The sequence below is a fragment of the Pelmatolapia mariae genome, linkage group LG8, assembly GCF_036321145.2.
Source record: "Pelmatolapia mariae isolate MD_Pm_ZW linkage group LG8, Pm_UMD_F_2, whole genome shotgun sequence".
NCBI classification, from domain to species: Eukaryota; Metazoa; Chordata; class Actinopteri; order Cichliformes; family Cichlidae; genus Pelmatolapia; species Pelmatolapia mariae.
This window is the reverse complement of record NC_086234.1, coordinates 22,067,797-22,211,975: the sequence shown is the minus strand read 5'-3', so window position 1 is coordinate 22,211,975 and position 144,179 is coordinate 22,067,797. Positions and strand designations below refer to the sequence as shown.

At 40.9% G+C, this 144,179-nt stretch overlaps 3 protein-coding genes across 12 annotated transcripts; 1 reads left to right on the top strand and 2 right to left on the bottom strand.

Annotated features, from left to right (window-relative positions):
• Positions 1 to 47,579: 47,579 nt before the first annotated feature.
• On the bottom strand, positions 47,580 to 68,929 carry frmpd2 (FERM and PDZ domain containing 2). 8 transcript variants are annotated; one of them, XM_063481549.1, is made up of 28 exons: positions 68,786 to 68,929; positions 65,232 to 65,356; positions 64,449 to 64,612; positions 64,111 to 64,176; positions 63,833 to 64,012; positions 63,643 to 63,718; positions 62,190 to 62,277; positions 61,747 to 61,903; positions 60,458 to 60,529; positions 59,985 to 60,159; positions 59,761 to 59,896; positions 59,529 to 59,667; positions 59,086 to 59,238; positions 58,776 to 58,961; positions 58,125 to 58,284; positions 57,799 to 57,991; positions 56,933 to 57,021; positions 56,644 to 56,724; positions 56,342 to 56,449; positions 55,945 to 56,061; positions 52,540 to 52,748; positions 52,277 to 52,375; positions 51,551 to 51,644; positions 50,026 to 50,111; positions 49,154 to 49,349; positions 48,483 to 48,697; positions 47,867 to 47,933; positions 47,580 to 47,786 (listed from the first exon to the last, which is right to left on the bottom strand). In XM_063481549.1, exons 1-28 carry the CDS (start codon positions 68,794 to 68,796, stop codon positions 47,749 to 47,751), a joined length of 3,480 nt encoding a protein of 1,159 aa, XP_063337619.1. In that variant the 5' UTR covers positions 68,797 to 68,929; the 3' UTR covers positions 47,580 to 47,748. The 8 variants fall into 8 exon arrangements, 7 of the variants coding, with proteins under 7 accessions (XP_063337619.1, XP_063337615.1, XP_063337620.1 ...); XM_063481545.1 differs by having other exon boundaries at positions 47,580 to 47,728; XM_063481550.1 differs by having other exon boundaries at positions 52,540 to 52,727.
• Positions 68,930 to 70,561: 1,632 nt separating this feature from the next.
• mapk8b (mitogen-activated protein kinase 8b) lies at positions 70,562 to 103,047 on the top strand. 3 transcript variants are annotated; one of them, XM_063481542.1, is made up of 12 exons: positions 70,562 to 70,845; positions 82,095 to 82,275; positions 84,764 to 84,893; positions 85,505 to 85,563; positions 86,755 to 86,893; positions 88,560 to 88,725; positions 90,857 to 90,928; positions 92,699 to 92,881; positions 94,951 to 95,075; positions 96,292 to 96,355; positions 97,766 to 97,843; positions 98,319 to 103,047. In XM_063481542.1, the coding sequence occupies exons 2-12, from the start codon at positions 82,154 to 82,156 to the stop codon at positions 98,513 to 98,515; spliced, it is 1,335 nt and encodes a 444-aa protein (XP_063337612.1). In that variant the 5' UTR covers positions 70,562 to 70,845; positions 82,095 to 82,153; the 3' UTR covers positions 98,516 to 103,047. The 3 variants fall into 3 exon arrangements, with proteins under 3 accessions (XP_063337612.1, XP_063337613.1, XP_063337614.1); XM_063481543.1 differs by lacking the exon at positions 90,857 to 90,928 and adding an exon at positions 89,997 to 90,068; XM_063481544.1 differs by having other exon boundaries at positions 98,314 to 98,443.
• A 5,026-nt stretch (positions 103,048 to 108,073) lies between these two features.
• si:dkey-191m6.4 (rho GTPase-activating protein 22) lies at positions 108,074 to 143,321 on the bottom strand. Its single transcript, XM_063482134.1, has 10 exons — positions 143,236 to 143,321; positions 132,391 to 132,590; positions 127,101 to 127,188; positions 115,963 to 116,091; positions 113,177 to 113,384; positions 112,944 to 113,076; positions 112,793 to 112,866; positions 112,583 to 112,704; positions 111,443 to 112,454; positions 108,074 to 108,986 (listed from the first exon to the last, which is right to left on the bottom strand). The coding sequence occupies exons 1-10, from the start codon at positions 143,276 to 143,278 to the stop codon at positions 108,764 to 108,766; spliced, it is 2,232 nt and encodes a 743-aa protein (XP_063338204.1). The 5' UTR covers positions 143,279 to 143,321; the 3' UTR covers positions 108,074 to 108,763.
• Between the last annotated feature and the right edge of the window lie 858 nt (positions 143,322 to 144,179).

Below are 144,179 nucleotides of genomic sequence, written 5' to 3'. Positions count from 1 at the left end.
AGATAAAGTACATAAATAAAAAAATGAACCAAATATAAAATAGGGACACTAACTAGATGGAAAAGCTATGTTAAATAAGTGAGTTTTTAAACGGGATTTAAAAGATAAAATGAAGTCTGACACACAGATAGCGATGGGAAGGTTGTTCCACAGATTAGGTGCAACCAGGGCAAAAGCACGGTCACCCCTAGATTTAAGTCTAGAGCCAAGAGTAATTGGGCTGAAGACCTGAGGGCTCGCCCAGGGACATATAGACTAAGGAGATCGACAAGATAGTGAGGGGCTAAATTATTTATAACTTTAAAGGTGAGCAACAATATTTTAAATTCAATGCAATATTTTATGGGTAACCAATGCAAATCAATAAGAACAGGGGTGATAGAGGCATGCTTTCTAGTGCCAGTCAGGAGGCGAGCCGCAGCATTTTGGACGAGCTGGAGTCTATGAAGGAGAGCGGAGTGAAGACCAAAGTAGAGAGAATTACAGTAATCCAATCTAGAAGTCACAAAAGCATGAATGAGCTGTTCAAGATCTTTATGAGGGACATAGTGCTTAGCCTTAGCAATAAGGCGCAGTTGGTAAAAGCTAGATTTGATTACTGAGGACACTTGTTTGTTAAATTTGAAAGAGCTATCCAGCAGGACACCTAGGTCACTAACTGAGTCAGAGAAAGAAGAGGCAAAGGAACCAAAGGTATCAGCTAATAGGCCCCAAGGGATATGGTTGCCAAACAGCACAATTTCCGTTTTCTTTTGATTCAGGATAAGGGAATTGCCTGAAAGCCATTCTCTGACTTCTCTCATGCACTCGAGGAAGCAGTGCAACGAAAGAGCAATGTCGTCATCATCTAATTGAAAATGTATTTGTATATCATCGGCATAGAGGTGAGAGATGTTATATTTTTCAAAGATTAAGCCTAGGGGGAGCATATATAATGAGAATAACATTGGGCCAAGCACAGAGCCTTGGGGCACACCACAGCTCTGTACACACAACAGTATTACTGCTGTATAATCTATATACTATATACTATATAATTTTATAATCTAAAATTATGGCTTTTGATACCTTATGTAAGACTTACGATCTCGAGAAACAAGACTTCTTCCGATACTTGCAATTTTGTCACTATATTGGTAAAAGAATAAACAGCTGTGTCCTTGGAGACTTCTCGATTGTTAACATCTTCATTGACGCTTATGACTCCGGGAGTAACAAAGCCCTGATAAGTAAACTGTACAAATGTACGATTAAGCTTAAAAAGGACTCAACAATTTACATAAAACAGAAATGGGAAAGAGAAATGAGCACTGAGATTACAGAAGATGGGTGGACAAGGATTTGGGAAACGCAGTTCACCACAACTAATTCCAACACGTGGCGGGACTTTTGTTGGAAGAACATTATACGTTTTTTCTTAACACCTAAACAAAAGTCTAAATTCAGTGCTACACCTGCACTGTGCTTGAGAAACTGTGGGGAAGTCATGGCAGATCATGGACACATATTCTGGTCCTGCCATACGAACCTTCTGGTTGGAAGTTTCAAAAATAATTCCAAAAGCACTGGGATTTAATGTGAGCAATGTATCTGGGATGTTTTGCAGAAGATTGAGTTACAGATGATGTTTATCTCCTGAGAATTCTTTTGGCATCTGCGAAAAAGGCTATAACAAAACGCTGGCTTTGTAAAGATCCTCCCACTATAAGTCTTTTTATTTCTATAGTGGAAAACATCAGATTGATGGAATGTATGACTTTCACCCTGCGACTTCAGCGGGACTTGGGAAGGAGACGTTGGAGAAAATGGCTGGGCTTTAAAAACTGTGGCAGCATTCTTTAATACATAGAACTTACAATACTATAGTTTTTATGTATGCATGTATGTGCAGATGTATATACGTGCATATATTTGTCTTCCCATGACCTCATATTTTTTATTGTTTCCCTTTTTGCTGTATAAAAATTTTTCTAAATAAAAGCTATTAAAAAAGAGGACTTTGGAAACCAATAGCTGCCTCCACTTTTTATACTGACTAAAATTTCATGATATCGCCTATTGATTTATGTATATCTTAATTTAGCTGTTAATCATTTTCAGTTCAGATTTATGTTATTACTGTTACACAAACTTAAATTACAGAACTAAATGTGGCCACGCGAGGTCATGCATGACACATTTTTAACATCGAACCCTAAAACTCACTGGATTTAAAATTGGGCAATTTAGTTTAACTCAACCCAGCTTACAGTTTACCAGTTTGATTCTAACCAGTATTGGTTATTTGACCTTACGTTTAAAGGACACTGGGGTAAAATGAGTGTTGGGCTGACGGATTCCTGGACGATCGAGGTAAAAGCAGGGGAGGCACACAGTCCTGCAGGCTTTGGCATCTCTAGTACTCTGGGAAGAAACCATAAAGAATTTACATATTTTTTTTAACAACCAGAAATAAAAAGTGACATGTAATAACAGTTGTAAAGAGTCAAAATTATCTTGGCACTCTATACAAGGATATCCTTTATACTCTGTACAGTCACCCTGGGTATAGCTCTTAATATAATCTCCAGGTCAATGACTTTTCAGTATTTGGAAGATGGAAAGTGGTATTGGCCATTTTAAAACTTTAATTTCCTAATGACTTCTCAACATCATCATCAACTCAATCAAGACGGACTATGTTATAAACTGACCTAATTACATTATCACTGTCGTCATACTGTTGGGTAATGTCGATGTGTTACCCAACAATTTTAATAGAATACAATGACTTGGTATTAAGATTTAAACCTCAACCATCAGTTTGATCAATCAGATGGAAAATCTGGTTATAAGTCAGCTGACCTATATAGTGTTAGCGCTATACTGACCTAAACTTAATACAAGTGTGTATGTAGGTTCTTCTTATATAGATTAGCAGGGTGTAAACATGCTTTAAAAGCTGGACATTTTAACATGGGATTCTATGGGGACTTGAGCTTCAGGTGGCACCTAGCAGAACTTCAGTTTTTGTCACTTCATCACTGGCTTCATTCTTCAGCTACAAAGGTTGCCCCTAGGTTCAACCCTTACAGCTCCCTTACCTAAACCATAAAGTGTTTCCAGTCATGCAGTATTTGAAGCTGATTGTTTCCTCCTGTGTGAGAAAGGAAAAAATCCCAAACCGATTCTCCCAGAATTTATGGCTGTTTAACAATTTTGAGCGTAGACACTAACAACAAGCCAGTAGATTGGCTGGCATGAAGGACTGGCACGCCAGTTCAGTGAATAAGTAGCCTAATTTAATCCATAAGTGACTGAAGGAAGGACAACAAGATCAAACTTACTTCTCAGTTACTTCCGCTTATCATATGCCAGCCTCTTTAGACATGATGTAGATGAATATGTATGGTTTGAGAATGAAAGCTAAACGGTAACAGCTCCATGAGAGGTCGCTATCCAAACATACTCTGTGTGAAAGATGCAAAGCATGGCAGAGAGACAACAATGGTTCAGAAACGTGAGACAGAGTAGCATGAAAGAAAGCAAATATCTCGCTCCGAGATCCGCTCTACTTTCTTTAAGCTTCGAGGCATAAAATGAGAAAATTCCACCCATTGCCGACGATAAAGACAATGTTATTGCAAGACTCGCGGTGTTGCGTTACATGATGTTTGTCTCCCTGGAAACGAGCCCGTTGGAGAGGCGGATGGGTTAGCAGTAGAGCTGAGATCAAAAACAGGTGAAGACTCTCTGCTGGTCATACTATCTCTGCACCTTCTGCCATATAAATTGGGAGCAATTGCGTTCAATATGGTCAAATATGACAATTTTCCTGTCAAAAGCAGATGTGTTCAGTCTGCGTTCTGGGTGAAAAAGCATAAGGAGCAGCATTTACGTCATCACCAAACACTACACTGAAAATCCGATAAAGTTCATATCTGGAGGCTAAGCAGATGTACGGTGACAGAATTCTGACTTTGTGTGACTGAGCTCGGCGACTGAGAGCTTTACCTGACTGCCATTGATCTCCATTTAAAAGCCAGGTCTGGACTTGATTGGGAGGTGAGCGGAGAGGCGGCCAATTTGTCATCATTTGGGTGACAACTTGTCTGACTGACACACTCCCTCGTTGACCTCTCTGTGCTTTGAACTGATAACAAAACTGCACGTGTGCGAGGAAAGGGCGGAAAATGAGGAAAAATGACAACAAGAAGGGAACAGGAGACGTTAAAGAGAAAAGCAGGGCTTCTGGGTTAAATTGTACAATTTCAAACTTTTCCAGACCTTCGTATCATGATTTCCTTGAAAGTATTGATATTCACCGAGGTCTGTGTCGACTTCCATCGCATGCTTTCCCCCCCACAAAGACAGATATGAAAATATGAGATCATTTGCATTTGACACCACATTCAATCACATTTTGGTAAAAATGTTTCACTTTCTAGTTTAATTTTATTTTTTGTCTATTAATTTCCAGACTTGATGCTGTTCCAATTTTTTTTAAATTTAGCTCTAATTGAGGAAACACTTAATAAGCTAATGGCTTTAACATTATGCCACATTGGGGCTATGTTTAGACTGTATACAAAAGATGGAAAGAAATCATGACATCACCCTCTGGTTTATGGATATTTAGAGCCAGAAGTGACCATATTTGAATGAGGTGAAGTGCTAAGTTATCAGCTAAGGCCAGCAAGCTCTCTCCAAATTTCACACACTGAAACTGAGGCAGTTTTTCAGCCCAGGAAGCTGCTGCTCAGCGCTACACACAGCTGCGCAGACACACATGTACATGCTGTAACTGGGTGCTGCCACTTGAGGGCAGTATCAGAAATATGTGGGACAATGTGTAGCCTGCTATGTCTGTGCAGTCAGAGAAGACAGATGTTACAAGATATACAAAGGAGTTCTTTACAGTAGATTAAAGCCAAGTGCTAAAAACAATTAAAACTGTCCACTGCAGTCACTGCCGGTCCTTTAACACCAGGAATGTTTCCTATCTGTTGTTTATACTCTTTATGGTGATCTCCACTGTTTTCATTCCTTATCCCGTCCAAGCCAACTTCGCAACCAGTCCACAGTGATCCTAAGCATAGCATACAAACAGGCTGATGTTGGCTCACATGTGGAATATACACACTCAAGTCTCTCTGATCTTTGTGTTGGTTGTATTCCATAATGGGGTTTTTTTCTGTGTAGGTGGAAAAGTCTACAAATTGATGCCAACTCAGACCATAAATCACCCTTAAGGCAGATAGAAGAGGACTGCGAAAACAGTATTGCAAACGCTGGAGTCCCAAGTTAACCAACAAAACAACTTAAACAGAGTTCAGCAATGAAAACTTCAAGTTTGTATGAGTTTGTACTAATAACACTGTACATTTTAGTATATGAATATTATGAACAACTGATATCTTAAAGGCTGGACACTCATAAATATCTACCAGTTAGTTTTTTAATTACATTTTCCAACAAACACTGATGCGTTCTCATAAAATTGAGTCATACATTCCAAAAATCTCATCATCTTGGATACAGTGGCTGAGGTGAACATCACCGTTCTGCATAATCACATTTCTTTACCAAACAATTGAAAACATGATGGAAAGAGAGAACACAATGGATAAAATACCATCCTCTTCATCTTTAGCCTCATCTCCTGAAATGACGTCAGGGCTCTAGCACATGGAAATGTTCACAAATGCGTATTTATTCCAGATATTGTGGCACGTGCTTACTGCCAGCAGATTAGACATGTCCATCTCCGAACAGCTGACAACAAATCGGCTAAACAACAACAACAGCTGGTTATAAGATAACCAACAGTCAGCTGTGGCTGTTAGGAGATACAGGCTAAATTTCACGTTTTTGATCTCTCTCTGCAGTGGCGACCATAGCACTGTGGACTTGAATTGGGAGGATGATAATAAATGATAAAAACAGTGTGAAATCAGTTGCCCAGTCAGTCTAAGAACAAAGCCAGTCTGCTTTGTTGGCTTACCATCCTCATCCTCGACCTGTGCCCGTGCTGACGAAGCAGCCCGTCAGTTGCGGTTGGTTCTCCATCAATTTTTGTGTTAAAGGTGGGAGGAAAACACTTTACGCTTTACGCTCTTCAGCTACTGGTCTCTCACCTTTCGAAGTATCTCTAGGTTTGCCTTGCCTAGATCCAGTCACCCAGCTTCTTTCATTTGCTAGTTTCAAGACTTCTTTCAATACAGCACTCTTTTAATACACCATTAAGTTGATTTTACAAATTAAGAGTCCAATTCAGAGTAAAATTTGGTATCCTTTGTGTAACAAATCATATGGACAGTGGCCTGTTTCTCAGTTAGATCAAAATATTCAAGATTCAAAGTGTTTATTGTCATGTGTCACAAGAGAAAAAAGTTGTTCAGTGTTCAGTTGTATTTGGAGTTACCGTAAAGATCTGGATGTTCAGTTTTTTTCCCCTATTAATATTACCACAGTTAATAATAGCTTGCTACCCAAGCTAGCTGGCTAATTTGCTGATCATTTTCAAGCTCTCATCCAATATGTAATTCAGTTCAGTTCAATTCAATTTTATTTATACAGCGCCAAATCACAACAACAGTCACCTTGAGGTGCTTTATATTCTAAGGCAGACCCCATAATAATACATACAGAGAAAAACCCAACAATGAGCAAGCACTTTGGCAACAGTGGGAAGGAAAAACTCCCTTTTAACAGGAAGAAACGTCCGGCAGAACCAGGCACAGGGAGGGGCGGCCATCTGTCGCGACCGGCTGGAGTGAGAGAAGGGAGAAAAAATCAAAGACTGGGTCTCATCTCATCAAGACATGCAATGGGTAAAACTTAGCGATAGCAGCCCCGAAACTGAGGGGTGAAGTCCCGTTTGTGTAAAACTTATTGACACAATCTGTCTTTTAGGCAACTTAACGATGGGGATGCCAGTGACAATAGAAATTAATGTAAATCAGAGATCTTATGATTGCCTAATTCTTCACAGGAACTCTGTGTAAAAGCTTTTTAAATACAGTGATGAAACAATTATTAACATAGAACAAGCCACAAGAGCACTGCTGAGAAAGTCCGTGTGAATGTATATGTTTCGTGTGCCTTTGTTCATATTGGTAATTAAACTGTTTATGCATTAACATTTGCGGTTTGTGCTTTTGTTTGCTTTTTATTTTTGCCCATTTACTTCTTATATCAAACACTGTGCTCAGTCACTGTTTAGTTTATTGCCTGTGATTAAATAAACACATGCCCGTGCCCTATTACTCACACAAACAGTTCAGGACCATCAACGTCTAAATTAGAAGAAGATGACGGCCTGGTTTTCGTAACGCCACGAAAAAACAACAGTTAATAAATAAACCAAAATCTGAAGTTGATTACGAAAGTAATGAGTTTTCTGTTTCAGAAGCAGCTTTTGTATTTTTGAATTTTTTTTACAAGCAGTTGGTAGCTGTGCAAATAACCCGACACGGGGAGCCAGCCAGGTACTTAGATGAGGTTGCAGGCATTGTGAAAGCAGAATAATTACATGGGATAAATGTTTTTTTGGCTAACAGCATGGAATGGAAGATTAGCTCCCCAGGGAGAGAATTAAAAAGATCCAACCTCTAATACTGCTGGCTTGAGGACGATCGCTGAGGCAGACAAGATGCAAGAAAAGAGCCTTTTTCTGCATTTCAACCTTTTTTCTGTCTTAGATTTGGATGGATATATAATTTAAAGAGAACGGTAAACAAGAATCGTGTGTGCACCAGCAGCTTTAAGAGTTTCCCACCTCTTTAAATTGCTTCACGGGTCTTTAGCGGTTGTTGCAGGCCAGCAAGAACAACTGATGAAAAGAAGGCAAAGTTCAGCTACAGCCAGTTGTGAGTGACTAAAGCAGCAGTCAACAACTGTTACTATCAAAAGAGCCGTTTTTGAGCAATTTTGTATAAAAAGAAAAAAATCTGTTTGGAGATGCAAACCATCTGAGTCTTACAATTAAAGTCAAATGACCTATTTAGTGTAAATTTGCCTGTGAACATTTCTAATGGTGTAAAGAATTAAAATCTGGGACTTCAGAATAGCCATTTATGTGTATACGCCCGTGTTTGCCTCTGCTACTGATAATCAGCAAAATTAAGAGGATAAGGGACCAAGCGATAGGCGTAGGCTATGAAATTTGTATAATTTTTTTAATTCTCAATGGCGTAGATTCAGCAGTGCGCTGGAACCATTCCTCACGGAGTTCGGTCCATGTTGATATGATAGCATCACACAATCGATGCAGATTTGGTCCGTTTCACATCCACGATGCAAATCTCTCGTTCCACCACATCACAAACGCTCTATTGGATTGAGATCTGGTGACTGTGGAGGTCATTTGAGCACAGTGAACTCACTGTGATGTTCAAGAAACCAGTTTGAGGTGTTATGAGCTTTGTGACATGGCACACTATCCTGCTCTACGCAGCCATCAGAAAAAGGGTACACTTTGGTCACAAAGAGAGATTCAAGAATGTGCTGCTACACCACCAGCAGCCTGAACCTTTGATACATGGCAGGATGGATCCATGCTTTTGTTACGGGCCCCAGGAATGGTGCCACAATAACAAAGAAGAAATCCCTGCAAATACAGGTAAAGTTCAGGAGCAATGAAGACACAGTGCACTTGGTTTGCCTCTCAGATTGCATCTCTTATTCAAGTTTCAATAAACATGAACAACATTAACAATATCCATGTGTGCATGACTCTTTCAGTCCCAGTGACCATATCTGTCCATTTTCCAAAGTCACAAGTAGAAAAATAAATGGATTCACACTCTACACTTTCCACTATTTTACATGTGCTTCATGTGATCGCTTAGTGAAAGCAAAACAAAAGTACACACATGCTCTCGCTTAAGCAATTGAAAGCCACTGTAATCTACAGTGAATTTACAGCAATATTCAACTGTATTTAAAGCAAACCACACTCTTATCTGGTTGAAATTAAAGTGGACAACTGTACCGGTTCTGAATACTGAAATTGAGCAAAATAAACACACATCATTTACAGCACACTGAAGATGAAACTCACTTTTGCATAACATGGGCAACTTCCTTCTATTTCACATGTCATTAACACTCACAGCTTTATACTTTTCAAACCTCAATAACACTTTAACAATAAAACATCTTCGTATCATAAACTTTATATAAAATAGTAAAGTATGCGGGAGTACCGACCTTCATAATGAAAAGAAAAGAAATCTATATGAATGACCTTCCTACACGACAATGCTCTGGGCGCTACGACCCACAATACCAAAACATTACTGTGACGTTTCTGCTAGCGGCCTGCGCAGCCTGACCCTGCTGTCTCACACTGATGGGGGTCAAACGCGCGGCTGTGCCCATAAGTGTTACAGGTACTGTCTTACTTCTTTACAACTTAGCATGGAGATGAAACACTGCTATGTAACAGACAGTGGTAGTATTTTTTACCAAGTACTAACCTGCAAATACAGGTAAAGTTCAGGAGCAATGAAGACACAGTGCACTCGGTTTGCCTCTCAGATTGCATCTGAATAGTGGGCAGAAGTCCATCCCCCTAAAGCAACTGGGGTGCACCTGCCTTGAAATAATAGTTCCACCTGAGGTGTTGCTCCAGCCAGTTTTCTGTCCTTCTGTACAGTCCATGTGACAAAATAATATACTGCATAAATTGGTCATGTTACCAAAGTCATTTTGAATATTCATAGTCACAGAAGTCACAAAACTATTCGAATGCTGCAGCAGAAATTGAGAGTCATCAGTACAGGGGCAGTTTTTCTAAGCTTTTGTTGTCCAATTGTGGTCCCAGTTTCCCACTCTGCTGTAGCCCAGCTACTTCAAGGTTGTACACTTTCAAGTGATTATTGTTGTCTTCCCTTCAGTCTGAAGCAGTCTGGCCATTCTCCTCTGAGCTCTGGCTTAGAGAACTCACCAGATATTCTCTCTTTATCTGAAACTTTGTTTTCAATTGTTTGTTTGCTTTTTTGGACCATTCTCTGTACACCTTTGAGATGATTGTGTAATAATATTCCAGCAGAAGTTTCTGTAGGTATGTAAGTGAAAACAGTTAGTGGCTGCAAATACATTCAATACAGATCTTTATTTTTAATATTTAGTCTTGATATCATATTATGCTTCTATGTTGTTGTTATCAGCTTGACGATTTGTCAGTCGCTTGATTTACTTGGTATTATTCTGTAGCACTAATAATTTTATTGGTATCAGCTACGTTAAAAACAAAGTGTCGTAAAGAAGCAGAAACATTCTGGAGACTACGGTAAATGTCCTTTTTTAAAAGGTTTTGTTTTTTGAGAATTTTAGTGCCACAAATCATTTTTAAAAAGTATTAAATATATATAAAAAATATTGGCCAAAAAGAATGAGGTTTGTGTTTTCAGCTTTGAAATGTGTGAAGACTGGCATGTACAGCAGTGTTGGGGAGTAACGGAATACAAGTACCGGCATTACGTATTTAAAATACAAAATATGAGTAACTGTATTCCGTTACAGTTACCGTTTAAAAAGGTGGTATTCAGAATACAGTTACTTTGCTGAAATAAAGGGATTACACGGCGGTCTTTTCCTGTTTCATATATTAGATTGTGCCCTCTCTATTTGTTACAGGCATAGCCCTAGCAAATGTAGCCTCATGGGCAGTGTAGTCCAGTTGTAAGTACGCTATTAAGACTCGACTGTACACTGTGTTCGTGTTTTCCTCCGAAACAATAAGTTGCGTTGGAGCAGCCTTTCAATGCCTCTCTCTGTCTCTCACTAGCAAAGTTGACCCAGACAACAAAGTAAAGCTAGTTTTCGGCTACGAGCCCGACACGGAACCCGACGTATTAGCCAGAGGTCCCTTTACTACGGAGCCGCGGACCTGTTTTATATACGCAAGGAATAGTTTTCTATACAAGATCGCTGCAAAAAGTGCAGCTTTACCTAATGTCCACCCTACTGTTACTCATTTTATATTAAGATTTAAAAATCTAGTTGGTATTGGTATGACGAGTAACCTTCAGTAATAGTAATAAATCACACAGCAATATAACACTGAGCAGTTCCACTGGGTTTTAATAACAACTCACACAATGTGATATAATCTTTATCAAAGTGAAAATAATACAGACAAGCTGTCACAGTTCATCCTACTTGACTCGATTTGGCAATGAGATTCCTGTCCGGTTACGTGTCTGACTGGATCTAAGAAGTTCCTTGAAAAACATGTGCAAACACGCCTGTCATTCACAGGTTTCTCTAGCATCCCTCTTAATGACCAAAAGGTGCCCTGACCTTCTGTGGATATGTGTATGCGTGACACTTCACTGCCAGCCTCCTGCTTGGCACCTTTAGGGGTTCTTCTTTCATCACTGGTCACGTCCAGCCTCCTTCACCTCCACCTATTCTGTCTTCTTCTCTTCTTCTGCCTCTGCTGCTAGTCCAGCCTCTGCACTCCTCACTGTGCTCTTCTACATTCTCTGCTTGACAAAGCTGAACAATTTCATAGTTAATATTGATCTCAGCTTTGATTTTACATAAAAAGCTGAACGTTTGTTCCACATACTACCAAAAACGTGGTATTATAGGATACACGAGTAAACGCATGTTCAGCAGCATGAAGCAGAAACCACCGCTTTTCTGCACAGTTCAGTGTGCTAGCATGTTGAACAGTGGTTCTTTGTTAGAAGACAGAAACATTCTCCCTGTGTGATCACCACAGGCCTCACACACACACACACACACACACACATACAAACTAATGGAGCTTATGCCTCAGAATAGTTGCCCTCCTATGAAAGTTTAATAAGTAGGGAGAGGGGCCAGTCAAAATTCACACACACACACACACACGCACACACAAACTTAATGAGGGGTGTCTCACACGTAGTGGTTCAACTGACGCCAGCAATGGTGGGAGAAAGGAAGGTGTCTGAGTGTGTGTAAGTGCGTGTGCGTGAGTGTGTGTGTGTGAGTGTATATACATTGCGGTGGGGGTATTTGAAGGTGTGAAACAAACACTTAACTAAGCTTCTCCACTCGCGCTCTCCCAGGACTTACACAAACACCTTAGGCTGCCTGTCATATTTCTGTACACTGACTATATGAAGCAATTCCTGACTACATCACACCCCAACCACAGTTTTTAGTAGTATGCTCAGCTTGTGCTCAACTAAGCATAAGCTTAGAATAACCTGCAGTAGATGCACTACTGCACATTTCATTCACTCTTTTCATTTCATGATGGGGCAGCGTAGAATAAGACTACTGGAGCATTTATTTTTATTCCAGCCCATTCATTCTCTTTCCTTCTTAGCAGACTATGCCTTCCTAACTTTGACAATTACTGAAGCTGGTCTCAAGTATTGCAACTGTATGATAAGAAGAAAAAGGAATATCAGAAAAATGACAATTTCCTACACAGTCCTCCAAACAGACTCCATCTAAAACGCACTCATCAAAGGTTAAACCCTTGAAACATGAAATAATTGTCAGAAAATGCACATTTTTGTTGAAAATAGAGTTTATTGAACTGTTTATTGAACCTTCTGACAATTGTTTTTTTTAATTAATTATGTTTTATTTAGCATATATCAGCTTGAATTTTATCATATTTACTATATCTGGTATTTTTTTTGCATTTTATTGCTAAAAATTGTATTGTGCAATTGATTCTTTTTTTCACAGTGATGATGTACAAGTCTCAAAGCTCACAAAAACTGAAACTATCAAATATGACACACTAGGTATTAAGGGGTTAAGCAGAGTAGCTGAAGCCACTGATATGCAACGATAGGACTTGTCCCTACAATGCTGTGCTGCTCCAGTTTTTTATTACGACACAAGCCAAATTGAAAGTTTGATATGATGAAGTGTAAAATGAAAATACAGAATTCACTGTCTGGGAACCAGAGACAGCTGACTGAAATTTAATGGCATTTTTGAGTCTAGATCAAAGCGGCGGTCTGACCACAGCGCAGGCCAATACTGCTATATGAATCCAAGCTACAGTTATGTGAAAGAGAAAGTTTTCACATGTCTATACTGAAACTAAGCTCATGCTCACGTCTAGAAATTTGGAGTAAGTAGGAGCCAGGTGCTGCTCATCAGATGCACTTCATTAACTGAGCATCAGCAAGTGTGAGCTCCTATATAAAAGCAGAGGTTTTGGTAGTTTGCAGGTCTGGAGCTCTCAACTTCGTGTTAGCACAAAGCCACAATCAGTACTGGACAACACAGCAAACTGTGCAATGCTCAGAGAAAACGCACAAAACCTCAAAGCGAGACTGCACTGGTGGAGGGGTAATGATATGGGTTTGTTTCACAGCTACGGGGCCTTGGCACCTTTCAGTCACTGAGTCAACCATGAACTCTTCTGTATGTCGAAGTATTAAAATGTGAAGACATCTGTCCAAGATCAAAAGCATTAACTGTGTGCACTGGGACCAGAGATGGGCAGATCCGATTACTTTTTTAAAGAAACGAGTAAAGTAAGGGATTACTATTGCAAAAAAGTAATTATATTACTGCTACCTTCCCGTAAGCACACTGCGTTACTGCGTTACTAAACCGTCGTGGTTCTGTTTGTGAGAGTGTCTCATGACTTTGACGTATGAGCATGCGACATGCGTGGCAGCAACAGACGTGTGTAGATCAACAATGGATAATATGGAGTGCGGGAGAGAGTACGACCATGCAGCGTTTAAAGCTTGGAAGTAAGCTTGACAATACTTTGAGTTTTATTCCGTAAAAAGTGACAAAAACATTAGCATCCGCTGTACACTCTGCGTGGAAAGAAAACTTCTTTCTAAAGCGAAAAATTAAACTTCAAATCTGAGCAAACACCTAGCACGCTGCCACGGGAATGTGAAATTCACAGAGAAACCCCTGGATCCCCCCACTGACATGACCGCTGCAGCACCGGGCAAACCTCCACCGGCTCCACTCCTGCTAAAGGGGTGACAACAGACTTAAGAGTGACAGGACTCAGTGTCGCTAAATCTTTGATTTTATTTATTTTTTGCTGTGTTTTACTTTCATCTATTTGAAACAGTGAGTGTAAACACAAAAAATTATTTTATTTTATATGCTGGAATATGCAGGAAATGGGTTTAAATGTTAAACAAATTTCTTCAAGTCAGAGACTGTTGCATATAATTTAATTTTTGCTTAATGCAATGTGCATAAAATTAAAAGATTAAAAGTAATAAAACAAGTTTTTAAAAGAGACTTTTTCATTTGATTCAATTTTACATGATGGATTATGCAGAAAAAATAGAATTTGGCTGAAAGGGCTGAAATTACTTTTGAAAAAAGGTAATCAGTAAAGTAACGGGATTACTTTCTTGGAGAAGTAATAAGTAATTAGTACCTAATTACTTTTTTCAAGTAACTTGACCAACAATGACTGGGACAAAGATCTCAAGCAAAAAGAAACGAATGAAGGTCAAAGTTTAGACCTCAACACGACTGAAATGGTGTGGTTGGACAGTAAGAGAGTTGCATCTACTGAATCATTGGGTGAACTTTTTCACATGGCACTATCAGTATTGTTAGATCTCACAGAACAATAACAGATTTTGAAAATGTTCAATAATCAAAAATATTTCAGATGCTATATAATGTCTTGGGACTACCACAATGGTTTTTGGGACATGAAAATAAATTCTTTATAAAAGTGTTGATTTTTATCATTTCTTTATTGTTTACCTCTTTCAGTCGCCCTCTGATGAGTGTTTGCCTGTTTGATATACAATGCGGTGACTCATGACGTTATAATTTCAAATGCATAACATCAGCGCACAATTATGTATTCACTGGTTTTCAAGCAAGCAAACAAATTTGGAGTGAAACCTGTCGACATCTAGGAGCTTGTAGCCCGGAGCTTCTGGCGCAGTTGCATTTTATGGGAACTGAAATGATAATAATTAGTCGGCAGAAGAGTTTCTGATCTTCCAGAGAAAATGAGATAAAAGCTTTTGGAGCTTCTGTAGGAAAGCAAATACAAAAAGAAAGCGCTACCAAGTTCAGGTTTGTATATTTTGAAACCCTAAATGCATTTCACTGCTCCTGCTTCTTCTCCTGTCAGAGTTACTTGTTGAGTATTTGCCTCTCCCTCAGGCCTGAGCTGTTGCTGCAGCTTTCAGGATGTGTTTGTTGTTTCTTGAACTTGCCCAGCCAATTAAGGTTAATGTGACAGACATGATTTAAGTACATGAAAGCATCTGTGGCTTCCTGGTAAAATACCTCACTGGAGAGGTACTCCAAAGGCGCGTCTGTGTGTGTGTGTGTGTGTGTGTTAAGCAAGACACACAGGAGCTAAAACAAGCCCCAAGGTCATAAATTATCAACGATCTCGGGAGAAAACCCTCTCTTTGATATAAAGACATGGCACCCAGGATTTGTGGAATGCACTGTCAAAAACTGCCTGATACATCCAGACATGTTTACTCGGTTCATGTCTTTCCACAAACCAATCAGCGGGCAATAATGTTTAGGCCCTGGGTAAACTGGGTATAGTGTTTCTGTTCATTTAGCTGTTGATCAAATGCAGATCTTGAATTTTATCATTAAAAAAAAGACCGTTTTCCATTTTCAGCATTTGTTTTAAATTTATGGTAAACACAGTCGTGGCATATTGAGTAAATCGTAAAACATGACAAAATAATATTAAAAAGATGGAAGAATACAAAGAGCTAACAAATCTGTCCAAGTTACAGTGGCTAGCTGCAACGGGCCATACTGGGGCCTAAATGAGCTTTGCAGTGAATGTCCAGTGGCCCATTTTCTCATAATGAGCATGGTTAAAAAAAGAAGAAGAAGAAGAAGAATTTTTTTAAAGCTACATAAACTGATTTATAGCTGTAAAGTTGCAGGTTTGTGAGCAAGGTTTGCATCCTGTATGGACCTTTTGAGTTTCCAGTTATTTTGCACTACATAGGTTTGGACACTTTCGCTAACTGATTGGGAAAAGGCTGTTTGGGTTAAAATACATCCCTTTAACTCTAGATGACATAGCACCAGGTTATATCACTGCCAAAGGCCACTGAGACACACCAGTGGGTTTGGCATAACAGTTCCATTTAGACGTCAGGAATGAGCATGGCTTTGGTTCTTCATCATCAGACTCTGGTCCATTCATTTACAAGATAGTCTGTGTAACTTCTTGGTGTCTGTGCTGCCATGCTCCTAGTGTGATCTCATCTCTGGCATTCGTTAAAATCACACATGCAGACCCACCACATGTCCAGAGCAATGGTGGTCTGCCGTCTGATGATCTGCAGCACCCGGTGGGAAAGTGAATCCTACACGGTGTGCAGGAGATTCGGGACTAGTCCAAGTTCTCACCTATTAAAACGAAACAAATCACCCCCTCAAAGAGAGGGCAAAATCCCCGCTAATAGCTGCAAAGGCCTGTCGTGGACCTGCACATTCAGTCACTCACACATACACACACAGAAAATAGAGACAGTGATGAATTGTACTGGGAAAATCCCTGCTGTACGGATCCTTCAAAGGCTAAAACCTGCAAAGCTCTTCAAGCAATAGCCTCACAGCACTCAAAGTGAGCTTGCTTTCCCCCAGTAAAGGGAATTAGGCTGAATGAAAAGCACTGGAAAGTCATTCAGACACTTTATTAAGATCTCAAGTCATAAAGCCACTGGAAAGCCATCGGATCCATGGCCATTTGGACTCCGTCTCCTATGGACAGCAATCAAAACGCTTGATGCATAGCGTACATCTGGGATAGTGCTTGAGTACCGTGTCTCCTATACTGGGGTCCAGTTAAGAAAACAATTGCAGAGGTGAGTTGCAACCAGTGTTCTCTGTAAGCCAGTGGAGTTCAGTTCACCTAAACAATCCAGCAGCTGAAACCTGGAAACTTTACCACAACACTCAATTGGAAATGTTGGGCACATAAAATTTCAGTTAAAATCAGGCCAAAGAACTCTTGGACACTCAAGGAGTCACTAGATACAGTCATAAAGCATCAACATATTATATCATGCTGATTGAGCCAGCATGGAAAGGCTGAGTTTAAAAAAATACTATAGATAATTTTAGTGGACCTAATGTTTTGTTTTTCTTTTCTGTTAATCTGAACAATATATATCTAACATCATGGCAGTCATATACTACATGCTAGGTGAAGTGAATAACACGGATTATCTCTTCATCATGGTACCTGTTAGTTGGTGGGATGTATTAGGGAAAAGGCGATATTTTGTCCTCCAAGTTGACATGTTAGAAGCAGGAAAAACGAGTAAGCATAAGGATTTGAGAGTTTGAAATTGCATTGATTAGATGTCTGGGTCACAGCACCAGAATTGTGAGATGTTTCTGGTCTGCAGTGGCCAGTGTCTATCAAAAGCCATACAAGGAAGGAACAGTGGTGAACCAGCACCAGGGTCATGAGCGACCAAGGTTCATCGATGTACGTGGCGGGTAATGGCCGGTCCGTGCGGTACTCCCATGCCTCGACGGGTCAGGGCTGTTTTGGCAGGAAAAGGTAACCAACACAATATTAGACAGGTGGTTATAATGGTTTTTCTTAACAGCATATAGTTCTTGTTTATTACACTTTTTAATCCACTTCCCATACATTTGCAGCACAATAATCATTCTATAACCCCCCTCTTAATTCATCCTGACCAAACTGGTTTCATAAAAGGTAGGCACTCATCAACAAATACACGTAGATTACTTAATTTGATAGACTACTCATACAGTAAAAACCTTGAAACTACAATATTTTCTTTAGATGCAGAAAAAGCGTTTGACAGAGTTAACTGGAAATTTCTATTTGCAACTTTACACAAATTTGGTTTTGGATCTTCTTTCATCAGCTGGTTAAAAATATTATATAATTCCCCAACAGCTTGTGTCAGAACAAATGACCAGACATCCTCCAGCTTCTGTCTCCTGAGGGGCACCAGGCAGGGATGCCCACTCTCCCCTTCACTGTTTGCAATTTTTATTGAACCACTAGCAGCAGCAATTAGACAGAATTCAGTAATTAAGGGCATAAAATGCAAGAACGTGGAACATAAAATCAGCCTTTATGCGGATGATGTGCTACTCTTTCTCCAAAATTCACAAACCAATATCTCTGGGGTGATTGAATTGATAAACTCTTTTGCAAGAATATCAGATTACTCAATTAACTGGTCAAAATCTACAGTCCTTCCGATTAATTGCTCCTTCCATAATTCCTCTTCTACTCCACTGCAATCGGGAAATATAAAATATTTAGGTATTAATGTTTCTCCCAAGCTTGCAGATCTAACTAAATTAAACTATATCCCACTTTTAAAGAAAGTAGAAGGCGATCTGGCTAGGTGGAAATGTCTACCCATATCACTCATGGGAAGGGTTGCCGCTATAAAAATGATGGTCTTACCAAAAATAAATTATTTATTCTCAATGATCCCAACTAAACCGCCACAAGATTGGTTCAGATCTCTAGATTCATATATGTCCAAATTCCTTTGGAAAAATAAGCCCCCACGTGTAAGCTTAAAAACACTACAAAAGACCAAGGATAAAGGAGGATTAGAACTACCTAACTTTCAGCACTACTTCTTAGCCAACAGGCTCCAATTTATCTCAGGATGGCTAAAACATACCCTCTTAGATGAACCTTGGCTAGATGTAGAACAAGCACTTTGCAATAATCTAGAGATTTCAGATCTACCATTTATCAGCTCAAACATTCAACGACATGAATGCTTCAAAAGCGTCAACATTAGCTCCTCTCTGACAACATGGTGGGAGTTTCTGAAGTTGACAGAGTCTTCATTAATCCCATGCAAACGTACACCTATCTGGAACAACCCTGACATATTACAAAACAATAATATGATAAACTTTTCAGATTGGAGTGGTAAAGGAATCAAATATTTAGAACATATACTAGAAGGAACAGAATTTATTTCATTTGACAGACTAGTTACACAATATGGGATCAACAAGAAAAGATTTTTAGAATATCAACAAATTAAATCCATAGTAAAAAAGAAATTTAAACCGGGTCAAGTTGAACTACAAACACCACCAAGTGTGGTTCAATTTCTTACTCTTAAAACCCCCAAATTACTATCCAAAATATACAGAATGCTTTCTAAAATAGATGAATCAATATCACTTCCTATTGCAAAATGGGAAGCGGATTTATCAGTTAACTTAGACCAAAACTTTTGGTCTCAGATTTGCTTAAAAACCTTTCATCTAATTAGAAATCCCAGTCTTCAATTAATTCAATACAAAATACTACATAGAGTGCACTATACAGGTCATCGGATGTTCAAGATGGGCTTTACGTCTACCAACAACTGCTCACACTGCCAAACCAATTCACCGGACAATTATATCCACGCTCTTTGGTTCTGTCCACCAGTTCAGAAGTTTTGGCGTGAGATATGTGAAGACTTATCGAAGTGTCTGAAATGTAACATTCCAACTTCCCCTTTAGTGTGTTTGTTGGGCAGCTTAGATAATGTCACTTCAGAAAAGAATATAGCCCACATGGTTTTCACTGCCCTATGCATAGCCAAGAAAACAGTCCTCATGAACTGGAAAAATAAAAATAATCTTAATTCTAACCAGTATAGAAATTATCTATTAGATTACATTAGTCTTGATACAGCCTCTGCCACCACATCAGATCAATTGCTCTGGGCTCCTTTGATCAGCTCCATCACCTAGTGGGGGTGGGGGGTCATAGTTTGGTCCCACCTTCACTGTTGTGATTAGTGTGGGGGTAGGGACAGGCTTAGGGCGTCGGGGGGTTCCCCAGGAGCATCTTCCTTGGGGGGCTCAACCCGGGGTAGCGGTCATGGCCAATTAGGGGCTCTGTTGGCTCTTAGGGGACGGTTTCCTCGTGGCTGCGTGCAGCGGGGCTAGGGGAGGGTCTGTGCTGACGGACGTGGGTTACTGACCTGGTAGCCTGGCTGCCCCTGGGTGGGTCCGGGACAGGCGTGAGGTTCTGGGGGCGCTCCGTCTCTGGGCTGGGGCCCTGGCCGGGCCTCGGGGGCTCGGGTCCTGGTTGGTGTGTTGCTGGGGTTGTGGGCGGGTGGGTATATGGGGGCCCAGTCCTGGCGCAGGGCGCCGCCGGTGCATCGAGCCACCTGGGGGACTCTTCAACTGGTGGGGGAGGTTGTCACATCTTGCAGGAGCTTTCCTCTCCTCAGGAATTCTCTCTGCAGGATGGGGAGATATAGGAGAGGTGGAGGAAGATCTCAGCCTGGGCGTCTATTGTCTTGTGTAGTCTGGAAGATGAGTGGATGATGGGGTGGGTGCAGTTTTCTCTGTAGTGGGGTCGGGTGGGCTGTCCCGGGCTCTGTGGGGCCGGGCGGCGCTGCTGCACTGGGCCCTGGTCCGGATGGGCCTGGGCCCCCTTTCCCTGGCGGGTTGCAGAGCATGGGGGTGCCTACTGGGGTCAGCGGGGGAGCTGGCCCCAGGGAGGGGTCACTTGCCCCTCCCTTTCTTCCCTCCCCATCTCCAGCTGCCTCCCTCTTCCCGCTCCACCACAATCACCCACACATGCAGGGCCTTGGGGTAGGGGTGTGTCACCAGGGTGCAGAGGAGGCATCCCCCCCCTCTGTCCCCTTCTGGCTGCCTCTGCCTCAATTTTATCTCACAACTTAGACATTCACATTACTCACACTCTCATAACACATACATATAGGATCTTGGGGGTGGGCTCACAACACGGACTCCAAATTACCATCAGGGTGTACACCGCACCCCTGGCGTAGTTGCCCACCTCTCAATTTTAAATACACGTAGACATTGAGGGCTATCAGGAGGGGCTATGCGCTTACCTGCTGCTCTCTGGCAGGTAGCTCCATGCCCTCCTGGGTTTTAATTGCACCTTAGAACACATATACATCAACACTACATATGAGCGGGTGGAGGGAGGTTTGGAGTCTTCTCACACCCCCGGTCTCTGCGGCCTGCTGGAGCGGGGGGGCTAGGAGGAGGAGTTGGCCGTCCGACTGGGGTCTGGTGTGTGGGGCCTCCCTGCTGCTGCGGAGTCGGGGCAGTCTGCTTCTCCCCACTGCAGGGAAAAGGGTAACACCACCTGGGTCTGGGTGCAGTTTCCCCCTCCAGGGGCAAGGGTACCTAGACCCGGTTCTTAGAGTACGCTTGGGGAGTGTGATTGTGTGTACAGCGTCTCTTTATGTCTGTCTTCACGTTGGTTGAGTGTGGAGTAATTGCCTATGAGAGCATGAGGGTGGGAATGGATGTTTGTATTTGAGTGTGCCTGTATGTCTGTGTCTATATGTCAGGTTGGGTATCAGACGCCACCTCTCTGGGGACATCTCAGGCCCTCCAAGGTTTGGAGGCCCATCTCCCCCCACCACTTCCCCTGCCGGTGGCAGACGCCCTCAGACATCGATGCGTTGGTGGTTCTTTGTGTCCGGGGGTGGGCGTCCGGGTACACACCGGCTCACTCCTTGGTGGCTGCTTATCCGGGCCTGGAACCTGGGGCTCGCTCGGGCCACTTCGGGGGTGGGGTGCCCTCGGCCTCTCGGCCTGGGGCTCGGTCACTCAGGCACAGCTGGCTGCCGGCGGAGCTCACGGGCACGTCACTGCAACCCCCCCTGGCTTCTGCTCCGCGGCTGCTGGGTGACCCCTCATCTGGGACTCTCCTCAGCTCTTTCTGGGACAGTGGCGCGGCTGCCCCTCTGTTGGTCTTCCTTGGTCTCTTGTGTTCTGGGGGCCTCTGGATGTCTGGAGTTTTGATCTCCTCCATACCTGCTTCATGCCCTGGAGGATGGGACTGTGGCCCCCCACACCCTCTAGCAGATCATTACATTAAGGAACCTTTTAAATACAAGCGCGCTCATGCTCACAGGTGTACACACAGGTGATCACACACACAAACTACACCCTTTTTGGCTCCTACCTCAAAGCACACTGTGCGCTGTCGATCCTACGTGCTGCACAATAATGTTTAATATTAAGTATTTAGTGTTATATTCCCATATATCATTGTGATGTTGTTTATTCTATTACTCTCGTTTTCTTCTGCTTGTTTTCTTTTTTCTTTCTCAACAGGTGATCCAGGTGATCGATATATGTATTTTTTGTCTGCTTATTTTGTTGGTTTTTGTTTTTTGCCCTTTATCCCTGTCCCTCTTCTCCGCTGTTTTTTTTTTTTTTTTTTGTTTTGTTTTGCTTTTTTCCCCCCTCTTTCTTTCTCCCTTTTCTTTTCCCCTGTCCCGTATCTAGCAAGTAAAAAAAAATAAAATAAAATAAAATAAAATAAAATAAACAATAAAAGGTAAATCAAATGGACCATTACGGCAAGGCTGGGATGGTCCATTTGGTAAAGTAAATCCGTTGGGCATCTTTCTTCGCCTTTAGACAACAATTCTGATGGCAAAAGAACCAAACGGGACAGGTTTAAAAAAAAAAAAAAAAAAAAAAAAAAAAAAAAAAAAAACAATAATCATTCTATCTCATAATTGACATTGGAAAAAATGTATCTGGAGTATGACTAGTGGTACAGTTAACAACATGCACAGACATCAAAGAGTTACAACTGATCAAACTGTGTTAAAACTGTGGAAATTGGTGATGACTATTGATAGCAACTCAACTAATCAAGTGTTTCTGGTAGCACAGGGTGGCCCAACACCTTACTAAGACAAATGCAAACCCCCAATGATCCACAATTTTTGTGAACAAACACACATCTATGCTGCTCAATTAACTTTAAAATAAGAAAAAATTCTGAATTGCTTAAATTTAAAGCCCTATTCTATACTTCCTGTACAAAGCTACACTTCTGTAAGCCATCACATCCTTCTATCCAAAGTCTTCTGACGTTCGGGTTGATTACTGTAAAACAATATCTAATGCAGCCTGCATTTACAAAACGACTCATCTTCAAAGACTCATGCAGAGCTGTGATGGGAAAAGTCACTTCAGATCCAAACAAAGATTACAATAAAATGCAATTGTGATGTGAGCCTTCACATATGTTCAGACCTTCAATATCATGATGTTTCTTTCCATTAATTTCAATTTCAACTTTGTGCATCTGGCACTGAGTCATAGGAAACATACAAATCAACAGACAGCAGAGCAATAAGTGGAGATACAGTTACAGCGTCTTGTGCTTACACAGGAAGTCTGTGCTGCGTCGGCTCCACTGGCTGGCTGAAAACCTTTCATATCCTTGAGTGACGCATTTTATCTATCAGAGGAGACAGGATGCCTTTGCAGTTATGTAGTGGCAATCTGAGAGGGTGGGTAAAGAAATAAAAATATCCTGGTGAACATCAGGCGTCAGACCAAGTCTCTCTCTTTGTTTACTTAAATAAGATGAAGAGGAAGGAAGACAAGAGGAAATAAAAGAAGAGACCAGAGCAGATAGTATTGATATTATGCTAGAAGTATAAAAACGCAAGGCAGATGATATAATACAAATGATGGAGGTGGAAAGATCGATCGAAATATCGATAAATATCAATTAAAAAGTTGGTATTGGTATCGGCTCGATACTAGAATGATAGGATTGATATTTTAAGTACTCTACTCTAAATTCAGTCTGTAGTCAGCTAAATTATGTTGATTACGTTTGTCTTGTCTTCCTCCCCTCACCCCCAACTAGTCCCAGCAGATGGCTGCCCCTCCCTGAGCCTCGTTCTGCTGGAAATTTCTTCCTGTTAAAAAAGGGGTTTTTCCTTCCCGCTGTCGCCAAGTACTTGCTAAAAGGTGGCCGTCGGATTGTTGAGTTTCTCTGTATCATTGTAGTCTTTAACTTACAATATAAAGCACCTTGAGGCACTGTTGTGGTTTGGTGCTGTATAAAAAATAAAATTGAATTGAATTAAATTATTTTTCATGGAAATAACATGCTGTATGAAAACTGTCTGAAACTCTTTGTGTTGATTGTCACATCTATTTTAATTATAGGCTATGGCACATTTAAGCAACAGACGTTGACCCATAGTGTTGCCTTTATAGGATAAAAGCATCAGTATCAGCTGACCTGCAATCAGCTGAGACTGAAGAAGTCACTTGGATGAGTGACGAAACATTTCTCCCACTGAAAACGCTACGTCCAGATGAACAGAGTCAACTTTTGGACACTTTCGGTTCAATTTTAAGGAAGTTGCAGGAGTGGCATGGTGGGAGGCAACTTGTCTCCAAACAATTGCAGTCTGACTCAGACTGGCTGTTGATGGTTTAAAGACAAGTTGCAGTTGAATTTTTAAACCCAGACAGATGAGTGCAACTGATGTGCAACGTGTCACTTCACAATATGCAACCAGTTCTGCAAGCTTGCTTAAGGCCTGCATAATTTTGCAGTTAAATTGACATTCTGCGGCAACTACATCAATATTTGTCGTAGAATATCTGTTGCAAATCTACACGTTTTTAACTAGACTCTAAATGCAAGTTTATGTGAATTGTTGGTATGTTGATACCAACAGTTTCCACAACACAGGTGTAGTTTTCATCGTACCACAGTTTATCCATGTATTATCACAAACAGTTGCCAACTTTACCCCATTCAGTCTCAAACTTATGGCAGACTGACTCTGTCTGATTGCCATTTTGACTTTGATGGCAGCTGACCACGAGTCGTCACACATGCTTGCAGTCGTTTTGGCTGTGGTCTTGAACTGCAGTTTCTTTAGTGAGGCTGTAGCACTAACGAAGATTTACAAAACAGATGAAAACCCTTATTTATCTTAAGAAAAATAGTGCAGTTTCAAGAATACATTTCAAAAGTACAAAAATCTATTACAAGGCTATTTTACTTCTTTGAGAATTAAAATAATTTGACAAGATGTAGAAATCTTTTCAATTTTTCATACATTCCCGCTCTTGTGGAGTAATGCTGGCACACACATAAAAGGAATCGAGGAAAGGAATTTCTCTGGATATTTTTGCAATTTTTAAAGTCCTCCAGTGGAGCTCATTACACTCCTTGGCAGGTCAGTTCTACCTACTGGCTGCATGTTTGTCACAATTGCCAAAACAATCTGTTGCCATTTACATTATCAGTGAAAACAAATGCATTACAAATTCACAATTTTTAGCCAATACAACAAAATAAGATTTGGACATTTGGAGTTCTAAGAAATATAAAATATAAAAGTTCACACACGTGAGTCACACATAAGCAGGAGGGGGGTTGGTTCTGGTAATTTGTGCTTTACTAATCCATTTGGTTGTAATGTTAAGTGATCGGTCATATCACAGCAATTAAAAACTTAGCAATTTCACACAGAAGAAAACATGATTACAGGAACTGTGGTGGGTAAAATTCTCCAGGACTTACCACACATACCTGCGGTTAGCTTCCTAAATTGTTGACTTCATGTTCGACAATGCAAATCTCATTAAATGTGCTGAGGTGCACAAAGACAAATGGGCTGAAGTTAACAAGGCAGAGAGCATCTGGTAAAAGGAAATCTTGGATCTTAACAAGGCCAAGCCACACAGACAGAGCAACGTGGTGTAAAAAGACGTTATATGGAGATAGGAAGAGGATAGCTTTATGGGACAGCTGTTTAACCCAAGAGCAGAAGGAAGTGTTAAAGGATGCTACCGAGGCGTGCTGGCATCAACAGTCCTTCATGACTTTATCCTGCATCCTAAAGAGTTTGTGGAATAGTTTGCCAGGATAATTTCATCAAGACTTTCCAGGATTTCTGGATAAAGACGGCACGTGTTTCTACCTGCCTGCGTGACTTTGTTGAAGAGGGAAGACTCTAATTTTAAGTGAAATTACTGTAATTGAGAGTATTGTTGTTTAAAACATTTGAATGAAAATGATACTGATCTTCATGACAGCGTCAACATGGCTTGAAATGAATGATTCACGTCTGCCTACAAATTCAGATGGCTGGTTTCTCTCGGTAAATCTAACTTGAGGTAACCTCAAATATTTTGGCTGTTAATTTTACTGTCGCTGATTAGCATAACCCAGCATGCAATTTAGCACGCAGGAGCAAATCATTCCAGCTTAACAATTTCCAGACACATTCGACATCTTATCGCACTTGTACACGCATAAAAGTGACTCTTCGGGATCTTTGGATCCCATAGCATTCCTCATTTCTTCGTGGGCACTGTAGCTGTTGTCTCCGTCTTTCCTGACTCATGGGGGCCGGCTGGCTGCCATGAAAGGAGGGAGGGTGCTGTCCTTCTCGTTAGCATTGGGACCATTTAAAGCTGATTATATGGAGCTGGCTGTGCCATAAAGCTTCCCTTCATGAGAGATCACCCAGGCAAACCGCACGTCCGACTGTCAATATGATGGCCGTTGCCAGGTTGGCCAAACGCAGATTGCTGGAATGCGGGGGTGTTTAATCAGAAGACAAATGCCATATTTTGTGCAGTTTGTTTTTAGGGCCCAGCAGGCGGGTGGTTATGTCTCCTTAAATTTGTGCTGTTATATAAACCTGCATTAAGCACATTTTTCTCTCATGCTTCTGTACTTACTTCATATTAATATACCTGTGTGTGTGTGTGTGTGTGCGCGCGTGTTTGTGAGAGATAATTTGTGGCTGATTTTCTAGAAGTGAGAGAAAGTTAATGCACACGTGCATAAGTGCACTGTGTGTATACATGCGGAAAAGCATAGTATGTCTAAGTTTGTGCAAGAGAGATATAAAAAAAGAAAGTACTTTGGGCACGTTAACATTTAATTATATGTGCATGTGTGTGCGTGCATGCTGTGCCAATGGCCCAGTGTGGCCACCCATGATGATGGTGGGGCCTCAGAGTAACACAGCTTGAAGCAACAGTGAAACAAAACACACTTGAACCCCGATGACTTTCTCTGTAAGTAGCCATTTAATGGTGCTGCCCTGAAAATACAAACAGCACAGTAGCAACCATTGTGTGAGACTGCCTTCATGCATCTAGCCTGTTTTGACACTTCTGTCCTCCATTCAGCAGAATGCATAAAGAAGGGCCATAGAAGAAATGTTCTCTGTGGGAAAACTGACCACAATTTAACTGCTGATCTAGAGTCAGATGTGCTCCTTGGAATTCTGTTTGTTATGCTAGCTAGCCAGCAGGGTTCAGTGTTTATGGCACTTGGATAAGTGCAGCATAGAAATGTACATTTAAAACAGTATTTATAATGGTTTAGAGCACGTCACTTCAGGGCTTTGATGGAAATGATAATGCCTATCCACACTTAATTTTCAATTTTAGTGATTTACACTGCTATTCAAATATAGATTGAATTCCTAAATACTGGGCACGCGTTTCACTTGCTATGGTTTTATGGACCCTAATATTCCAGTTATAACCAACATAAAGGGATCTTAATGGTTTGTGGACTACCATTCTTAAGCCAAGAGTTTAGCATGTTGACCATTGCCTTGGATATTTGAAACCAAAGTAACTAGTAGGATAAGAGGACGCAAACTCGCACAAGATAGATTGGTAGCAAGGTTCAGCCATTGCTCATTAATAAAAATCTACCGAAAACTAGGAAGGATTTTTTTAGCTGAGCTGAACACCAAACAACAGGAGGGACCTGACTGAGAACTTGTGAGAGCATTAGTTATTTTTCACATGGTCGCCTCAGCCTAAAGCATTGCCAGCTTTACTGTCTGTTCAGCACTAAATGGGACCAGAAATTAAATCAGCATCATACTTGATCATAGATGACACATCAGAGTTGAAATTTGCAATCAAGACTGTAAACTGTTCAGTGTGGAGTACATTTTTTTAGTCTTTAAAACAATCCAGCTTCTTATCATAAGCAGAGAATTCATTCCCCGACATGCACTTTGCAACTTGGAAAAATTGGCGGGCTTTTGATCACAAGGTGATTGCACAGGTTGCTTTGTGGGAGGCAACCTGTCTCCAAACAATCAGGGTCAGACTGAGTGCAGTCACTCCCGGACAGATCGGTAACGGTTTGAAAATAGTCTGATTTCTAAACACAAACAGATTGCTAAACATGTTGCAATCGATGGCTGGTTGTGTCATTGCAATGCAGCAACTATGCCTAAATTTCTGTTTCAGGTCTATGAGGTACTGGCTGAACTCTGAATGTGTGTAGTTATTTTTGTGAATTTCTGTTTAATGTGAATTCATTTTTATGATTTGTGTATACACAGCAACAAATTTGCTACAGGTGGCAACAGTTTTGTGATTTTAACCAATTTTTCTCAGTGAATTGCAGGATTATCACAAACAGATTGGATGTAATTGCCAGCTTGACCCCATTCAGTTGCACACTGATGGCAGGCTGATTTTGGATTATTGCCATTTAATCGCAGTCTTGACGCACCAAACTCCCTTTGAAGACAGCAACCGAGCCCATTTTTCAGAGGCAATGGGATAGCAAGTTTATTGCACATAATTGGAATCATTTTTGATTATGCCGTGGTCTCCACCACCATAATGATCTTCTGTTGAGAGTGTCCTTTTTAATGGAAAAGTTTGCCATGTGTAGATTTTGTCCTTTTGTGCATGTTAACACTGGACTCAAAATCACATTGTGTGTAAATGTCTAATCCAAAATCTTTGATCAAAAATGAAAAATGAATGATGCAACTGGAGCCAAATTTGCAATCTGTAGCTTTCCAACTACAGAAATGACGACTGAACATCATTACAGAAAAGCCTCGGAAAAGCTACAATTACTTTTACTTTATTGTTTTAAATCCCTGTGCCTGGCACAGCTGTCATTTTCTTCACTCCCAGTGAACCAGACCTTGGCATTATGCATTTTCTGAAATGCATTTGCACTGGATAATAAAGTCGAGCATTTATCGCTCACGCTCATGTTTCATACTTCGTAAATCTCTGCGTAAAATGCATTAGAAACCTGCGGTTACGTTTAGTTTTAAGACATCAATAATAGTAACTCCATGTCCTGAAGAGAACTTAAAAAAGAAATCATGTTTTCGATTTGTGTAGGATTACTTTTAACAAAAGACATCTGTCTTTAACCAAAAATGTGGAGTACCATTTGGGCATACATGTTTTATAAAACAAACAATAAATAAGGTAGATTTACACTGGATTAAAAACGTACATGACCTGTCCAAACACTAAATAAGAGCCGGGCTTTTGGCAGAGAGGCATTTCGTAGGAGACTGTACATTTTGTTCCAGGCCTTATGAAGGATGCAGGATAAATAAATGCATGAAGGTTTTCATGGCAGTTTTTCCTTAAACACATTTAAAAGCCTGCGGGTGGTGGTGCCAGGTAGCCTGGGCTGGCTTCTGGAGATTAGGAAGACTTGTTATGTCTACCATTCTGACTTTTTCATACCGCGTAGCTGCATTTTGTTCTGTAATTGATTGCTGGTTACTTTGATTTGGGACAGACCTTTGATGACGGCATGAAGAAATAAACCTGAATTTGAAGTAGAATTTCAACTGCTACCTCTATTACAGCCAGAGACTTAGAGAAAATATGCATTAAAATCAGTTCCATGGTGAACATATAAACAGTATTTAGCATGATTAGATGCACCAACTCTAGAATGGATGTGGATAACTCAAGGCTTTACTGTAGAGGATTTTCTGTGTTGTCCAAACCTTGAACTCTACGACGTGATAAGACCGTATTCTGGCAAGAGACAACTTTTACTTGAAAATCTTTGTTGGAAACGATCCGGGTCAGTCATTCTTGGTCTCCTGGGGCTCCACAGTACTCTTACCAACCACTACTTTGTTTCTTAAGTGGGAAAATAAATAACCAAAATTTGTGTCTTCCATGTCGATAAGCTCAAACCATTTAACAGGAATGCTGTTTTCCGCTTCTCGCTGGACCTCAGCGACCTCTGAATATTCTCAATGTGCATGAATCAAAAACCACGGGAGTTCAGCCAGACACATACAACGATCAGAAATATGTAGAGGGAGACACACCCCAAATCACTTGGAATGTCCTGCATTTGTGGGTGCAGTGTTTTGAAGAATGATAAATGAATGCAATCTATAAATCTAATACTCTTTCTGTATTTTTTTTGATCAGCGCGGCATGATATAACAATATTTTTTCCACCTTCAAAAGAATCCATGTGCTCCTTTGCACTGTAGCTCATTGTGAAAACAAATGTAAGAGTGTCAGAATCTAACAGAATAACCATAAAGTGCACGAGCTGTGTTTTCATATCAGTAAATCATGAGATTACACTCTGCTTCCTGCCAGTCATTTGATGCCCACAGGAAGAAACCGAAGTGCTACAGGGAACGCTCCGTCAAAAATGTGCAACTTTATAGACCCTGGCACGTCAAGGATCCAACGGGGCCATATTTGTATTTTAACATAAACCTGCAAATGTTATCAAGTTATTGCAGAAAAAAGCAGCTTTGGTTCAGATGCTGTGCAGACCTACTTCCTTGTTATATAATTGGATGCAAGCAGTTAACAGCAATCCCCATGTAAATGCTTACACAGCATGGCTTGATTTCTATTTCAAAATTGGGTCTGATATCAGCAGGGCGTCAACCCTCTTAGTGCTTTGGTTTTATTCCCCACAGTAACTGTATTTGCATTGTTTCGTGTACTTTGTGTGGTAGAGCTATACTGTGCTATGCACATTACAAAACTGCTGTGAGATTGCACTTAATAGAAGGCTGCTGCTTTGGAATAATATCTTTTTCTTCACTGAGCTGCAGAGTGCCAGTCTTAGTAGCTGCTGTAACCCTGAAATATACTTTTTGAGGGGCACAGGTTCGTTACAGCATTGCTTAATTATGGGAAGCATTTGATAGCTTTTTGTGATGTGTGATTTGGAGACAATGGCACTAGTAAAAGACAGGAGGCCAAGCTGGAAATTAGAAATGAGTGCATCAGACAGGTGTTCTGGAGATAAAGTTAAAGAGGCAAAGTTGAGATGGTTTGGGCATGTGCAGAGAAGACAGAGTGGATACACTGGGCAACGGATGCTGAGTATGGACCTGAGGAGGAAAAGAGAAAAACCACAGAGGAAGTTCATGGAGGACATGCAAAGGGTTGGTGTTACGGAGAGGGATGCTCTCCCCTAAAGGCAGCAGCCCAAATAAAAAGAAGAAGAACAGCAATTTAATCCAAGTCTTTAAAAGGACGTATGAGAAATATGTGAGTGAATGAATGAAACTATGGATGTGCCAGTAAAGTCCAGTAAATGGGCTGTAAAAGGCCCAAGATGTTATCCTTTAGCAACGAAAAATAAATGGCTTTGGTCATGTCTGTTCAACATTCGTCTTCCTCTTGCTGCTGGACTTTTACCCAGCCGGGAAACCACATGCATAGTCTATATGATCTAGTCCATATCTAAAGACAATACAGGATGGGCTTCCGTCTGGAGTGCCACTGGGGTTTTTGTATTGGCAGTCTGAAGAGATCATGTTTTGTATCCCACTTAGTGGTTTTGGGAGAGGAAAGACACTTGCGGAAATTAAAGAACTATTTTTTTTGTGGAAACAAAGATCATCTGTCTCTCGTCTTTTTCTCTTTTGACAGGAAAAAGAATGTCTGAGGGTGGTGATTAATGAAACCATGGCGAGGGTACAGTAAGTCAGGAAACATGCTCACACGCAGTCAAACAGAGCCCAGGCACCTGGAAGAGGCATGGATATAATATCCATCACAGTGAGAAAGGATGACACATTTTATGTAGTGAAACGTTAGCCTCCACCAGCGGGCTCAGCTGTGTGTCCTGGGGCATATGTCTTTGGCACGCACACACACACACACACACACACACACACATATGCTGGAGCTGAAGGAGCTTCAACTGTCATCAGAAGTTAAGGATGGAATCTTAGTTAGAGAGAATAATGGTGTCATTATTACAGTGAGGTCATCGCAGATGGAGCAACCAGTGTCACATCTACACACATTCATAAACACAGAAGCAGACAATAACCCACTACACACCCATTCACACGGAAAGACATAATAATAATGTATACTTTATTGATCCCCGTGGGGAAATTCCTCTCTGCATTTAACCCATTCACTCAGTGAAGCAGTGGGCAGCCACTGGGCGCCCGGGGAGCAGTGTGTAGGGACGGTACCTTGCTCAGGGGTACCTCAGGGTAGCCATTCAGTGGATTCGAACCCCCAACCTTCTGATCATGGGGCCACCATATGCATCCTTACACATATAGACCTGTCCACAGTCCACACACATGGGCCGCAATGGAAATATCACTTTTTACTGCGCCTCACAGGTTTGTGAAGCATCATGAAATGTTCAGGAAACAGAGCAGCAGCAACTGAGCGTGCTCCCAACCGCCAACCGCTAGGGTCTGGAAAAGCTGTGGTCGCTGTGGCTATCCATTGAGGTTTGGTTGAGAAACAGCAACTCAAGATCAGTGACGTAACCCCCCAGGTTTGTCCAGATGAAGTCCAATAGGTGTTTATTTTCACCAGCTGTTGTGTTTCAAGTGTGTCTGATTCTGAACAGAATGCTAGAGGTTGTCCTAAAAGGGAAAACTCAGAGAAGCCCGTTAACCTCACTCAAGAATGGAGCTTTTTAACACATGTATAATGTAGAAAATCCTTTCTAAGGCTCTGGGACTCTAACCAATCGAGAAAATGTGGAACAGTATGGGTGGCTGTAGGAGGTAGAGCAGGTCATCTACTGATTGGAAGGTTAGTGGTTCGATCCTGCCTCGCTTTCTGATGCATCATCAAAGTATGGAGTTATTGAGCACTTAAAATCATAGAAGAAAGTGATTGTGTGAATGGGTGAATATGGCATGTTGTATTAAGCACTTTGAGTACTCCCGGGGAGTAGGAAAGTGCTATATAAGAATCAGTCAATTTATCATAACAGTGGTGAACCTTCCCAGGAGTGGCCAGCCTACCAAACTACTTCAAGAGCCCATCAACGACTCATTCGGGAGGTCACAAAAGATCCCAGAACAACATCTAAGGAACAGCAGGCCTCGTTTGCCTCAGTTAAGGTCAGAGTTCATGATTCAACAATAACAAAATGGCATCCATGGAAGAGATCCAAGGAGAAAACCACTGCTGACAAAAAACAACATCATCTCATTTGTCAAAAAACATCTTGATGATCCGCAAGACATCTGGAAAAATATCCCGTGGAGTGACAAGACCAAAGGTGAACCTTTAGAAAGTTTGAGTCCCGTTAAAACTGGCATAAAACTAACAGAACTAACAGAGGATTTAATAAAAAAGATCATTGTAATAACAGTCAAACATGGTGGTGGTAGTGTGACGGTCTATGGCTGTGGTCAGGATGTGGACGACTTCCTGTAATTGATGGTCTCTAACAGAAATGCCTGAAAGAAATGTTTATGCCCTGAAGTTCATGCTCACTTGGGTTATGCAGCAGGACAATTAGAAACAAACCAACAAGTCCACATCTGAATGTTTCAACAAAAAACTAAATTTGGAGCGGTCTAGTAAAAGTCTGGATTCGAATGAGATTTAGATGTATTGGCATGACCTTAAACAGGCTTTTCACTCTTGAAACCCCCCCATGTGGCTGAATTACAACAATTCTGCAAAGAAGAGTGGGCCAAAATTCCTCCACAGCAATGTGAAAGACTCATGGCCAATTATCATAAACGCATGATTGTAGTTCGTGCTGCCAACGGTGGCACAACCAGTTATTAGGTTTAGGGGGCAATGACAATCACTCACAGCCAGGTAGGTTTGCAAAACATTTAACCTTAATAAATGAAAGCATCATTTAAAAACTGCATTTTGTATTTATCTTTGTCTAATATTCAATTTTGTTTGATGATCTGAAACATGTAATTGTGACAAATATGCAGTAAGTTAATAAATCAGGAAGGTAGCAAATACTTTTTCACTACACTGTACATGGATATTGTGATGATTTTTTTTTTAATGTATGTTGGCCAGCATGTAGATGCTGTTTTATGTCACTGAAAACTGAGATTTTGAAAAATTGCAGGGTGAAGATTTTCAGAAACTCTATTTCTGGAAAAACACAGATTCTCTATTGCAATGTCAAAGGTGTGCACTTGGTCTCCTTTTTGACATCAGATAGTGCTATGTTAGTCTCATTGGCCAACACTTCTCTATTTTGTTTTGCTCTTAACAGTACCTGAGATTGTTTTTTGGGTTTTAAAGTGGCTGGAGATATTTTTCAAAATAATACCAGAAAATGGCGTTATTTTAGCTACCGATTTTAGTTCGTTTATTCAGCTAGAGTTTATTACATATCATTAACATTACTTTGGCTAACATATATGCCACATGTACATACTTTTAATTCAGTATGTTTATTTTTATGTGAGCTGAAGACATATCGACTTACCATTAGTGAACCAGAGTAATTGATTCCACTCTGGTTCCATCCTTGGATCCCAATTAGGACGAGAGCACAGATTTCACATAGAGTCACGCGTATGCAATTACACATGCACATCCATGCATTCACATGCGCACTAAACAGACAGGAATGCACACACTAATAACACACATACTTTACCAATCTGATGGTCTGTCTGCTCCGCTAATAGCCAAGCAGACAAAGACAGTTAGACTGATAGTTCCTGCAATTCTCTGTAATGATGGACAGAGTTGAACTTATAGAACATATAAAAAATGAGAAAACTAAAGTAACAACAACAACCACAAAAACATACATACTTACAGTCATATTAGGATCAACTTCAGGTAGCGCTAAAGTTACATTCATATCAGTCTTGAGTCCTCAAGACTTCCAGAGACGCTACTGAGCACAAACTGGAGCACAAGATAATGTCAGGCTGTATTACTGACAGTAGCTGAAGCTCTGCACTGCCATCTTCTGGATTTGCATATATTGTAATAAATGGCAATGAGTTCACGGGACACATTTGGTTGAGAAACATGAAAAACAGCAAGGGCTGGAGAATCAAATGGAGAAATAACAGATCATTTATTATTCAAATATCAGTGGAAACTTTAGAATTCTTCTCTCCTGCAAAAGCAACAATCACAGGCTTTATATATATTTTTTGTATATTTCAATATATTGTCCTACCATACAGTAACAAATAAAGCATTAATAATATTTTTTGATTGTTTTATTTTGGTCATTTCATGTCTGTTGATTTTGATCATCCTCTAATTCATACTTTTTACATACATTTTAATATTGCCACCCTTTCTGCAAAATTATATGAAAAATAATAAAGACTTAAATTTGTGGTTTTGAAAGGCACCATATGTTTTTATACATAAGAGGAGAAAATACATATAAGGAAACTCATTAAAATTAGTCCCAAAGAAGTACATTTCTGTATTTGAATGTGTAAAATGAATCTTGGTTTTGTTGCATTAATGACCCCCATATGTAGAGTCTTTATTGTGTAATCGAAGCTAGCTTTGCTGATCCAGCTGAAGGATTTTATGCAAACAGACCCTTTCATCCAGGTTTCTTTCTATGGTTGAATTTATTGGGTCTGAGGTCAAAAATCATAAATGATTCAGAACCAGCAGAAAAAGACTCTTTGTATCCGTAAATTCCCAAAAGGAAAAGCAACAGAACTGCCCATAGGAGCACAAATAAGAGGCGGAGATAGCTTGACCCCGCAGGTCAAAAGAATGCCTTTGCATTATGCAAAGTCGCTCTTTTTTCTGCGCTTGCATGCGTGCATCCATCCTTCAATTCAAACCCCAGTCCACCTTGTAACAATCTGTGCATGCTGTGCATCAAATCATCCGTTCCGGGGAGTGATTGAAACAAGATGGACATCACACGGGGAGCACGATTTGTAAAATACATAGCAACAAATTATTTACAGGGATCTTTGCCACCCAAAAAACATTTACGGGGAGAGGAGTCCGAGGTTCTGCTGGGACGAATAAGACTTTTATGAGATGTGATGGACAGATACAAGGCTGAGATTTACAGCTTTGCTCATCCACGGGGATACATTAAGGAAGAGATGGAAGGGAGAAAGGAGGGAGAGAAAACGGCAAAGGGACGTGAAACGGGAAATAAACTGGAGGAACTAGAAGGGTGAAAAAAAGGGTAAAAGAGTTCTGTGGGAATTCCTTTCATTCACTGCCATTATCTTAATGTCAAATAAAAGAACAGCTAGGGCAGTGAGGTGTGGTCACACTACATTCCTCTGCAGTGTTTTATTTCCAAACCCCGAGCATGTGGCTAATTTGCCCTCCAATGTTCGACAACTCTATTCCATCTTGTGCTGAAACCCTCACTAAGTACACATTTCCAGTTGTTGACCCGTGTCCTTACTTTATATTACAGATTTGAATAACACCGTGATCACAGCCCATCTGTTTAAAGAGGTAGTGAGAAGCTAATTGGGCTATCAGTTTGCTATAAAAGCATATGCTGTGCTGAATAGAAGCAAGAGAATCAACCACAGAACCACAATTTTAAGTCAAAAAGTAGCAGCAGAAGATAAAGTTGCTGCTTTGTTATCCTTAATATGGAGTTTGCCATAATATAGTAGCACAGTGACCAAAAGCTCCTATCCCAGTATAACTCATATCATATCCCAATAACATAACAATAATATATTTAACAACATGGTACATTTTCTGTCAGTTCAGTCATTTAATAGATTATATAAAGACCACATGGAAAAAGCATACTGAAGAATACTGTATATCAAATTTGAAGCACTCTTCACAAACAAATGGTTAGATGTCCTAATGTAAACTATTGTGATCTAAAATACAAATGTAAAGATTGTAATTTTAAGTTTAAACGGTAGCAAAAATTCTAACGTTGACTTTTTTTTTTATTCGTAAACTCTCTCCAGACTCTTTCATGTGGTTCTTGTGTAGGTGGTAAAAGGTTTGTGGTGTCTGAGCCTGTTGCTGGTGTGTGGCATGATTTGCAAGCGCAGTTTTCTTGTCTGTGTCAAGCTTTCTGTAGCCCAAACCGCATCCATCCTGCAGGGGTGCCCACTCATTAAGGAATGAGCCTCTTGCTTGGCTAGTCCCACTCCTGGTTGAAGCCACCTGGTTTTACCTTATTTTCACTCACTATGCCAGTATTCACTTTTCTGCCTGCATCCGTGTGAGACTGGAAGTTATCACCCAAAAATATTGCTGTCAGCAGTTTATTTTACAACTCTGAAACAAAGGCATAATAATAAATGTTACAGAGACCCAGCACTGACACTTGTCAACTCCATGTCTAGAATCGTGAATTGCATACAGTAAAAAACACTAACAAAGTTTTGAAATTACCCAAAAGCACCAGAATGAAAATGATGGCATAGGATGACTGGAACATCAGAAGAAACAGAACAACCCAAGCTATCATTTAAGTTCGCCACCTGGCAAATTGTTCATCTGTAAACCCTGTTGTGTCTTCACCAACTCCTTATGAAAGTGTGTTCCTTTTTAGCAGTTAAATACTTACCAAGATTTGCTAAAAAGGAAAAAGGATTTATTTTCTCCTCTTTGTTTAAAAAAATGCTGTTTGCTTCCACTGTAAATTCAGTTGCTGATGAGGGTTGTAACAACAACAGTAATGTTGCAGTCCACAACATAAAAATATTATTAAAACATATCAGAACCACTGCAGGTAAAAAAATAAAAAATAAATAAAATGTTGCAAAAAAGTGATAAATTTGCACAAAAATACAAAATTAATAAGAACAAAATTGTTTTTTGTCTCAAAATCACATCCTTTCACTTTGCAAGTGTTGGATAAACCTCCAGTTGCTGTTATTGAAGACATGGATGATGCAACCAGCAATGCCCTCGCATGCGTGCATTGCCTTGTAGAGGTAACGTACGAATCAGGGAGCTGTATTCTATTCTCAAAGTATGCATACTTCTGATTACATTACCAATGCCTGACTGCAAAGTCTGCTATAATGTGATGAGATAATTTGATGAGATAATTGACTGGTACCACCTAAAGTGGTGCTTTTGTTTTATGTCTAATAAATTTGTGTTTTTCTGAAATTTAGAAAGTTTAATCTGAGAAAATGTGCTGTTTTTTCTAATAAATTAGCAAAACCGAAAATTCTGTTTTGTTACCCTGAATTACCCTCTGTTACTCCACCCGGTCCCAGCAGATGGCTGATCCCTGAGTCTGGTTCTGTTGGAAGTTTCTTCCTGTTAAAAAGGAGTTTTTCCTTCCCACTGTCGCCAAGTACTTGCTTAAAGGTGGCCGTCTGATTGTTGGGTTTCTCTGTATCATTGTAGTCTTTAACTTACAGTATAAAGCACCTTGAAGCGACTGCTGTTGTGGTTTCGTGCTGTATAAAATGTAAAATTGAATTGAGTTAAATTATTTTTTATGGAAATGACATGCCGTATGAAAAATGTCTGAACCTCTTTGTGTTGACTGTCACATCTATTTTATTTATAGCCTATGGCACATTTTCCTTCCCACTGCCAAAGCGCTTACTCATAGGGGGTCATATGATTTGGGGGGGCTTTCTCTCTGTGTATTATTGTATGGTCCAACTTACAATATAAAGCACCTTGAGGTAACTGTTGTTGTGATTCAATGCTGTATAAATAAAATAAAATTACCTGAATTTTCTGCATACCTCTTGTAAGAAAAATGTAAGAGGTTCAGTATGCCAACCACTTGCTGTATAGATACAATGCAGCTCTTTTTCCATTTGATGGTAGAGATTTCTGGCTGTATGACTGTTTTATATGTGGAAAGAAAAAGCTCCATATAGAAGCTCTTACATTTTAATGTTGAGAGCAGTTTAAGAAAAAACTAGAACAGAGCCTCCTGTATATCACTTGTGTTTACCCTTACAGACAAAGAAAACATGCACACATTTGCCTTAACAGAGCCAAAAACCGTAATGCTTTTTAGCAGTTTAAATCATTTAGGAGTTATAAATCACAGGCAGAAACCTCAAATTTATGATGTGGTCACCACTAGAACTAGAATCAAAACATTTCCAATCTTTGGCTACTGCCCATTGAGATTATATTTGCTTTCTGTCTAAGATCTTTTTTTTTTCTTTAAGTAAAACCTCAAGCTGTGAGTGCTAATGGGCCCCAAAGGAGCGGTCTGACAGAGGACAAAGGGCCTTTGGGGGAGACGGGAGGGCTGATTGAGGCCTGGACAGAGAGCGTATTGGGCTTGTAAAACTTGTCTGGGGCTGATGCAGTCTCGCTTTGTTTCACTGGGGCTGATGTTAACTGCCCCAGCGAGGTGGAGGGTCCAAGCTTAGTCTGTTTCTCCTGGACACGAAGGTAGCCGGGGGCTTAAAGAGAAAAAGAGACAGCTCTAGAAGACACGGCTCTCACAGCAGATGGGCTGGCTTTACAGTACGAGTGAGAGTTGTACTTTATGGATTTGACCCTATACATCCATGTGGTGATGCCACCCGGATGACAGAGTTATTGCTGGCGTCACAATAGCCCTCATTTACTGACAGTGCACATGCACCAATTACACTAATGTAATCAGTTATTTATTGACAGTCTCGTACCTGAATACGCTTTTACGTTAAGAACGTATTTAGAAGTGTCTTAAGCCATATGTTCAAATGAATTATGAAGGCCTGGCTGTCTTAGAAAATTTAAAAACATCTTTAAAATTACTACTACTACTACTAATAGTAGAAGTATTGCTTTTTGGTCAGGATTGATAGTTTTCTAAAGTACCATATGCCACAACATTCTCAGAATTACAGATAAATAAAAATAAATCAATTACACAGAAAGAATATGAACTGCTGCATTGAAAAGTGTAGGCTTTAAACTTTTAATTTAAATATATTTCAGTATTATTATTGTATCTTATCTTAAAGTTACAGTGTGTAAAATCTCACAGTTTTTGAAAGTAGTTCCAGTGAGCAGCAACGCCCAGAGGTTGAGTATGCAACATCGTCAACCCCTACTGATCGCTTTCAATTGCAAGGCAGTTGCACAGGTTGCTTGAGGAGAGGCAGTCTTACTCCAAACAGTCACAGACTGAGTGCAGTATTTTTCATACAGATCAGCAAAGGTTTTGATAATAATTACCCTCTAATTTATTAACGCCTCCTGTCTTCCTTCTCCTACCCCAACTTGTCATGGCAGATGGCCCCGCCCCTCACTGAGCCTGGTTCTGCCGGAGGTTTCTTCCTGTTAAAAGGGAGTTTTTCCTTCCCACCATCGCCATAGTGCTTGCTCATAGAAGGTCATATGATTATTGGGTTTTTCTCTGTATGTATTGTTGTAGGGTCTACCTTACAATATAAAGCGCCTTGAGGTGACTGTTATTGTGATTTGGTGCTGTTTAAATAAAACTGAATTTAACTGAATGCAGACGGATTGCTAACAAACTGCAATCAATCTGAGTCAGTCTGCACCAATAAGTAAAACTTACTGGTTATATTCTTATGTAAAAACAAGGCTGCTATCATTCTGTTGTTTAATTGCTCTCCTGCAGCAATTATATTACTATTCTTAGAGGAGTTTATGAATTTGTTTCAAATCTGTGAGGTTGGCTTGACTCCCAATGTAAGTCACTAATGTAAATCTCTGTTTGATGTGAATTTCTTTGTATGTAAATGGAAACAGCTTTGCAACAGACAGCAACAGATTTGAAGTTTAAGCTGGTTTATAACAATTCATCACCATATTATCACAAAGTGCATGTAATTGGCAGTATGACCTCATTCTACTTTAATGCCAGATGTCTGGTCACTCGAGTTAGCTGACAGCTAGCCAGCTAGTTAGTGTAACCTATCTTTCCATATTAATACTTTATTATGGAAAGTATTTTTTACACCAGTACTGTTTATTGGTGAATTTAAAGCAGTGGTCATGAGGGAAAAATTATAAAGAATGAAAATGGTTCTCATGTTTATTTCCACTGTAAAGCTCGTTTTTTGATTTTTTAACATGGGAGTCTACTGGATAGACTACAATCCATCCCCATTTTCAGCACATCCATACAATTTTTCTCATTGAAGTGACAAATGTTTTTATTGTTATCAGCTATTAACAGCTGAATCTACGAAAGGTTAGCTTCATGCATTTGGCTGAAAAAACAAGTGTGGCAGATACATTTCAGACAGTTAGTCACTCCTGGAGTAAGGAGCCAGAGTCAAATGCTGACCTTATTTTGGAAAATATACACTTTTACTGCCTATGCTACTGCTGCCAGTATTAGTAATTTAAAACGGCTGCTTAGACAAGCAAGATGCCAGACAGATTCATTGTTCATCACAATTCATTTCCTTTTTCATATCATATTTGAAGGTAATTATTTTAAATTCAATTTCTAGATTTAATTTTAAAGTGAGCATAAATTTAAAAGAACAGAAATTAAACAAAATTTCACAGTTTCACCATTTGACATTTTTCCTTTGTACTATTTTATTTGATTGACCTCTTGCACAGCCCTCTCAACTTTTGGAATACAGTTTGTATCTAAATTTTGTAAATTGGTACGTTAACTTACATTCTTATATTATTCCCCCTTTATTAATGTAAAACTGGGGCAGATTCCTCTATTTTTTGGCACTACTGTACTCCTTCTTCTTACGTAAGTCTCATTAAAGCTTCTGGAAAAATGAGTTAATTTGTCACACAATACCTTATCCTTCTGGTCTTATCATCACTGTAAAGGGATTCGGGCAAATTAAAGTCCCATCACTCCTCTGTCCACGTCTGTTACGAGTACCATTCCTCCACCGCTGTAAGTTCATAACCAGAACGTTTGGCCTTGAAGCATGAAGAACACAAGGTCCTGCAAGAGAGACTGAGCCTCTTTCCTTTTGGCCACTTCATCCTTTGCACAGATGGTTTTCTTCTGGGAAAAGGTGTTGAGTGAGAGCTGAAAAGGCTGGTTTATGGCATTAAAAGAGCCCAAGAATACTGAAGACCGTTCATGCTGTTCTTCCAAGAACCACTGGGGCCAACAGTGCAATGAGCAACGCAACAGGAATGAATGTGAGGATAATTGGGTTTTATTTTTCTGTCTTGAGAACTCAGATTCACCATCTTTACATTTACGAATACGAATAATGAAGAAAATTTGGCAGCTCTGCAGTGTGGCACATGGTAAGTGAATTAGAATGAAACAACTGAACTTGGCAGTTAGCAATGCTCATTCACCACAACTTCTAAAGATGTACCTCTTGTTTTTCACCTTTACTTACTTTGCTTTTAAAATTTGAAAAACTTGCTAACTTTCTTTGTAACTTCTCAGACTGCTAGCTAGCTAGCACCAAACATTAGCACCAAGAGAAATACATGATAATCAGCAAATGTGTGCAATATCAAATTTGCAAATGATGAGTTTTAAATGCTTTCAGAGAATGGCCTTAGGGTGAGCTATGTACTTGTCAAATGTCTTGCGAGCTGGACGTCCTCTTTAGCCACAATACTTTTAATTGGGCGTGCTGTTGATGTAGTGTGTAGCTCCCAGATGTAAATGGGTGTAACCAAGTGTGAAATTGGTGTTGCTGAGAAGGAACACATGCACGAGACACATTACCTTTCCCAGGATAGGTGGATCCCGTCAGTGTGTGGACAACTCCCACTGGGTGGAACTAAGAGAACATGAGAGCTGTAAATCGCATCTAATGAAGTAATTGCTGAACCCTTTGACACCAATCAGAGAGCTTATCATCGTCCAGCAGATGTATAAACGGTCATTTTTGTGGTAGGGGGACATAAACAAGTGACAAACCAACCTTCTAACTGCCATTTGATAATGTTTAAATACAGTATCTCTTTCTTCTTAGCTTTGAGACATGAGCTATTGGATTCCTGTCATCAAAATGAATAAATCTTTCATGATCCTTTCCGCCTCATGGACTGCGACAACCGCAGCTCTGGCTCCAGCTTGGGTCTCGTCGGTCCTCTCGTTAGGCTGTTTTGCTTTCTTAAAGAGATGTATGATGAGGATTTCCGTTGAAAGAGCAGCTGAATTTCTCCCTTGAGTTCCAGACAGGTTCGGGGCGACCTCCCACACCGACCGGTGTTGACACATTACGAACTAGCCGAGTAATTCTCCCATTTCCTTTGATTCTTACGCTTTCCCTCAAAATGTATCTGTGTGTGCACATATGAATACGCACCCACTTAGTCCTTCACCCTCTATTCATCTATTTGACATATTGAACTGTTTTTTTTCTTCTCTTTTGACTGCTTCCTTTTTACTGACATCCCCTCCATTACCGTTTCAGTCTTCTCTGCCATTTTGACTCCCCCAGAAATGTGGATTTCTTTGGCAAACACCTCCATTAGGATGTGCAATTACCGATGTTTTCATTTTTAAATATTGTCCCATTTTGGTCAGGATATAATTATAATTAGGATTTCCTTTTCCACTCGCCAGTAATAAGTCAAATTTGATGATTTCCCTTTTATATTTCAAGCAGGGCTGGAGGGCTTTTTCCAAGCACAGAGTTTGTGTCGCTGGATGCTTGGCACCGCAGCCATGGTGATGGATTTGAAACCCTTCTCAAAAACAACACAGCTTACCTTTAATCGCGGCGGCCCACTTTACACATTAGCACAATCAATTTAATTGGGGAAATAGCTGAGCGAGAGGTGACATCAAAGACGCAGGCAAGCAGCCAAACTCATGCAATCACTCGGCATCCATTGCTGCCTCTGGATGAGGCTGTGTGTCACGGTACCTACAGTGGAAAATGTGAACCCCGCACAATGTCCTTTAATAGACAAGAGAGGTCTTTGAGGCATGCCGGCCTGCGTTACGGTGCCTATTTGTCTTGGTGGAGTTTTTATCAGGTTATTTTCAGGGCTATAGAACTCAAAGATGTGTTAGTCTCTCCACGAGAGACACTAACTGATGAGAGTGAAAGTGTGCACTCTTTGAAGGTTAAAGTGTGGACCAGCTTTGTTTTCCAGGAAGCAGAGCTTAACCTTAAAGCAATAATACTTTTTGGAGCCTCAAGTGCCACATTATAAAACTGACTCTTAGCAAGCATGCGTGGTGTCATTCATTTATTGCCAAGTTTCTGGCCATACACAAACATGAACACAAACACACACAGTTTAGGTCCATTATTCATGCTCTGTTTTACTCCCCACCAGGTTTGGGGAAATATCTACTAAATGTTCTACTGCCTTCAGTGGCTAATAATGTCCTTAGCTGCTGAACCTTGCCACAGAGAAGTGTGCAGAAACCATAAGATGTAAAAATATAAATGATTTTTTAAGGAATATTATTTAGTTAGTTATTTAACCCATCTTTATTCAAAAGTAAAATAATTTTTTAATGCTATAGTTCGTGCTAAGTAAAATTCATGATATGATCAGGTCTGCAGCATAAAACTGTATATAAAAGATGGAAGTCACTACTATTGGTTTTGCATTGTCATTTTGAATTAAACCACCGGTAGTGTGTCAGAAATGTCACTGTTGTTTTTGGACTTTTGTTTCAAAGTCTCCAGTTTAGCGTTTTGGTTCTTTCCATCAGCCTGGGGGGTTTGTCAGCTGACTAGCTAGTTTGGTTAGCAAAGCAGCATCCTTAACCTGCTGTTAAATGGGATGCTAACCTTTACCAGCAGGAAAAAAAGAGCTAAGCAGCCAAAACCAAAATGTACTCCAATTACAAACTGAATTGATCGTTTAATTCACCCCCAAGCAGTCACGGCAGATGGCTGCCCCTCCTGAGCCTGGTCCTGGCAGTGGGTTCTTCCTGTTAAAATAGTTTTTCCTTCCCACTCTCACCAAGTGCTTGCTTACAGGGGGTCTTCTGATTATTACAGTGATTATAGCAATCATAGTTATCACAACAAGCTTTAATACCATTTACACATTTGTCTTGTATGAAAAATTGACCATTCATACGATGTCACATGAATGTGGATATTACCTATATGACCAAAATTGGTTTAAGATGTTGGCTTTGTTTTTGTTTTCCACCTTTGGAGGTTGTCACTTGGTCATTCAGCTGTCGCTTTTTATTATGGGCATTCTAAGAAACTATTACTGAAGAAAATCTAACAAAAGGGGGTTACTTTATTAACTTGGAACACCTGCTTCCAGAAACAGCAACTCTGGTAATGCTTTTACTCCTAAAACGGGGAAAGTCACTCATTAATGGTTGTTACCTTTTGTTTTTCAAATCCAACAAAGTGCGACTTAAAGAAATGTCCCCTTCTGTGTAGTCATGCACAAAATCCAAATGTATGGAAAACGTATGTGGAGGATTTTTTTTATTATTAGTACACCACAAGACAAGGGTTAGAAAACATCTGAAAGGCCGCACAAATCCATCTCCAGCCCGTCTTTCACTGATCCGTCATCACCACGAGCAGTGACCTTAGCAGAGGCTGCAGAGGTCAACACCACGCTGTCCATCTCCGTTATTCAGTTCATGAATAAACAGAGGCCAGTGTATGGGTGTACACGTCTGCTAGGGTGATTATACGCACGCAGAAACATACGCATGCATGCTCATACATCCTCGTGCCGATTCCACTGGCATAATTAGAAACATTTGGGATCATTTGCAAAGAGAACACAAGCTCTGATGGGATCCAGATGCACTACTGGGTTTCACTGAAAATACAGGAACCCTTATTTATGAGGGGCCTTTGCTGGCTCTTCACTCAGGGAAGTGTGTGTGTTTGTGTGTGCTGCCCAGTTTGTTCATATACTAAATGGGTGTTTGGGAGCAGATCATCCGTATTCAGGTCATACTCAGTTTAATGGCTTTTGTTTTTGTGAAAAAATGAAGGTTTGCATTTCTCAAAATTTCACTCAAATTAAAAAAAGAAGCAGTTAGTGGATCACAGAAATGCCTGATGACGGTTACGTCCCTCTGAATGAAAATATCCTGTTACTTCAAGAGGTTTGCTCCAGTCATCTTCTTGTTTTGATGTCACCAAAATGTTTGCTGTGGAGAAAAATAAAACAAACCATAACCATTATGAACTAAGTCATAACACAAGACTCGGTACTAGTGATCTCTGGTGCAAGGCAAAGACAGTGTTGTTACATGTAGCACAATGCTTCCACCTTGTGGATAAGATATGAACAAACACTTTAGGATCAGTGGGAGTTGATAGATCTCACAGTGGGTTATAGGCAGGAGAATTATGATGACGCGTGATAGCCAGCAGCAAGCTTCTGGTACAGTTCTGGAGGGTTTTGGTCGATCTTCTTATTTAAATTGGTTGGTTTTCTGGCACCAACCAAGCTTTTAAGCATAGTCTAAAACTTTTAATAGGGTTGAGTGTGGGGCATTTTAAAGGTCAATGTTAGTCTGCCTTATCCATTCCAAAACTGATGTGTGTTTGGGATCATTGTCCTGGTGGAAAACCCAATTGTGTGCAGTTTTCAACCATCCAGCTGTTGATTGGAGGAGGGAGAGATTGAAGAATGTGGAAGTAGTCCCCCACCTTCATTATCCCATCCACTTTTTTATGTGCCAGTACCATTGCACCAAAACAGCCATGGAACATGATGATCGAACCACCATGCTTGACAGCTGGCGCACTGTTCTTATGTTTGAAGACCTCATTCTATATTCCTTAAACATACCTGTTGTCATTTTGACCAAATAACTTAATCTTTGTCTCATCTGACGATAAAAAATTTTCCCCATTTATCTGGGTAGCTGCAAATTTCAGTTAAGCTTGAAGGTGCAGGGGATTCTTTCTTGCTTGGCAAGAAATGTAAAACTTGCTTCACTGTGAACATTGACACTGGTGTTCCAGCATTTTCCAGTTCATGGCAGATGTTAAGTTTCTCTTAATTTTCTGTCATCTAGGGATTTGGATCTTCTTCCAGACAAAGTGGAAATAAATCCGAATAATGTGTGGTTGTGTACAGTTGTTTGAACCGATGATCTTAGAATCTGAACTTGTTTAAAAATGGTTGAGAGAGACCGTCCCAACCTGTGCAAAGCTACAGTTCTTCCTTTTATTCACTGGGATGCCTGGAGTTTCCCATTGTTCTGAGTATTGGTTAATCCAATAAATGCTGGCAAAGAGAAACTACCAATAACAAGAAGTTAATAGATCTTGCTGAGTGAAATTATATGAGACATTATAGAACCTCCACCGCTGCTTATTAAAATACTTCAGTGGGTATATTTATACATTTGAGCGTGTTTGCACACTTTTAATCCTCTGTCGATGAGGAAAAATCCTAAATAAATTCAAACTTGTACTCTGATTCTTGTTTGTTTCTTTTTAATGACATTAAAGATGTATGCTTTTTAATCATTCCATTTTAAAAGAATTTTACAGAAATTATGTGCACAGTCTGGGTGTAACAATCTACATCAATAACATTATTATTTCTCATTATCCAGACACTCACCTATACATCAGATATTCTGTCCAGAAATAGCCGTACTGTGTGTCCAGCCTCTCTGCTCTTCTATCCCGTCTTTATTTCTTTGAAAAACAAAGATAAACTTTCATTATTAGTTAGAAGCACAGCCTCTTAATCTAATAAAAGTTACATTCCTTCATGTCATGGCATGTTATGTAAGATGTTAGTGTTAGCAACATTATGCCAAATTACAATGTTTTGCATTAGGGTTAGTTATGTAAGAGCAGTGTTTATCCCTGTGGACTATCAAACACCATTAAACAGATTTTCCAGTGTCTTTCTGACAGTGATAAAAAGTGACAGTGTAATCACATATGACAAAACTCCCACAGGCTTTTTATCACAGTGTTGCTGTCAAGTCACATCAGCTGACGCTGTGGAACATTCCTGACCTTTCTACAGTGTTGGAGTCCATTTATGAGATCAGCTTAATGTTCCTGTCAGCTGATCAAAACAGCTTTATCGGCCGTTCTCCCTTCAGTCTCCGTCGCCACTCCCTGCTTTGTTCTAAAGCACACGGTTGCTTCAGACGATGCCAGCGCTGTGTAACAATGAGGTCAATCATGAGCCAGCGAACTGATCAATTGTAGGAAGAATCCCTGGTAAATAGGCAGACAAGTGGGTGAAGTCGGTGCATGTAGAAACGTGCATGTGCGTGTGTGTCAGAGTGCGTATTTACCTGGTGGAGGACGACAGAGGGTCAGCTGGACTTCAGGTGGAGAGGCTTTGAAAAGCTTTAGCACCTTCTGCAGGATGAATAGTTGATAACAAACGAAAATGCATGCAGATATTTTTGAGATTTTAATCATCGTATATACTGCATAGAAACCAAGTTCAGTAGCATTCATATAGCTATATAAAATCCATCGTATCGTAAGACTATATCTGATTTGAATGGAAGAAAATCAAAGCCCACTAACAAAACTAGCAAACACAGATGATTAAACTTAAATGGACGGTTCACACCAAATTAACAAATCTTCCCTCTTGCCTGCAGTGCTGTTTATCCTACAGATTGTTTTGGTGTGAGCTGTCCACTTTTGTAGATATAAGCTGTAAAAATGTCAGCCTGCTCTTGAATATAACAGAACTACATTGTACTTGCCTTGTGCTGCTCAAAGCACCAAAAAAGTACATTTGAAAAACTCAGCAGTGATGTCTCTTTCCAGTAATCATGACCCAGTTACTCAAAAAGATTCTCAAGTAAATCTCAATGAACATCTACCACAAAAACTACAGCCCCGAGGATGAATTTGCATTTGCACTGCCTACTTTAATTTAGCATCTCCACATACTGGATAGGACAGCTCCTTGAGCGACTGGCCATTGATGGCCAGCAGGACATCTCCCTCCTGGATTCTGCCGCTCTGCTGAGCAGGCTGACCCGGGAAAAGCTGCTTTATTCGGACGAGGCTCCCAAAATCTCGGGTGGGCGGGTCCAGCTCACACATCAAGAAGCTGAAGCCCAGCCCATTCTCATTCTTGATCAGAGTCACTTCCTTGGTGTTGTCTTTGAGGTCGAGGATAGGGGCGGTAATGGGATAATGATAAGGTGAAGCATTGGAAGGGCAAAGGAGAAGAAGAAGGAAGATAGAAGAGTGTGTAGTAAATACCTTCATTCAATAACGTCTCTGCTAATTCACGTTGCTTAAATGCTTACGAATATGTTACACCAACTCCTAAAAGTTCACTTATTCACCTATTCCTTTTTCCTTTTTTTCCTCTCTGGAAGGATTATGTGATAGGCCAGTCTGAATCTGTATTGTTTGCTCTTCAGTCATGTCAGAGTGATGTCTCCTGTTTTCCCCACTACACCATTTTGTGTAACAGTTTTTGTAAAGATAGTGGTCCAAAATCCCTCCTGACTAACTACATGAAACATCTCATTGATGTGCTTGCCATTAAGCATTTTGTATTAATTTTGTATTAATGTATTAATTTCTAAACCTGAGCTGAGGTGTCGTACCATCAGTAACAAAGCTGTACTCGTTGGGCCGATCAGATATCGTGTTTAAAGTAGTGCTCACAGGTGAGGAGCTGTTGAGTCTTAGCTGGCTGGTAGATGAACTCAGGCTCAGATTGGATACAGTGCTGCTGGTGTCAGCAATAAGAGAGACCCTGGGTAGGTTGACCAACTCCCTCTCCACAACCAAGGACACTACCTATGATAGAAGAAGACAGGACAAGATTGGGATTTGGTTTAAAAAAAAAAAAAAAAAGGAGATATGAGAGTAACAAAAGGAAAAATGTAAATGGATGGCCACGGTGGAACAGAATTCAGTTTGATATGAAGCAAAGAGATGAGACCGAAAACTGACAGGGTAAATCCATTTGCAGCTGGACTGAAATGGAATTCATGTTGGATTTCTACTAATGTGGCTCAGTCTGGACGCTGTGCTCGCTCATATCTCATCTTTAAGTGTCTTTGGAGACACAATGACCACAGGACGTAGATCTCAAATCCAGAATCATGGAAGTGAACTAAATCCATCTTTATACTGTCAGGGTATTATAGTTGGCACCATGGACAGCAGCATAGACAGAGTGCAGTACCGGCACTTTAGTGAGAGATTATTTTAGACCTTACTTTAGATCGCTTGAGATCCAATAAAGATACAAACTGTATCTAATACGAAGGCAAATGATTTTCAGGAGTTTTTTTTTTAAGTCTGAGCACACAAATCTGATTCTATAATTTTGGATAGTTCATCATGCAGTAGTTGTTTCTCACATTGACATCCACAAATCCACATCATTAGTATGGCTAAATCATAAGTCACCATCAAATGCAGACACTGGTAATCCTTGGTCCCTTGTAGTCGCATTTCATTAATTTACCTCCCCAGTTTTACTCAAGCACTCCACAGCCTGCTGGTAGGTGAAGCCCTGGAAGTTAGTGCCGTCAATCTCCAACAGTCTGTCACCTGAAAATGAAAGAGTTAAGAAACAGTTAACTCTTACTATGACACTTATTCTTTTTACAGTTACAAATGTGTGATATTGTAGTTTTGACTCCTTTGTGCCTCCGTGTTATTTGCTTTTGGGTTGTTTTGTTTTTTTGTAATTTATTTGATTAAACCATTAGGTTTTAGCATTGCTTGATTTAACACAGAGTGTAAGAGATGAGAGATGAGATAGCCTTTATTTGTCAGTTGCAGCTGCTCACAACCGAGATGACAGACCTTGCCGACCGTACATACAATACACAAACATCACATTGGGGAGACAGGTCAGGCTAGGTAGCAAGGGGGAAAAAAAACATCGAAATGTGTAACACAAAAGGATAGTCCAGGAATGCACAGATATCAACACACCATAACACAATAAAACACAGACAAGCAACATGGGAGAGTATTCCAGTGTGTACAGCTGATCTGGGAGCGCTGCAATCTTCGATTGCGCCTCCAGCTGATCCGGTGTCCACATCGGATGGGAGGTAAGCAGGAGGCGTTGGATTCGGGGGAGGGAGGGTGATAGTGAGGGCGTATCAGTATCAGTGTACATGTTTCGTGCGTGTGCATGTGTGTGTGTGTATCCCGTGTTCAGCTGAGAGAAAGTGTCACCACGCCCGGTTAAGCGTCAGTCAACAGTCTCCAGGTGGCCTTGAAGGAGGTACAAAGAGTTCTGACAACAATCCTGTTATCATGGGAAGAATTTGTTGTTCCAGTCAGCTTCAACCTTGGCAGGCCTTCAGCTGGCGCCAGGGGGGCCGCATGAGTGAAGATGGTGAATGTTTGGGTTTAGTGCGAACAACTGCATCCAATTTTTACAGTTGGTCTAATGTCCATCACTGGTCACCAATTCTCTCAATTCCCGTTGTTCTTCTCCAAGATGTTATCCATATTGCAGAGCCATGAGCTTCTCCAAGATCTTATCCATATTGCATTCAAAACACAGTCTGAGTACTCACAGTCCTGCCAATCGTCTATCATGTCGGCCAGCCTCATGGGATTTTGAACAGCTGTAGCTGCTTCTTGTTCTTCGATAAGCCAGGTCCAAGCCAGCTCCAATCAGCCCGAACTCTGTTATCGTGGTTCCAAATTGGTAGATGTCGTTCATTGTCCTCCATTGAGAGTGTCGCCAGACACACGACGCAACCGACCATCGAGTATCCGGCAGCAAACGTCTCCGCAGGACAATCGGGCTCTCCCAAGCCTAGCAGGGTGTCAATTCCATTACGGGACCAGTTGATCAAATCCATAATTCTTTAGGTTTTAGAGAACAAGACTGGGAAACTCTTTGAGGGTTAGAGTTAGACGAGACTAGACAAACACATAGAAGCAGCAGCAGGGAAGATAAGGGAGGGAGAGGGGAAAGATGCGTCCGCCTCCTCCGAGAGCCAAAGAGCAAAAGAGTGTAATACCTATATGCAAACGTCCATCTCTCTCAGCAGCCCCTCCTGGAACAAGGCTCTTGATGTAGATTCCTCCATTAGGAAGGTTAGTGTTGATGCCACCCTAAACCATCATTAACAGAAGACCTTAGTTTAACTTGATGACAACATAGATATATTGATAATTATACTGTGATATACTGATAATAAAGTTGCTTAAAAAGGTTTATTTTGAATAAAATAGGAGAGCAACCTCTGTGACAGATTCTCAGCATACTCCAGTCAATCTGGGTCAGTCTCTTTGCAATGGAGAACTCAACACAGCTGACTGTCAACTGGTTGTATCCTAGTTATTTTCCTAAATCATCCATTCTGCGTGTTTTTATTGAAGAACACTTATTAAAGGAGCTTTCACAACAAAGTACTTTACAGTGTGGTATTGCTTACTTTTCCAGTGCAGATCAGGTCAAGAAAGGTAACTCTCTCTAATCCTGTCAGACCATAGATGTTAATCAGATTGGCTGCAGTCTACTGCTGGAGATGAGCTGCTGTACTAATTGTCCTCCATGACTGTTAAGCCTAATGTTTTTAATCGAATTATTGCCTTCTTAACACATTAGTTAGATGCATACAGGCTATTGGACGCTAATACCAAAAAAGCTATTTTCAAAATCTCATTTTGTAGTCGACATCTTAAAAATGGGCAATTTCCTGCCCAACCTGTTCATTCTATATTCATTCATGTCACAAACTTACAGATATGCTAATGCCCAGATTTCCTGATATCTTCCTGAGCTCCATGCTGATCTCTTCCGGCTTCACGCAGTTCATAGATGATGACAGAGAACAGCTATCCTGAACATAACACAGACATTAACAACACAAAGTTCAAGCTTTGTCCTTACCTTCTGTCTGTCTTATCACCTGAAGTATGCTTAAAGAAGGTTGCTAAACAGATATTTAGCAGTGAACTGTGCAGAATTATCACAGTTTAAATCCCTAAACTGCTTGGATGTTACCTGTGTACTGAGAACTCGAACTTCAGGGGGGAAGTGTAGTTTCTTGCTGGTCTTTGGCGTCATCATGACTGACACAATCTCATCGAGGCTATCATCTCTCGATCGTCCATCTGTCATTAGTGTTGTCTGGGATATATATTTTCTCAACCCAGGAGAACGACAATTATTACTGCTGGGACTGATGGGAACTGTGGATAATGGCAGAGACACTGTAAGAAAGAGAAACAGTATTCAAAGAATCGTAAATGCAAATGTACAGGATAATTTTGCAACAGCAAAGATGGTGGTAGTGCAAAAACTTTTTAAACCCTACTTTAAGTGAAAAAAGTAGGGTTTAAAAAAAGTAGGGTTTTTTTTATCTAAGCTAGCTAGTTGCTAGTTTTTACCTTTCTAAAAATATATATACATTGGGTACCAAGTCCCATGTATGATTGAAGGAGCGCTGAGTGCGAGAGCAGCTAACATGAAAGTTCGGATCTTGGCGAAGCTGGAAACCTGGACCCACTGTAGACAATTACCAAGATCCCTACTGTAATCATCACCGAGACTAATCCGTTGATAGCAGTGATCACAGAGATGCTTTGGTACAAGATGAACAGCCACAAGGAGCAGTACCCTCCATGGAGAAACAGACTAGAGGCCACAATCAAGGTAGCACGGAGGGAGGTTAGCCAATTGTTGGACTTGCAGAAAGGTGCAAAGAAGAAAAAAGGGGTGCCTAAGAAGTACAGCAAGCTGCCCATAGCTGAGGTCTTGGAAACTACCAAGCAAAGACTCACAGCCTTGGCTAACTGCTTGACGAGATATACCAGGGAGATGGAAGACAGGAGAATAAACCAGCTGTAATCCACCATACCATCCAAGGTATACTCTCAGTGGCAGGAGAACAATATGAAAACAGCCCCACCAAGACTGGAGATGGAGTAATACTGGAAGAGCATATGGGAGAAGGACGCAACCCATAACAACAATGCTCAGTGGCTATTGGACCAAAGAGCAGACCATGTCAACCTTCCTGAACAGGGTCCAGTGACCATCACAGTGGCATATATCCAAGAAAGGGTCCCAGTGTGAAGAATTACAGCACTAGGCCCTGATATAATTCACGCCTACTGGCTGATAAAGGCTGACTGCACTCCATGAGCATCTGGCAGCACAAATGAACCAGCTGCTTGTAGATGAGAGACACTCGGAATGGCTAACTTGAGGCCGGACAGTCTTGATCTCCAAGGACCTCCAGAAGACAACGGACCCATCCAACTAGCAGCCAATAACCGGCCTCATTACCACATAGAAGCTCCTGTCAGGTATCTTAGCAGCTACGATGAACAGGCACATGGTTCAATAAATGAGCGGGACACAGAAAGGAATTGGCAGGGGCAAAACATCAGCTACTGGTAGACCGAGCAGTTGCTCAAGACTGTAAGACCACCGCCTGGATTGACTACAAGAAAGCCTATGAGTCAATACCCCACACATGGATGCTGGAATGCCTAGAACTTTACAAGATCAACAGGAACCTGAGAGCCTTCATCAGAAACTAAATGGCAGCACTAATAATGGCAGCACAGTAGGGCTGTTCGATATAACGATATATATCGGCTGACGATATAAAAACGTCTATCGTTTCATTTTACGCTATCGTTTGTTTCGTTGTGTCGCAAAATAAACTGTTTACGGCAATATTTTTTCATCGTTTTGATGGTCACTGTAGTGGCTACAGTATATTAATTTCTTAAAGTTCTCTCTTTCTCTTATATTTAATATAACCACACTACGGATGGACAAGTGCCTGTTTTTATGCGTTGTCGTTAGCAACAACGACGGTAAAACCATCGCGTGTCCGCTGGTTTAGTTTCCACATAAAACTTTCACAATAAAGCTCAAGATCCTGTTGAGACTTTTCAAAATAAACTGAATCACGTGAGAGTATGCAGAGTGTTTACGGATGAGAAGCCAAAAAGAGCCGTCAGGTGCTAAAAAAGAAACCTTAGACTCAAACGTTAGAACAGGCGTTTCCCCGCAGCATGCCGTGTAATAAATACTCACAAAGAAAACGGCGGCCGTTACAACTTATGTCTAAAAATGTATCGTTTCATGCATCGGTTAAAACACTCGACTCCAGGTACACGACGCCCAGCTGTAAACACTTCACGCAAGTCGAGCTGCCCGAGATTCACAGAATTTACAGAAAATGTTAAATTTTTGTGATTTATATTGTTATCGGGACAATAGATGTCTTATATCGGGATATGAGATTTTGGTCATATCGCACAGCCCTACAGCACAGGAACAAAATCTCAGCACAAGATCCATAGAGGCTGGGGTCTACCACACCAGGCAAGACCCCAGGTGTGGGCTGTGTAATGCCCCACATGCCCCAAAGACAATCCAGCACATAACAGCAGAGTGCAAGATGCTAGCAGGCAGGGCATACATGGAACGCCATACCAAGTGACTGGCATAGTACACATAACGTGTGCCAAGTATGACCTGGAAGTCCTGAGGTCAAAATGGGTAGTCAAGAATGACCAAGCTAAGATCCTGTGAGACTTCCGGGTACAGACAGACAAACTGGTGATGGCTAACCAACCGGCCATGCTAGTGGTGGACAAGCAGAGGAAGATGGCTGTAGTGGTAAATGTAGCTATACTGAGCGATAGCAAAATCAGGAAGAAGGAACACGAGAAGCTGGAGAAATACCAAGGCTGAGAGAAGAGCTCGAGAAGAAGTCGGGAGTGAAGGCAACAGTGGCCCCAATGGTAATCGGAGCCCCCTGTATTAAGTGCTTCTGTAGTCTCTTTTTGATAGCTAGGTCTATACAAGCTAGCACATGAACTGAAACCTGACTAGTAACAAAAGAAGTCTGTTGGGTACTTGCTAGTCTTGCAATCTGTCATCAAGTCTGCTTGAAACTCTTGGACAGAGCAAGAGTGGGCAGTTTCCCATTATTATAAATACTTATTTTTTAAACGAAATTAAACAGAATTTGCTTGAAAAAATATTGCTGGTTTTAAATAAGAACATGTAATAAAATTATTCATTTACATTGATCTGAGTCTTAAAATCTTAAAGTATACAAGCCCTTTACGTAATCCTGTTTTATGTTTCCTGTTTTTTTAGGACTTTAAATGTAAGGCAAAGGGGAAAGAATGAAATGCTAACACATATTAACACTCTCAGCCTTAAGTCAAAATGGACACTGCGGTTTTAAGCTTTTTATAGTGACAAGGGAGGCTGGAAGGTGCACGCTAGCAGGCTAAAAGGTAGAAAAAATATAGAAAGCAGCTGAATCCTCAATATTACACATAAAAGTGGTCAAAGGTCACAAGTACTCAAGTATTATTACACACATACAGTAACCACACACACACATACATCCATACACACATGCACACAAAGCACCTTTCGGCTGTGAGATAATAAGCTGCACCTCCTCTGGGCTGTTTTGCATGACCTCTGCTGCCTCGCTGAAGGTAACACCTTCCAGGCTGATGTGGTTCAGAGAGATCAGACGGCCACCTGTAGGCAAAGGTCATGGTGAAATTAAATGGTGCTAGTGTCCAGTGACAGTACATGTACAGACTACATGTGACCTCAAACACCCCATAGACACCTCAAGTGCCATCTTTGTCCTCCTTTCTTCTTACATGCTACATATTCTCTGCATCATTTTTCTTAGAATAAAAGGTTATGCTGGTTGAAACAGTCAGCATAATATATTGGAATCCGTTTTTCTTCTTTCTAAGTGTTTTATGTGGTGTTCCTTAACTTAAAGTAAAATATCCACATGAGTCCATACCAGCTCTGATGCGTCCATCTTTATCAGCAGGTCCACCAGGCACAATAGAGGCTACAAAGATGCCCAAATCATAACGCCCTACTGTGTCCTCGCCAACTATTACTATACCTGTAAAAACATAAACCAGATGAACAGAGATTTTGTTGGGTTGAACATATTCCAGAGGAACCATCACACATATTTATACAGAATAGTACTAATATGTAGCAGAAATGGCACAGTGATTGTATCTAACATGTATTAGTTATGTCCAGCTGGTTCTGAAAACAGCATTTTATATATACAAAGTGAGTTTAGCTTACCTAGGCCAAGCTTTGGGTCTTTCTTTAAGGAAACACATATAACTTCTCTCTCAGATGGTGTCCCCAGTTTAGTTGGAGTTTCTACAAAAAGATGTAGTTTAACAGTAGAGTTAACTTGTGGGAAAAGCAGCTGTGTTTCAATGACTTGATGATGGAGCACTGAATCACAAGGCAGCCAACCAGAATTAAACATTTTTAAGATGCTGCTCTATCATAAGAGTACTTGGTGTAAACCACCTGTCATGTGTCGGTTAAAGTGGCTGAAAGTTTGTTTGGTTATATAGTGTACCTTGGGCTGCTGGCGAACCACAAGGGGCTTCAGATCCACTCCTCTGAGAGCACGATGGTGAGAGCATAACACTGCTGCTGCGCTGACTGCTAGAGCAAGCATTAAATAAGAAACACAAAGCACAAAAAAATTACCCGTGGTAACTTCGTGAAAGCTTTAATATCTTTCCTCTTCTATTCACCTGTCTAGTACACTTTTATTAAAATAATAATCTAGATAAGGATTACATAACTGCAGGAGAATCACTGACATTCTCACGAAAGTATGGGCCATAAAAGCCAATTGCTCCTCTGTCGTTGCTACAGTTATGAGATAAAAAGCTGATGACCCAAAACATTACGACCACCACTAGTTAGTATTCACGTTGCACTACCAGCACAGCTCTCACAAACCAAAGCATGGATTTCTGAAGCAGTCCTGAAGCATTAGGCATCAACACGACAGCAGCAGATCCTTTAAGTCCTGTAAGGCGTGACTTGTATCAGTATTCTTCCAGCACATCCCCCAACATGCTCTCTCCAGTTGGAGGTTGGTCCCTGCCCTAGGTATCGCTGCCTGTAAGTACTCACCACAAGCCTTGCTGTTTCAGAGATGATCCAACCCAGGTGGCTGGCAGCAACCAGTTGGTTCTTGTCAAAGTTACTCAGCTCTTAACACCTGCCCATTTCTGCTGCATCCAACACATTTCCTACAAGAACCAACTGTTCACTTATCATCTAATATATATCCGTCACCTCGACATGCACAGATGCTACAACACGATCAGTGTTCCTTAAGTGGTCATAATGATTTGGTTCATCTGTAAATTGAATGTTCAGTGCGGGAAACAGCGTTATGCTTGTAAAAACCGCTGGAAAACAGAGTACCTTTGCTCGTTGAGGCGCTGCTGTTTTATGCGGGCCTCGATCTTGGCTGTGACATCATCATACAGCTTGGTCATGGACTCATTCTGAGGCGTGGTCAGACCGCTGTCATCCTGAGGGGTCTCAGAACATGAGAAAGACTTAAGCTGGCTGCTCTGAGCACGGCACACTGCTGCGTACTGCACAATGTTGTCCTCTGGAGAACAAAGAGGCAGAAGTCATCTTTAGTATTTGGACAGCAGAGTAAACTTTATGGTTGTGTTTTTGTTAGTTTCTTCTGAGATTGGTGTATTTCTTCACTGAGACAGAGTAACACTGAAATAACTAACCTGACACCAGGCTGTGGCTTAGCTGACGGGAGTTCATCTCATTGTTAAACTTGTGCTGTGCTGAACAAAGGTTACAAAGGTATTTGGCTATCTTCGACCTCTCCGTGATGAATGTGTGCTTCTTCTTGCTGCCCCGGCACTCTACTACAAATTTATGCTTCTGCGGAAAAATGAAGGAACATTTTCTAGACCATGAAAGGAAACCATGTGTCACTCCCATAGACTGTATAAAACATGGAGGAAGCTTCCAAGTCTCATTCCTAACCAGCAGTAGGCAACTACTCTGGCTGCAAAGAGATGTCTGGTTGTGTGGAAGTCTATGGGCAAATGGCCCTAAGCTCCTTTGATCCAGGCTCTCAGTATATATTTTCCCGCTAGGTTTACAGTCTTAATAACTAGTTTGAAGTATTATGAAAGTACTTTTTGAATTCCATTATTATCCAGAAGGATAACTCAACAGGGTGAGCTTAAGGCCCGGCCAACTTTGTGATGGACAAGCAGCTACCATGAAAGAGTATGGTTTCAAAGACCTAATACGGTGATAGCCAGAACTTATTGAGACTAAAAAATAGCATAGCAAACAACAGCTCCATCCTTTACACAGAGTTTATGGTCACTACCAACCAATGGCGAAACCATTACTTCACTCACATAAGACGAGATGGTTGCTGTGTCCCTCCAGTAGAAAGTCTGAACAGTGGATCTGCTGCCATCTTTTACCTCATAGACAATAACACCTTTGGCACAAACCCCAAGAATAATCTCTCCGTCTGAAGGCTTTTTCTCCCGTGTCACATGGTGGAACGAAACGCCGTACTCAGGCAATTGTTGACACACCTAAGAAAACACAAAGCGGTAATCACCATTTCTGTAAGACTAACAGTGGTCACAGCTATGAAGATATAGTTAAAGACACTGCATCGTTATTTAAATATTGTCACAATAAAGACAGGTTTGATACCTTGAGAAATTCAAGTTCTGATTCGTCGGTGAGCATTTGAGCATTGTTGGTGTGAAGTCGCAACAGCTCCCCCTGAATGTAAGGCAAGGCACATTTCTCCAACACACTCTTGGAGACATACTGATCAGGGCGGTAGTAGCCCCTACCATATACCTGCAAAGAACACCAGATAATAGACTTATGTTAATGCTATTCAAATAATTTCTGAACAGAATTAAAGGATAATGACATCATCAGGATCAGAAGCTAAACATCAGGATCAGAAGCTAAACAATAATAATCAAAATATTCAACCCCAAACTAAGGGTATGATGGATAAGCAGGACCTATAGAAGCACTCTACCTGGATTCCAGCTTGATCCAATCTATATATGAGTTACTAACTAACTATAGTGACGGCATATAACTATATTCTAACTATAGTTTAGCTTCAGGTACAGAACCTCAGGCATGGAGTCTCCATACTCCGTCTGCAGGGCCAGACCTCCTAGGTACAGAGCAGTCTCCTCATGACAGGACAGCCTGTCCTCCAAAAGATCTCTCCTAAGCTGGAGGTAATACTGGTGACGGGTCTGTTTGTGCCTGATGGAGAAGATCACACACACTCAAAAGTTTCTCCCTCAAATGTTGTAACTAGGGCTTTTGGCAATAATCGAACAGGGGCAAAAAACATACAAAAGAAGAGAAATGTCGTTGATGAAGAATTTGACCCTGAAGAAAAGGACAAAGGTGGCTGTAGGCACTTTTTTCCAGCTATCTGGAGCAACTTTAGAAATCTTGGTATCATTGTCCACAAAGAAAAACTCATTATCTGACCAGAGAAGAGAGAAAAGAAAAAAACTTTAGTGACTTGATAACGTATCAGTTACAGCATACCCGCACCACACAAAAACGTTTACCATCAATGTAAGCAAGGCCGAAGTAGAAATGCTCCACAAGGTTGAAGTGAGCCACAATCATGTCAAAGACGTCTCCTCCTCTGGATTTCACCTCGCACCTGACAAGGATGCTCTGGCCATTCGGCATTACAACACTCAGCTCTCTTTGAGTGGTAGGAGATTTCCCTTTCTTTGACTGCAAAAAAGAGCAATAGAAGTTTGAGAATTTTAGATTTTTATCTGTCTAATTAATCTAACAGGACTGACGGGTCAATTTTGGTTGTAGATGAACAAAATAGATTATGCAAAATATTACTCTTCAGAATTCTATAATGGATAGTTTGAAACTAAACTGATTAATATTGCATTCAACCAGAGACCAATGCAACTGAGGAAAGCACATCAAAACTGTACTTGAGTAAACACATTTAGCAGTATTCTAGTATTGTGTGTCCTTGAAAGTAAATCTCCTAAAATATCAGGACTGTACTCACCACAATGGATCCAGGAAGTTCCAAGACAACCAGCGGCTCATCCAGCACTCTAATAAACTCAGGACCCATGTCCTGCAACACACAGTAAAATGGAGAGGAAAATATAGTGTCCGCCAAATTTGTTGGTCTAGTGATTTCAAAACAATTTAAATCCAATATTTCACATTTTCAGGCTACACCTCTCTGCCACTTTACAGATTTCTGATGTGAAAAGTGACACTTCAGAAGCCTGCATACATAATTTTGTGTTGGGTCTTTGGTTTACAAAGTGTGTTTAGAAGTATTTAAACCTTTTATTTAACTAAAAGTTATAATCATTAAGTAGCTCAATAGTGCACAAGCTGCATAATCAAGATATATTTAAAGCACCTTAAGTAAGAATACTCATTACATAGAATGGCACTTTTCAGAAACATATATAACACTATATACATAAGTATTAACCCATTGTTGCTTGTATATCTCTTTAATGTTCTACGTGTTCATCATTCTTATTATTTATATTTGGCTTTGTAGTTTATCTATAATAATGTAATTCAGCTGCAAAATAATAAGTACCCTTTAAGGTAAAGGGTACAAAGCATGACATTTGTAATGAAAACGTAAAAGCAGAAAGTGGCATGACAAATACAAAATACAAGTATAAATACAAATGTATTAAATTTAAACTTTATTAAAGTAGCTGGGACATGGGGGAACTATGGTACCTTGTAGATACGCCACTGGAGGGTTATGCAACTGACAATTTTACTGTGTGATTGTGGTACACACAGGAAGTGGTGTCCTACTCAATTCGTTAAGGGAAAAAAGTCTGGATGGCGGCATATGTTGCTCTAAATCCTTATCCCAGTAACCCTTGTTCCTTCTCTAACCTATGCTAACAGAATATCCCATATTATTTTAATTTTTTTTACTTTTGAAGACTGTTTTCTTGAGTCTTTGTAATCAGTGAACAAAAGAAACAAACATTATAGCTAAAACTGAAAAATGTTCTCATTGTTGAAAATTTTGCCTACTTTGTCTTTCACAGACTGGTGAACTCTTCACTGTCAGCTTCGAAAGGACCTTGTTTATCTTGGGTGCTTCTTTAAGGTCAGTTATGTTTCTGATTCTGATCAATCTAACAATCAAAACCTGTTTAAGTCTGAAATCCATTTTAAAAGACCATATTTCTCAATGTGTTGTAGTAATAACTAAATATATAGATGATTCACAAATTACATACATTATCACAATTATTTGGGGAAACACTATACTATATTATTATATAATGTCACAAATGCACTCACCTTTACTTTCTTATCATTCAGACTCATTGAGGAGTCAAACTGTGTGAGGGATCTTGAGTTGGCATTTCGATTACCATCCATATAAGGACTACCGGGGCTGCGGTTCAGCTGCTGCCAGCTGCCGTACCTCTCTATTTGCCGGCCTCCCAAGGGAATCCTGGGGAAAATTAGATTTCCATTCTCAGTCTGATGGCAGGTGAGATCCGTCACTCATGAGATGATAGCTTGTGCACACAGGAGTAACATTTTGATGGAACTAGCTTTGTTAAACACTCCTTTGGGATTTGACTACTCTGTATGGTTTCTATGTCTTTTTTAGTTATTTTACCACACCTTATTTAAGCAAATACATTTAACTGAACATGCCCACCCGTGACGCAAACAAAATAGGATTTAAAATGTGGCAGAAAGCTGTTATAAGATGTGTAAAACACATTTCATACCCTGTGGCATTAGCTGAATAAGATACCCCCGAGAATGTTCCGGACATCTTCTTCTTCAGCGACCATGTTGAGTTACTAAAAGAGCTCCCTGAAAAATAAACATGTATGTCACATAAAAGCTAAATATTATTTTTAAAATATGCTTCTTAGCTTTCTTGCAGGGTAAAGACTGATACCACTCATGTCTAACATGTAGTTAGCTTAGCATATTAGCTTAGCCTGGAAGCAGGGACAAGCTCTGTCCACGGATGATGAGACTTCTGTGGCTCATTAATAAACACATTTTATATCAAAATCTATACTTTATCTATACTTTAAAAAAATCTCAACTTTTGTTGGTTTTAAAGAATAATGTAGTTAGATTTACTGAACAAATTAGTTTTTCGTCAGTTGAGTCATTTGTGTTGTTTCAGTGAAAAACTGCACCCGCGATCCTCACAAGGACCAGCAGAAGAGAATGGATGCATGGATGGAGGTTATGTAAAGGTTAGACTGTGTTTTACTCAAGAAACTTATGACCCACCTGTGCAGGCTTGCTCTTATTTATTTTTATCTCTTTATACTATTTTAATTTGGTGTATACTTACTTCTGTACTGTAAAGCACTTTGTGAATTCTGCTCTTAAAAAGCACTATATAAATAAACCTTACTTACTCTAAAATGTTAAACTGATTTACTGAAAAGCCATTGAGTTAACCAGCCACAGTATTCTGCTGAAATAACACAAATGACTCAAGTAAATTTATACTGTTGCTTGGGAGTTACTTAACACAGTTATGTGTCTCTAGGACAGTAGGAAAGGGGATTTCCTTCAGGGGGCCCTGAAGGAACAACATAACTTCTACTAGTATAACATTCTCTCTTTTGTTTACTTTAATATTTAGCATAAGTTAACTCAGCAAGCAGAGCAGTGCACACAGTCAGGAGTCAAAATTGGGACACTGGCACTTGACAGCTAGCAAGCTGAAAGAACGTAGAATGACACAAATCAGTGAGAAATGACAAAACTCTTAGTGTACCATGGAAAATGTTAGAGAAAAGTGGGACAGACCTTAAAACATGACTCATCTGAAGAGTACCTGTCCTATCAGTGCCACTAGAGAAGTAGTGGTTCAGCACCAATCAGCACTATAGTTAGGACTGACATCATTCTCATGCTATTGTAAAGCATTGTTAGGTAGTGTACTTTGACCAGACCTTTGACAATCAACATTAAACTCTTTTTTTCCTCTTCAGACAAAGTGCTAACTGATGAAAGACCTGCTTTCCCCCTATTAGGTGGACCTCAACTAGATCTACACTTTCACTAATGAGCACTAATGAACTATACCTGCTGATTGCAGCAGCTTTACATTTAATATACAGACATGAAAGTGCTATTGTTTTTCTAATGCTTTAAGCCAATAAGACTTTTCAGAAACATTACATTTGACAGTTAGAAGCACTTTCTTACTGTGTAATCTGTCCCGGACCACTTGACTGCGGTCTGTTAGCTGGGATCCATTATCAGCCATAGAGACGTGATCAGCCTGTAAAGAAATCATTGTCAAACTCAAGGAAACAGAGTTATCAGAAAAATCAAAACCAGACATGATCTCAGCTAACCAGCTGAGCTTCAACCTAACCACTTAACCACTACTCACCGAGTTTCTGTAAACATCCTCCACCAGCTGCCTAATGAGACGCTCTGCAGGAGGAAGCATTGAAGCCTTGTGGTGTAGCTCACAGGTTTCCAGCACCGTTAGCAGGTCCGTCCTTCTCAACATCATGTCCTCGCACATGCTCAGTAGCAAACCTTCCAGCTCAGCACTTATTTGGACTGGCTGGGGAGAAAAATACAGAAGAAAAGCAAAATGAATGGCACGCAAGTGCTAAGAATAAAGAAGAATGAGATTACGGGACGATATAAGAGGAGGAGTACCTGGTTGTGAGGTAGGTGATAGTCAACACACCAATAAAGAGTCATCCCCAGTGAGTATACAACCATCTGAGGAGTAGATACACACCAAATATGTGACTACTAAATAAGTTAACCTGAGATTTCATTGTTATCTACAATTTAGAGATAAATTTTTTTTAATCCTACGAGGTATCATGCATGATTTCCAATTATGGTATTTCTTTTGGTCCGTGCAAGATTTTCCAAATTTAGTCAGCTGCATATTTAGCAAATTGGCCACAGCTGTGCTTGTGGAACATCTGTTTTTCGGAACAAGCACCCACTGCAATATAAAAGACCTCAAAGCAACAACAACACACCTTTTCGACTGCAGTCCTCGAGGAGGCGGTGTGACCCTGCTGGACTTCAGGGGCTGTGAAGGAGGCCACGTCTTCATTTCGAGCACAGCTTTTGAAGGCCAGACTCCCGTTGGCTGAGAGCAGCACTGAGCCTGGGCTCAGCACGCTGCACATGTTGCCTGAACCTAAACAGAGAGCACACCACAAGCTTGTCTCCAGCTCGAGAGATTTGATGAAAAGAGATTTCTTTGAATAAGAGCATGCTTTCAGCCACAGTGTGTTTGCTATTGAACATTACTTTTGGACTAGAGAAAGAATATCAGAGATACTAAATGTAACTTTCAGATCTGAAAAGGGGGTCAACGAGAAGGTGACTTCTTTGGGTTCATGGGGAAGGGCCCTCAGTTTAAAACATCAATAAACTTTCATGTATGGAAGCATTTACAGTCTTGGTTGCTAGTTTCAGGTCCTAATAATCACAACATGATTTTCATTTTGTACATTATGAGCTCCCTTAGCAACAAAAGAAAGAAAAAGTAGGATGCACTGCACAGCTGCCTTACCTCCTAACTGACAAATAGTTAGTCTATGACTATGAGTTGTCCCCCGGTTTCTTTGTAATCATCTACATCGACCTTTTCACATCGAAAACACCATGGCAAAGGTGAAAGGTTTCAAAATGGGACCTCATACACTAATGAGTACAGTGGCTATATCCAATGGCTTTATTGTACAGTCTATGTTTTAAATCAAGCCCTGTCCTTAAACAATTGCGAAACTGGGAAGGTGATGAAGGAAGGTTACCTTTTTTGGAAATTTCGAGTAAGGCATCAGTGGTGGCAAGAAGCAGACACCAGACCTCATCCTCATCCAGCGGTGAGCCCCGGGCCTCCAAAACCTCTGCCAGGGTCACAAACGTACCCATACTTCTGGGATACACAAGCAAAAGAGACAAACCCAAAGCACCCCATTACCAAATTTTTATTTTATTAGAAGAGAATAAGGCTCTTTGTTTCCTTATGTTACAACGTAAAAGCTCAGATGTTCATCTACACTACATTTTGTGAAATAGACTCATTTTAGATGAAATACTCAATCAAATGCCATAGAAGCTTTCTGAAAGTTGATTTTTCCTTTTTTGTGTCAATAGAATTAAATTTAAATGAAAGCTCTTGTGACAAGCGCTTAGCGTATTTTCTTAACAAATCATACTGATATGCACATCTGAAGATTAAATGAAAGATAAGGAAACAGAAAACGTTAGATGTTGTAAGTGTATTTTTGAATCAGTTTCTTTATCAGCGCTAACTAAGAGTCTCCTAAGCTAAGCGTGGTGATGAGCACATTTAAAGCACTTATGTGCTTAGGTTAAAGGATTTCTGAAGTGCTAAATTACCTTGAGAAGCTTCCAGTAAGTGAAAACATCCGGTGTACTGAGCGGCAACATGAAACACGGCTTATTGCTCATCACTTTTATCATTTTCCAATCCTATAAATTTAATATATGTATTTTAAACAATACATACTTAATACAGTTCAGGAAGATATGCAGGATGGGTCACAACTGAACACATTAAAATGCAATAATCCTTGATTTTTACCTGCTTATATTTACTTTAACATTGGCTTTAAAGTTCCTAAATGTTATAAAATCATATAAAATACATTTTGAGTAAGTGGGATTTCTTAAAGGAAAAAATTGGCATTACTAGAAGTGTGTCCCACTCAGAGCTAGAAAGTTTTTCTTTCCGTTAACAGCCAGAAAAAAGGCAAAGCTTTTGTTCTTGGACTCGATCAGAACAGCCCTGCATGACTCACTGTTGAAAAAAATGCATGCTGGGTATTACTGTAGCCCCTCAGTCTTTTTATCTCCTCTCACTTTAAGACCGCCCGTCCTAAAAGGCAATCTTCTTCTGATTGGCTGCCTGTCAGGAGGGTGGGGCTCTCAGCATCTCTCACTGACATCACACAGACTCAAGAGCAGAAAAAAACTGTCTGAACTTGAACCTTTAGTGCTGTCTGAAGCCTGAGCTTATGGCTTACAGGGATTACTTGTACATTCTGTGACGTCATTATTTGAAACTTTGGCTATTGTAACAGTACACCATATATATATGACAGAATTTAAGGGAAAGCACAAAATTGATTATACACAATTTTTTTTTTACAAAAAACTTATCATCATCAGCAACAACAAACCTGTCAACAAACTTTGTAGCAAATAACAAGACGAGGGAGAAAACTAAGTTACTATTTCATTATAGTACAGGGAAAATAACAAGCTGTAATGTAACCAGATTAACAACCTAAGACATTTACACAACTCTTAGTAACATTAATAACTTATAAGGTTTCCTGGTTTGTTGCCACTGCTGTATAATGAAGGAATAAAAGCGGAGGCATGGAAAGTTGTCGAGGCTTTATATATTGTTTTCACGCTGGTGTCTTTAATTTACTATATTTATTCATTCAGTTTATTTTTAGGTTGTGCTGGTGGCAGGTTCTTTGGCTGGACAGAACTAAAGTTTGGCATACAGTTTATTCCATGACCTTCCTGACACACGAACAGCATTAAAACACTGACAGAAAGCAGACAAGCTTACTGTGCCGAGCCTGGCAACATGATCGATTGCCAAGTAACCCAAGCTCTGTTAATCAGGTTACGTGTGCTTTGATTTAATTCAAGATGACCTAGGGTCAGGCATCTGCGTGGAAACAATTAGTGTGGCCCTTTCTTACAACATGTCTATTAAAGCCAGGGCGGTATCCCAGTCATCCACCGTGCACAATACCAGTAACAACTGGAGAACTGAAGAAGCTTAATGGAACGCAGCGAAAACGCCTTTCATTTTTCCTGCAAGTCATGTCAAAAAAATTCAGAGCTGAACACTGCTTATTGTTCATTGTCACTGTCATTTTCCATCCCTATTCTCGAGATCAGGCAACGCCAAGTTTCAAACGATCATCTAGGCAGCTCTTAAGGCCCTTTGCAGACACGATTCTTGTTTCAAATTACACACAAATAAGTTTGGGCTGTAAAAGGAAATAAATGATGCAGGACTTTTATTGTACATTGCTTCTTTACTGCAAATTAAGCACTTTTTTTTAGCATGCTGTTCTCTCCCTGCTGACCACTGCAAAGCCATGCCCAGGTAAAGTATTTGTCAGGCAGCAACTGCCTCACACTTGACCTTTTGGAAGTCAAGGGTGGGTGTTGCTTAGTGATCACGTATAGGCGTGATTGGGGATCAAGTGTATACATGACATAACTGAAATTCTTGCTTTCTGCAGTGAATGGTGCACTTTTTCAGATTTATGTAGAACTAACATGTTTATTTCTTTAAATAATGTCGGTTTTTCTGTTTATTTCTTCAAAGATTTACTTAACCAAACTAGCTTACTCCTTTGGGGTGGCTGTAGCTGAGGAGGTAGAGCAGATCATCTACTAATCAGAGGGTTGTGGGTTTGCATGCCAAATATTCTCGGGCAAGATACTAACCTCAAGTTGCTTTCAGATGCATCAATCAGAGTATGAATGTTAGATGTTAGTGCTCTAGGTGCTCCGGAAGAGTATTGTAGAAAAGCGCTTTATAAGACTCAGTCCATTTACCATTATGTAGCACTTCTGTTATTCAGCTTCTTCCAACATGTTTGCAAACCTATACTTTCAAAGTAGTTTTACCCAACACTGAAAATGCCTTCAATGAAAAGCCCTCTTTTTTTAAGATGTTTTTATTGGCATGCAGACACATTTGTTGACACAAATAACGGCAAAGTACATCAGTTGATTTAAAAATCACAGCTCCAAATAAAAACTCCTGCAGAGAAAGTAAGTCACTGCATTGCTGACATAAATGACAAAAGTCACAGTCTTTCTCTTCACACAGAGCACATGATGAATGACTTCAGTTGCTCTGTGTCACTTACACACAAACAGATAAAAATGAAGGCGGCTCAGTAAAATACTCCTTTTTTTCTTATTAATAAGCTGTATCTCACTCACTGTGTGTGGGATTGAAATGGGTGTTTTCTGCCTTCCTCAGCCGCTCCCTGTTCTGCAAACTTACCAGCACTGTTCTAGAATAGAAAGTGAGTAGCTATAGCAGCTGACACGAAGGATAAAGTACAAACCATGCTGACTTTTGGTGACAAACTGTGTGACTGTATGCAAACACACACTTTTACACCAACGGATTGTCGGATGAGCGCTGCTCAGGCTATAAACGATAAAACCTGCATTCCACGCATTAGGGAGCCTACCTTATTTCATCCAGTATCTGGAGAGATTCTTCTTAAGTTCCTTTCTCTGAACCTAATCCTTCCTCCTCTTATGCATCCCTTGCTGCCGTTCCACCCACCTCTCCCTCATCCCGGCGCTCCCGTCTGGCAGCTTGTCACACCCCAGTCATCTCCTCATCACAAGAAAAAGAACCCATAGCATAAATTTCCCCCGTGCTCGAATCTAATGACGTGGCCCTCTGCGTTTTCCCTTATTTTCTACTATTTTTAGACCGGGGAAACTAAGAACATAATTGGATTTGCAGGGCAAGCTAACAACAGATGGGGCAGCAAAGCACCAATCCATTGTAGGCAGCACTGTGTTAATCTGATGCTTCAACTACTACTGACACATTAAGTTAAAGCAGGAATAACCACAGTGTCTTCATGCAGCTACTGACAGCTTCATGTGACTTCTCTAAAAGTGATTTTCTGAAACTTGGATTTATGCATCTGTGGACAGGCAAGCATTATGTTTCATTGGGCCCAGGTTCTTTTGTTTAAAGTATGCTGACAATGCATCATCGGTAGTGAGCTTTGCATTTAAAAACATGCAAAATAACAACTAAGTTGTAAATGATGTAGGTTACAACCTCAGATACCTCAGTACTATAAAGTCTTGTAATTAGACAGGCTCAAAAGTTAAATATTCCTTGAGAAAACTGTGTCATTTTGGGGAGGCAGTTTTATATGTTTTTTTGTCTGCTTAATTACTTCTTTTATTACCCTAACATATGAAAGAGCACTTCGTAGAGACATCTGCATGTCCCCCATTCTCTGCCAGAGTAGGCATTTTTTCTATATAGACAACAGGATGTGTGGAGACAAGGTACTGACAGGACAAGGAATGAAAACAGTAGATGTGATGTGTGAGGCTCTATTCAGTCCAAAAAATGATATCATTTAGAGGAAAAATAGATTTAATAAACTTACTATAATAAAAAGAAAATGGATAAACAGCTAAATAAAAGAAGGCAATTGATGTGTGAAGCTGTGTATAATTATATATTAGAAAATGCGGGGCTGGAATGATAAATATTGCAGTTCATAAGCTATGAAATAGCGTTGAAATATTGAAGTCCGCTGTGTGCTTTCTTATTTTGAGGTGTTGATCTGACAATTGGGCATCGCTGATTAGCGCTGCTGCAGTGAGCAGGTCAGTGAAAATGGCAAACAAAGATGGAGATAGTGAGCTGTCGTGTGAATCTTTGTGGTGTGAGCCCGTCTGTGTACCGTTCTCTTACTCAATGGGAGACTGCCTCTCCAACACCAAATCTGTGTGGGGTGCTGAATAAAATGTCATATGTATTTTACTTATACATAATTTAATTATATGTATGGGATATATGTTGATTTTGAGGCCTTGATAAGTCAAAATGTTACAAAGTATGATGCTATGGACCAACTTTTGTACTTTTAATGAAAGGTTTTTATCTAGAAAAGTAAAGCAAAGGCTATACCGCATAAAAGTAGTCTATAAATACCTTTAAACTGTCATTCAGGACAAAATTATTTTCATTTGCCGCTTTAACATGTATAAGATTAACTGGAATAGTTATTTTTTTATGTGAACCTGTCTTACATTTGCTTGATAGCTAGGTGTAGAAAACAGCTATAAAACTGATAATACTTTGTTAGCGCTATTTTAAATGTTACTCATCACTTTTGTATAACGTTTTCAGTAGAAGATGAGTAGTTGAACCCTTCAGGTGTTTAAATAACCCTTTAGCAAGTAGAAAACATCCACCTTTTCCCATTGAACGCGACATCATTCCAAAACGTTGCAAAACCGTCGCTTCCGCTTTGCAGACGTAGCCGCCGGGAACGCGCAGGCGGTTTTGAACGCCCCCCTGGTTCTCATTGTGCAGCCGAGGAAACATCGGAAGGTTTCGACGACGTTGGTATGAAATGGCAGAAACTGCCCGGGTCGCGGAAGCACTGAGACTAGGTTGCGTAGAAGCTACACATGTATTTTGCGGTGTTCCCAGCCTGCTAGTGTGACGGAAACGGGAGTGTAACCGGTGGGAAGAAAGGGATTAAAGCGCTGTTTTCCTCCTAAACACCGTCCAGCTTGTGTCTCCGGCAGCAGGCAGCGAGTGGCGACTGCGGGGTCGACACTGTTGGAATTAACCAGAGAGGGGTGAGCTCGACATATGGATTTTTTTTCTCCCACTGAGACATGTTTGACGTTTTATTGTCAACTGCTGGGAGGGGAACGGACAAATGTGGGTCACACACGTTACTCTAAATAGGTGTCACCATAACGTATAGGGTGACCAGCACCACAGCAGGCAGGACAGGTCTGGCCTAAATGGTACAAGACAACCAGAGTGAGCGGCTACACTGGGAAGTATACCTATCCATGTCATTAGCACAGCTTACACCGCCGAGAGTGAACCGGGTGGTGTTTGCCACTCGTGAAATCCGCAAGGAAACCGCTATGACCTCCAGCTTGTGCTCACCTACATCCCCAGTGTAAACAGAAATCACTTATTAACGCCTTTGAATACACCCTGTTTTTATTCAGCACCGGTTTTCTGCTTTTTTTATGTTTTGTGTTTGGCAGCATAGCTGTACAGCTTGTAACATCACAGAGGTATATAAGTATCAGGCTCAGACTGCAGTCTTTGTGCTTTTGTGTGTTTTTAATGTGATGATTTAACCTGCAGATTGACAAATGTACTCCTTTTTTTGCCAGTTGCATCAGTTTGAGAGCATTTCTCAGCTCCTGTCTTTATTCTAAACAGGGATGAGATCAGAGGATTGTGTGTTTCTTATCTAACACACGAGATTATTAGCTGTATTAAGAATTTTATCATATGGCCAAAGTTGGGTTAGGCAGAAATCACCCCAGGTTGCAGCTTGTGCACTCACTATGTGCATCTTGGTTACACTGAAGTGCTTCTGTCGTCATATTTGGGCGATGCAGCTCTCACACTGCACTGCACATTGCTAGCGGGGCTTTTGGGAACAACCTGCCAAGAGGACAGCGATGGTCAGGCCAAAAGATCCAAGAAATCTGATTCCTGCACCAAAAGGTAGCCTGCAGAGCCGGGATTATGAATCCACATCGAGCCCACTCTGACATCTTGATACTGAAATGTCCGAGGGATTTTAAGCCTCTTAACTTGTGAATTTTACCATGTTTTCAGCTGATTTGTGTTGTCTTTCCGTGATAACTGTTTGTATCTAGACACCCATCAGCAGGCCATTTTATTAGTAGACACAAGTGTGTAGCATCATTTTTTTTGGTGAGTGGAGTCATTGTTTGACATAAAACCAGTTGTCACGGTAGCGATGCAGTGCTCGTCCTGCTTTAATTCTTCTGCTGGGACCAGCCCTAACACAAATACAACAATTAACCCAGCACGTCACAGTTCAAACAGTCACAGCTGAGAGCAGAGATGGTTGTGCCTCTCTGCACTTTTAGATTATGGACACAAAAGGTTGGTCCATATTGCTTTGTTTTTGCCTACAGAGGCCCTAATAGCATATACATTAACCTAAATAAATTAAGCTTCTTAAAAGAAGGGCCCAGAATTTCTGAGCAGGAAATGGAAAACAATCATTTTTTTGTATGTTATGAATTGTGACGCGTCCTCTTCATTATCTGCAACATTTTACACACTGCGCCGGTCGTCTTTGTTGTTTTCAGACAGCGTCTGTGATTTGACATCGGTGTCACAGTGTTTGCTACTACAGTATTAAATAGTAATGTTAGACTGTTATCAGTTATGTTTACATACTTGGGTTGTGGACGTGCGGTCTCATATAATGCATATATTTACTGTAAACAGCATGCTGATAAGACACTTAAGCGGAGCCAGTTTAAAAATGCTAAACTAGTCGACAGGGTGGGGGGAACAATCCAGTCTGTCAGCAGCTTATCCAGCTGCCTGGTTCGGTACCTGTAGAATGTCACCATTCTAAAAGTCTCATCATCATCCATGAGCTGAACTTCTTATATGTTGGCGACAACTATGATGATGCTACCTGCAGGTCCTAACTGAAATTGGCTTTCAGGCTGTCAAACAGTGCACTCTTCAGTTTGTAGGAATATTTTGTGTTTGACCAGGCGTTTCCTCAGATTAGATTTATTGCCTTATATTGAATTTTGAGCTACAAATAATGCAGAAAGCACTATTTTGAAAAATGGAATCACACCTGAGACTGCTTTCTGCTTTCCACCGCCTCCTTTTCTGCGCATGTTGTTCTTCTACATGTCGCAGAGCTGGCATCAGATGCTTTGGGTCCCTTTGTTGTTCTAACCCAGTTTTTTTTTTTTTTTAATTTATTTATTTTAAAGTCGAGCCTTATGTTGTCTCACACATTAAAATAATAATTCCCAGTGTCATCCTCAGAGTGAAGATTACAGCTTATTAACTCTGGTATCAGATTAGTACTTGATACTGGCAGATACCTAAAGCCAAGGTATTGGTATCCTATCAGGACTGGAAAAAGCTGAATGAGCGGATCCCCAGTCTGGAGCCTAGGGGATGGGTCTGTAAACTGGTATTATAGCATGTGCCCCTCTGCTTTATAGATTGGTGAAGCTTTTCTTGTGGTGTGTTTCCTGTCTGCTACCACGAGGCATGTGATACTCACACAAATTATCTGCCTGGTTTGTTTTTTTTTTGTTGTTGTTTTTCTTTTTTAAAATTTTGGTTTTTCTTATTCAGAGTATTGTCAATTACTTGATCAGCAGTTTGTCAGACAGCTTGAAATCTAGGCCAAGATTACAGGAAGTTTAACAATAAAGCCCCCGTGGTTTGTGCCTGCAGACGGCCATGAGAGAAGTGTCATTCAGGGCCTTCATTGGTACCAGAATTTGGCACTGAATAAGGCCTTGTGAGCTCTTATCAGCAGCAGCTACTTTGGCTGAGTGCGAGCGCTTTGAAGATAAAAAGCGATACTGCTGGTGGAATCGACTGTGGTCACCCAGATAACTTGGAACTGTTTGATATTTGCAAGAATCTCGCGTTTATGGTTTTTCTTTTCTGGGTGAAACGGAACAAAGGTAGACAAGACGGGAAAAGAAGGATCAGCTCCCAGCAGTGACAGCATGATGGACAGCTGTGTGGGAGAATATCTGGACAGGAGCGGCAGTTCAGAAGCCATATCTGCCACTTTTTGACACAGTTATCTGTTTAGTTCTGTCTGGCTGTCAGAGACCTTATTTGCCCACCACCAGTGTGTCAGTGGATGGCAGTAGCTGTGCCACGTGTGCTTAATTTGAACTCTGATACAGCTGCAACTTTCATGTGCCACATGTGTGTTTATAAAAGCGGGTTGACGGGTTTAAAAATACAATAGTGCTGTAGTATTGTCATTTATTTTCAGATTAGCATGTACAAACTAATCCTAATTAATAACTGAGTCAGTTGTCAAAAAACCTGCACCACTGCTATGGCAATTTTTCTTTAAAAAATGTCTTAAACCTTAGTTCTACTGAGCTGCTTCAGTGTGTTTTCACATGTGTAAAAACATTTATCATTAAGAGCAGGATAATAACATACATTAGCTAATTAAATGGTTGGAGCTGGTGTCTTAAGAAAACATCCCTGATGCTTGGGCCTGGCAGAGCGTTCAAAAGCCAGCTCGGCTCTGGTGAGAGCAGCTTACACTCGGAGTCCTGCTTGATTTCCATTTGGAAAACTGCAGAATCTTACCTGTGCAGACTAAATAATTAATAAGCTAGTTTAACAGCTTCTTGCACAGTTAAGTATTTCCTGATTCATGTTGAGACAAAGATGATTTTTTCTTTTTCATTCAGTTATATGTAGATCTTGGCCCGTCTTACCTTTGTGGTTGTCTAGGTTTGTGTTGTTGTGATTGTAATTTCTTATTCAAGTGGTTCAAACCTACCTGTGTAGGTTGACTGGATTTGCAGCTCCACAATTCCTTTACATACATTATTTTATTTTCATGCAGGCTTCCACACATGCACGATTCGCTGCTTTCTAACAACTGAGGTTGATGGGGCTGATAGCTTGATATACTCCATCAGATTGCTGAGTTCCATCTTAAAAGGAAGCTGGGGATTTACCTGTCTCACAGGGATCCTGACAACCTTTGCACTGCTCTTCCTTCACATAGGAGAAATGATCATGTACCATTTGTTTAGACATACTCTTTGCAGCGCTGGGATAGAGCTACACATACTAAGTAAAACAGAGCTTGAATACGCCCTCTCCCTCCTGTGTGGCCTATATTTGATATGCTAAATGACTTTTTCTGAAAAGCGTGTCCAGGAGTGTTTTGCATGGTATTTCTGGTCTGTGCGCAGAAGGATACCTCTGGCAAATAAAGCTGACATTTTTGCTTTGTGGTGGATGCGGCTAAATGTTGTACATGAAAGAAGCTGAGCTCATTTGGATTTAACGGGGAACTGAATATGAAAGTGACGTGGAGGCCTCAGAGTATTCGCTGTCAAAATTACGCTAGACATAATTGTTCTAGTAAATTCTTGCATAGTTGCTATAGTAGTCTAATAATTACATGATGAAAACTGAATCCTTAAAACCATTGCTGTTTCATACCTAACTTCATTTAAGAGCTGCTTTGAAACATACTAACGACAAATTTTTTTTTCCTCTGATTCAACAAAAGCTGGTCAGCTGGCAGTTTTACTGTGTCTCCTTGGTAGTCGGCAGCATGCAAAGTGAGAAAAATTAAATATCTTCATAGGTCCATCTAGCTGAACTGGATAATTTAAACTTAAATTATTAAAACAAACTAGTGGGGCTTTACACAGTGAGACCTGACCTGATAATTATGATGATGATGATGATGAGATGGCCTTTATTTGTCAGTTGCAGTTGCCCACAACCGAGATGACAGACCTTGCCAACCGTACATACAATACACAAACATCACATTGGGGAGACAGGTCAGGCTAGGTAGCAAGGGGAAAAAAACATCGAAATGTGTAACACAAAAGGATAATACAGGAATGCACAGATATCAACACACCATAACACAATAAAACACAGACAAGCAACATTCCAGTGTGTACAGCTGATCTGGGACCGCTGCAATCTTTGATTGCGCCTCCAGCTGATCCGGTGTCCACATCGGATGGGAGGTAAGCATGGGAGGAGGCGTTGGATTCGGGGGAGGGAGGGTGATAGTGAGGGCGTATCAGTGTACATGTTTCGTGCATGTGTGTGTGTGTATCCCGTGTTCAGCTGAGAGAAAGTGTCACCACGCCCGGTTAAGCGTCAGTCAACAGTCTCCAGGTGGCCTTGAAGGAGGTACAAAGAGTTCTGACAACAATCCTGTTATCATGGGAAGAATTTGTTGTTCCAGTCAGCTTCAACCTTGGCAGGCCTTCAGCTGGCGCCAGGGGGGCCACATGAGTGAAGATGGTGAATGTTTGGGTTTAGTGCAAACAACTGCATCCAATTTTTACAGTTGGTCTAATGTCCATCACTGGTCACCAATTCTCTCAATTCCCGTTGTTCTTCTCCAAGATGTTATCCATATTGCAGAGCCATGAGCTTCTCCAAGATCTTATCCATATTGCATTCAAAACACAGTCTGAGTACTCACAGTCCTGCCAATCGTCTATCATGTCGGCCAGCCTCATGGGATTTTGAACAGCTGTAGCTGCTTCTTGTTCTTCGATAAGCCAGGTCCAAGCCAGCTCCAATCAGCCCGAACTCTGTTATCGTGGTTCCAAATTGGTAGATGTCGTTCATTGTCCTCCATTGAGAGTGTCGCCAGACACACGACGCAACCGACCATCGAGTATCCGGCAGCAAACGTCTCCGCAGGACAATCGGGCTCTCCCAAGCCCAGCAGGGTGTCAATTCCGTTACGGGACCAGTTGATCAAATCCATAATTCTTTAGGTTTTAGAGAACAAGACTGGGAAACTCTTTGAGGGTTAGAGTTAGACGAGACTAGACAAACACATAGAAGCAGCAGCAGGGAAGATAAGGGAGGGAGAGGGGAAAGATGCGTCCGCCTCCTCCGAGAGCCAAAGAGGGTTATGAACCCAATCCAGCATGCAGTTGAGCCAAAGAGACCAGTGCAAAGAGAGAGATCCTAAACACAAGAATAACCAAAACAATCTGACTGTATGGTTCAAAGACACACGAGCTAAAAGGTGCGTTTGCTTTAATTTGGTTTAGTCTGTGGACTGAAAAAGAGAGGGACCATTGGGCTTGTTATCTGCACTCAGTTCAAATGCCTGCATCACTGATGGTATGGGGTGCATTAGTGCCTGTGGAATCAGCTTGCACATTGGAAAGGCACCATAAGGGCTGTAAGGCTCAGACTAGTGTCGGTTGAAGCATCGTACAAGAGCTGGTTGGGGTTTAAGGGAAGGATGGCTGCAGGTTTAATGTATGAGGAACATTGAGTGCACAGTTGGATACTATTACGTCACATTAACACAGCAAAATGTTGCATTTTCCTTCAGCTGAAATGCCAATCCAGAGAGCCTGTGTAGGTAAACTCTGATTAAAAATGCATGAAGGCTGTTATTGAATTTAGCAGCTAGTACATTTATTATTGTTTCTCCTGCTGTTTTGTTGTGTACACTGTGTGTCTTTTTGTTAAACATCCAGCAGCACACTTCTTGCTTGTGTTCAGGGTTGTTTGTAAGTTGTGCTCTGTATTCATCCCTGTACCTCTTCTCCGTGCGGCTTAGATGCCGAATTTTGACAAGGTTCTGCAACGGGGAAGAGAGATGTTCTGATCAGAGTCAAAGAGAATAATGCAGCAGGAGAGGAGAGGGCACAGATGAAGAGAAGCAGAAAAGACAAAACACAAGCAGCGCAGGCAGAGCTGTGTTTAGAGCAGACATGCAGGGTGGCATGTGAGCCAGTATAAACATCCATTTCTGAATGAATCTGTTGGTTTCTTGTAATTCGGGGTTGCCAGTTTTAATTAAAACTCAAAAGATGCGTCTTCAAACAGACACGCATCTCATTTTTGATACTTGGAATTGGAGCCCTGTTCTTGTTGGGCATCAACATACAAGTAGGAATATCCAGTCACTAGTATGTCACTTTACAGCTGGCCTGAGGATGCATCTTGACTGACCACTTATAATAGGATCGTAGTTTATAGGTGAGTGTATAATGTCTGAGCCCTGAAAGGAACCAGCAGACATGCACGCATGCATGCCCTGCACTCAAAGTCAAATCTTGACCACATCTTTTAAGTCCTACAACCTGATCTGTACTGTGAAAACACAGTACTTTATTTTTAGTGTGCAGTTTAGCCAACAGCTATAGGCAAAACAAATAGTGTATTTTTAAAAATATGGCAGGAGGCACATTATTTGAAGTGACTACCGCCGCGTTTGAAGAAACGCAGCAAAAAGAATGTGACCCCGTGTGACGTAGACCACTTCAGAATGTGGTCTACCAGATCCAATCTCAGTACGTATTGGGTGCTTTCACACCCGTCACTGTTGGGCAAGAGCAGTGACTCAGTTCCTTTCTGCACTGCGTCTCAGATGTGACTCAGGTTTAACTGAGGTGTTTTTGACTTCAGTCCTTCAAAGCAGCGTTGAAGCAAAAGTGAAGAAAATGAGATAAAGCTGAATGTTCTAGCCCTCAGCAGTTGGCTGTGTTTTCTTCTGTTCTTTGAAATGCACCTGTGTTGGTCACTTGGAGGGGCAGCAGCAGTAATCACTGTTTGACTGAAAGTGTGTGTTCTGGGTTTTATACTTATGCATTAAATGTGCCATAGGTACTTGACCCTTCTGAAATCCTACACTGTGCTGTATCCTCATACACACCTTCTTAGATATACTACATAGAGCTGGGCGATATGACCCAAAATTCATATCTCGATATTTTTTAGCTGGATGGCGATATACGATATATATCTCGATATATTTTTTTTTTAAAGCCATAAGGTAAGAACAAAAAGAGAGTTTAGTCAAAGCTGTGTCCCAGATGTCACTCAGGCACTTTTATTAACATACAGCGTAGATGTACATGAAGAAATTACTCAAAAATAAATTATCAGCATTTATTAAATAATAATGCTCCATAAATAAAAGAACACAATGTTGTTTTTGTGCATAACAAAAAGCTCACAATTGTGCAGTCAAAATGTAAACTAAAAGACGCTGAGCATAATAACAAAGACAGACAGATTTCACAGCTGCTCTATTCCCAAGTTCTACTGCGTGACTGACAGCCTTGAGTTTGAAATCCTTTGTAACCGTGTCTCTTAACAGGTGCCATTTATGGTCCTTATACACACACAATACGGTAATATTACGTTGAAGCACAGTACGTATCACTCCGCGAGGCTCCACTACGGTAGCCGTAATGCCCCGACAATCCATCAATCGGTGCGGCTCCGTAGCTTACCAAAGTCGTACTAAAACATTTTTTGACAGATTGCTGAGCGCCGTGTACCACATAAAAACGGTTCGCAGTCAGTAAGCACAACCAGAATTCATACATAAGGTGCACTGTCGATTTATGAGAAAATGAAAGGATTTTAGGTCGTTAGCGCCGTTAGCTCGTTAGCGCGGTTAGCTCGCTAACACGTTGACGCCGTCCAGCCCCACGCACGGGGCGATCCGCGGTAACTCGTTAACGGAGATTTGCCGTGTTCATCTTGTCGTTGCCTGCAGGTGAAGCTATGGGGGAGGGGGAGTTGTGTTCAGTGAAGGAGAGGCGAGGCCCAGTAACGCAGCGTAGAGACAAAAATGGACGAAAGAGAGGCAAACTTGCGGCTCCACAAGTATAATTATAACGTAACATAGACTATATCGATATAAACGATATTATCACATCTTATATCTCGTATGATAATATATCGATATTTTTAAAAAAAACTCGATATATCGCCCAGCTCTAATACTACATATCGAGTCATCACAGCCATACCACATCTGTTCGGTACTGCTGTTTCTGCTACTTATGCTTCTGCTGCCATTTTTCAAATTGACTGGAACAGAATGATTCAATTCCAAGAGAGAGACCCCACCACTAACTAATGCTTCAGCAGTGAAAGGATAGAGCAACACAGGCACACTACCCCCAGGTTTAAAAGCTGGCACTGGTATCGGTCACTTGCTTTCTAGATTAATCTTAGTAAGTAATCACAGAATTTAAGATCACTCCACTGCTGTTATAAAGGTGTTTTTTCCCAAATAATATCTTCCATAACAAAACAGTATTTGTTGTTGTACTACTCTTACCAACAGAGTGCTTTGTTTAATATGATTTTGTTAATAGACATATTTCTTTGAAAGCTATCCTAGATAATAAGTTCTTAATTTCTGTGTATCAAACAGAGTAGAGGAGGTTGGTGGGCTAACTGATACTGAAAAGGAAGAGGGTGGGGTGTGGTCTGCCTGCAGTAGCTGGAGAAATCCAGTTCCGGGAATGACCCGTGGAACGTACAGCTATCACTACACAGCCAACCTCCTCAGCACAATGCTCCAAATTCCACTAATGATTTGTCATCTTCATCCCCTGCATGAAACCCAGCTTCCTTCTTCCTCTGTGCCTTGATCACTGCTCCCGTCGCCCTGACCGTTGGAATTTATATATGTGTGCGCAGGTCCTCTGGGCTATAAGTTGGATTGCAGAGGCTTAGTTGTCATTACAGTTGATGAAGCTTCCTTTAGGATTTGAGGCACGGCTGGTTTGATTTTTCTGAGATTAATGAGTTCTTCCGGGTTTAAATGGGGGGGAAGAAGCGGAAGAAAGCAAGACAGGATTTGTACCATTATGTTTTGCGCTGCCGTAGACCTGATCATTACAAGTCAGTTATTTTCAAGAAATAGATCTGATTTTGTTTGATACAGATAATGATCCTAAATATTCATTATGAAAGGGTCATACATAATGCTAACACTGTGAACATTTGATTAAATGTAACCGATAAGATAACTGCTTCCTCCTGGCTTGTTTGATTGAATTAACTAGTAGCCATTGTGAGATAATAAACTGTGTCAGACGGCCTGTATTGTGGGATAGTGTATGGAAATACTTTCCTGAGTGCTTCAACAGAAATTCTTCAAATATCAGTTTTAAATTCGGTGCAGTTTTCAGAAAATAGTTTAATTCTGCTAGGGCAGAATTAAAAGAACAGTAATTAAACATCAGGTGGTAGGAAATCTATAAACTGTAGATAAAAGATGGACCTAGCCACTGTCACATCACTCATTAGTTTTGAACTTTCAACTTTAGTTTTTGTTTTTTATTTCTTTCAAAACAGTAAAGCCCCTTTTCCATTAATACTTACTCGGACTCGGATCGACTGGTTCACAACCCAGTGTGCGTGCTTGTCATCATAGCAACGCGTCTGGGCATCCAGCGATGTAATTAATTTGCGACATGAACACTACAACAAAGGTGGACATGTGACTTTTTGTGAGACACAGGGAACACAGCCATTTTGTTTTTTTTTTGGGGGGGGGGGGGTTTGGTGGCTTCAATTTTTGTGAATGAGACGCTCTCATGACTCATTCAGTGATGCTACTGCAGTGTGGCGACGTCACATTTTAGTACCTGCTCGGATCGCTTGGAATCCCGGTCGAGCAGGTACTAAAAAAGTTCCTGGTACCAGGTACTATGACCTAATGGGAAAATACTGAAAACCGTGGCGAACCGTGCCGAGTCGATCCGAGTAGGTACTAATGAAAAAGAGGATTATGTGACTGGCAACTGGAAGAAAGGGTACCACAGAGGAGTGATCAACTAATATATGTTCCTGCCACCTAGCTTGGTTAGTAATCTGTCTGTGTAATTTTGAGCGCCAGAGAAACTTAAGAGCAGACTGTCGCTGTGCCTTTAAAGCCAGATCTATTTGTTTATGTGCTGTACAGTTGATCTGTGGGTATGGACTTTTGGAACTAGTCCCACATGGTGACTGAAGTAAGTCCAGTTTTTAGAACTTGTTTACTTGCATTTCCTGAACAGGAAAGCCTTGAGAAAAACACTGTTGAAAATGTAGCTTTTCTGTTTTGTTTGATGTAATGAGTCAGTGAGGGTGGTCTTTGCTCAGATCTGATAGATTTGTTCCTCCAGTCTCAGCACAGTACAGTGTGTATCATTTACTCGATGATTTATCTGCTTAGTCTGTCAATTGTAGCATTTACAGACACGCGGAGACGCATTTTCAACACTTTTCTGCTTTGTCATTCACATTTTTATGCACAAATTGTAAATATGCCAAAAAAGAACGGTGGAAAAATACTTATTGGCAGAGATAACAAACGGCAACTTGGATGCTGGTAGGACCTGTTCACATACTTTGCCTGGGGACAACTATTTATGGCTCACTGATTTTACACTGGGCTTTAAACATAAAGAGGGTGTGCTGTAACACACAGCTATAGTGCTTCTTGATTGAAACATATGTTCTAGAAATCTCTATAGTCTGATCTCCTGTTAATACTTTGCAGGTCTTGAGAGGCGAGCTCCATTTGGATGCCCAGTCACCGCTTTTGTCCAAGACTTCACCATGAACCGAAACAAGCGTGAAAGGGAGTACTACAGTATAGATGTGGGCGATTCAACTTTTACAGTTTTAAAGCGCTACCAGAACCTAAGACCCATTGGATCCGGAGCACAGGGAATTGTTTGGTGAGTATATTTACTTTCTGCTGACCCAGATGACACCCTTCACTTGCAGATCGGTCACTTCTTTACTCAGCGAAAAGTTAGATTTAACTTCACCACCAAAACCTGTTTAACATTTGATGAAAGCTTGAAAAGCACACCTTGGACTTTGCCGGCTGCCGTTGACGAAAGTTGATAAGAACAGATGTAAAAAGAGCAGCATAAGTTGCATACAACACAGAAAATCGATGCATAATATTGTATTTGTTGACAGCACAGTGTGGTGTTATGTTTCCTGAGAAGTTTTGTTGATGTGAGTGGGTTAGGTGTTGGAGTGAAGTGATCCACAGCACAATTGGTTTCTGAAATTTTCTGGGGTTTTTTATATATAGATAGATAGATAGATAGATATTTTCACGGCTCATTGCAAATATGAAAGAATACCAAAAAAAACCCCAAAAAACATATTTTGCTTATGCATCAAGTGGTTGATTGGCCCATCAAAATCACATGGGCTTTCAGAATTAATCCATTTCAACTTGTAACATAAGATGAGCTTGACGAACTCATCTAGCGTCTTTGCTTTCATTAACCTTCTCTCTTCCTCATACCAGGTAGGAATACCAGAAAACTGATGCACAACACAGTTAAGAGTTTCAGCTAAGACTTTAGCTTGTCATGTAAGAACTTGCTGGCTATAAAATCTCAACAACTGCAGTGCTTAGTGCTGGAAAAGGATTAATAGTGGGCCTGTTAAATATTTCTTTATTTTCTGCCCCATCTGTAATGTTACGACGCCGTGAGGTCGTACACGCGTGATCAAAGTTTTGTTTAAAATAAGAAAGTCAAGTATGTAAAAGTAATCCCTAAGAACCAAAAGCTCAGGCTTGACACTGCTCTAAATGCTCAGTTTCTTGTCTGTTATGTCAGTGAGAGGGGATATTCCTAATATCATCAATTCAGGCATACAGACCCACTCACATGAGGGGTGGACTACAAAGCAATTACAACACAGAGCCCTTTTTAACATGCACGTTCTGCTTCAGGCATTCTGCACACTCACATTTCTGCACCATCTGACTCTAGTCCTCACAAAATGACACAATTGAGTTCCACCTACAAGAGAATCAGCTCATATGAAGCTTATAAAAAAATATTACTAGAAAATCCTACAGAGGGATGCTGCATAAAACAATTGTAAATGTGTTTGTTTGTACACTTGTTTGACTATTCATTTTATTTCTATGACAGCTGCACAGTGGAGCTCTTTAACGTGACATTTAAGAGCATTTGCTGACATTTTAGCAGTATAAAACAGAGCAGCACAGCAGGACTGAACATGTTCACGCATTTTCTACAGTTATAACTAAAGTTCCTCTGACAGTGTAAAGCATACTTGGCATTACTAATGTACAGCTCTGCATATGAAACATCACTTATAGCCAGCATTGACAAGAAAAGAATTTGGGTCTACGTGGTGCTTTATCCAGCCAATTATAAACCTAAGCTCATTGGCAGTGATGTTGTTTTTTTTGTTTTTTTTAACAGATAGAGTAACCAACCTAAGTTTAAAGTAGGAGGAGACATTATGGGCTGTCCGAATGTATTGCTCAATAGACAAAGTTTGCTGACTCATTCTGCATAGAAATTTCCGTTCCTCAGTTTATCAGTTATTACCAACTAAATTTGTTTCTTTTATTTAAAAGGAAACCGTACGGGTGTAAGGATTTAATATTTTGGTTGCAGAAATTAAGAAAAACCAAGCTTTGTTGTTTGAATAGTGTAAAAAATAGGTCTCCCTCTCTCTTTCTGAGGCCTCGGGGAGCGTGTTATATGTTCTATTAGATGGATTTTTAAAATTCTCTCAAACCACATATGGTATATTTGGTCAGGTTTAAAGCCGAGCAAGGCATGCTATTTGTCAAATGATTATATTAAAAATGCTTCAAAAGGCACCGCAAACGTGGTCAAGACTTCAGGTCGAGTGGTTCTGTTACTGGCTGTGAAGCTGTAGCTTTCTGTAACCTTTAAACGTACACAACATCAAAACCTTATTTGATGATTTATATCAAAATGTAGTTCGTGTATGGCTTTCATGACCGGGGAAATCAGTTTTTGGTAATGGTATGTAAACATGTTTGTTTCTGTTGTAAAGCTGGCCATTTAACCCAGGGGTCATTGGGCTTTATGGCAGTTTGCAGAACTACAGATTTTTGGACTTAAGTGCAACACAAGGGATATCTTTTTAGAGACTGCCACATTCAGTATAGCTCCCCCTTAGGTGTATATTATGGGCAAAATATTAGCAACAGACTTGGCTCACTTTAGTTCAGTGGTTCTATTTCTCTCTTCCTCTGCTTTCCTGTCAGTCTCTACTGTCCCTAACAAATAAAGCTGAAAAAGGCAAAATCTTCATATTCCTTTGGCCGTCAGGGAAAAACAACAAAAACAAAGAACTATTTTTGACATCCATTATTGCTGACTGAATTTCTCCTGTGCTCCTTCACCCCAGTTCGGCGTACGACCACAACTTGGAGAGGAACGTTGCCATCAAGAAGTTGAGCCGACCCTTTCAGAATCAAACTCATGCAAAACGGGCCTACAGGGAACTGGTGCTAATGAAATGTGTCAACCACAAGAATGTAAGAGCCAGAATTTAATGGCATTTTTGTTTCTTTTTGCATGGTTTGAATGTTTTGGTCTAACTCTTTAGACATTAGAGGATAGCCTTACCTTTTGACTGTATAGTGTAGGTGCATTTCATGTAGATAAACCTGAGCATTGAATAGAAGTATAATTTAAGCAGGAGCAGAGAATGTACAGTAGAAATTAAAGGGGACAATTAGCTTTGAAAAGTGTTAGCAGGATGCATTTAAATGCTATTCTCATTCCTGTCCATTAAAATGATTAAGTTTTGATCTTTAGAGTCATTATATTCAGAGCTGTGTAAAGTGTGAGTCAGCTGGGAAGCAAAAAAAACTGCACAATATGTTGGTTTTAAAGCAGAACCTGCTGAGCTCCACACATGGAAACGAACCATAAACAAAAGTGTTTTGAATGACCACAAACTTCTCGGTGCTGCTGCCTCGGAGGTGTGAATGAGGAAACTATCCTGCTGTTATTCATAATTAATGCTAACGCTTCCTCGTTGAACTTTTCAAATTAAGAGTTGGTCCTTCTTGTCCAGGGATGCGGATGTGAAGATGTTGTCAAATATATAAAACAACTCCAGCAATTACACTTTTTTTTGCAGATTATCGGGCTGTTAAATGTATTCACACCACAGAAGACACTGGAGGAATTCCAAGATGTGTGAGTATCAGTGAGCCAAATCGCAGCTGCTCAAATCAATACAGGATACAGAACGCCGGGGGCTTAGATGATCTTTTGGGGGGCTTAGCCGGATCTCTTGTTGTGCCTCACGTTAAATACTTCAGGGAAATGATGCTTTATAGTCAGTGGGATGTCAGGTGTGCACACTTCATGGTGAATATTAGAAAAGCACAGACTGAATCAGCTGGTGACAGGAATGAACCAGTTTTCAGGCTGATTGGCCACAATCTGTCACCAGCCTGACACTCACCTGTCAAGAGCTGTAGCTATACTATATATATGCGCCATGTATGCATGCACTTTAGTTGTTGTTGTTGTGAGGACTCTGCCATTAATAAGAGCAACATCGGGATATATTTAACAGAGCCCTGGATGTGTTTCGAAGTCGACAAGATGTCCGTGTAAGTAGCTGTAAAATCAGAGGGGAATGCTGGGATGTGGGGGAAGTGATGGTTACCAAGAGTATGATGGGAACGAACATGATTAATGCCATCTTTTTGAAGCCCAGAGTGTGTATACACATAGATGTGTGTGTGTGTGTTTGTGTCTACTCTTCTGTGTTTGCCTGATTGGAGCTAAAAAGGAAACTGGACAAATCGTGGCCAGAGGGTAGCGGGGCCATCGCAGAGTTGGAGGATGAACACTGCATTTGCTTTGGTGTTTGTTTACTTGAATGTATACCGGCACATACATATGTGCACCCATACAATTGGTAATGCATTGTAGCCAGTTTCAGTATTTTATAAGCTGTGTGCAAGCACAAGTTCTGCTTTGTAAATGATCGTTCTGACACAAAGATGTTGCTTTGTTTTTTGTTGTTGTTGTAACAACAAAAAAAAATCTGTCAGAGGTTCCTTACTCCATGTAGGAGGTTTGAAGTGACTGATGATGTAACAGCTGACAACTATGATAACATCATCACTGTTTGGAGGAGATACCGTATTGTCACTTCCAAAATGCCAGGCAAATTAAAGCTGATTGGGTGAGAGAATCTCACACTTTCATGTAGCTTCATATTCTATTGGCATGTAGGAAACGTAATACAGAGTCAGGCACGTGCACATGCTGCATCTATACACTTTACTACACCCACTGAAACAAACATAAAAAGCCCCTGTGTTTGTTTGTCACTGCCTGCCTGTGTGCTTATTTGAACCTCTTTCCTTGCAGGTATCTAGTAATGGAACTGATGGATGCCAACCTCTGTCAGGTGATTCAGATGGAGCTGGACCACGAGAGGCTGTCGTACCTGCTCTACCAGATGTTATGTGGAATCAAACATCTGCACGCCGCAGGGATCATACACAGGGTAAGCCATACCAGGGGGGCCACATATGCAGCTGTACAGATGTGACTGGGAGCAGTTGCAAGCTGAAGCTTACACTGAGTTAAGTCCGTGTTTTTATGAATTAAAAGTTTCACATCAAAGGAAAAATATGAGACTACTGAAAGATATCGAAGGTTAATAGTGAAAACACAGTAGGGTGGTTGGAGGAAGGCAATGATGGTGGTACGTTTTTGGTGACCAGTTGTGCAAACCAATGCTTAAATCATCTCTAAGTAAAATGTGATGTAGTTTAACTTCCTGCCATAATATACACTATAGATGGCATGCTTGTGGGCTAAGCTTTATGGGTTCTTGCAGCTTCTTTAGTGTGCAGACATAAAAGTGGAACCTTCCAGCCCGTCCACAGGATAAGTGTGCCTGCTAAAATGTCAAGGCGCTCTTTTAAAGCTGCAGTTGACTGGATCTCATTGCATTTACATTTACTGATGTTTCTAACATGAAAGCACCAGATAACACAATCACACATTTACAGGTTGCAGTGGAGACACACATGCACACTTGTCGTTACCTTGAAACATCACACACACAGAATGACAGTACACACCCTGAGGCATCAACAGCTATATGAATAGGTTTTTCATATGGACACACTTACACAGAGTGACTGGCAGCCTCCTGTCAATCACCCTCAGAGAGATGTGCTCCAGTAGATTAGCAGAGCTCCTCTTGCTCTGCCAGCCAGAACTAATTGAGCCGCAGGCGGAGCTAACCAGCCTCGCTCACACTGGCACAGCTCGGCACGCGAAGCTTTCATCAGGTGAACAGATGCAACGTGAGTCACGGATCGCCAGAGATCGTGCTCTCGTTTTTTGGGGGCATTGTCTCAGTGATCAGAGCTCTCTGGTCTGTTTCAGCTGCTCAGAATCTACCTACAGAGGAGGCAGTATGACTGACTGTGGTTTAGCCCTCCAGTCTGATGTTCTTATGATTAACAAGTGATGATAATTATTATCAGGAGGATTTTCAGCTGTAGCGCATTAAAGATTTCCTGAAATTAGCGTTTGCCAGTGAGTACCCTTCAGGTGTAGTCTGTTTATTCTCTTCTCAAAACCAGACGAGGCTCATTAAGATGTTATCAGATTAGCCTGCATGTAAATAAGACTGAAATGGGGAAATTATTGCAATAAATCACCTGGCATATGGCCAGGTTATAGCCATAGGCAATGAGTCTTTATCGCAGGATTGCTTATAGTTCCCCTCGATTCTGTCAGGGTTAGCTTCAGAAGAGAGGAGACACCCTTGAGCAGATGGGCTGTTTTTTAAGTTCTTGTAAGGAAGCATTGCCAAAAAAAAGCAGACAAGGAAATGAACACACTGAACTCAAGAGAACAGATAAACAAGGATGAAATGGTGTAACCAAACAAAACAAAGACTTTGTGGTTACAGTGATTCATCATCCTCTCGGTGGGTATCAGCTTTTCAAACAAACCCTGATATTTGAGCCCCATTACACCAGCGACCGTGTTTCCCATATATAGACATTTCTAGGAATATTTGTCCCCCCACCAAAAAAAAGAGTCTCCTTGCAAAGCGAGTTTGATTTTCAGTCAAGCCTTTTAGTTGTCTTTTGTAAAATGTATAATCTATGTCAGGTTGTAACTTTTGCGGTGGTGTTGTGTTTGAACAGGACCTGAAACCCAGCAACATCGTGGTAAAGTCCGACTGCACACTGAAGATTCTGGACTTTGGTTTGGCCCGGACGGCCGCCACTGGTCTCCTCATGACGCCCTATGTGGTGACGCGTTACTACCGCGCCCCTGAAGTCATCCTGGGAATGGGCTACCAGGCCAACGGTAAGTGCAGGAAGTGGATGAAGCGGCTTCTTGACAGCGACCGGCTAATGAGGAGCTGCTGCCTGGCCTGCTGCATGGCCCTCACCCCCTGAGATGTTTCAGGATCACTTCCCAAACACTCTCTCCCACACACACAGGCACACACTCCCTGTTCCTGTAAAGGTTACGCTCAGGGGGGGGAGTTGGCATGTGTGGCATCGGTGCTTTGTGGGGAACTTCCTGTCTGAGGACTGTGGTGCCCAGCAGTGTTTTAGCATGTGTTTGATGTTTTATTAACAGGTTGCCTGTCCTGAGCTCAGCTCAGCTAAGCCAAAAAGTAAACCTCAGTATGAATACAGGCACTAATGCATGCTTCAGCAGTTTCACCGTGCACTCCTGCTTGAAACACATCACAGTTTGAGCAAGGCAGTCTGAAGCGCAGAAGTTGACGTATGGTGTAATATGTCATATTGATCCATTAGATGCCAGAGCACCAATATCATATAGTTGAGCAGAAAGATTAGTAGAGGACTAGGAGGACTGTGCTATGAATTAGTGCAGCCCAAAGCTAGCAGAGATGAAACAAAGCATAAGAGATGTACTGCGATATGTGATTAAAACCTATCACCACTAAAACCTCAGTTCTGTATATAGATGAAAATCTATAACAGTGCAGTAAAAGCTAGGGAGACGCATTGGGTGCAGCTGTGGTGCCGGTGGTTTGTGTTAGATGAGCATTTCCTTTTAAGAAGATGGCCTTGTTGTGGGAAGTCTGAGATTCTCTGCTGTGATTGTGTGAGACATTGGCATTATCAGCACTGAGCTGCAGACACTGTAAGGTGAATGCCAGCACAGCTCATTAGGTTACCGTAATACTGGACATAAAATGTCTAGAGAAGCCCACGAGTGGAACAGTTTTGTTATAATGTTCTGTCCCAGTAAGGAAATAAAGACTGAATTTATTGGTACAGACAGCAAAGGCTAATAACATGCTGAGAGTCAGGTGTAAGCAAAAACACTAAATGTAATTGGAGAGCTGCACTGTTTGTTTGTTACTTTTAAAATTCTGTTGATTTAAAGTGTGCATATTCCCCTACAGCACAGGTGCAGGTAGTACAAGTCCCCTCTTAAAAAAACAATTAGAGGGTCTCATAAAAACTAATGCTCATCAGAAACACTGACCTGATTTTTTTATTTTTTTTCCTGCTGACTTGTTGCATCTTTCTTTCTTATTTTATTTCATTTTTTTTGGGTTATTCTCTTCTCCCTCCTTTTATGCTGCGCATATGTAGTGGATATTTGGGCTGTGGGCTGCATTATGGCAGAAATGGTTCGCCACAAAATCCTTTTTCCAGGAAGGGATTGTATCCTTGAGCTGCTTGTAGCAGTGTCTGGCATTTCATGTGAAATGAAGATGGCCTCAAAACAGTCACATTTTCAGATCTTCTTTTGTTTCCTGATTTTTAGTTATTATTATTTTTTTTACATTTTTCTTTGTCATCAAATACATCGCAGCTATAGAAATTCTGTTTCTTGGATTTGCCTGACACCTTGACTTGCAGCCGCCCACCTGCTCTTCCTGCAGATCCACTGGCTCGACTCCCTCCTCACTCACTCGAGCAGCAACACTGTTGCTTCGAGCACCATGACTGTCACATGAAAGACCTGAAATAGAATTAATAGTTTGCTCTGCCATAGCTGAGAAGTGAACTGCATAAACTGCTTACCGTATGGCTTTTGTTGTAATGTGAAAGAAAAACTCTTAAGCTAAAATTTAACACAAAAAAATGATTTCTTGGCGTCATTAGATGACACTTTCCAGCTTAAGTTGCAGCGAGGATACAGAGAACATTAAATTGCATTTTTGCAAAAAACAAAGTTCTCATAAATCTTAAAAGTCATGGTCTGTAGGAGAAGTAAACATACATTTTTGCAGCTATGATGGAGACAAACACCTGTTAAACACTGATCCAGGTGTGAGAGTGCTCTCAGATGCATGCAGGTCATTTTGCGTCATGTGTCACCTTGCACGAACATCATCGTGTTTATGGATTATAATTTCCCCTCTCGTCTTGTTCTTATTTTCATTTTTGTTTTCCGTTTGGTTTTCAGTCCTGCATGCTAATTCGGTGGTTGTCATTTCATTTTTCAGTTGATGTCTGGTCTGTTGGCTGTATCATGGCTGAAATGGTCCGGGGTAGTGTGTTGTTTCCAGGCACTGATCGTATCCTTAAGTTGAACCTCCATCCAAACCCCCGTCCTCCTCAAACGACCGTTGTCCCATCCTCTCTCTGACATCTTGTTCATATCTTTGCACACAAAAGGGGGAAAAAAACCTGCCAAACCTGCTGTTTAATGAGCGATGACGACATTGCGCTCAGGGTCGACATTCATCACTCGCAGTGGCAGAGCTGGAAGAGTTGTAGCCATCTTTCATGGCAAATGCTGGCTCCTTACAGCAGGCAAAGTACAAGTTTAATTATGTGGTGACAAGAATAATGGCTCCAATCTATTTAGGTGACCCAGTAAGTCTTATTACACCAAGGTTAGCACTTCTACTATGCTGTATCAGACCCTGTTCAGTATAAATGGTTATAACAAGAAAGTAAACATGCACTACAACCCTATTTGATCCCACTAGAGAAATTGTGAAGCAGTGGAGGGAAAGAATACAGGCATTTTATGTCCTGATTCAAAAAGGTCCCTATATAACAACATATTGTTAAAGAGCTCCTTTGTTTAGTAGTTATGGGTTTTTTTAACGGGCTGATCAGGATATCACCGACTACTTCCTAGTCTGAAACTTCAATACGATATTAGAATTTCATCATCTAGGTGTATTATGTATCAGACTGTAAAACTGCACACTCACTGACTATCAGTCCGCAGTTGCTAGAATATCCTAAACAATCCTGCTTTCTGACACTTAAAGTAACAAAAATTCACATAATGGACTTAAAGTTTTATTCAGAATAAGTGACTGAGCCCATAAGATCAGGAAAGTATTTACTGAGGTTGGGACCAAGGCCCCTTACTACAAACTTTCAAACAAGGCTTTTTGCAAACACCAGTATCGCCCCCTGTTGGACACTAGAGAGAATGCTGGTTTTAGGCCCTCGCCAATTGGTTTTAGTTTAAGATCCAAAAGCCAGCTCCACCTTTTATGTGAAAAAGGCCATTCTGTAGCTTTGTGTCAATGCTATCCTCTTTAAATTAAGTCAAGGATGATATTGTCAATTGATTTGTTATCAGGATCTTTTTAGCAGTGTAGGGTGTTTGGTTGAAAACATGGCTTAAAGGCTAGCTTCCTCATTAGCTTACTACTAGGATGCTAGCAGTCGGTAGCTTCCATTTGTCTTAATGCAAATTATTTACATTCACAAAAGCTGCTAAACAACAGACTAAAGGATAAAGAAAAAAAAAAATCAATCATAGCAAATGTACTTTGGCATTAGGAACTTAACAACCAGAGCTTTTTGTTTTCTCAAGGCTAGGTTTCTCCTTCTGTTTGTTCATTCATGTTTGAGGATGAACAAAGATGTGAACAAGCAGTCTGAATGTGTTATCTGTCCTTACATGTGTGTGACTTGTATTTCCAACATCTGGATGTCTTACAGGTGAACCTCACATTGCTTCACTTGACGTCTAGCTATGTAGGGTGCAGATGTTTGAAATATATATGTGTGTGTATATTATTTTTTCAGATTGTGTGTATCCCACTCAGCCCATCCTAACAGGTTTCTACAGGAATAATGTGCAAACGAAAATCATTTAGTTTCAAAGCTGTGTTGTAGCTATTTGTGGTTGTAGTTATTTGCTTTTGTTCTTTTTTGTTTTGTTTTGTTTGAGCTTTCTTTATCAGCTCAGTATTTGGGGAACATGTCCAAACCAGATCAATGCAGCCCCGTCACAAACATTCCTCAAACTTCTCTCAAACTGGAGCATCTTGTGTTCCAATCCAGCCGTACGCTTTTCTTAACACTATAACCAAAAGATATTGACCAGTGGAACAAGGTGATCGAGCAGCTGGGGACGCCATCTCAGGAGTTCCTGATGAAGCTCAACCAGTCCGTGAGGACCTATGTGGAGAACCGGCCACGGTATGCTGGCTACAGCTTCGAGAAGCTCTTCCCTGATGTCCTGTTTCCTGCAGACTCTGAGCACAATAAACTGAAAGGTAGGGGTGTCTTGTAAATTCTTACTCAAGCATAAGAAGGTAATGAGTGTTGAAACAGTTTTGGTGGATGGTTGTCAGTAGGAACAATGAGGCAGTCATTAGTTATGCCACAGTGTGTTTTGGTTTTACTGCTTGAAATCACTGTTGTAAAGTTGTGTTGTTCTTTTGTAATGTAGAATTTATCATCTGTGACTTTTTAGAGGTATTTTTTTTGGGGGGGGGGGGGGGGGGGGTTGTTTTTGCATTTGGAAGTGTAACAGATGAGTCCGTGGGTAGTCAGTGAGTACACATGCAAGGATGTATAAATATGAACTTCTCCTCCACATGTGCTTTGGGTTTGCAACCTAACAAATATCTGCTGACAGCAAAGCCAAAGCAAGATCACTGCTCGGCGGCAGTCTTTGCTTAACCACTTATTCTAGAAGCCGGCAGCACCAAAGTTGTTTCTTCTGGGAAGAGGAGTTCACCTCAAGCATGTCTTTCTCTGTAAATGGAGAGAAGGTGACAGGAACACTCGCAGTGAGTGCCACAGAGCTGTTGTAAGATGTCGCAAAAACAAAGTAGTTCTTTTTCAGTCCTCGTTACTTCACAGAGGTAGGAACATGTGATGACAGTGTGTTCCCCCCTCAAGTTCTCTGCTTTAACAACATCAATTAGCTGTGATGACTCACTGTGTCAGGTTTCATACAGAATGTGAAACAATGTGCGATAATCAGGGCGGATGTCCTTGACATGCTAAAATGGAGACAAAAGTGGATACATGTTCTCTGTTGAAAAGGCAAAAACCTAGGTGAGTTTCCCATCTTGGATAGCATCGGGGAGCAGGGTTTTGAAAGTTGGCTTTATTTGTTCTAAAGGCTTTGTGCAGTTTTTTTTTCTAGTTTAAGGTCTGTGTGTGTCAGTGTTAAAACCCTAAAATAGACATCACAGGTACAAACCTCTGAGTGAGCAAATAAGCTCTAACCATGTACCGTTCAGACTTTTTGCTTGGGAGGGGTAGCCAATCACAAGAGTTTAATTCTCTCAGTCATACAGGCCTAGAGATTGGTTCATGACCCCCTATTAACCTCCGTTAGTTTAGGGTAGAATATGTATTCCCTGGCTAAAAAATGGTCACAAAGACTACACTGCACCAAAAACCTCCTTGCGATTGCTTTGATTGCTAGTAGATTGGCACAGTTGCCTGTGGTTTGATGCCCAAACTTGCCAGCCAATCAACAAGCAGTAGTGAAACTTGAAAAAATGTGGTGCAGAGAATTTTAGCCTTGAAAGTAAAAGTTGTCTTACTGCTGAAATCAACCAATGACACAACTTTTACTCTGAAGCTGAATGTGCTCTGTTTCTGATTGGCATCTCTTCAGTTTCACTGCTGCTTAGCAACTAGTTGGTGAAAGTTTGCAAACAAGTTGGCAACAACAAGCAAACTCCTGTAACCCCTCACAATTAGTAGATTACAAGTCACTGACCTCTGTGTGACTAGTCTCTATGTGAGTGAGGCCTTAACTTAAAAAGGAATGGTCAGTGTGATTCAGATAGAGGTAAACTTAGGGTCACAGAATAAGATAAATGGGGATTAATCTCAACTGTGAACCCTCAACCAATTTTGGCAGATGGCCTCCCCTTACCTGAGCCTGGTTCTGCTGGAGGTTTCTTCCTTTTTAAAGGGAGTTTTTCTTTCCCGCTGTCACCACCGGCTCGCTCATAGGGGGTTGTCTGATTGTTGGGGTTTTCTCACTACTATTGAAGGGACCTCACAATATAAAGAATATTGAAGGGACTGTTGTGATTTGACGCTGTATTAGGAAAGAAAATGGGTCTGAAAATATACATTTGGAGCTGAATATAAGCAGCATTTTTCCTTTATGGAAAAACAGGACTTTATAAGTGGTACCACGAAAATTTTGTTATGAATTTTTTCCCTTCCTCACAGATACTCATTCGTTTACATTTCAAAGCGGTTGCTGCCTACATTGTTTCCTGCACCAACATCCCATCTCAACAGGAAATGCATCTCATCAACCAAGCCGCACACTCCTGCATATTTTTTATGTTCAATTATTTCCTTTCAGCGAGCCAAGCCCGTGACCTCCTATCAAAGATGCTGGTAATAGATGCATCAAAGCGGATCTCAGTGGATGAGGCTCTCCAGCACCCCTATATCAACGTGTGGTACGACCCAACTGAGGTGGAGGCAGTAAGTACTTGAGTTTCGTGTATTTTCATTGCATTCCTGTTTGAGTGATAATCACATGGAAGTGATTATCACTGCTAATAGCATCTATGTTCATTGATTATGGCAATCACACCTGAGCTCTACCCATTTCAGACCTCTTAAAAAATCCTTAATGTGCAACATCAAAGCCGCTCTAAGTGTAATATAATTTGCTTTAGGCTGGAATATATCCCTCATATTGAATAGCTGATGGGAAAATTCGATTTAAGGGTCTTTTGAAGTTTAGCAGGAATGCAGCAATGTAGCTTTTCTCTGTAGAACATTGAAAATTTTCCTGTAAAATAAGTGAAAAGGTAAAGTTTAACACATTTCAAATGCCATTTTAAGCTCCCTTTTCTGTCTCAAGACCACAAACTGTAAAGCTGTGTCTTTGTGCTTCAGTCTCTAAAATTGAGATGGTGACAAATGTGAAGCCTCTCCTTGGAAACGCTGTGACTCAGCCAGTGCAGATTGATTTTTGACTGCGTTTTGGCAGATTGGGAAATGAGGCGAATTGTTGCTTTTTCCTCCTCTCCCCTGTCTCCTGTGGATTCCTCAGAGCTGACGGTGCATCCTTGAAAAGTGCAGATTTATACACAGATTGCACTCTTCCATTACACAACTGCATCAAATCATATGAGCTGTTCTGAAGGCCGACTATAACTCATGAGCTTGTTTGTTTGCTTGTGGTTTTTCTGGAGTTGTGCATCCTCCTGGTCTCCCAGGTTTTTACCCTTTGGCCATAGAAGGCTAATGGGTCAGATGGGTTTGAATCTCAGTGAGGTCAGAGGTCAGGTTTTATGAAAACCTTGTGAACACTTGAAGAAGGGGATGTAGTAATACCATAGGTGTGACTAATAGGAGGCTGAGGTATACCGCTTGTAGTCGCCAGTATTTTTCAACTCAGGATTCACTGAGTCTGAGACATCCTAATACACCTTCTGTATGTGAATGACTTCTGTAAATTTGACCTCTGGTTTGGTAACACTCATAAATCAGAGGCTACTAGTGTCGGCGTTTGTGTCTCTTAAAGAGGCAGCATCAGCATCTTCTCTTTGCTCTGTTAAAGAATAGAAAAGGGAGAGGGAAAATCTGCCCAACTGTTTAAGCTATGGCCTGAGTCTATAATGTGTGTGGATGTGATATGAATGAAGTGACCATTTGGTAAAAAGACACATTATTCTGTTTTTCTTTCCAGCCACCACCGGTGATCACAGACAAGCAGCTGGATGAGCGGGAGCACACAGTGGAGGAATGGAAAGGTAGGAAGGATCCTCTCCTCTCCTGTCATAAGTACTTAGCCGTTTACAGGGTGATGCATAAGGTTGGTCTAGCTTTGTGCTTCACAGCCTGTGGGACATTTAATCTTTGTTCTGGAAGGGAGTCGCATGTTTTCCTCTGCACAGTCTGTCAGAAACCATAAATGCTCCAGTGTCAGACCCGTAGTCCTCATTTTCTGCTGAAAATAACTCTGTGTCCAAAGCAGCATATTTCCCCCGTTGGTCCCCTCGGCCAGAACATCAGAGGTTTACCGGCTTGGGAGAAAGATAGAGAAGAGGGAAAAGCTAATTTTCATTGGTGTATAAATGCAGATTAACATTTGGTTTTTGTTTCTTCTAAGTCTGCAAAATGAACGAAAGCTTTCAAAATTAGTGCAGTTCATTCTTCACGGTTACTTTACAATCCCCGTCATCTGTTTTTAGTCACAAATACTAAGGTGTGCAAACCTGCATCACCTTCCTGCTGGGTCTTTATTAACGTAACTGTTCCTTTAATGTGAAAATGGTAAATGTAAAGCCTGTTTGCTTCATTCACAAAAATACATATTCCTGGATGATAATGCTTGGAAGCCTCGTGGGTACAAAATGAAGCGTATGCTGAGGTGCTAAATGCTAGAGTTGCTTTATACTGGTGAGAAAATACCCACAGGCTACCATGTTAAAATGCTCATCTTATGTATGCAGGTTCAGTTCTCTCTAGCTAATTTGTCCTTAATGACAAACGTTTGATTTTAGTGGTGTTAAGCCTTAAGGATGAATGGGTGGACACAGTGTAAGTGCTGCATTAGCTAGCACGACTCTTACATTTAAAAACAATCACGTCTGTTTTTATGAAACAAAACAAACTGAAAAACAAGCAAAACAAGTTGAACCAATTTTTCCTTAAACTAATATGCATGTTTTGTGACTCAAAATAATTTTAAGTGCCTTAAAAACTAAACTGAGTAGCTGTTTTTCTTGTGTCCAGTCACATGTTTAGATTGAGCAAAATGGTGACCTCATCACTTTAGGTTCAGGTTTTTGAAAATACTTGAGCTTTTTAGATTTGTTTTAATAGTTAAAGAGGCGTTTTCTCCATGTTAGTGTTCCTTTGAATATCTTTAAGCTCCCCTGTCTTAGCAGAGCAGTGATAACAACAGGAGGTTCACACCTGAAAGTGTAAATGTGACGCACAGATGGCTTGAAGACACACTGTCCCATTTCTGTCTCCTTAGAGTGAAATGTTCCCGTGTAAACTGGGCATTCATTTATTACCATTTTTTAGTCTGAAGCTTTTTGCCAAAAGAAGAAAAACATTTGTGCATGACCTCATCTTAAAACTGTCTTTCACCCTTTTTTTTTCTTCAGTTTGTAAAGTGATCTGAATAAATGCTTTCGTTGTGTTTGTTACAGAGTTGATATATAAAGAAGTGCTAGACTGGGAAGAAAGGACGAAGAATGGCGTCATCAGGGGACAGCCGGCGTCCATAGGTTGGTGGACTTTGTTATGTGAGAGAAGGTTTTAAAATGAGTTTGTAATGGAAGAGGTGAATATGTTTGCACTGCACAAGACGTCTGCGCACGATCACGGCTGCTGCACTATATTGCAAGTGATTGTAATGTATCTGAGACGAAGATGCTTTCCTTCAGATAACATTTGCAGCGCTTTGATTTCATTTTAGTAATCGCTCTAATGGGAGCAGATGCGAACAGCGTTGGTCCTGACATGACCCGCGCTCACGTTTGTGTTTATTTATTTATTATTTCGGTGAATCTTCAAAGTCGTGTAGATAAACCGGATACTTTCAGGCGTTTATACGGCATGTGGTTCAGAATGAATCCACTCGTTGGTTTGCCAAATGTAAAAACCAGCCTTCACCTTCCCGTGTCTTTATTAGATCAGCTGCTAAAGCACAATGCTGTTCCGTGACTGACCACAGGCCCATCCCTGCTTCTCATAGCACAGGTGCAGCAGTGAGCAGCAGCCCCCAGCAGCACCACCAGCACCATCCCTCCACTTCTTCCTCCACCTCCGCCAACGATGTCTCCTCAATGTCCACCGACCCGACCCTGACCGACACCGACAGCAGCCTGGAGACGGTGGGCCCTGCTGCCGTCGCCGCCGCTGCTACAGCCTCCGGCCCAATGGGCTGCTGCAGATGACTATCGCCTACACCTGGTTCTGGGCTGGGCCACACCACCTGGTCACATCCAAGACCACCAGCCCGACACCGGCCCCTAGACCCACCCGCTGTGTTTGCCTCCCCTCCGTGCTCGTCTTCAGTAGTGTAGCTTTAACTAGCTAGCTGTTTGAAACATTTCTGAAAGGACAGATCTTTTTCTTTTTTAATGAAAGCTGTAGTCTTTTTCTTTTCTTTTTTTTTTTTTTTAAAAAACAAAATTAGGATTTCTTTTCAGTTGAGTCCTAGCTGTAATTTATTGTGGAATTTCTTAATTTTTTCAGAAACCTGAGATGATCAGAGAATTTTTATCATTTCACTATATTCCGGTTTGTATGAGCCAACAGTGAAAATTTAAAGAAATATCTGTAAAATGTTTCAATGTGATTTTTTTCCACTTGTTAAGCTACTGCTTTTACAATTTGCCATATACATGTAGATTGAGTTTGTACAGATTTTATTGTAGATGTAGTTTTACTCTTCGATACAAGTTTGCAGTGAGCCATTGAAAACCTAATTTAATTGACAAACTTTGTCTTAGCACTCCCCTCGTTTCTATTCTCTCTCCCATAATGTGGATATTAGATCATATGTATATCCTTTTATTTGAACTCTTTTGAGTCAGTACTACATTCTTCATTGTAAATTTTAACTTTAACGAAAGCTTTATAATCAACGTATTTTTCCCATCATTTAAAAATGCTGACATTTTCTCACCATGTGATTGATTTTTTTTTTAACCTCTTACTACAGGATTGGTTATGGCACAGTTAGGTCCTGCAGGATATCCTCTCGATGACTGTCTTCTGTATTATTTTTAAGTGCTTTTAAAGTACCTCTTATCTGCAGCTGGCTGTGCGACACGTTGGACGTAGCTAGGCGGAATAGTTTCGGTATCAATTCAGGACTTCAGAATGTTCTTCATCGTGCTTCGGGAGGTTTTTGTAAGACGTAGAGTAGTTTGAGGTTGCGAAGTTGGCGATGGCGTAAGTGGAATGTGTTTCAGTCAAGTAGGGCGACGTGATATTCGAGAACGCATGCGAACGTGTTGATATTTGGCATCTCGGAGCGACAGCGGTTAGGTGTAAAAGGTGTGTGCCTCCTTACTCTCAGATCCCATTATTAGTAATGTGTTTTTGTTTTTAATTTTCAATTTTTTTTCCGTAATAATCAGCGAACACTTTGCGAACTAGACTTGCCTGTAACTATGGATCAAACGAACTATCTCTATATAACCTAGCAGCACAAAAACCAGAGTCAAAAGAAACAAATTTTTTCTTACTGTATGCAATAATAGCGTCCTGTTTTAAGTGTATATGATTTTTGTGTTGAAAGGAAAAGTGCCTGTTGTTTGTCATTCATTCCTGAGTGCGTGTAGGAGGGATCATTTTATCCGTCAGCTTCTGGATAACAACAGTAGTTTCCATGTCAGAGCGGTGACATGCAAGGGGAGGTCGTAGTTCTCACGAGCGTGTTGTATATTTTTCTACTTGTTTTGGTTTTGGACTGTTGAGCAAGAGACTGCGGTGTCTTGCAGGAGAGGGTGGTGGTGACGTATGCATTGAGGTGCTTATGCATTTGTTGGAGTCATTTCAGAAGAAGAGGCAGTTTTATCAAGGTCTTTCATCAAAGTAAAAAGAAGTGTTTCTTTGCAGTGACAGCAACCAACATATAGAATAATGACAATTTTTATACATGTAATTTTCTTTAAGTAGTTCATTTAATTTGTTGACTGATGGACAGAAAAATGAAGTGCTGAATCAAACTATATGAGCAAACTGCGACTGAATTCATGCTAGTATTTTAAAAAGCTTTGGATAAAGTTTAATATTGGAAAGGCAGATTGACACTATAGTAGAAAAAAGGCAGAGCCATGCAGCCACATCCATAGCGCACATAACACTTGTGGTATTAACTGAAAAAAAATGTCCTTGCCATATTGAATCAGCTAGCCATATTAGCTTATTTCCTGGAGCAAATCTGCCTGCCTCCAAATGTTTGCATAATATTTATTTATGTGATGTACTCTCACGTGGTTCGTGGATGCTGACAGCAGAGGAGTACATGCTACAGTCCTAGGATTGTCAAATTGTGTAAGACAACACAGTCTGCATCCTGTTGTTTTCAGCGGTGACGTTATCTTTAGACTGTAGCATACACTGTAGCTCCACTCAGGCAACTTCTCTGCCAGATATTTAACCATTTATTAACGGCATGATTTCTCAAATATTAACACCACTGCAGCGCCTTGTCGGTGTCAGTTTCTGAATTCGCACCCTATTCATATGTTATTGATCTATAACAGCTAGTAACTTTACATCTAGTGGTTTTTACTCAATCAGGTTGAACCATAAAATATGTCTAAATAGCTGAAAAATTATCTGTAATAAGATTAATGTAAACGCCTAATATTGCACCAGTCTGTGATGGCTAATGCTCGCTAATAGAGTCCTAAGCTGGACATATTACATAAGCCAGTTAGTTATACAAAAGCTTATCAGATCCAAACTTATCAGATCAACAGACACACATTATTCAAAACAGATTTTCCCAAAGGGTGGCATGTTTTCTTTCCTGAGCTAGCATGTAATTTATTAGGGAAACAACTGTTTGTATGTTTGGGGTTTTTTTTTAAAATACACATGTCATGTTACTAGCTTCGCTGGTGTCATTTAGCTACACAGCCAATAGTATTTCATATATCATCAGACAAACATGGCTATCACTTAGCTGCACAGTTGTTAATATTTTACATTACAAAGCAAAAGCTGGCTCTATCAGTGAGCTACAGGACAGTTAGCATCCAAAATGGCAGCCTGGTGTTAGCTTAATATCTGGTGTGTTAAGAGGCAAATGTTAGCTTTTACACTGAGCTACACTGTATAAAAGTATAAAAGATGGACGCAGTCTCTGTGATGACGTCTACATAAAAACAGGAAAGTGTTTACTGAGGTCAGAGCAGAGTGCTGTTTCTCCGAGCTTTATTTTTAATAGCCGACTCGTGGCTATTAAAAAGATTGCAAGTTTAAGGACAAAGTACAGCGTTAGCAGCTGTGGAGCCTCACCCATACAGCACAAAAAAATCAACCTGCAGTTATTTAGTTTCTAACTAAATGTTGTAAACTAAAAATTGCTTTTTTAAATGACACACTTAATGGAGAGAAGCAGTGGTATGCATCAAATTGTCATATTAGCTGAAAAGAAAGATGATGTTCTGTAAAGTGCTCTTAATTTTCTTAGCCCATCAGTAGGAACAAATAATTGGAGTATTTTCTTCTTCTTAGGTTGTTGTTTTTTGTCATTATTACATCTCTCAACCACTTTCATTCTGATTCAAGTCAGCTTTGATGAACTACCTCACGCTGAATTTCTGCCCGTTCTTGCATATAGTCGCCTGCAGAATTAGCTATCGAAGACATGTGAATAACAGATTCCATTATTTATTTATTTGAAAGTGTACTATTTGTCGGTTTCAACAGACTTCTAGTTTTGTACATTATGTATACTTCACCTAGAAGTAAGAGAATTGTTATATGTATATTTTTTTGTTGTTGTTTTCTTTTTGTTTTTGAACTAAATGTGCAATACCTTCAGCAAACTGTGCGAGTAGTATGTGATGGGCCTAGCCTTTGTTAGCTGTCTCCTGAAGGTAAAGAAAATGTTTGGTACTGTCAATCCATGTTTTGATTTATTTTTTTTTATTATTTTTTTTAAATGAATAAGATCAGTTTTTATTTCTGTGACTTGTTTATAGTCAAAATGTTACGTATTTGGTCTTACCCGTCAAAAAACAAAGAAACAAACAAAGTCTTTCACCTGGAGTTTGATGCAGAGACCGCAAGTTCTTTGACTCACACATGGGTGACAGATTTTTGATTTGGGGACATGCTTAGAATAATATTGTTAAGAAACACACAAAAAAAATGAGTCAATACCTACGAGAATTCATTATATGTATGGTGCTGGTTTGTAATGTTTGCTAGTGAATCCAGCCATGCAAGTAGTTTTAAGATTTCCTGGATCTGCGACACCCAAAAAACCGCAACCCACAAAGAAGTGCACTACTAGAATACATGCGTTGGGATCTGATGATGCCACCTCTTAAAAACTCAAAAATGGAAAAAAAATGAAAAAAATAAAATATACTGCAAATAAAACAAATACACTTTGATTCATTGTATGTCTATGTCTGTGAATAAAGACAGATGCAGTTCTTAAGGGTACTCGCGGTAAATCCCTGCATTTAAATCCTCCCAGAAGTAACTAAAACTATCAACAGAATATGTATATTCGGTGTAATCTTTATTTAACTGTGAAAGTCATTAAAGACACATTTTGCCTGGAAAAGGGTGATACAGAAAGTGGTGTTGGGCTAAAAAACAAAGATCAAACACTTCAACATACCACCTGGTAAAATACTGCCCCCTGGTGGTGCAAGGTTTATTTAAGATTTGCAGGGGGTAACTACATAAAGTACCTTTCAGGACCAGCAAACTGTGAAGCAGCATAATAACAGTAATGACAATAATAATAAAAGAATATTCATGTAGTTGTCCTTAAACATCACCACACATGGCAAACATTCATGAAACCCTTTCAATCAAAATGTAGCTTCTGTTGAGACAATTAGTTTGGGTCAGTTATATATTCATCAGCTAAGGACAAGTATTGATGTGTGTGTGTGTTTTTGGTTATTTGTGATATTTTGCAGGTACAGTTAAGAGTAACAAGTGATGACCAACGTAAATGAACTGATGGCCAAATTCAGATTTAGTTTTACTGTATACTTACTAGGATGAGACTCATGACTATAGCTTGGTCACCAACCACTCATGGCTTGTTTGATTTTTTTTTTTTTTTAATGGCCTGAGTGATGTCATTGGGAAGGAACTGCTATAGACCAAATGACCTGAAACAAGGATGTGAACAGTCAGTTGTGGAAACGGAAGAAAAAAAGTAAACTATCAGTGACTAGTATTTTTTGCAGTTGCCATCTTGTTTTGTTTTCTGTTTATTGTGAACCAAAGTGACCATATTTGAATAAGAAGCTAGGCATCGACAAAGAGCTGGGTCTGAATGAGAACCTAAAAACACCATGCACGTCTACATCCTGGCATCTTATCTATTCCTTTTTTTTTTTTCTTTTTTCTTTTTTTCTCGCCTGTCCCGTTTGGTTCTTTTGCCATCAGAATTATTGTCTAAAGGCAAAGAAAGATGCCCAATGGATTTACTTTACCAAATGGGCCATCCCGGCCTTGCCGTATTGGTCCATTTGATTAACCTTTGTTTTTATTTTATTTTATTTTCACTTGCTACACACGGGACAGACATGACTGGGGGAAAGAAAAGAGAGGTAGGGAAAGAAAAACAGTGGGGAAGAGGAACGGTGATAAAGGGCAAAAAACAAAAACAAACAGACAAAAAATACATATTAATCACCTGGATCACCTGTTGAGAAAGAAAAGAGAAAACAAGCAAGAAAAGAGAGCAATATAATAAACAACATCATTGCGATAATCTAACAGTAAATACTAAATATTGAATATTATTGTGCAGCACGTGAGATCGACAGCGCACAGTGTGCTTTGAGGTAGGAGCCAAAAAGGGTGTAGTTTGTGTGTGTGAGCACCCGTGTGTACACCTGTGAGCATGAGCGCGCTTGTATTCAAAAGGTTCCTTCATGTAATGATCTGCTAGAGGGTGTGGGGGGCCATAGCCCCGTCCTTCAGGGCATGAAGCAGGTATGGAGGAGATCCAGGCTCCAGACATCCAGAGGCCCCCAGAGCACAAGAGACCAAGGAAGACCAACGGAGGGGCAACCGTGCCACTCTCCCGGAAAGAGCTGAGGGGAGCCCCAGATGAGGGGTCACTCAGCAGCTGCGGAGCAGAAGCCAGGGGGGGTTGCAGTGACATGCCCGTGAGCTCCGCCGGCAGCCAGCTGTGCCAGAGTGACCGAGCCACAGGCCGAGAGGCCGAGGGCACCCACCCCCCGAAGTGGCCCGAGCGAGCCCCAGGCTCCAGGCCCCGGCATGCAGCCACCAGGAGTGAGCCGGTGCGTACCTGGACGCCCATCCCCGGACACAAAGAACCACCAATGCACCAATGTCTGAGGGCGTCTGCCACCGGCAGGGGGAGTGGTGGGGGGAGATAGGCCTTCATACCTTGGAGGGCCTGAGATGTCCCTAGAGAGGTGGCGTCTGATACACGACCTGACATATAGACACAGACAAACAGGCACATACAGATACAAACATCCATTCCCACCCTCATGGTCTCATATGCAAGTACTCAACACTCACCCAACGTGGAGACAGACATAAATAGACACTGTACACACAATCACACTCCCCAAGCGTACTCTATACCCCAGGTCTAGGTACCCTTGCATCTTATCTATTCCAAAGTAGCTGAATCTTAAAACTTATCTTCCTGGACCGTTTTACTCTGAATGGGATCATCAGCCATCATAAATCCACTAAAAAACTTACTTGGTAAAAAGTGAAAACTCTGCTTTTTATAACAGTGCAGTTGTTTTATGTTGCCAATCTGAAAGAATGGCAGTTAGCATCACTTTGAAGCTAGGTTCACTTCTTTATTATCTCTGTGAGATCAAAATATGCTCACTGTGTTGTGCTTATTCTATCATTCAAAGTTTAAGTATTACAGGATTGTGAGGTGTGCCAGTATTGGATTGATTATTAGCCAGCATCTGCTATTTGGGCTAAAACTTTAGACCAGCAGTCCCCAATCCCTGGGCCGCGAGAGTTGAAGCTCGGGTGTGAAATTTAGGGTTTATCACTATTTTTTAAAATCATTTTTATCATTAACTCGGTTTCCATGGGTCTTTTCCCGTGTGTTATGAATAAATCCTCTTTTTTTTTGGTACCGGTACTGGTTTTATTTTGTTGTATTTATCCGCGACACCTTAAAGGCCGGTCCGTGAAAATATTGTCGGACATACACCGGCCCGTGGCGCAAAAAAGGTTGGGGACCTTTAGACTGTATATAAAATTGGAGGCCAGTGTCAGGATTTGACCACACCCATTTTGATTCTGGGGCCAAAAGTGGCCATATTTGAACAGAAGGTGGAGTGCTAAGTTATCACCTGTAACGCTAACATTCTTGGTCAAAAACCCCCCCGATACCCTCAGGAGCTGACAGGGGACTGCCAAAAACAGCAGTTCCTCTAGGGGCCACTTGAGGCTGACCCCATAATCAAGTTAATCCTCTTACTATATTAACACAACCAACTTTATACCATTAAAAAGTATTTATACATCCCGGTACGAAACAAAAGTTGGTACTTGAAGTAGTCCAAACCAATTTTACCACCAGATTTACTGAGAACCATTTACTAACGGCTACAATATGTAGATGTTTATCTCATTGAGGTTTTCCGATCAGAAACTCCAGTATGTCAGGCACATCACCGTCATGTGTGTGATCCTTGTCACCTTTATTTCCATACATGGCCATTTGTTACAATAGTGGAAATCCATAATAAATAAGCACCATAGATGATCAGCAGAGCAATAACAAACATTTAACCTTCGTCATGAGACATACATAGGAGAAAAGTAAAAGGCTGTTGGAATCAAAGAGTTAGACCATCGTGTTCTGCGTGTACATGTGCAAATGAAGTCAATATAACAACACTGTCTTTTAGCTCTTTAAAAAATGGTCACATTGCCCAACCAAAAGCACGCTTTCACATACAATTGTACTGCCTAAGGGGCCCTTCGGGGATTGACTGTTACTAGTTACACCTCTCGATGTTCTGATTAACGTTCTCACAAAACTCAGTAGTACTCATTCATCTTGGGAGCAGACATTTGAGTGTTACAGTGAGTTTGATGCTTTCTCTATTGTTTACAATTTTCTATCGGGCTGGTTTGATCAACGACACATTACATTCACTATAAAGATACATTCTTAATGCAAAACTTCCATTCAATTCACAATTCACTTTCACAAGAATTGGCACCTTCGAGGGACTCATCAGCATCAGCAGTTTGTTCCATATGTCTTTTTAAAAAGCCATGTATTATGGAGAAGTATATGCACCACATCTGTGGACAAGCAAGCAACACTTCATTTTTCCTAGTTCAAAACGCTTCCCTGAAGGCACAACCAGGAAACTCCATTGTTTCTTTGAGGGCAGTGTTCAGCTTCGTGTGCCAAAATCAACATGGCTTCCAGGCAGGCCATTCTGATCTCTCGTGAGCGAACTGAGGCGGTCTAGCTTTGGTATTTTACTGTGTACTGTAAATGGCCTTCATGTACTGAGGCACATATCCCGTGTGCTAAGCTGAAAAGAACCTGTTATATTATCTGTACATTAAAGGTATGTTGACATCAGTGAGGATCGGAGCGAACCAAAGATTGAGGCTTCGCCATCAAATGAGTTCGGGAACCATGTCGATGGTGACGAGAGGCACTGGAAGGGCCTGAGGATAAAGAAGAGCTATGGCAGAAGTCCCATCTGTTAATGCGTTTGCTTTTTTTTCCCCCTCTGAAAAGAAACTGTTTGGAAAGAGTAGTTTTCTTAAACCTGCCTTTGTGTTGCAATATACAAATTGAACCTGCTAAAGCTACCACTGTAGTTAAGGAGTCAGTTTACCCAAATAGTACAAAATACTCGTAATTAGAAGTTATAAGCTACTCAAAAACTTTCATTTGCCCAGATTTGAAGATATAAAGTACATGAATGGGATTTTGGCCAGCACCAACCTAGTATAATTTCAGTGTCTGGTGTTTAAAAGATTAAAATGATATTTAAAAAGGGTCAATTTGTAAAAGTTACAGTTCTTTTTTTAGAAACTAACATTTTCAAATTCTGAAACAGAAAAGTGTTTGCTAGCTTCCTCTACAGCCTAAACTGACCCTGCAGTATAAGACACTGTTTGACATTTTGGGAAGTGTATTTGCTTTCTTGCCAAGTTTTAGCTAAAAAGTCCAATACCATTATGCATACTAAAGCTAGACATAGCTACCTCGGGTTAGCATGAAAACCACAACCTAATATTTTCTTAATATTTTAGTTTTTAAGTGCCCAGAAAATGAAATTATATATGCTAATCAATTAGCTTTGCAAGTGTCAGTGAAGTTTTTATATATAAGCAGTACTAGGCCACCATTTTAACTTGTGTTACGCTAGGCTAATTGGTGAGCTACCTTTATCAAACGAGCCATTTCTAGCAATTTCTGACCAAAAAATCTATGTATGGGGCCAAAATGCTTTTTGAGGTGTATGATGAAGGAAACACCGCCTGTTAGGTGTAAAATGACTTATTACTAACAGGTATAAATTAAAGTTTTTTACCATACTATGCATAATAGCTTTTGTCTATTAATGATTCTTTGTTGGTTTTAAATTTTTATTACTAAAATGACATTTGTATTGTAGTTAATTGTAACTGATCTAACGAAAACTAATTACTTTCCCTTTTTTTAAATCATCAACAAAGCAGAATAACTGTGAAGTGTAAGAAAATATCTCTAAGGTATGAGCTATTTATGTCTTAGCTACCTATTAGCATGTTTATGCCTACTTTGAAACAATCACTATGAAGCTGTGTTCATAAGCCCAGTAGGCTTTTGCATTTTATAATCAATAGCCTAATAGCTTAAAAAAAAACTTCTTACAAAAATTGCTCTTTACTAATGGTTCTAGAGCCACGTGTTTGTGCCCCTAAGCTAGGCTCAATGGCTACTAGCTTTAGCGCCTTCTTTGACATACAGGCATGAGATAGGTTTCACACTTCTCATCTAACTCTCTGCAAGACAGCAAATAAGTGTATTTCCCAAAATGTGAAGCTATTGCTTTAAGATCCCATACAGATAGACAGCAGTCCGCTGTCTTAAGTTGCACACTTTTAACACAAAATCCATTCAGTTATTGTCCTTTTAAAGTAGTGGTTAAAGAAGTCAGTGCTATCCACTTCATAAAATGTTACATTATGTTTCACAATTCATATCCAGGCACCCGAACTCCGTTTGTAAGACAAACCTCTGCAGTAATCACAGGAGGGCCATCTTTTTAAAATGAGTTTGAAGCATGCGTAACAAAATCAAGACCACTTGCTGTTTAGTAGAGATGATCCTCAGAAGGAAAACAGTCAAAGTTTATTTCCTTCAGAATTTTCTATCTGATCTCTATGCATCTTTTTAACGTTTCCTGAATGTGCACAAGTAGGTTTTCTTTATTTTCTATTTGATGAGAGGCCGTGTATCAAAGGTCACTAGTCCTTGCACCGAGGGCCAGATCGCCCAGCGTGGCAAAAAAATCCTCCATTTCCTTTTCCAAGAGGCGGTTGCGATTCTCCGCATCCTCCCGTGCCCGCTCAGAGTTTCTGAGTTTTATCTCCAGCATGCGCTGCTTCTTCCTCTCCTGCTCCATCTCCTGTTCCAAACGCTCCATCTGGGCACACAGAGCAGCACTAGACTCTTCCAATCTGTGTGGAAGCACAATACACACAGAAAAGGTCACGGACATTTGCCTTTTTTCTGTTTGGCTGAACCACCCACTAAAGCACATTTCAAACAACTTCCTACCTTCCCAACTTTTTGTCTGACCCGTGTGCCCAGATTAATATTAATGTGATATTCTTGGCATTGGAGGAAATAAAACAAATCTGCCCTGCAAGAACCACTGTTAGCTATCTCTCTCTCTCTACATATATATATATGTCTTACTTACATAATACACATAATCTCTATCAGTTTTCTGCAAACATTTCCAACACTATCTGGATCTGAGCTACCAAAACTGGCACACAGGTATAGCTTAGACCCCTGAAGGTTCTTATCTATAGCAGATAATAACATCATCACGTTGCCTAGCCAACACCTACCAAGGGCTGACCCATTTGCAGCATTTATGCACCTCTAATGCCTTATAAGAGCATTGTATAACTTTAATTTTGCAACGATAAAATTTCCTTTATATCCAGCTTTAATTATATATAATATATTATGATGTCATCATGTTGCCATGCAACCACGTAACAACAGACTAAAATTATAGACCAAACAATGTCGTGTCCAAATTTATGGGCTGCATCCTCCTGAGGACGCATTTGTAGACCGATTACGTCACAGCGATGCGCCGAAGGCTGTCCAAATTCGTAGACTCCTCAGAATCCAGCCGACAAATGCGTCCTCCTTTTCCCCGAATTTGAAGGATGGGTCGGGTGTGTCCTTCGTGGCCCACCATATCCCAGAATTCATAGCGCGGCCCAGCCAAACTCCAGTTTCTGGCAATGGCGGCCGCTACTAAGTTTTAAAATGACTCTTATTAATCTTTTTGGGTCACAAAATAAACTTTTAACATATTTTCAGGCGAGAATGTGGGTGTGTAAACTTCAAATATCTGCTCGGTTTATCAAGACATCGCATATTTGCAAAAGTGCTTCGACGTTTTCGGAGACGTCTGTTACTCACCAGCTCGATAGCTAGCCGAGAGCTTGAGGGTCACTAGAGCCGCCGAGAACGGCACAACTCCTGGCACATCATTTTCAGATCACCGCGGACTTTCGCTACTCAGATTAAACGTAATATATAAGTTGCTTAGACAACCTAAAAATGTTATTGTTTGGCTTTTTTCAGTGTTTTATTTGTTTGTGAGTAAATCGGTTTGGCTGAGATTAAAGTTATTAGATTAGATTAGATAAAATAAAACTTTATTAATCCCCCGAGTGGGTTCCTCCTTGGTTTTCAGACAGCTGAATAAACGTTAAACAGAAAACTGATTAAAGAGAAGTGTGAGATTTACGCCAGTGTCCTGTTATATTTTAGATAGCAGGGAGCAGACGGCCGAGTTTATTAAACTCCACCGAGACAGCGGTGACGCTAATCAGAAGGCTAGACCGTCCAATTTCACAGCCGTTTACTTCCGGCCTACCCAACCTTCTGAGGACCCGGCCCACGTAGACCGCGAAGGCCGGGTCCTCAGGAGGATGCAGCCCATGAATTTGGACACGACTAATAATGATGCATGGGCACAGGTATATAAATATGCTGCTTCTAGCCCAATGATTTAACATTTTGTTTGTTGCTTAAAGCACCTCTGTGTATGTCTTAAAAAACATGCCATTTATTTCCATGACAGGCTTTAGTTGCAAAAATGGAAAGGTTTTTGAAAATAACAGTTCATTTTCACTGTTACAGGTGACAACATTTTAAGTGTTTACACACTTAAATTGGTGTGTTACACACTGAGCATATGTGTGCTTTAACCATACCATTTGGGTTTAGTATAAAAAAATGGTAATTGGAATTATGGTAAATATACAATGTTTTGTTTTGGGAACTTTTTCCATCTCAGGATGTTTTTCATATTTATTTAGTCTTTATTCAGTCTCTTCCTGACGTGTTCCCCCAACTGTAAAGAATTGCAATACTAAAGTGCCCTTTAAAGCAGTGGTCCCCAACCTTTTTTGCGCCACGGAACGGTTTATGCCCGACAATATTTTCACGGACCGGCCTTTAAAGTGTCGCGGATAAATACAACAAAATAAAACTAGTACCGGTACCGAAAAAAAGAAGATTTATTCATAACACACGTGAAAAGACCCAGGAAAACCGAGTTAACGATAAAAACGATAACAAAATAACGCTGAAAACCGATAAAACCCCTGAAAACCATACATTTCACACCTGAGCCTCAACTCTCGCGGCCCGGTACCAAACGACTCACGGACCGGTACCGGTCCGAGGCCCGGGGGTTGGGGACCGCTGCTTTAAAGGACTCACAGCAGGTTGTAACTGAAGTAATTCCAGTGGTTCTGTGCTAATGAAATAAAAGTCTGACATCCAAAGCCATAAAGTTCATTCAAATGTCTTTCTATTTACCATATAAAAGACCGACACTACTATTATAAGTTTGAAAGATCCTGCATCAGAGACTTACTTTTGGATCCTGGCCTCATATGTAGTCTTCTGTTTTCTCAGCTCGTCTTTCAGTCCCTCTACCAGGCTGCTCAGTGTTAGTTTTTCCCCTTCTCCATCTTCGGACATGATAATGGACGGCACCCCGGCTGCCGTGGCCACGTTTCCATTTTCACTGCAGGCCGCGCTGCTGCTGCACAGCTCCATGGCCTCGCAACTGTCCTGCTCGGAGCTCGCGTCTGTCGTCATTCCTCCATCCCTTTCCTTGTTAATCTCTCTGTGGCTTTCTCCACCTTCCACCACACCTCCACAGTTCTGGTGCACCGGGGGCTCGCTTACTGAGTCCGGGACAGATATTTCACAGGAGGACGTGGACCACGGTGTGCTGGATACACTTGGAACACTCCCCATGCTAGAGGAGGAGGTCACGTTGTCATACGTGGACAGCCTCTGGGAGGAGCCGGTGGAGTCACGGTCACGAGTGGACCGTTCACCTGAAGATGTGCGCCGGTGTCCCCTCAAGGAGGACAAACCGTTCATAAGCCAGTTGCCACTGCTTCCACCTCCTCCACCACCAGAAGACAGACTGGTTGTATCTGCTGCGGAGCCACTGCTGCTGGTTTGCTTAGCTTGCGGCTGGGAACGAGGCGCTGAGGAGCTTTTGAAGGAATATTTCCAGGAAGGCATGGTCTTGGCTTGTTTACTCGGACTGATTACCGTCTCACCCTTTCCCGATGAAGACCCAAGTTTTGGTCCAGGGTTTGGGTTAGGGGTCTGAGTGGGACTGACAGCTGCGCACAGCTTGGCGTCCAGGGATGAGGCACTGCTGTGCAGATCTTGGTCTGGGTTGGAGACGGGGCAACTCTGAAGGTCCTCTTCAGAGATCCAGGCTCCCAGGCTGCGGTGTTGGAGATGATGCCCTTGGATGGGGATCTCAGTTTGGGGTAGAGCTGGCCCCTCCTGTTCCCTCCCTGAGTACAAACGGTTGTGTTCCCTGATGAGGACTGTCATCAGGTGCTGAACAAGAGAAGTTCCTAGATAATACAAATCAAATTCAGCCGGTGTCGGTATAACTTTTTTAGTTTTATTCTAAACTATCATTTTTAATAAATAAATTACAGAAAAACAGAAACTTATTTGATTGTCATTGTTTTGTCTGTACCTTCCATGATAGTGACTGGGTCCTCCATCTTCGGTCTAAGGATGTTAGGTCCAAATACTGTGGCAAGGTTCTGGACACTCATCTTGTTCTCATTACAGTGGGACTGGACCTCATCAAGGAATCTATGGAGAGATATAGTGAAAAACTAGAGTAAAAAACATATTAGGCTACAAAAGCTAAGTTCTCAACCTAACGGATGAAGTCACTCACTTGCATATGTACTTGAGGAGGTTGTAGTTCGGTAGAGGTAGAGTGCTAACTTGCTTTCCAAGCTCCTGGACTCCCTGATATGAGACAAATCATCCTTATTCTACTCACAGTACCACTCAAAGTCCACACACCAAAGGTAAACAGCACATACCTCCTCCTCATCTTTGGCCAAAAGCTGCGCACAGGTTAGAAAGTCTTCATATTTGGAGAAGGGGATAACTGGTTCAGGCAGCTCTCGCAGGTACAACTTCAGCAAGGATGCCACTGTGTGGACGTCTGTGTTACTGCAAGTCAGAAAGAAAGATGATTCAGTAGAATTCAAATCAGTGATGATCATAAAAGTCTTTGGCAAAGTGAATTTTCCCATTTCATCCTCTCACCCACCTGTCAAACAGGGGCTTGTCCCCACAGTCGAAGGCCTCCTGCAGCTCCCTGACCAGGTTGGCCTGTCCTGGCATTCGAAAGAGACCTTCCTCATCCAGACCCCTCTCTCTGATAAAGTCCACACACTGCTCAACCAGCAGGGGTGCAAGGCGGGGGCCAAACTTCTTCTCGTACTGCACTGTGTCCTCTAGACGCTGGCCAAATATCCCTGTTGACAGATAGAAGAAACATAACATGTCAGTGCTTTGCTGGCTTTCTGAAGGCACGGTTTTTGGATTGTGGAGCAAGTGAAGAAAATATGTACATTTATTCTGTGTGAAAATTGAATCTGACAGCATGTTTCTGGAACAGCATCTTTGTGGTTATTTGTTGCCTTCATATGATTACAAAGATAATTAATAAATAAATAAAAAGTGACAGTTAACATGAACAGAGGAAAAAATGCCCAGAATAAATATGCAATTTTATGCCAACTTAAATATCTAAACATGCTTAATTGTATACATCCTAATAACTGCAGGTTATTACCTGTTGTTTGGCTGCAGCAGTCACAGCTGGATGTTAGCTTGCAGTAATGGTAGTAATTGAAAGAACAGGAGCTGCACAGTTGCAGAAAGCGTTTGTCATACCTTCCCAGCCCACATTTCACCATTTTCATCCATTCCTGTTCAGGCATTTGACTCTTGTAGCTGGTAATTAATCTTTCATTTATCCCACAGACTTCAGCAGAAACAAGCCAAGTTGAGGAAAATGACAGAGAAGCTTGGAAAGAGCAGCTGAGGAAGCAGAGACATGTTGCATGGGATCTGCTGTGACTGCAGTGCTGCTGTTAAGGAGGGGTCTATGATTTGGCACAGATCTATTCTGGACACAGAGGCAGCAGACTGACACATTTTGCCTGTGAACTGGAGAGGGAGGCTGGAAATACCACCCAGCCGGTCAGGGGATTCACTCTGAACATAGGTGTCAGTGTATTGACTTTCACTGTGCATTTAGTATGAATGTTGAGGGGAAAGTGAAAATTCTAGTGATTTAGGCTAATGATAAGCTAAGCTAATGCGTAAAAATATATTATTATATATTCATTCTATTGTTTCTTTTTCACAATTTTTTTTCTATCTCGTTTTAAAACTTTTTAAAGGTGCTTTAGTTTTTTTTTCCTTTCGAAGACCTACACAAAAGCTAGCATTTTTTGCCATCTTTTCAATGGTCAAAAATCTAGAAAAAAACATGCTAGCTTTTTGTCCTAGCAGCACAAAAAGCTAGCATTTCACAAAAGTTAACAAAAAGCTGGACAAAAATGCTGTTAGAATTTTATCAGTTGCTAGCACAAAATGCTAGCGTTTTAGCAAAAAGCTAGCATAGACAAAAAACTAGCACATATTTAATACAAGATTAAAATGAATTATTATTTTTCCAATCTTTTTGGGGGTACTAAAAGAGTTCAGATAGTGAGAATCATTGTCCAAAACGATAAAACATTAGTGTGACTGGAAAGATGACCCAGGACTCTTTACTCTCATTTCTTCATGCACCAAGTATAAAATCTATCCATCCATTTTCTTCTAATATCCAAATTGAGGGGGTGGGGACTGAAGCCAATCCCAGCTACCATGGGGGGAGTGATAGGGTACACCCTGGACAGGTCAGGACAGGGCTAACACAGACACAAATACGTTACACTCACATTCACACTTAATGGTAATTTGGGACCTTTCAATTACTAACTGGATGTCTTTGGATTGTAGAAGTAAGCTGGAGAGAACCCACACAGACGCAGGGAGAACATGAAAACTCCACACAGAAAGACCCCAGCAAGCCAGTGGATTCAAGCCCACATTTAAAACTTCTTGTTTTGTGACAGCAGTGCTAACCTCCGTGCATAGCATTGTGGTATTGCAACTTTTTCTTAATTAATTAGGCCTATGCTAGCTGTTTATAAACGTCTGTTATTTGTTTTACTTGTGTGGACATTTAAGCTAGTCATGCTTGTCATAGGCTTTTATTGGTCAGCCAGGTCTTCCCTTATTTTTCCATCAGCCAAGCTTACAGAACTTCTTTTTTTGGGTGTTTTTATTTTCTAAAATTGAGGGAATAAACAAAGATAAATGATTCATTTTCATAAAGAATAGGTCTGCTAGTTGCCAGCAGCTCTTAAACATGCTTTACTAAAGACAAGGATTAAAATTAGATTAATGATATCATACAGTATATTATTTATGTGTTATTCTACATTTATCCCCCTGTTAATATAGAGCTGCTTTGTAACCCAACACCTTCCTGCTCAGCTGCCCCTTATGCCCCACATCATAACCAGACAGGCCTGGTTATATTTCTGGCCTTATGTCGCGTTACACTAGTTAGACATCCCGAGCAGACAGGGTGAGAATTACCTGCAGGCTAAAGAAATGAGACAGAGCTGGGGTTGGAGATAGTTTGCATAACTCAGCTCAAGTATGTTACCTAAACATTAAAGACAGAGCAGAGATGTGGACTGCAGTCTTTTCTATTCTAGCAGCAAGAGCAAGTTTCAGATATTTTGGGTGATGTGTTGAGCTTATAAGGCAGAGAGGAAATCTCCTGCACTGGAAGGCACGCCTTGAATTATTGCTGGCAAAGAAATATGAATAATATATCTTTCTTTTACACAAAGATGATGAACAAAAGCAGTGTTAGCTTGGCTTTTATGTTTGTATATTTTCCTTAGAGAAATATGGATTTTTAGTTGCTACTGATTGGTGGCCTAATATGTTTTTTTGTGTTTCAGTTCAAAGGTTTGGCTTCACCTCCTCCAAATGGTGCCCAGATGACCCGCCGTATGGCCTTGACCCAGTCGTCCATATCGCTCTGGGAGTTTGCCATGAGCAGGAAGGATTCATGGCTGATGGGTGCCCGATCCTTCTCTCCTGTTCCGCCTGCGGGGACAGACAAGGAAGGGAAAAAAGAAGCGTATGAGTGAGTACAACAGAGATGAAATAGGGCTTTGTCGTGGAATCAAACTTGTGGTCTGCAGTGTGATGCTACTAGATGGGTTTTATTTTTGGTTATTTGTTTGTTTTTTTGTCTTTATAGGGAACTACCTCATAAATTTACCTTGAAATAAATGTCAAACTGCTCAGGACTTTCTCTGAAGTATCCTAGCAGTTGAATACAAGATAATAAATTGTTGAGAAGACGAACTCTAACAGAAAAAACATTTAAAACAAACCATTACTGTTAAGAATTAACAAGTAACTATTTCAGATATCATAAACATGTAACATGATAAATAATAAACCAAAAACCTCACAGATCTGATAAAGGGGAAATGATTATTTGGATTAAGTTGGAATTGTGATAGCAGCAGATTGCGCAGAGAGCATTGTTTACTAGTTACACATATATAAGTGAATTTGATCTTCTTTACCTTAAGGTGAACTCTTATTAGGTCTCTATGTTATGCATGTTTGATACCAAAATAATACATTTAAACTGAAAACAAGTCCAAAACATACGTTTGCACTGGACTTGAGTGGGCTAAATGCTGGGGTAAATGTTTTGGTTTGGTAAGGTGGATTCAATTCAATTCAATTTTCAGTTCAGTTTTATTTATACAGCTCCAAATCACAACAACAGTCGCCTCAAGGCGCTTTATATTGTAAGGAAGACCCTACAATAACACATACAGGGAAAAGCCCTGTAAAAAACTTTGGCGACAGTGGGAAGGAAAAACTCCCTTTTAACAGGAAGAAACCTCCGGCAGAACCAGGCTCAGGGAGGGGCGGGGCCATCTGCTGCGACTGGTTGGGGAGAGAGAAGGGAGACAGGATAAAAGACATGCTGTGGACGAGACCCAGAGATTGATAACAAGTGTGATTCAGTGTAGAGAGGTCTGTTAACACATAGTGGGTGATAAATGTAACTGAGGAAGACATACTCATAGGATGCATCATGGGAATCCCCCAGCAACCTACACCTATTGCAGCATAACTAAGGGAGGATTCAGGGTTTCCTGATCCAGCACTAACAACAAGCTTTAGCAAAAAAGGAAAGTTTCAAGCCTAATCTTAAAAGTAGAGATACAGTTTCTTGTTTCTTGTTCTAGAACTGTATTCAAAGCCTTCTTGGGAGCTGAGGATTTATATTGGCTAGTGTATTGCAGATCCTTGACATAGTGCTTTTGAGACTAGCATCTTTGGCTAAAAGGGTATCTATCAATGTTGCTCGGGGTATCTCAGAGACAGAATGGTAATGGTTTTGTGAATAACAGTACAAATGAAAGGTAATTCCTCTGCTAGTCGATTGAATGTCCTAAACATCCCAAAGGTGCTCTTGGACTAAGAGCTGGATATTTACATTAGTTTTTTGTTTTTTTCATTTTTAAGGGCATTTTAAAATCTAGAAAAGGTATATAGTTATAAGTTGTGGTACTGTGACTCTGTGAATATGGCCTCATGATGTAACAACAAAGAACGAGAGCTGATTTGAAGGCCTGGAGAAACCACAATTTTGCTGATAGGGTATTGATATCTAAATGTATAGTTTATTCATCAAACTGAACATTTTACAGACAATGACACTTGAAGATACCCCCCCTCACACACACACACACACACACACATCCAACTTCTAAACAATTAAAAAAAATAAAATAACATAATGACATTTTGAAATAACCCCTCAAAAATGATGCAAACATCTAAAAGTACCCCTCCCTCAATCTCTTGAAAACTCCTTTTTTAATTGAAATTGAAGGTCTTAATTTAGGCTCAAATATCAACATCTTTTAAAAGGTTTAAAAAATGTTCTTTGATGAACAAGGTAGCAGATTTTCTTTTCCCTCCCTACTTGAGACATTTAGATGGGACATTAGTGAATTCAAAGTGAAAATTATCTTATTTTATCAAAGACATTTTATAATATTTCTGACAGCAGCAAATGTCCATTTTTAAATTTTGTGTATTAAACTTGTTTCGTTTGGATAAACCAGGTCACTGTGCTTTAGAAATGTGGGTTTCTTACCACTAGATGGCAGAGCTGTCCTATTGGGTGCTTTTACTTTTGCACTGTGACCCACACTGTGGACCAGAGAAGAAGTGAGGGATCTAAAACATTAGCAAAGCTCATAGCTGCCTGAAAACATGTGGGGAAGAAAATCACATCATACTGTAAACTCGGTGTGAGTCACAGTGAGCGATGCCAGGTTGATATAAGAATACCAGACATTTTATTTTTGTTTTTCAAATGTGTGAAATGTGATCTGGTGTGATCTTCAGCAGCACTTGTGCATTAGGGTTAGATGTGGGCGATTGGCTGTGGGTGCACAGTCACCGTCACCGTTGTTACAGTCATTTAGTTGTGAGAAGGGAAACCAAATATAAACAGTGGTGCTATAAAGCTAAGTGCCATTGTCACCCAGCTTTTCAAACTCACACTGCCATGATCAACAATACACAGCGGCGGGTCATCACAAATGCTCCACTGTCTGGGAATACTGTGAGGAAATAGACTCACTGTCAAGCTTGCTTGTATTAATGAGCAATATATGTAGTGTGATAGTAGCATGAGTCGTAAATAAGTCCACAGGAGAAGAGGGGTGATAAAAATGTAGAGAAGAGATTTGGACATTAAAGTGCTACCACACCTCCTCTACACACACAGAGCCACTTAAATCGGAACATCCAAGCCTGGATTGACCAGCGACATAAAGATCCTATTTGGAGCCAGTTAAGATAACGTTTACTGCAGACAGTCGTCTGACTGGGTTTTCCTCTTCAGCTCCCTGCAATGAATTTGATTTTGGTTGCTCCACACAGGCATGAGACAGAGGTTGACATTTGAGCCTGCAAAGAGGTTAAACGTTTGCAGAGCACATGTGTAAAGCTTCAGTGTTAGGAGTGCCTGCGTATATTCCATTGAAGATACGCCCTGGAGAAATCCTGCTTCAGTATTTAAATGTCACAAAGCTCATAGACAGTGTGGAATAAACGATAAGGAGTGGAAAGGATGAGTGGAGGAGGACAGGAGTATAAACAAGAGCTCTCCTAGCTGAAGTCACTGTTTGAACTTAGTAAACTGTCACAATAGGTTGAGATACCTGCACTCAGTTGAGGTAGTGCATTACTTTCTGATCCTAAATATATTTATGTCCAGGGGTGCACATAAGTGGTCCGCAGGTGCACGTTTGGTGTCAAAATAAAAGACGCGCACCAGATAAGAAGTTGCAACACGCGTTTGCGTACATATAAAAGGCACTGTTTTTATCCGCTAGAGTGGGATTTTCACAGCATATTCTGCACCACATCTCTATGCGTTCATCATTTGTTTGAAGCCAGCTCACCTCCTGCAACCACTTTTCCAAGAATACGCGCTTCTTTTGCGGTTCGGACTCCTTCTGACATTTCTTTGGAGGTGGAGGAACACCAAAGTAATTACCTAAAGGAGCTTGCTTCTTCGACATCTTTAGGAGTTCTAATCAAATGTCTGTCCTCCTCCAGAAAATCCTATGTACGCAAACGCACGTTGCAACTTCTTATCTAGTGCACGTCTTTAATTATTTTGACAGCGAATGCGCACCTGCGGACCACTTATGTGCACCCCTGTTTATGTCACTTATATTTTTATCCTGTGGACTGGCTGTCTGTTTTCTTATTAAACAAAATTGAACAGTTATTTTGCTGGCATCCCCCATCTATGAAGTTGCTTAAAAAATGTATCAATTACCTATCATTTAAAAATCATTTGAAATGTAATTAATTGACAGGAAAAGTAACACTATTATTTGTTACAGCAAACAAGCAAAACACGTTTCAGTATGTTTGCATTAAAGGTTTTCAAATAATAAGAAATACAAGTAATATACTTGTGTCATCATCTGATTCAGCCGCAACATACCTGCAAAATATAAACAGTAAAGCTTATAAATCTGGATACTGCCCCTCAGTAAGCTTCCAGAAACTGGACAATCAGAAGAATGTGGGTTTTGAGAGGGAGGGGTTAAAGAGCATGAGCAGCTTGTTTCAGATAGTGGATGAACTAAGGAACTGCATAAAGGGTTGGTGTAAGATAAGCAGGTCAAGTTTTTGTTTTTTTTAAAGGAAAATCATATAAAGTTACTCTGTTAGTTACTGTAGTTACTCTGAAGTTACTCTACTCCCAGAATGGACATTTGGAGCTGTGTGCATGGGGTCTTACCAGGTACTCCGGCTTCCTCCCAAAGACATGCAGTTAGTGGGGTTAGGTTAATTGGTAACTGTGTAATTTGTAAATGTGTCAGCCCTGTGACAGACCGGCGACCTGTCCAGGGTGTACCCTGCTTCTCGCCCCGGGATAGGCTCCAAGCACCCCCCTCCCCCCCGACCTCAATAGGATAAGAGAATGGATGGACGTAAAAGTTAGAAATGAAACTGCGTAAATTTTTATCATTTAATCCTCTCCAACCCAGCCAGAATTCTGGCTCCCATTAAAATCAATCAGTCAATCAATGAATTACAGATACTCCTGATCTCGACTTGTTGTGTGTAGAAAGCACACGTGTGGAACTGAATCAGTTTCTTTGTTTCCATCCTCTCCACCATCATGCTCACGACCAAACAGCTGTCAAAGAACATTAATACTGTAGACCTGACAGGACTGTATATGGGGACTGGTGAAAACCTCTCTACTCCACATCTAAACAGAAATGTGTACACAGTTGAACACATTTCTGACCACAAATTACAGTTTAGTCCTTTATTAATGATATGACTGATGATTGTATCTGTGAACTGGTGACTTCTGAGCTGCCTATAACATTATGATATGAAAGAGGAAGAAACTTGGTAAATGAATGAGTGACCAAGAAAGGGAAACGATAAAAACAATAAAAATAGATTACACAACAGGTTCTGCTTCCTGACACGTTGTACCAACTATACAGTGAGTGATGGCTACGAGATCAAATAGTGGTATGACCAAGTGGCAGCCTCTGAAACTTAAAAATGAAGTTCCTGAAAGACTGCACGTCCTCTAGTGGCCACTTGAGGCACCAGAAAGCAAGTAACTCCCAAAAGATGCTCCCGTTAGAATGCCTAACTTTTGAGCATTAACAAGCATGTTTACAGCCTATGAGTGGTTTCCTGCTTCATAAGAACTTTACAGGGGGTTGACTTTTTAAAATAACTTTTTCACAAAGCTACCTGGAATTAGCACTCCACTTTTTCTTCCATATAAGCTTCTGGCTTCATGAAATCCGCATGCCAGCAACCAAAACACTAACATCAAACCTTCAAAATGTGTAGTCCAAAATGAGTGGGTCAAATGCCCATAGGCTTTCTATCTATAGATATCTATAGTTTGACAATCTATTACAGACTGTAGCAGTGCTAACCACAACCAAAGACACAGATACCCTTGTAACCACAATGTAGAACTATTGTATTCTCCAAACACGCATTACAGCACAGGAACAGCTGTAATTTACCAGTAGCTGTGTGCAAGTGACCTCTCAGTCACGCAAGTAACTGCCAAGAGACATTAATTTGCTCATAAGGGTATAAAACCACTTTACCTAAAACAGAAGGGAAGAAGTTCAACAAGTCAGTATACTGCAGTGTGAAAATATGAGTGGATTAAACTAAAAGAAAAGTTGTTAGACAGGAATTAGCCAGCTCAATGCTTTTCTGCAAAGTAGTCAGCATGTCATTCTCTTTTGTATTCACATATTTTGAAGACGTAAAAGGCATTTTGCAGCAAAGCTTTTCATATAATTGCTCTTGTTGAGGCATAGAAATTTTGAAAAAACACCATCGGTTAAAAGTGTTCTTTGTGGGGCAGGAGGACAGAGCGGTCACGTTAAATCTGTGAAAAAAAAGCTCCATAAATAAAAGTTCTAAACATGCTGTAAATCTGACAGTCTCAAAGCTGCTCGGGCGCTCCACCTCACTGTCTACTACACTTGTAAAAAATCTCCAGCATCTGTTTCCCGTTACCTTGGAGATGTTGTTTCTTCAGTCTGTCCGGTTTACAGCAGACCGGCCCCATGGCTGAGTGAGCGGCGTGGGCTGGGGCAGGCGCTGCCTCCGGCCTAAAGCTAGAGCTCGAAGGAGTGGCTCCTCCGCCACCACCGAGTCCGTTTGGAAGCAGATCAGTACGCAGGTAGTACCGATGGCCAGAACCTGCCAGCGAGGCATGCTCGATGCCAGCGGAAACTAAACCCCGTCAAATGACCCCAGCCTCTTACTCCTCACTTTATTCTGCCCTTCCATTCACTCCTCTCTTCCTGTCTCTCGCATTCAGCAGTGTGGGCAGCAGGTCCGTTCCCTCAGCCCCCCTGGGGAGAAGCAAATCCCTGAGGAGGAGTGTAACAAGTCTCTCTCTCTCTCTTTCTGAGTGTGCAGTATCTGGGAGATGGGCTGTCCTCCAGTCTTTGTCAAACAAACCCGTACACACACACACACATATACAAAGAGAAATGGGGCAGTTCCTATCAGCCTCTGTGAGACAGATTCTTCCTTAAATGAGACAGAACAAAAAATATGTTACTGATACATATCCCTTTTATAAACTATTCTAGAAGTTTCTGAAGCTGGTTGCAATTTCAGAAAACTTTAGGAAGATGTGTTGTTCTGTCTTGTAAAATGTCTCTTGAGCAACCAGCCAATATGTGACCATGTATTCTGTTGACAGAAAAGAAGCAAAAAAGAAAATACAAGCATATTTTTCATACCCGCTGCTATAAAATACTGTTAATGTGATGCATCTTGCATGCAACTGACTCATTTAAAGTCAGAGAGAATCAACATGGGACCCAACATGTAGCTGTGTTAATGTTACAAAGGTCAAAGTGTAAAGAGAACTGGTTCTTTACTTGCAGTCAGACATTTAGGGTTCCCATATGAGGCAAAATGGCTTTTCAAACACACAAAAATCCTATGTGTGTGTGTCTGTGTGTATTATTCATCCATGGGTGATGTACTGTGTGAGCAACTAGTCCACAGTAAGGAATTGGCAGAAGCTATCACATTTGCACAGCCGTAATTGCGCGTGCTCTTGTCCAGGTGGCTTATCATTGCGCCGCACCGCCAGAATAGAGGGCTAATATCCCCGAGCCAGCCGTTAAGTTAAAAAAGAATAATTTAAGATATCTACTTATTTGCTTATTTCCCTCATGCCTGTAGGCTTTAAGACAAGCTCAATTCAGACTCAGGCACATGACTGTTGAATCGGCTTTGTTTGGGTGCGCTGCTAGCTTTGTCTCGAGTACACACTGATTTAAAAAAAAAAAAAACATAATAGAAGCCCAGTTTTTAATTGCAGGCATGCAGAACTACTCATGTTATTTCAGACAAATGCCAAAAGGAATTTGGTGTTTTTTCTGCTTCCACTCAAGTGACATTTAAGAGAGGGCTGTCTGCAGAGATGCAGGATAAATGCAGGCTGGTTATGACTTTGATGTTTCACATTTGTCAAACACTGAAAACCATTCAGCAGCACTTGCTTGCTTGCATGGGGGTTATTGTGTTGCTAGTATCTGCCTTGTGTCTACCTTTTCCAATACGGTTGGCTACTTAGCACCACAAAAAAGAATGACCAGTAGATTTACTCTGCGGCCAGACACACACACACAAACGTAGTCTTGCCAGAGCAGAGTCTATCAGTCAATGACATGACCCAGATGAAAAGCCAAGGTCTCTGGGCTCCCTTGAAAGACAAGGCTACTATTACAGCAGACAAAAGGGTGCTGAAAGTGAAGGAAAACCAGGCGCTGATTTATCAGCACTGATAGAAAAGTCCCCACCTTCATTTCTGGTCTGACCTCATATCGAGGGGTTACCAGTGCAGAAGTCCCAAACAGCTGCAGTGCGTGTGGGTTGCACTGCTGCTCATGACTGCCTGTTGCAAACAGATGTAGTTCAAAATGGTTCACTTTTAAACCTTTACATACAAATGATTCGTTTTCCAGCCAGAAATAAAAGGTGAACCTAATGTGAGGGAACATAGAGATTCATGCACTATTTAACCATTTTAAATGGGAGAGTGAATTTGGGCTGCAATCTGTTTGTCTTTTTCCAAAATCTGTTTGTATACAAATCATAAAAACTGAAAAAACTATGGATACTGACGATAATTTGACCATAAAATATGTTTGATTCAGTTCATCTTTATTACATATTGGGCAATAATGCAGCCCCTCAGGTCATCTTCTACCTGAAACAAGCTTGTTAACCCTTCCCATTTAACCCTCTGAACTGTAAATCATCATAGGTGTTGATGCTAGCCCTACCCATACTCTAACCTCATATTCTGAGGTGATTGTTTTCTTTCTTCCCTGATTTCCAGCTCAACAAAAAATCTGCTTGCCTGGAATTAGAGGTAGGGCTAGCGTTAGGGTTTTCTTTGATGATTATACTTTCTATATCTGCAAGTCCTTTAGAGGGTCTGAGTTATGTAAATTTTGTCATCGGGCGATGAGGGTCCATGCGGACCACATGCTTCCTTGGTTTTTGTGACCACATAGACTTGTCTGCGGAGAATTTCCGTTACAATGGACAAACTACACATGCTCCCCGGGTGGTGGACTTCAAATGGACTTCAAAGAAATATAACAGAAATGACTACTCTGCAATCAGGTGTCCAGCTGTCTGCGTCCATGTCTGCAGTGGAGGAAAATCAAGGCTTTAGACTTCTGAAGGTTAAAGGTCCTGATCCTATGCTTTACAGGCCCAACTATCAACGTGGGAACATAAATCCCCCATGAGGCCACCCCACCCCTTTGAATCCAGGTTTCTTCTGATTGGCTGTCCCTCACAAAAAGAACATTTGAACTCCAGGTGGGTGAGGCTGTTGCGCTCACAACAGATCTGTGTGGCTGATGTGAGCTTCTTAGACACGTTTTCCTTACTGACATACAAAGACATCATACATTCATATACTCTGACCAAATCTTTGGTCTATTAGCAGCACCACTAAAACACACACACACACACACATATATATATATGTGTATATATATATATATATATAGGCAATTGCTTAGAATCAGAATACTTTAATAATCCCTAAGGAAATTATGGCAAAATTATGGAAAGCATTTTGAGTGCTCAGAGTGAGTAGGAAAGCGCTATACTAGCCCATTTATATAGAATATGACTGAAAATTAGGAAACGCACAATAAAAATACCCTTAAAAAATTACCTGCCACCTAATTAACTAACAGATGCTCTATGTAAACGTATGCAAATGTAAATTTTACAAAAGACAAAAATCCTGTTTATTGTATAACAGAGACTACAACATAGCAACACGGCACTCCACTGTATATGTTATAGTGGCGAAACACTGTTCAGTGAGCTCATTATTGTATGTTTCAAGAGGGACCGCTCTGTGAAATTGGCTGCACACATAGCCAGACACATTAATGATTGCTTTAGAAATGAGAGGAAGCATCATTTTAACACAAGGTACAGACTCGAATCTCCAAGCCTATTCATTTCATACAAACGGGAGCGCGTAAACCTTCATCACACTAAGCCGATTACAGGCTGGAGGAAGAAAGAGCATGCTAACACGTGCTTCTGCGCTGAGCAGACAACAAATCTAACGTGATGTAAACAGCAGATGGAGTCGTCATAAATTATGGACAGGAGGGAAAACATAACTTATACAGACTGATCCCGATAAGCTTTTATTACAGTTAGAATCCGGCAGGATGTGGACTGTGGATCTTGAGTGACTAACTTCCACACTCAGCATGTACACACCTAACATGAACTGAATTTCTTTGGAGTCTTGTGGTTCCTGCATCCTTCTAAATTATATTTGTCTCCTTTGACTGACCTCCTCCTCTCCTTTTTCTTTACACTCTTCTCCTGCCTTCTCTAGCTGTGCTTCTTACACTCCTCTCACATGTTGGGGCTCTTAAGACTTTTCTGGGGTTCACACCCGTCTGCGATATTGACTGGCCTTAAACAAACCACATAGACACTCACAAGCCTGTCGGCTAGTTCAAACAGAAGAAAGGATCTCCAAGCAAACACCACAGAATGAGTAATAAACAGTCAAACTATTACAGAGGTCATTTGCAGTATGGATTAGAGAACCCGATTTAGAGATTATACCTGTAGCTCTGTGGCTGCTTAGTTCATTTTTATACGCATATCTTCTTAGATATGTCTTAATATACACTTTAAACTGCTGCTCAGAGATGGTATTATTTTAATCTGTTACACAAAAGGTTAAGTACTATGAGAAATTTCACCTTCACCACAATAAAATGTGTTGTATTGATTGAGTGAAACCTTGGAAAGCCATGTGAGGTCAATCTAGCTAGACCAGTTGGCCGCAGGCAGTGCTTCTGTGTTTGAAGCATGACGGCTCACTAACAGTCCTGAAATCTACGGTCTCAGAGCAACGGCATGATGGAGGGCGAGGCTGTTCTCTGTCTTATTTTATGTTACTCTCACACAGTAATTGACTTTCATGCTCACACGCCACAAGCTAGAAATACAATACTGGAACTGCCAGCACTGAGGTCAAGAGACGCAAGACAAGGAGGCAGACCACTGTGGACAACAGCGCTCTCTAGTGTTAGCAAACAGAATAGGAACTAAAGAATAAATAGAGTCCAGGCACAATGCATACGAGTAGGTATGTGAGGCGATATGAGATGGTGAATAGCAAATTTAATGCTAACTATAACAGCTAGGAGAGAGTAAAATTATTTTACAGGTTCTTTTTTAATACAAAAGGAAGCTCAGTGAAATTAATGTCATGCAAACTAGCAACTGATGGGAATTCCTTGCTGCTTCCTGTATCTAATCTGTGGTCACGTGACTTCAGATATTTGCATCGCGCACCGTAAAACAGGATATTACATTTTTGGCTCAGACGGTCAGCACAGAGATAAACGCACAATGGGAAACCTGCAGGTTTTTGTGATAAGGGTGCAGAGAATAAGGGATCTCACCTGGTACGATCTCAAACAGGTGCCTTCCTGGTTCATCTGGATTAGCTGTGAGCTCATTGACCAGGCATCCCTGCAGTGGTATACAGCCCTGAAACGTACAGGAAAAAGCTTTCAAATAGTTTCCCACCACAGAAGCATCGATTTGGTAAATGGCCTGTATTTGTATAGCGCTTTTCTAGTCCCTAAGGACCCCAAAGCGCTTTACACAACCTGTCATCCACCCATTCATACACACATTCACACACTGGCTGATTGATTTCCTTTGTCTTTTCTCCACTTTCACTAGTTTCTCAACTTTTTACTTATATTTTACTGTAACTGTCCAGAAAACTGGCTAAAGAAAGAAAGATAGAAAGACAAATATGAGGAGCTGGGCACACTGAGATAAACACTTGTGGTTTGGAGTGACCATGACCTACAACATGACCTGTGATGGATGTAAATTTCCTGGCTTCTGTGACGTAACACTCGGTCAGTTGGTAGTTTATGAAAATCTTATTTTAACAGGTAACCTTATCTATGACAAATGTTTAGTCCAAGCCTGTGATAAAATCTGTTTTTGTGCCCCACTTGATTCACTGCATTGATTATTGGTGTTCCCTGTTTTCAGTCACCTCTGCCAACGTGTTATCACAGCTTCCAAATAGTTTGCTTGTGGTCTCTATTCCTAACTAAACTCTCAGTTATTCTGGCAGGATATGGTGGAAACTCCAGGCTAATTTTAAGATCATTTGACAGACAGGTACAGTTAGTACCTGCTTAACACTCTGAAACCCAAACCTGCGTCATGTTTTCAAGGGTTATGGTTTAACTCATCATTGATGATCTTTTTAAGTTGAAATTTGGCACGCCATTTGGAATGATCTTAAGACTTAGGGTACTCCCATTAGGCAATCCAAAGTGTGGCCAAGCATGCTGGACCAACAGTGCCCGGTTCTTTTGGGATTGCTGCAAATTGTGCTTGGGCAAGTGTGCCATGCCCTGACCTGCTCAAAGAGGCGTCCCTGGCTGATTGATCTGGAGTGATTTACCATGTCTAAGAAAGGATCTCCAGTCATTTGTCAATAACCGACTCTGCAAACCTGAGGACTGGGTGTGACTGATTCCAAAAGCAGCCCCAAATGAGCCACAAAATCATAAGCGCACAGATTCACTCGGATTCTGCAAGATTGCCTGTTTTTGCCATTAAATCGTAATGAAATGTGTGCGTGAGAGGCTTGAGTCTGACTTAGTTGCCTACTCTCACCCCCCACCTCCTGTTTCCTCCCTCCTTATTACTCACCTCTTAGCCCCTCTAAAATTTTAAGCAGCTACTCCTGTGATTGAACAGGGACCCACACAGATTATCAGAATACATTATCCAGATCAATACCCATTTAGCCCCGAGAACTTAGGGCCAAGTGAGCTGTGAAGAGATGCCAGCGTCTGTAGGTCGGCCCCGTTAATCTCCACACTGGCATCCTCCATCAAACAGGCAGAAGAGTCTGCCAAACAGCCTCAGCCTGAGGGCTGGGCTGTCGCCAGCATTAGTCGCCATGGCAACAAATGGAAAGGGGTGGAAGCTGTGGATGGATAGAGCACAGGGGCAGGGCAGGATGGGTGTCCCAAGGGTGCTATGTGCTCAGAATAACACAAGTAGCTGGCTGGGGATGAATGACTAAGAAAAGGCAACACGTAACCCGAGAACACAAATCACGCAGAAAAGTAGGCTAGATAGCGCTGTTTGTCCTTCCCTGCATTTTAACCAATGATACGGGAACTGTGCGCACATGTAGAAGCTTCAAAGCAGCTGCAAACAGATGCGGCCACGCCTACTTTAACCTCGCTTGTACACGAATGCCAGTCAGTTATTATTCTAGCCTGGCCTCTCGAGGTTTGTTCACACTTTTATTTCACGTTGGCAACAGTGCAACATGAACAGCTAGCGCATTGTTACTCATGGACATTACGCAGTGCTGTTGATCGGTACCGTGTGCCTAGATCTGAACCTGAAGCACCCCAGACTCGTCCTATTTGGCACGTGCCATGCCCAGGTCTATAAACACACGCCTCTTAAAAGTAATCGGTGCCAGAAGTGGACGTAAAGCAAGAAACGAAGGAGCAGTAAAGAATTACTGGAACAGAAAGCCATGTACAATGCTGATGCTGCCAAGGTTTCAGAGCACCATAATGTCAGGCTGAAAAAATCTGAAATCATATGAAAGAAGTAAGTGATGGGGTTGAGCATAAATCAAATCAAAACAAAACCAAATATAAACTTTAAGTTTAAGCTGTTTTTAAGCTTTTTCTGTTTATTTTGTCAAAGGTTTTGTGTATTACAACCAGAGTCATTGTTGTGTGATGGTGGTGCCCTTTGTGTACCGCCAGATAACTGGACTCTGTTTGTTCAGCAGTGTATTCCACCCCCCCAGACACACACACACACGATGAAAAGGAAAAGAAAACCCCCATAGATCCTCATCCAGCGCTGCCTTTCCTGCTACCAATTATCACATCCTTTCATCTTGGTAGTGGGGCAGTCATGTTCTGTTCGCAGCAGCGCTCGGACTATACCCTCCCCTCCCACGCCTCCACCCCCGACCACACTCCCGGCCTCGGGTTTCCTATCGATTAAGAGATGAGAGGGTAAAAAAAAAAGGCCAGAATCGCAGTTTCTCACACAACTCAGAGGGTGTGCATGCATGAGTGGGTTTGTGATGGTGTGTGGTGTGTGTGTGTGCGCGTGTGCAGTCAGCCACACACTACATGTGACTTGAATCCCTTGGAAGTTGCGAATCAATATGAGCTGGATGAGTATTGGCAAGCTCTGACTGTCATTTTTTCTCCTCAAAATTGGAGACAGAGGAGTGGGGAACACATCATTGTGTGTGTGTCTGTGTGTGTGTGTGTGTGTGTGTGTGTGTGTGTGTGTGTGTGTGTGTGTGTGTGTGTGTGTGTGTGTGTGTGTGTGTGTGTGTGCACGCGCATCCGTCAATCATGAACCTTCTGTCTTTTATTGTTGGATTACATCGCTTCTTGTTGCATCTACAACTAAACCTATTAGCTTCACTGAATCTCCATCTAAAAGTCTTTGATATAAGTGTGTGTGTGTTTGTGTGTGAGTGTGTGTTTGTGTTTTGTAGGAATGCAGAGTGGGAAAAAGTGAGTCAGCTGTTTGCCACAGAAGATGGCGTTCAACAAAGAAACAATGGGATTGATTGGAGGTTTACTTTGTAGACAATTTTACAATGATGTACTAATGCAGTAGGAAGACAGGCGTCACACACTGCCCTGCTGTTTGTACTAATGCACTGAAACGTCTGCTGAGTGTGGTGAGTTATCATTACAGCTGAGTGTTTTCATCTGACAACAATAAAGCACACGCAGTATTACTGTTGGTGGCGGTCACTCATTGTACATAATTAGCTCCAAGCCTTGATGTTTTTAACTATGAGAACCATGAGGAGGCAGAATTGGAATTTGTTACTTACTTGCATGTAAATGTAAAAAAATGAGGAGTTTAGCAAATATAAATAATAATATTTGATAAATATAAGCTTTAAGAATGTGCCTTTAATGCATTCTGCACTTTTATTAGTCATTGTTCAAGCTTTTAGGGATAAATGTTTTTTCTGCGTATCTTCAGTGTGTCTTTGATTTATTACTGTTAGTTTATTGCTTCATATTTATTGCTTTATTCAAATGTAATCATTTGTGGTGGCAGTATCTGCCTAGTGCACCTGCATAAGGTGCTCAAGAAGAAGTGATATTGATATATGTTGTTATATGTTATATGTTGCATTTTTCCCACCCCTAAAGAAATGTTAAAAATCTGAAAATGAAATACTGAGCCACATATAATGTTACCCACATATATGTGGGTAACAGACGTCTCCAAAAACGTCGGAGCACTTTTGCAAATATGTGATGTCTTCATAAATCGAGCAGTTATTTGAAATTTACACAGCTACATTCTCACCTGAAAATATCTTAAAAGAAAGAGTAACATTAAAACTAAGTAGCTGCCACCATTGTTGGAAACTGGAATTGGCTGGGCCGCGCTATGAATTATGGGATAGGTTGGGCCATGAAGAATACACCCGACCCATCCTTCAAATTCGGAGAAATGAAGGACGCATTTGTCGGCCGCATTTGGAGCAGCCTTCGAATTGGGACAGCCTTCGTCGCCTGGCTGTGACGTAATCGGCCTTCAAGTGCGGCCTCTGAAGGACGCAGCCTATGAACTGGAACATACCTAAAGTATCTGAATTTCACGAGCGGGACCATGCCTCCAAACATGCTCCTTCCAGATCTTATCTATGTATGTTCCCCCACTTCTACAAGCTGTTAATTCTCGTTTACGCGCCCCATCCTCCCTCCCCTTTTCAATTCTTTAACTTCTTCACTTCTATTTAGTACATGGGGATCTGCTAGGCTCAGGAGCCGCCTACGGTTTGCGGCCTTCCCCAAACCGCAGCTCAGTTCACATCCAAACCATTCACCTTTATCTACTAAAATGCTGTCAAACCTAAAATGAGGATGTGGGCCCAGCTAGTGAATTGTATCTTATCTCATTTTATGAGAGAATTTTATTACAAAACATCTGAATATCATAACTATGAGTTCTGGCCAAGGCCTGTTTACTTCATAGACCTCTCTATTGCCCCCAAGTAGCCAATAAATGGAATGAATGCATGTTTAAGGTGGGTTTAAGTCCAGTGCTCAACTGTAGAGTGACTTAAAACAAGCAGATTTCTCACAGATGGAAATTAGGATACATTTTTCTTGAAGTAATGGCTCAACGTGCTGTTTGGCAAAACTGCAATCAGTTCCAATGATACAGAAAAATGTTTGGGAACAAAGTCGTTTACAGAGATGACGTCAGTGGAAAACAGGGCTTGCTCCAGAGTACTTAGGGATCAACAAGAGTTTCTTTAATTAATGGGCAATCTGCTCTGCCACGTGAGCTACTCATGCTTTGATTTGAAAGACCTAAATTAGTTTTTTCCCCTTCCCTCACTCAGACTTTAGATTACCTGTGAGGTCTTATCAACAATCGTTACTGCTGAACATCACCTGCAGATTTGAAAAGCTTCAGATCAAATCATTTACATGAAGGTTTCTCATGTATTCAGCTGCACATTAAACTCCATAAGTTTGAGCTGCATGACTCAGCTGTCCCGTCCTCCAAAAGGAAGCTGCACCTCATTATGTAAATGTAATCACGCCGGCCAAAAAGCAGTGCTCCAGCTTTTAATTTCGCCACCCTCTGACTGTTTTCCGTTGTGTGTGAACGTGGCTGAAATATTACCTGCGGTTTGGTTTCTTCCTCGTCTTTGTAGAAGTAGAGCTGGTCCGAGCGCAGCACGAACCAGCGCAGCTGCCAGTTCTTCATGATGCTGCGCTGCTTCTTCAGCCACCCCGCCTTCAGCGCCCCTTCGTGGAGGCTCGGGGAGGCTGGGCGGCACGATCCTCGCGACACCTCGCTCATCACCATGCTCTTTGACCTGGCTAATGACACATACACAACACACAGCATATTTTTTAGGCTTATACACAAGCAGCTGAAAGCAAAGGATATTGTTTGTTTTGATTTATTTACCATTTGTCTTTCTAGTAGGTGTATGCTGTCCCTCTTTTTTTATCCTGAATGCACATAGTGCTCTACCAGGGGCTTTAGTCATGACAGCCTTTTACCCCAGGCTTCTACACCGCCACATAAAAGGGAATGGGACTGCAGAGAGGCAGCAGACACAAAAACTAAGGGGAAAAACACACACACACCCACACAGACACACACCATGCATAGCCTCGGGTGACAGGGATACCCCCCCCTTCAATTTCAGAGGTCCTTGGAATAGACTTATTGTGCAGAGGTACAACCCAGCAGAATAGCTGAGGCTTTTGAGCTCAGATAATAGGACCACATGGGACTGACTGGCTGACTGAATGATCCTCAATAAACGTGTGTAACCTGAGCTCAAGTCAAAGATGGGTTTTAAAAGGGAGTGTGTGGCAGCTTTATAGCTACCGAGGTACTCAGATTTTCCTAGTATGACATCAGCGGTTAAATAATGTCATTTTTGTAGTTATTGCACTGACATTTAAATAAAACGTCTGTAGACATAAAGGAGCGTGACTCTACACTGAGATGTGTGTTTTCATCAGACGTTAAAGGATACATTATTTTTACACACTTACAAAAAGGTTTGGCACAGATAAATAAACCTGGGGCAAACTAGTGAAAGGCTATTTGATGATCATGTATTATTTAGAGCAATCAATTCTGCTGACATCCTCCCTGCTGGTGTGTGTTCTTTGCCCCCCCACATACCTCAGACACACACACACACACACACACGTATACATGGAATCGATGGCACTGAGGCATGGAAGGGGAAGAAAATCAATTTTTATTCTTTTTTATTGGCCTACATCTTTACCTTCAGCCTATACATTGAGCTTAACGAACATGGCTCATATCATTTTTATTGCACATCACAGCCTGTTTTGACACCCCGAAAAGCCTGTTGATGCTGACAGATGTGGTGTGGCCCACTATTTTTTTATGCAAACTGGGTCCAGGCTTGCTGTGGAAACCTCTTTAATATATATCAGTAATATATATTCAGTAATATATTTCCTTAAAGTGGTATCTTTTTTCCACTCTGTGTCTAATGCTGTCCTGTTTTAGAGAGCACACAAATGCTGCCTAAACGAAAACAATATTCTTACAGTGCTCTAAAATATTGTGTTGAGCTGAGGGTAACTACAGTGTAGAGGCAATTCTCTGTCAGATCACCACTTGTTTTATATTGTCATTGTTATTGAATCTGTTGTTTATGCAAGAATAATTTGCTAGTGCAGCTGTGACTTTAACTTGGTTGGATTCAGTTTCAAATTTGCTGAATATGGTTTGAAATTTGCTTCAGTGTGTGGCTTTCATTATGATTGTGCCATTTAGCCTTTTTGCCAGTGACCAAGCATTATTCATGTTCCCTGGTTTCAACAAAGAGTGGTGTCATATTACCCCTTTTGTTTAAGCCAGCTTTTCATTGTTAGCTTGCTCCTTTATTCTGAATGTTTGTGCAGATAGTTGGAAAACACTGGCGGCAGATACAGAGTACTGCATTGTGGTGCTAGTGTTTGGGCTGCTGCTCGGGGCATGTTTAAAGGTGTAATATGTAAGATAATAATATACAGTCTATTAACAGCAACCCACAAGGGAGAGCAGCTCATTACTAGAATGCTTTGGTAGTGGTATACTCCACTATTGTAGAGTAAAGTAAGGTAAGCCTTCTGGTCAGGCGACTGTAATCACCTATGACTTCAGTTTTTTCCAAAACACTAAAGATTGGCACGAATTCACGTGATGCTCTAGATGGTTTTCTTTCAAAAGACTCTACGGAAATTTTACGAAGTCATGGAGAGTGCCTCTAATTGGGATTTGTTTATATGGTCACATTGACACATGACTCATGAGGAAAGATAACCAGTTTAGGGATGGGGAGTGAATCTGAGGGCTCAGTAGAGCCAGAGCCACTGACTAAGTAACATTTTCCCTTTTTCCATTTTAATATGAAGTGACGTTTTCCTTTATTTCATGATTTTATACATGGAACACTCTTTTTCCACATCTCTGTTTAGACAGTTGCTCTTGCAAAAGAAGGAATCAGATGCATTCAGTCTGTCAGTACCGACCCACAACTTACTGAGCAGGATAGAGGCAGCGTTGCTAGTTAAACATAAAAATGAATACCTTTTTTGCAAAGAGCCGTCTCCTTTGGCTGCCATTAATAACACGAGCTCATCATATGCAGTGTGGGCAGTGCTACCCATGGACTCATTATCACCTCTTAAGCTACAAAGACAGATTACAAGGGTCTGGTTGGGACTAGCTGCTTGTTATGGGTCAATATTTCTGCAACATTATGCAAGACAACTTTGACATTTGGTCAGACTCTTTATTTCTTCACAGTCTTTATTTCTCCACATTCTGCTGTTGAGTTCATTTTGAATCATTTGAAAGTAATTAGAACATATTTTAAAAAGCTTTAATACCAGCAGACTCACCTCTCTTTATGTTTTACCTCTCTCCTCTAGATTAGCTTTATTTCTTTTTCACTGCTAACAGTTCCCATCTCCCCTGGCTCTTTATTTTCACTCCTCTGCCCGTCACCCTCCATTTCTCGTACTTTGACTCGCTCTAATTCTTCTCGTCTTTTGAATCAAAGCGCTGTTGCTCTGTGAGCACCCAGCGCACATGCATTTAAAGGACAGTTTTGTTATCAAACTGGCACGGTAACTAATTTTTGAATTACAGCTAAACTTTAATTGGCTGCATATAATCTTTTACATGTAAAATTATTTTCATTTTTCATGAGAAGTCAATTTGAAGCACTGCAAAGCATAGGGTTATCTGTTATTGTTTTGAACAAGAGACTCTTCTGCAGCTGGCTTTTTCTCTAACCAGTTAATATTTAGCAGAAGAAGAAGCATAACTTGAATCTCTCTTATATCATTTTACTTTGTAGATCTCTAGTTTTCTTAAATTTGTTTTTTGAATCCTAAGCTATGCTTTCCTTAGCTGTCACTATTCTTTGATGTTTTGGTTGTCCAGTGTTGCCTTGACTACACAAATGTGATAGCACAACCCCTGCACAGATCAGCTGGATATTTCGACATGGTGAAGTGTCTCATGTGTGCAGCATCAGCGGTGTAAACAGATCAGTCTTACCCTGACTGGGATCATCGCTACAACTAACAAATTGCAGTTGTATTGCAGTTGTGTCACTCACCTTCCCTGTCCTTCTTAACACCTCTGCTTTTTCGCACCACATCCCGTCCCTCTTGCCTTTCCATCGCTCCTCAACCTGCCACTGCTCCCATAAAAGAGGACCACTGTTCAACACATGAGCTGCCTGGATCATGGACTCAATGGAACATACGCAGGGCGATGATTCACGCCTGACTCACAACTGATTTTTGATTTGTGTGTGTGTGCATGTGTGTGTGTGTGTGTGTGTGTGTGCGTATCAAGCACAACTACCCACTGTGCCAATTTGGACCTTCTATTCAGAGTGATTCAGACGTTCCTTGGTTTGGGTGGAGCTGGTCTGTGGTCACTTCTACAACTATCAACTACAATGAAGGAAAAAAGGCCATTTTGCTGTAAAAGTGCACTTTATACACAATCACTGCAATTCAGTGTGGTTATGGAAGCGCTGAGTCAAATTACAAGGGCTCATCATAATGGATGACTTTGTGCAGTACAATATACCCATTATTGTCCATCATGACTTCTCTGATGATAACTTATGTAACTGAGAGAATGCATCATGTTATTTCACTGTCACGGAATAATTGTATGTATATCAAGGAATACCTGATGGATTGGCTACATATCCAGTTACAATATAATGAACATTGAAGCTGGTTAAAAGGAAATTGTTAAAAAAAAAAAAAGGCCATATACTGTAGATCACTTTAAAAAACATATTTTTTGTGCTATTAACCAATAATTATATTTATCTGTCCAGTACACTACAACCCTGAGTTATAGTCAAGAGTCTAAAATGTAGAAAGCTGTTGTAGCTTATTAGCTGTATGCTTTGTGCTTTTCAAGACCAATAGGTTGTACAAATGTGTCTTTTGACTAAACTTACCGTTCAAAGCCCCAGAAACAAGCTGACTAAATGATAGCTAAGTCAGCTAGCTTAAAAATTAAAACACGGAAAGCTAATGTGACTGACTACTTCTAGCATGTTCTTAGATTATAGTCGTGTTAGCTTTTAGCTCAGCAGCTACATTAGTTTACCAACTAGCCCAGTGAGTAGCTCCTACGTCAACAAGCCTCTAGCACTAGCAACTAACATTAGCGACTTCAAGTCAAACAAGTACAGGGATGTAAATACATTAGAAGTTTTTTTTAAGCCAGGATTGTCCACTAGCAGCCATCAGCTACAAACTGATGTGGAACCTTTCCTTTGGTTCATGTCAAATAAAACGAGGTTACTATGATTACTATTAGATATTAGCAGTGTTGGGACTAACGCGTTATTAAGTAACGCGTTACAGTAACTACGTTATTATTGTGGTAACGAGCACGGTAACTAGTTATTATGCCAAAACCAGGAACGCGTTACTCGTTACTGGGATTTAGATAGGCTCGTTATTCGTTACTTCGTGTGGTGGATATCGCGGAGCTTCCACAGATTCAGTAACATTAGCAAGTGGTGGAGGCCAGCAGGTGGATGAAGGAAAAGGGAGGCAAGAGGAGAGACCCGAAGCGGCCGCCGGTCCGCGTGTCAGGTGAACTGAACTTATGACCTGCAGTCTATCGGAGTCAGATATAAACCAAGTTTAGGTGCAGTTTATTTTCGGTATGCTGACATTTTCGTACTGCGTGCTAGCTAGCATGACGGAGTTTCTATACAGCTGGGTGGGTGCTATGTTACTGATGTTGAACTTTATTTTGTTCATACGGTTAATTATTAGAGTTGCCAACCGTCCCCTAAAAAACAGAATCGTCTTGTATTCAGAGAAAATATTACGCGTTTCGTACTGAGGTGAAAAGGAACACAGTTTGTCCCGGACTTCAGCTACAATGAAAAAGACACAAAGCTGGAGCTGCACAGCTGCCTCTTCTTCTCTCATTCTCTCCCGTTTCTACTTCAATCACGAAACTGATCAATGATCAGCTGATCGGCTTTTCTCTCTTGTTTATTTATCGCCCACTTTGCGCCAGAAAGAGGAAACCAGCGGATGTCGCGTTAAACAACAGCAGCACGTTTAAGCTTGATCAGCTGTTGTTAGAATTTATTTAATATTAATTTCTAGTATCAGCTGATGTTTGCTGGAGCCACAGCTGTAAAGCTGCTGCTCATGATATCAGTTTGGTTATCTGGTGAGAGGGAAACATGAAGATGAAACCAGGAGATGTCCTTACTGAATCATCAGAGCTGAACAGGTGATGTAGAAACAGGTTTACCTTTTTAGTGACATGAATGAGTTGAAGGGAAGTTATGAGCTGTTTCTGAGAGACAAATAACACCAGGATCCTTTTCTAAGTAGCTGACAGCTGGTAACTGTGCAGGGGCGGGTCTAGCAAAGTTTTGCCAGGGGGCCAGGTAGGGCATTAACAGGAAAAGGGGGGGAGCAAGGAAATACTTTTCTTTATTATTCCCATTTAAAATGTCTCGCTTTTAAAAAAATAATTATCTGAGTCTTACAACAAACAATTGATAGATTGATACATATATACCATCAGAACAGTGTACATCACTGTCACAACAGTGTTTATTTTCATTCAAAGGCTTTATGATTTTTCCTATAATGGTGGGCCGGTCTCTAGTCAAAATGCCCGGGACGATTTTTTGTCCCAGTCCAGCTCTGTATGCAGCTCATCTGCAGTCTGGTGTTACCTACATCTTCCTATTCAGAAGGCAGAATTTCCAAGTTCTGAGTACAATCAAAAGCACCACGACTGCAGTTTTTGTGTTGGATGTAAAAAGCAAGCTAGAATCATGGTGGCGGTCAACAACGGTCCAGGCGTGGGATTTCTCTCATGGAAATGTGCACATTATTTTTTCCTTTCTATTGGTAGGTGGCACAGTGCACTTGTGGCAAGTAAGCAAGCTAGAAGACTGGCAATCTTGCTGGGTATCCAGTTACGGAAGCAACACATTAACAAGAGAATTCTGAGTAAAACCAAAGTTACTTTCCCTAGTAACTAGTTACTTTGAAAGTAACGAGTAACTTGAAGTAACTGAGTTACTTTTTTAGAGAAGTAACTAGTAATGTAACTAAGTTACTAATTTAAAGTAACTTACCCAACACTGGATATTAGTAATGCTACTACTGAAACTCCTTCCCCTTTCCAAGTGCTTTGGCTCAGTAATGTCATGAGGACTGATACTTAACGATACCAACAATCAAAAAAGGAAACAGTACTTATTTTATTTAGCACCGCAGGCAGCCCCAAGGCTGCAGTTAGGTTTGCCAATTGTCCCGTTTTAGCCAGGACATCCAGTATAATGAGCAAAACTGGTGCATCCCTTATATTAACTAAAATGTCCCGTTTATTGATTGTTACCTGCAACGTCACTTTCTGACCAACAGTTGGCACTCTTACAAATACCAAATCTGATTTGACCACAATTATATCAGATGAGTGCTTGTGTCCAGTCACAACTGATGTGAGGAGTAATATGTGAGTCATAAAAACACGGTGCCGTTTGGTCTGCTTAATAAACTGGGTAATTGAAGCCTGTATTTACAGTATTTTGTTTGATCATTTTTCTTTTTTGCTCATGTGATTTCTGTCATTTATTGTTTTAGATGAGGTATTGATTAAACTGAATACCAACATTTTACTGCATTTTTATTGTAAGAATATGAACATACAGTGCATATTTACACTATGCCCAGCTAGCTGTGCACTGTGTTTCTGGCACACCAGAGTGTCCCTTATGTGATAGTTAAGAAGTTTGCAACCCTAGCTGCAACTCTTCTGTGAATTTTAGTCTATCCTTACATGCTAAGGAATCAGGTAAGGAAGTACTTTGCATTGTTGTCCTGAAATACACGTTACTACTTATTATTATTTATGTATTTGTGTATTGAGACAGTTAGCACTGCCGTTGTAAATCAGTTATTTTCTACATGCTAAAATGTTTACAAAGGACTGATATTTGTACTGACTATTAAATTTCTGGTATCATGACATTCCTACTTTGGCCAGTAATTTACATAATGTTCACTGCTTCACAGTGGCATGTTAACAGTGGATTTTTATAACTCCACCAGTATTGATGAAATTTTTAGGACTACTGCTCATTGTTAAAATGTTTTATTCACCATTGTATTATGTGTAAGATAAAGCCGCAGTATAAACATGGTAGACAAGTGCATATGTTTGCTAATTTGTGTGAACTGAGCCTTAAAGAAGGCTTTACAGGACAGAGGACTCCACAAAGCAAAACCATGTGAGGATGTAGCTTCATTCAGTTTGCTCGTGTATAAAAATGAGAACGGTGATGCTGATTGTTCAGCCACAGAAATGGACAAACTCACAGAGACTGAAATTCATGCAGCCCTCAAAATAGCAGCGATGGAGTGCCCTGTCCTGGACTCAGCAGTGGCACATATGGAACTAATGCCACAACGTGGACAAATGGTTGTCAACAAACGTAAAACAAAGCACAAGTGGTCTGACACATGAAGACACATGATGCCTCGCACACATGCCTGAACGCGCACGCTGCCTGTGATGTCACTTTATACAGTTTGGAGCTGTATATTTATCACCAGTAGGAAATTGATATAAGGCTGTTATGCACATCAGAGAGGAGTGGATCCATTAGCATGGCCGGGCGAGTGCTCCAGAGTAGCTCGGTAGCACTACACTGATGGCTAAATCACATGCACGCAAGCACAAACATTGGCATGTTGGAAGAATCCAATTTCATTAACCTGGTTTTTGTCCAGTGATTTATGGCTTGCGAAAAAAACAGCACAGGGAGTTACAGGTGCATCAATACGTTAGCCTATCACTGCTGATTAATGCGTTAGCTGTTATGTGTGTGTGTGTGTGTGTGGTAGCATTTCTTGGGTGGGGGCTGCAAATAATATACAGCCTGTTATGTTAAAACTGCAGTGGGGTGGACGTGATCTGCACTGGTGGGTGCGCGTTATCGTCTCTACATGTACGTTATGTGTGTGAATTTTTCCTCCACAGTCTTGCTCACAGCATGTAGTTGTGAGGGTGTTCGTTCATGTTTCTTTGACAGGCGTTATGTCAGGGTGTTGCTACATTGGAGCACTTTGATCACAAAACCATGGTAACACAGATCAAAAAGACGCAGCTGATATGTGGGCAATTAAATCTGCTACTATTTCTGTTGCCAACCATTGTAACCACAACCCTGTTACAGTTTTAATGTGTTAGTGGCTGACACAGTTATTGCTAAAAGCCAACAGTTAGATAGAAGCTAAAAGGTAAATAATATCAAGTCTGTAGTTTAGACATGATGGAAATTTACCTTTATTTGCTTCCTTGATAGAAAGATAAATCTGATACGGTTTGTCTGTTTGCTAAATAAGAAGCAGAAGCATCTGAAGAGCAGTGTGCAACAGCCAGGCTGAACGTAGTGTTACGTCTTCAATATCTGCAAAAACACAAGGCCCACTAGGATCTGGGTGACATGCTGTCATTTACCCTCTAATTTATTACAAGGGCAACTACCTCCATTAGCTCTAAAACCAAAATGGACACTGTACCAGGGACATTGTCAAGACTTCTTGTCCACAGCATATGGTTGTTCGCATCAAGTTGCAACCTCTGAGGTTAAAAAATGAAGCCAATGTGGAAATGGCAATTTCCTCAAATGGGTAGTTGAGGTTGGCTCCAAAAGTGGAGTCAGTCCCAATAGACTCCCATATAAATATGTCCAGCAACAGAAATAGACATGTTCTGTAGACTGACACACCAAAACATCTTTGGTCTTTATAGAGTGGACTGGAGAGATTCCAGCTGGATTCAAGCTTGTGCCACCAACTCCTTCCTATCACAACTTTATCCTGTGAAATTAATATTTATACTTTGATACTAAATATTTCTTTTCACATGTATAACTCATATTCTTATAACTGTTTTATTTTTGATTCAGTCTACTGCAGACTTTTGATCAGACGGAAATGACATTTCAATTGTGTATGCCACATTCCACATATTTTAGAACTGACAATAAAGTTGTCTTTGACTTTTCCTTTCTTTGTGTCCATTGTGCAAGAGAAAAGGTTATTTTTTTTAATATAATGCAATTAGTTTATGTTATATTAAGACTTAAAGTTGACACGATAAGGACATCTTATTCAGTTAAAATAAGTAAGAAGTTAAAACAGTGCTGTAATGAATTGAGCGTACGGTAATCCCCATCTCTAACCTGCCGTCCAAAAAACAAAACAGTGCCAGCTGAAATGTTCAGAAAAACAGAAATCACAAAGCAATGGGTGACTTCACAGCCATCTTTTACATACAGGCTATGGTTTACATAGCTTGACCTTCTGCTGTCATGAATTCAGGAGCCAGTAAAGATCAATACATGCGTGACACACCGTTAATTTATATTATGGGTGTCTTCTTCGACTTACCAGTACAAGCAGCCTAATCATCCACAGCGTCGCCACCACACTGGTTGGTTCCCCGTCCCTTCAAGACCTACTGTGACCTTAGCTCAACTTGTGATATGCGTCTGTGCGATACTCCATGCAACAAATGTGATGCTGTCAGCAGTGAAGCACTAATTTACAGACGGTATGCAGAGAATGTTTCCCACGCGGGGCTCACACAGTCGCTATAATCTCTTTCATTTTCACTGTCTCAGATGTGCAGCGAGGATGTGAGGTAGTGTCAGCTCCTTAGATTATACGAAATATTCTTCCCTAGACTACCTTCCTTGATTCATAAAAATGCATTTTTGACCTTTATGCTAGGAAAAGAGGGATTTTGTCTATAAAACCCCTCGTTTAGGTCAGACTACAGATTTAACTGACTTTGCAACCAGTTCTGTGCCACTCTAGCAGAGGATTTAAACATCGCTCTGCCATTCCTGGGAACTATTCATGTCATCTTATCAGATCCAGTTAGATAATTGTAGTTTTCTATTGGTGCCAAAAAAGAAATGGGAGACAGACACACACTCTCACACACATATTAATGTATCCATCCACAAAGACACACACACACATGCCACACGGCTGCAGCTTCAGCGGCAGCTGACGGCAGCCCGATAGTGCCTAGCGCTGCAGTGATGAAACTAGAGATGCTGCTCACTCCTCCTAATAGAATTCACACCGACGGCATCGACCAGCTGTAGTAAAATGCTAATGTACGCGAGAGGTTCCCTGTGTGGGCAGATCGCCTGTTTCATTCAGAAATGTGAGCCAAACAGATGGAGGGGAGAAAAAGTGCTTCTCCATGGGTATTAGAAAACCATAAGTATAGGAGCAATTGTTTTTTATAGTAAAAGTGCGATGCAGTGTCATAAGGAGTTAGTGCATCTACTAATCCATCATCTAAAACTCTCACCACAGTCCCTGTGAGATGTGACGTGATGTATCTCCGTCCATGTGAAGGCAGAGATAGTGAACCTACCTCTCCTGGTCTGTCTGATCTTTGGGCTCAGCATGGCTGTCATCGCTCGTCCGCACGCTCTCCTGTCGGCATGTTCCTGTACATCCACGCACCCCACCCCTGCGTGTCCCTCTGCCTTTCTCTCCTCTCCTTCTCCCACTGACCTTCTGCAGTGCAGCCGGCAGCTAGGGGGCTGGGTGAACACGGGGAGGGGAGGAGAATGGAAAGAGAAGAGGGGTGGTGAAGAGAAGGAGGGGGAGGAACTACCCCTGTTTTTTCCCCATGCCTGCCTCACGCCCAGTGTCCTCCACCCCTTCCTTTTACATTATTCATAGTGGTACATCCGCCTGTGGTACATGAGGAGGATCTCCTCCAAAAAAGGGGTCTGACTGGCTATTAGATGGCTGATTTTAAGTGCTCTTATTTTCCACTGTGATTACTTTTTTTTTTACGTCAAGATCTGTCTGTTTGTAAAAGGGAGGAAGAGGAGGAGTGCTCATCTGGCAGGTGTCTCCTCCTTCTGCCACTAATTAAGCAGCAGAGCTCTGCAGCTCGTCTCCGCCTCCCACCCTTAATTACTCATTTCCCCTCACCCATCTCCTGCTTTCTCTCTCACTCATCTCTCCTCCTTGCTGTACCAATATTTGATCTGCTCACTTCCTTCCTCTCTCACCCCAGTTCCTGTTTTTAAATTCCTCTATAGCCTGTGATCTGGCAATCCATTTTTATCTTTGCCAGCGTTGGCTTTCTAAGAATGATACAGCCTCCGGTTCAAAATCGGGTGTAAGAAATTCCCAGTTCATGCACTAGGCTGTAATTGCACCTTCCAGGCATACCAGTGGCACTATTCAGAAAGACCAGGGGAAGAAAAAAAATACAGATCCCCTTCTAAAAGACAACGTCCTGTCTCCTTGAGGTGCGACAGCCTGTAATTGACTCAGGAAAGTGAGTAGGAGTGTGGCCCT

Bases quoted from the DNA above. Each gene is read 5' to 3' on its own strand.
- frmpd2 (XM_063481545.1), bottom strand. The intron at 60,530-61,746 runs GTGAGTGCATTT...TGTGTGTTGCAG, and splicing joins TGAATGATAAGAAAGTAAAG to GACATGGGTCCTGAGTTTAT. The intron at 58,285-58,775 runs GTGAGTGAAGTA...ATTTTTCCGCAG, and splicing joins CAGCAACCATCTCGTCTTAT to AAGCATAAATTTGTAGTAGA.
- mapk8b (XM_063481542.1), top strand. From the start codon at position 82,154: ATGAACCGAAACAAGCGTGAAAGGGAGTACTACAGTATAGATGTGGGC. The intron at 84,894-85,504 runs GTAAGAGCCAGA...TTTTTTTTGCAG, and splicing joins AATGTGTCAACCACAAGAAT to ATTATCGGGCTGTTAAATGT. The intron at 97,844-98,318 runs GTTGGTGGACTT...CTCATAGCACAG, and splicing joins GGGACAGCCGGCGTCCATAG to GTGCAGCAGTGAGCAGCAGC.
- si:dkey-191m6.4 (XM_063482134.1), bottom strand. From the start codon at position 143,278: ATGACAGCCATGCTGAGCCCAAAGATCAGACAGACCAGGAGAG. The intron at 127,189-132,390 runs GTAATATTTCAG...TGTACGTTTCAG, and splicing joins AGGAAGAAACCAAACCGCAG to GGCTGTATACCACTGCAGGG. The intron at 116,092-127,100 runs GTGAGATCCCTT...CTGTCCCCGCAG, and splicing joins CCTGTTTGAGATCGTACCAG to GCGGAACAGGAGAGAAGGAT.